The 110710-nt window shown below is 37.5% G+C and overlaps 3 protein-coding genes and 1 pseudogene across 3 annotated transcripts in view; 2 read left to right on the top strand and 2 right to left on the bottom strand.

The window, feature by feature from the left end:
- The window catches only part of SKA3 (spindle and kinetochore associated complex subunit 3), a 26215-nt gene extending 17882 nt beyond the window's left edge, over positions 1-8333 (bottom strand). Inside the window, exons 1-4 of the mRNA XM_044668302.1 lie at positions 8123-8333; positions 6785-6846; positions 6509-6674; positions 4808-5207 (exon numbers count right to left, since the gene is read on the bottom strand). Of these exons, the coding sequence (XP_044524237.1) occupies positions 4808-5207; positions 6509-6674; positions 6785-6846; positions 8123-8225 (731 nt within the window). The 5' untranslated portion in view covers positions 8226-8333. The remainder of the gene's footprint in view (positions 1-4807; positions 5208-6508; positions 6675-6784; positions 6847-8122) is intronic.
- Positions 8334-8474: 141 nt separating this feature from the next.
- MRPL57 (mitochondrial ribosomal protein L57) lies at positions 8475-9295 on the top strand. The gene is made up of 2 exons (XM_044668304.1): positions 8475-8547; positions 8689-9295. The coding sequence occupies exon 2, from the start codon at positions 8694-8696 to the stop codon at positions 9000-9002; it is 309 nt and encodes a 102-aa protein (XP_044524239.1). The 5' UTR covers positions 8475-8547; positions 8689-8693; the 3' UTR covers positions 9003-9295.
- A 14977-nt stretch (positions 9296-24272) lies between these two features.
- ZDHHC20 (zinc finger DHHC-type palmitoyltransferase 20) lies at positions 24273-75731 on the bottom strand. The gene is made up of 12 exons (XM_044668303.1): positions 75659-75731; positions 68147-68250; positions 55499-55619; positions 52548-52617; positions 49469-49501; positions 48977-49097; positions 40550-40679; positions 38935-39061; positions 36361-36450; positions 27037-27128; positions 25408-25474; positions 24273-24559 (listed from the first exon to the last, which is right to left on the bottom strand). The coding sequence occupies exons 2-11, from the start codon at positions 68198-68200 to the stop codon at positions 25437-25439; spliced, it is 876 nt and encodes a 291-aa protein (XP_044524238.1). The 5' UTR covers positions 68201-68250; positions 75659-75731; the 3' UTR covers positions 24273-24559; positions 25408-25436.
- Positions 75732-86773: 11042 nt separating this feature from the next.
- On the top strand, positions 86774-87936 carry LOC123241284 (annotated as a pseudogene).
- Positions 87937-110710: the final 22774 nt, after the last annotated feature.

Genomic DNA, 110710 nt, shown 5'->3' with positions numbered 1-110710 from the left:
TGGTTCAACATTAGGAAAACCATCCACATAATTGACCATATCAACAGTCTAACAAACAAAAATCACATGATTATCTCAATAGATACTGAAAAAGCCTTTGACAAAATACAGCATCCATTCCTATTGAAAACATTGGAAAGTATAGGAATAGAAGGACCCTACCTAAAAATAATAAATAGTATATACCTAAAACCATCAACAAGCATTATATGCAATGGGGATGAATTAGAAGCCTTCCCAATAAGATCAGGATTGAAACAGGGATGCCCATTATCACCTCTATTATTTGACATAGTACTAGAAACACTAGCAATAGCAATTAGAGAAGAAAAAGAAATTGAATGTATCAAAATAGGTAATGAGGAGACTAAGCTATCACTCTTTGCAGATGATATGATGGTATACTTAAAAAATCCTAGAGAATCAACTAAGAAGCTAGTAGAAATAATCAACAACTTTAGCAAAGTGGCAGGATACAAAATAAATGCACATAAATCATCAGCATTTCTATATATTTCCAACACATTAGAGCAGCAAGAGGTAGAAAGAGAAACACCATTTAAAATCACCCTAGACAATATAAAATACTTGGGAATCTATCTACCAAAACAAACACAGCTACTATACGAAAACAACTACAAAACACTTTCCAGACAAATGAAACTGGATCTCAACAATTGGAAAGCCATTAATTGTTCATGGGTAGGAGGAGCTAACATAATAAAAATGAACATTCTACCCAAATTAATTTACCTATTTAGCGCCATACCTATCAAATTACCAAAAAACTTCTTTACTGAATCAGGAAAAACTATAACAAATTTCATTTGGAATAACAAAAGATCAAGAATATCAAGGGAAATAATGAAAAAAAAATGTGAAGGAAGGGGGCCTAGCAGTACCAGATATCAAACTATACTATAAAACAGCAGTCATTAAATCAATATGGTACTGGCTAAGAGATAGAAGGGAGGATCAGTGGAATAGACTCGGGGTTAATGATGTCAGCAAGACAGTGTATGATAAACCCAAATAGCCCAACTTTTGGGACATGAATCCACTATTTGACAAAAACTGCTGGGAAATTTGGAAAACAATATGGGAGAGATTAGGTCTAGATCAACATCTCACACCCTACACCAAGATAAATTCAGAATGGGTGAATGACTTGAATATAAAGAGGGAAACTATAAACAAGTTAAGTGAACACAAAATAGTATACCTATCAGATCTCTGGGAAAGGAAAGATTTTAAAACCAAGCAAGAGTTAGAGAAAATTAAAAAATGTAAATTAAATGGTTTTGATTATATCAAGCTAAAAAGTTTTTGTACAAACAAAAACAATGTAGTCAAAATCATAAGGGAAACAACAAATTGGGAAAAAATCTTTATAACGAAAAACTCTGACAGGGGTCTAATTACTCAAATATACAAGGAGTTAAATCAATTGTATAAAAAATCAAGCCATTCCCCAATTGAAAAATGGGCAAGAGACATGAATAGGCAATTTTCAGGTAAAGAAATCAAAAGTATCAATAAGCACATGAGAAAGTGTTCTAAATCTCTAATAATTAGAGAAATGCAAATCAAAACAACTCTGAGGTATCACCTCACACCTAGCAGATTGGCTAAAATGAAAGAAGGGGAGAGTAATGAATGCTGGAGGGGATGTGGCAAAATTGGGACATTAATGCATTGCTGGTGGAGTTGTGAACTGATCCAACCATTCTAGCTGGCAATTTGGAACTATGCCCAAAGGGCTATAAAAGACTGCCTGCCCTTTGATCCAGCCATACCATTGCTGGGTTTGTACCCCAAAGAGATCATAGATAAACAGACTTGTACGAAAATATTTATAGCTGCGCTTTTTGTAGTTGCAAAAAACTGGAAAATGAGGGGATGCCCTTCAATTGGGGAATGGCTGAACAAATTGTGGTATATGCGGGTGATGGAATACTATTGTGCTAAAAGGAATAATAAACTGGAGGAGTTCCAGGTGAACTGGAGAGACCTCCAGGAACTGATGCAGAGCGAAAGGAGCAGATCCAGGAGAACACTATATACAGAGACTGATATACTATGGTAAAATCGAATGTAATGGACTTCTGTACCAGCAGCAATGCAATGACACAAGATAGCTCTGAGGGATTTATGGTAAAGAACGCTACCCACATTCAGAGGAAGATCTGCAGGAGAGGAAACATATAAGAAAAACAACTGCTTGAACGCATGGGTCGGGGTGGACATGATTGGGGATGTGGACTAGAAACAACCACACCAATGCAACTAACAACAATATGGAAATGGGCCCTGAACAAGGACACATGTTACAACCAGTGGAAATGTGCGTCGGCCATGGGTGGGGGGAGAGCGGGAGGGTGAAGGGGAAAGTAAGGGTATGAAGCATGTAATCAGGTTAAAAATGAATATTAATAAATGTATAAAAATAAAAAAAATAATTTTTTGGATTGTCATCTTTATTTTATATTGTTAATATGGGTGTATCACCCATTTTCCTTTTCCTTCTACCATAGCTGTTCTTTACTTTATTTGGAAGGTTCAATTATCAATTATTATCAGTTCTGTTCTGGTTTTATTTCCTTTCTTACTCAAGTCTTGGCCCTATGGTCAGCCATTTTAATGTTTCCTCCATTGCCGTGGAATTCTTCACCTTGATAACTTTTAACTTTGACATACAACTAATTCAGATATTGAATAATGCACTATGAGAATGCACAATTAAGGACAATGGGAATGGGGGAAGATAGCATTAAAAGAAGGAGTTATGATTGGGTCCACAAATTTATACTGTTTAACTCAAATGAACTTTTATAGCTGCCTAATAATCATATTATTCTATTCTTGGACATTTCCTATCACATTCTCTACAGCAGTCTTTTCAAACCTTCTCTTCTACAAGTCCAATACATCCTTCTCTTACTCTTAACACATAACCCTCCATACAATACTGAGAAAACTGGGGCCATATGACATCAAGCTTCTATTCCTAAATCTTTTGTTCTCTTTCCTTCAAAAAGGTATCTAAAGCTAAATCATTTACCTGTGCCTTCAAATGGCTCTCTTAGGTGACCTTGTTTTAACAGTTATCCCTTCTCTCTCATATATTTTCAATCTTTTCCTCAATCTCTAAGGTTATTATTGGTACCCAGATTCTTTTTCTTATCTCTGTGATGTTTATGCTTTTTGTTTGATCCCTAATACCTGGTACAAGAGAACTTCAGAAATGTTTGTCAATTCATTTTCTCCTCTCCTGATATCTTATCCTATATTGTCATTCTTCATATATGCTGCTATTGTTCTGTTGTTTCAGTTATATCTGACTCTTCGTGATCTCATTTGGAGTTTTCTTGACAAAAATATCAGAGAGGTTTGTCTTTTCCTTCTCTATCTTATTTTACAGATAAGAAAGTGAGGCAGGGTTTGAATTCAGGTCTTCCTGACTCTAGGCCGAAATCCACTGTACCACCTAGCTGCCCCTATTCATAGAGATCTCCCTAAGGTTCATTCCTTTGGTCCTCTTTTTCTATTTCTCACTTTGGTTTTCTCATTTATTCCCATGGTTTCAATCACCATTTTATGTGAGTGGCATCTATGTCTATCCTAGCACCCCTAATTTCTTTTCAGAGCTACTGGATATCACCTACCTGGATGCTTCCCAGCACTTTAAATTCAGTGTCTTAAACTATTCTCCACTCAAAGCTTGTCTACTTATGTTTGGGAACCACAATTTCCCAGTAACTGAAGATTGTCACCTCTGTCTCATCTTTGACTCTTCCTATATTTTCACTCACATGCCAAATCCTATAAATTCTCCCCAAAATATGTCTTGTATCCATTTTATTCCTTCTACTCCTAGGGTAAACACTATAATTCAAGGTTTCATCTCTTCTTCCTAAATTATTGAAACTTCTGCTCTTGCTATTTCTTTTCTAATTCATATTTCATAAAGTTGCCAATGGTTTCCCCAAGGCATTGCTTTACTATGTCAGCCCTTCTTTTTAAAAACTTTCAGTAATTCCTTATTACTTTTCGGATAAAATTCAAAGTTGTTAGCCTGGTACCTGTGGCCCACTACAACCTGACAACAACTCACATTTCCAGCTTTAAGTCATATTATTCGTCTAACATACCTAGAACATTTTATCTTTTTTATTTTAACTTTTACTTCTGCTTTCAAATCGATACTTCATCTGTTTCTGAGCCTTTTCACTTGCTATGTTACATGCCTGAAATGTACACCATTCAAGTAGAGTTAGTGGGTAGTTATGGTTATAAGGGGGTGATAATTCTTCAGATCTTGAGTTTGTAGACTAGAAAGAATTTCCTAGAATAAGCGAAATATATAAACCAATGTATCTAATAAAAACTTTTTCATAAACCAGGTGGTGAGGTTCTTCAAAGATGAGTAAAACCTTTTAACATTAAAACAATAAAAATAAAACTCAAATCCTCAATTTTTGAAGAAAACAAAACAGAACAAAAAATCATGTCATTAAATATGAATAACAAGGAAATAGGTTTTGAACAATGATACACATATAACCCAGTGGAATTGCTTGTCAGCTCTGGGAGGTGGGGAAGGAAGAGGAGGTGGGAAAAATCATGGATCATGTAACCATGGAAGAATATGCTAAATAAGTTTTTTTAAAAATCATGCCATTTCCCCCTTAATTACATTAAATATAAAATGTAGAGACAGTAGGTAAAAATTACATATGAATTACAAGGGAAGACAAGTAGTGCAAAAGTAATTACAACTTAAAAACGATTACTTAACAGATCTTACCTTTTATTTTTCTGGGCATTTTTAAGCACCATTGTGTAATCATTATTTAAACACATGGTATGTTCTGAAATACCAAAGTGTTCCAACTTAGGAGTTTCTACCACATACTCATCCATCTTTAAAGTGCATTTTGGAGTTTTCAGCACTTTGGGGGAAGTTTCTTTAAAAGGTGTATTCATAGTTACTTGCTCTTGTTTCTGAACATTCATTGCTGGTGGATGAATATTCAAATTTCTGGAAAACATATACTTTTCCAGTCCAAAATCCGAAAGCTGTGGACTATGTGGAGGGCTCTGAGGAACAGAACTACCAGACATATCTTCTGTCTCTGTCTCAGACATCTGAGAGTTTTTGCATTTAGCCTCCTCTGATTTCACATTACCAACATCTTCCTTTTTCACTGAAAAACATTCAACATCAATGAGATTCAACTGTCATCAAACATTAATATATGAAATCCCATATGCCCCAAATAAAAAGGTTCTATTTAGAATTACTTAGATTAGTGTAACTCCTGCTGATTTCAACCCCAGCTTTCCCATATTTCTTCTTCTTCTTTTTTTTTAGAGACTCTTATCTTCTATCTTAGAATGATATTAAGTATCCATTCTAAGGCAAAAGATGGCAAGGACTAGGCAATTGGAGTTAAGTCACTTGCCTAGGATCACAGAGCTAGGAAGTGTCTGAGGCCAAATTTGAATCCAACTCCAGGCCTGGCACTCTATCCACTATGTTATGCAGTTGCCCCCTACATTTCATTTTAGAAGCACATTACTATAGAAAAGATAGATGAAAAGAAACAGAGTTTAAGTCATTTTTCCTTACTTTCCGTGACTGAACATATTATTATTTGCCATATTCTCTTGGATACTATCTGAACACTTTTATCTACTTATTGGTATACTATATAATGAGATGCAATGTGATATAATATATAGGAATCTGGATCTGGAGTCAGGGAAACCTGTATACAAATACTGTTTTTGAGCACCTACTAGGAATGTATTCAGTAGTCTCTAAGACTTTAAAGAATAAGTTCCTCATCTGCAGTAGTAGATGGAATTTTCTATATAGATGAAATCACAACTCTAGATTCAAACAAATATGATACACAAAAATGTGTTTATACTTTAAAATATCTTGGACTACAGGACCTCATACTTAGAGAAGTTTTTTATTCTTGTGAAAGAATTAAAGGGGAAATCATTATATACAAATGAGAAAACTAGAGCATACAGAAAACTAGTAATTAACATATTTAATTAATTTGTTTAAGCAGACTAAGTTAGGTCTAAAACCCAAATGGGTTGACTTCAGGTCAAATTACTTTTTCCTATTTGATTTTTCAAATACTCTTTTTTCAAAAGAACTCACTAGATCTTCACATCTATCATTTTGTTTTTTCCCTATAGTATCCTATGAGATTATAGGGACAAGCTTAAAAACTCCCATTTTAATGAATGTAGGTAACAGAGATCAGAAGTAATATGGCAAAAGTCACAAAATGGGGCCAGAAAGTTTTTTCTTGAACTTTTTCCATTTTACAATACTGTCTTCCATGCTACGTAGGCTCTTTGAAAAGTTTCTTCATCTGTAAAATGAGGTAGTAAAATGAGAAAATTTCTTTAGTTCCTTCCAACTCTTAATACTCTATGATCCTATACTAAAATAACTCATTATGAAGTAAAAAATTATTCAAACCTGGATCTCCCACAGCAGTTGGCTTATATCCATATTTCAGGAATAAGTCTCTTATTTTTGTGATATCCATTGTATTCCTTTCCATCAGCAATTTGGTGTTCTTTATAAAATTGTTGCTTTCTTGCCTCTCCCAGTGACTTTTATCAAGACGAATATTAACATCATCCTTTTAAAGGGAAAAGTAAATAAAATCAACTTTTGGTGAGATATGCCATTAAAACAACTGGGGTTTCAAAACCCTGAAACAAAACAACATTAACATTGTCCATGTAATACCTTTAGAGTCTTCACCTCCAAGTGCAAGTCATGCAAAATTCTCATTGGAGAGTCTTCAAAATCTTCAATATAAATGGTGAGGAAGGAGAAACATCCAATGGAGTCAGAAGGAAGATGGGAAGCCAAAACAGCATATTATTCTAGCCTTGTAAGCTTACAAATATTTTTAAATATATTTTAAACACTTACTCTTTAAAACACAACTTGCCCTTTCCCCACTCTACCTATTCCCAATTAATCATCACAATCTACAGAGAGTTATACATTTGGAGATGGACCAGATCCTAGTTCATTGGTCCAATTCCCCCATTTTATAGAGGAGGAAACTGAAGCTATGAAGGCCAAGTGACTTGCCCAAAGTCATACAGATTCACAATGTCAAATTTTGAATTCAGTTCCTCTGATTTCAAATCCAGGAATTTTCCCACTGCACCAATATATGAAAAGATCACTAGTCCTGAAGCTAGAAGATATGAATTCAAATCCCACTAGTGTTACCACCTGTCTGAGCTTGTGCAACACTTCTTTTGGTCCCAGTTTCCTCATCAGTAATAAAAGGAGAGGAGTTGAATGTAATGATCTAAAAGTCTTTTATGAAGGGTCCCCTCCTGACCTTCTCCTTTCTGGTCTTCTCATACTTTATTCTTCTCCAAATAAGAGACTATTCCTTTCTTGCTCATACTCTCACAGCACAGTTCATCTTCTGCCTTCATGGCTTTGCCCAGGCTGTCTCCCATTCCTTTCATGCTCTCCCTCCTCACTTCTGCTTCCCGGCTTCAAGACTCAGTTCAAATCCCATCTTCTACAAGAGAGGGAGGCCTTTCTAGGACTCTCGCTACCGGGGTGTTTTCTTTCTTAATCAGTCAACATTTATTAAGCACCTACTATGTGCCAGCTAACTGGGGATACAAAGAAATGGACAGTCCCTGTCCTCGACAAGCGAATAACTTTTTACAATGTACAAATTTCTTTTTTTAGCTATGTACAAATTAAAGTAGAAATAATCGACAGAAAGAAGGGACTAGAATTACCTCCATTGACCCTGCACCTTGCATGAGCACTGTATATTGTTTGCCTCCAGTTCCCAGCTCCATACCTCCATCAGACTGTGAGCTGCGTGAGCGGAGGGAATCTTGTTTTTGTTTTTTTTTTTTTGTACACCCACCCCTTAGCATAGTGCCTAGCACAAATTAGGCATCTAATATAAACGCTTGTTTACTGACTGGCGGACCTCTGAGATCCCTTCCAGTTCTGTTTTCATACAAAGAACGCCGCATCAGGGCAGACGTCGGGTCCCCCAGATCTTGCCCTTAGTCCCTTGCGTTCCGCATCCCTCACCCGCCTCCTCTCCGTTCAGCCCCCGCTCCAGTTGAGCCGTCTCCTTTTCCAGGGTCACAGCCAGGTTGTGCAGCTTTCCAAAGAACTTCCCGACGGGATCCATAGGAAAAGTTAGGGGGAGTCCAGAGCTCAGCAGGCAGCACGCAGCTCGGAATAGGGAGGAAAGAGTTGGCAAGGATCAGCAGACTCTTCTTCCAACAGTATGCGCGCCCTGCAGCTAGTTTGAAACCCAGCGCGCTCCTATCAGTATTGGCTTTCAGGGCCTCTTCTCGTTCCTTTCCCTCGCGAGACTGAAACTCTCGCGGGAGCGAAGGAGGAAAGTGATTGGCCGCGGCGGTGCCTAAGCTTTCGGCCGATTCCGGCACTGCGTCAGGTCCTTGTGGGAATTAAGTGTGGACTTTTCAGTCAAATTAGTACTTCGCTAGGTAACCTTGGATCCATTCGCACGCTTTGCCTTTGCGTCTGGTGACCGGCCGTGGTCAAAGAACGGGGAGGGCGACGTGCGTGGCAAATTAGCCTTTGCGAGAGGACACTGCGCATTTAGACCGCTCTATCTTTCCCCACAGGTACCATGTTTCTGACTGCTCTCCTCCGAGGCAGCCGGATTCCCGGGAAGCAGTGGATCGGGAAGCACCGAAGGCCACGAAGGGTGACCTGGGGGATGAAGCAGGGTATGATTCGTAGGTTGGAGATCGAGGCGGAGAATGAGTACTGGCTGAGTATGCCGTGTATGACCCGGGAGCAGGAGTTCAACCATTCCGCCGCCCGCAGGCGAGAGAACTTTGAGGCCATAAAGCTGGCGAAGGCGGCCAAGTTCCCCCCGCACAAGCTCTTCGAGGACCAGCTCAACCATCTCAACATCTCAAAGAAGTGGTCTTGAGCCGCCAACCCCTGCTCCAGGCTTCAAGGACCAGGAACTGTCTCCACCTGGATACTGGGAGCCCTCAGCCTCCTCCCCGTAAGCCTCGGGTCATGCGCACAGCCCTCCTTTACGCGGTGGGTGGAGGTTGAGGGGGGCTTGTAGGAGCTCACTTAGGACCCCCCCACATACCCCGGTGGCTCCAGTCTATAAGCCTAGGAGAAGAAAGAGGCTCCTAGGAAGATAACCCTCACCGCAGAGAGGCTGAAAACGAAATATTCTTGAAGGAAGATTCAATAAAGCTACAAAATGTTCTCTTTGGTCATTTCTGTGTTGTAGATAAAATTGAGGATGGGGGTTGGAGGTAGGATATGAGGGAGAAGAGTGTCATAAGTGGTAACATTCGTTTTTTATAGGATTTAAGGGAAGGTGGCTTAATTTAAAAATTTTTTTTTAGTTTCCGAGGTTTCTTAACTTTTTTTTTGTCATGGATCTTTTTGATAGTCTGGTGAAATTTGTGGACTCCTCAGAATGTTTTAAAATCAAGTTTTTCAATAACATCTAGTTTTACAAAGGAAGCTAATTGAAATGCAGTTAACAAAATTAAAAAAAGTTTAAAAGCCCCCAAATTTAAGAATCTCTGGTCTAAGCAAAAAAAAAAATTTTGAATTTTTGAGGTTGTTAGAATTGCTTTGGGACATGTTTTTAACTGAAAGTTTGACTTTTGAAAATGGGTCAATCTAGGTCAAAAATTGAAATATAATAAAAAATAAGCAAAACATGGGTAAAAGGATGATTAGTCTATCAAACATTCTAATTTATTTGGATGAAAGGCTGGGACCACTCATTTCAGTTGTTTGTTTGTTATTGTACTATGTGATTTAACAATGGATGATTTTAGGAGGTTATGGAAATAGAATTGACTTCACTCCTATGCTAAATGAACCATAGCAGTACAGTAGTCAACCCCAAACTTTATTTTGGATTTTTTTCCTGTTTTCATTTAGTCTCAGTCCTGTGAGAGTTCCTTTAATTTTACCCTGGTTGACAGGAACTAGGTTATCAAAGGTTAGATCTATATGTAAAATAGGGTGACTTGGAATGGAGCGGCCCAGGGGCATCTGTGGTTGACTATTTTGGTAACCTCTTTAGTTCCATTGGGGTTATATTTTGGTGGAACCAAATAATTAAATTTATTAGATTTGGATATTAAAAAAATAAGAGGGAACTGAGTGGCCCAGGGACATTTGTGATATACACTATTATAGTAACCTCTTTAGTTCCATTGGGGTTGTCTTTTGGCAGGTGACTTAACTTTCTCCTAATCTCTTTCTTGAACATCAGGTGCCCATCTCAAACTCAGTATGTCACAGTTTATTTTTGCCTTCAAACCTATCCTTCCAAATTTCCCTGATTTTTTGGAGGGTTCATCACTTTAATTATGTTTGGGGGCAGCTGGGTAGCTCAGTGGATTGAGAGCCAGGCCTAGAGATGGGAGGTCCTAGGTTCAAAACCAACCTCAGACACTTCCCAGCTGTGTGACCCTGGGCAAGTCACTTAACCCCAATTGCTCCCCCTTACCACTCTTCCACCAAGGAGCCAATACACAGAAGTTAAGGGTTTTAAAAAAAAAAAAAGAAGGTTCCTTTGGTGTCATTCTCAATTCATCACTCTCCATCACCTATATTTCTATTCAGTTGTTTTTACTACCTCCACAACATTTCCCCAACTGTTGCAGTAGAAATTAAGGTAAACAGAGATTAAAGTTCTTTCAGAGTATGATCAATTTATTAATTAGGCTAACAGTAATCAGTAAATACCCTGAGTGAGGATTGACAGGGTCTCTATTACCAAGAATTGGTATCCATGTGGCACAGTGGATGGAATGCCAGACTCAGAGGCAGGAAAATTCATTTTCTTGAATTTAAATCTGGCTTCAGATATTTGATAGCTGTGTGTCCCTGGGCAAGTCCCTATTTGCCTCAGTTTCCTCATCTGTAAAATGAGGAAAAGAAAATAGCAAACAACTGCCAGTATCTTTATAACAGCAATATCTTGATTGTCATAAAAATAGAATTAAAAGAAATTTTAAATTTTACACCTTACACAGTACTCTTGGCTTGTCTATTGCTATAGCCTCCTAATTGAGCTTCCTGTCTTCAGTATGAAGTGATTTTCCAAATGCACAGGTTTGGCTAGGCTACCTCAATAAATTCCAGTGACTACCTCTTAGGATCTGTAACATTTTTCTAGAATCATGTATAATCTCTGGCATTTAAAGATGTTTATAACCTGGTACTGGCCTGCTTTTATTATCTTACTATACCGCTAGACGTGTTCCTGGGTTTAATGTTGCCACTACTACTTTTACAACATATATGACCTGTTTTGCATATACAACATATATGAAAGTTACTTATCTCAAACCTCAGGTTCCACATTTCTCATAAAAAAGGTTGGAGATGTTATAATAGGGTCCTGGTGAAATGAGGAGCTGAAACTGAGTGTGTGTGAGTGATACCTAACTATAACACTTGAGTTGAGATAGTGAAACACAAAGGACCCCACAGATGTTTGTGGTGAATCTGCCAAACTCAACTTCAGAATAAGTGTCCCAGACCGGCCAGTTAAAGTACAGAATTTATGGTTGGGATTACACAGATACTTCTAACTGGCTAATCTGGCCTAGTTGGATAACGCTAAAGTTTGATTGCTGGATTATGGTTTGTTATAGCTGATGTTATTCTCCTTTCCTTCAAGTATCCCAGGGATAAACTCACTAAGCCTTAAGATAAAGTTGACACAAGCTTAGGTAAGTTTCAAAGATTTTATGCTATTGGGCTTAGGAGGGAAACAGGGATATAAACTGGGGAAAGAGGGAAAACAAGAAATTCCTAATCTAAGCTAATAATGAAGATGGTACTTGAAGAGGAAATGATCAGGTTTGCCAATAATTAACTGCTGGCAGCCAGCTGGCAGCCTGGTAGGTCCACACAGAGTCCAACCAAATCAAGTTGTTTAGCTAAGGGATGTTGTTGCTTGCTCTTGGAGTATGAATCAGGAACAGGTTCTTTGGTATAGAGGTATCACAGGATCTGAGACTATAAATTGGTTAGTATCAGGTTGCTGGTAATTCAAAGTTGACCTAAGGCCTACCCACCAAACCAACCTCCTACTCCCAAACAATCTCCAGATTGAGATGAGATCTCAGTTCAAATGTTCAAATCCTTCCTTATCTGCCTGAGCTTCTAACTGAATTTGCACCTGACAGCCCTGCCTGGCTCAGTTCATTCTTTGTTCTAAACAGACACCTGTCCATCATCTTGCTCTCCATGTTGATTTGCAAAATATCATTATAGAGAACAGTACATTAGGAAAGAGTGATAATTCAAAACCAATTGCTATGACTAGTGCTACCTTTGTGGCTATCTTGTTCCATCCTTCTAGGACAGTGATGATGAACTTTTTAGCCATGCCCCCCTCCACCCCAAACTGTGTGCAGTGCCCTCCTCCCCCTTATCTCACACAAGAGAGGGAGAAAGTGTTCCCATTGGGCTGCTGGGTTGAGGGTTGGGTGATGTGAAAAGATGTCATCAGGCATGGTGGAGAATGGGAGGAGAGAAGCTCTGCCCTTTGCCTTTCTAGTAACAAACTGGGGGGCGTAGGAGCAGTTGCGTGCCTAAAGAGAGAGCTCTGTGAGCCACTTTTTGTACTCGTGCCATAGGTTCACCAACACTGTTCTAGGGCATGCTAAAAGGAAAACTGGGCTTTCCCCCTGACTAATGGGGTAAAACTAAGGACAAAGAGAATTAAAAGTTTATTAAAAGTATGTCAAGGTAACAATATATTGAAGCTTCAATATTGAGGCCATGTTTTATTGATAACTTTTTAATGAAATAAGACAACTGCGATAGGTCCATGCCAGTTAAAAGGAATGGAACATTATTGCATCTAAATTCTTTAATACAGATCTGGGAACTATGGATCACTCAACCATCATAACTTTCAATAGGCATTCAAAGGATTAACTCAGCCTACAAAAATAGGTATATCTACTTGTCCTGATAGTACATTTTTGGTATTTTACCCCATAATTTCTGAATAATGTGTAATTGGAAATCTTGTACCTTTAACACTACATTACCCAGGAGCCCAATGACTTCCTGTCATTACGGGCTGACATAGACAGGAGATAAATTCAGTAGATTCTGTGTCTAGCTCTCTTCCTATGAGGGCAGCTGTGAACATGGGACTTTTGAACAGGTAGATCAACTTGGGCACATGGTTTTATTTTGTTACCTTTTTAGTCCTTTACTTCTAGTGATTATTAAATTTTATAAAAATATATTTAAAGTTATTAGTATATATTCATTTTAATTTTTACATTGATGGCAGCCACTGAAGTTGGAAAAAAGAATTCTCAATTTTTTTCAAGATAGCCTAGATAAATTTTGCAAAGTTGCCCTGCTCCTGCTGTTTTTTTTTTTTTGTTTGTTTTTTTTTCCCCATTTTCCCCAGCCACCCTGCCTGGCTAATTTCATTTGAGTGGCTTTTCAGCGAGCTTTTGGCTGAGAGGGATAAGCCTCTACTCTTGCCAATCCTCTTGGCTGCCCATTGAGAACTCCTCCTGCTGCTGCTGGCTGTCCCACCTTCCCCTCTGTGGAAGTGGGAGCTCCTGCTGCTGCTGCCCCAGGTTTGACCAGACACTACCTGGGGGTCCTTGCTGTTCCTGCTACCTGTTATCTACTGCAGTCCGTGTCCGATTGCTAGAGGGTTTGAGAGCCGTTTAGAAGCACTTTTTTTTTCTGTGGAGGGTGAAGTATAAAAAACCCCCGTTTGGCTAACCCAGATAGGCTTCCATGCTCTGCCTGTGGGGGAGGCAACTGAGGTAGCACGTGGCCCCTAGCATTTTACCCCAAGGGGGAAGAAGAAGGAAGGTTACTCTTCCAAACAGGAAGTAGAATTGCAAGCATGGTTCACTCTATGAAAGAGCAATGCATTACCTATTTCAAACAGCTCTTACCTTTAGGATGCTTTTTCTTCCTACCATTCCTAAGGAATCTACTCACTTATCTCAGACTTTATCTTCAATGATCAATTAACATAGGTATCAAACATCAGTAGATGCCTCAGGCCATATCAGCTCTGGATCCCAATCTTAGCTCTACCTATTGTTTCAGGTTTTGGCAATTTACATTTTATGATGATTACTTCATACTGTTAATGCATCAAGCCACTGAGCTCTCCCCTTCCCCCCATACTGTTGTAACCCAAATAAAAGTGACAAGAAATCAGTTGGCAAAGAAGCTCTTGACCATCAGAGCTTACTCGCTGTCTGTCTACCTTGTGCCAAAACTTTCTGTGTTTGTGTGTTTATTCTCGCCTTATGTTCTCTTTCCATTAATCCTTAACCCGTAACCCATTTTCACTCAGTCCTTGGTTCCCCTTTCTAAGTGTCCAACCCACTAGGAATCTTTGTGAAGCTGTTGGACGGCTTCATCCTCACACCTCCTTGACATTTGGGCCTGCCCAGTTTCTAAAATATATCCAATTTGGGATTCCTCCACACCATATTCAGTGCAGAATTCCCCCTCACTATGAGAGATCCCAGGAGCAAAAGGAAACCTAAATGGATAATGATCCTGGGGAGAAGAAGAAACTTTAAAGAGTCTGGAGGTGGATATTAAGCCTTTTTCAGACTCCATTGTTTTATGGAAGTCTCTGTATCTGATTGCTTGCTTTAACATTTAATTTTGTTGTTTTTTTTTAAGTTCATATTTTAATCTGATCAATATCTTTCTGTTACACTGAATCATTTTAAGATAGTGTTTTTTGCTATTAGATATATTCTGTTACATGATTTTATCTGTACCTTTCCTCTATAACTATACTGAACAAAATATCATTGTACAAGCCCATAATCGCCATCAAAAACCCTCTTTAGTGGAAAAACCATAGGGATACTGAAGTTGTCACCAGATCCATCAAGATCACGTTACTTATACAGCCTTTTTGTTCTATTTTGCCTTTGTTAATTGTCACATGGATATTGGATGGACTCCATCAAACTGGTTACAACCTGTATTAGCAACCTTTGGAGAATTTAATGAGCTAAAATCCTCACCTCCACATTAAAATTGATGAGACATATGAAAGACATGCCTTTTAGAGCTGTTAGTCTCATGCCAAAGGGGGGAGCCATATTGTAGTCCTTGCCTCCAGCACAATGCATGGGACATATAATAGATATGCTTTCAGAGCTGTTATAGTCCCATGCTAAAGGAGGGAGTAAACCCAAGGGGTTGGTTACCCCATGATGGGTTATAGTCTTATAAAATTTTCCTAAGGGACATGGTACCCCTAGAGCAGGGGTCGGCAACATATGGTTCTCAAGCCATATCTGGCTCTTTTGAGGGCCAGATATGGCTCTTTCTGCAGGAGCCATAAAGTCAATTTTTTTTCAGGCGCTGTTATAGGAGCGCGCACTGTTACAGGAGCGTGCACTGTGAGCACTGTACGGCTCTCATGAAATTATTTTTAAAAATGTGACATTTATGGCTCTCACGGCCAATAAGGTTGCTGACTCCTGCCCTAGAGGGAGCATTTCAGCTAAGGTTGAAAGACTTGCTACATCTGTAGAACTTGTGACAAATATCCATTAGCTTCTAAGATTAAAAAAAAAAGTTACAGCAACTCATGTGAATTCTATATGATAGTGGGTTTGATCATCAATATCAAATGGTAATAGTGTAATAATTAAAATTAAATTATGAGGCTGCTAGTAGCTTTGATAAATTTATTAAATCAAAATAGTAGAAGTAAAGAGAGGGAAAGGTAGGAAAGAGGTAGAGAGGTACTTAGCTTTCTACTCTTTTGGCTGCCATGACGGATTGAAGCTCACCACTGATAAGGATTCCTTCAGGTTCCACACTCCAGCCAGAAGACCTCAAAGACCTCCTGGTCTCCATTTTTAAGCTGTTTTCTCCACCCACTAGCTCTCCCGTGTCACATCTCAGGAACCAACCATAGTTTCTTAATTTGCCTGGGCCACCCAGGGGGGCAGTGCCTGTAGAATCAGCTTCCTGTCTCATTGGTTCTTGAATTCTCTAACTTCCTTCTATCATGTATATCTCAATACATGTATATCTCAGTGGTCTTTTACCTCCAGGACGTTAAGCAAAGTGACATAATGGAGAGAGAAATTCCCTTACAACAATAGGAAGGTCAAGATGGTTAAAAATTTGGAAATTGAATATTGGTGTCTTTTGCACAAATGATAAAGTGAGATGGCCAAAAGGTTAAGGATTGAGTGGGTTATGAGTAATTAAAAGCAGGTACAGAGTCCTCTATCTCTCCATATCTGGTAGAAATTAGGAATGGAACTAGGATTGTACAAGTGAATACATTCATTCTTATTTTACCTTCCAGTTTAGACTTTTTCTTATACAAATTCCTCTTTCATCACAATTGAAAAAACACTTAAATTGGCAGTAGTGGGGTGGCTCAGTGGATTAAGAGCCAGGCCTAGAGAGGGGAGGTCCTAGGTTCAAATCTGCCCTCAGACAATTCCTGGCTGTGTGACCCTGGGTAAGTCATTTAACCCCCACATTGCCCAGCCCTTACTACTCTTCTGCCTTGCAACCAATACACAGTATTAATTCTAAGACAGAAGGTGTAAGGGTTTAAAAAAACAAACCAAAACACCTAAATCTTTGGTGTGTTTAGAGGGAAAAGCATTTGATTTACAATCAGAAAAACTAGCAATATCATTTAGATGAGACATGGCAGTGTCATGTTCAAATCACTTTAGTTCTCTGAGCCTGCTTCTTAATCTGTTAATTGGAGATAATACTTTGTTTTTCATTTCGATTATAGAATTGGAGTAAACCTGAAAATATGTAAATAGATGTGAACCATTATCAGTTTTAGTGAGAGTTGAGATAAATACCAACTGATTGAGATAAGATTTTAGCATTTATATAATACTTTAAGGTTTGCAAAGTGCTTTATATGTATTATCTCATGTAGTCTTCAGACAACCCTGTGAGGTAGGTGGTAGCCCCATTTTACAGATGAGGAAGCTGAAGCATTCCTCAGTTGAGTATATTTTCTTAAAATACGTTTTTCTCCCTGTGCTTTTTCAACCTCTTTCTTTTGAATAAGGCATTCTAATCCAGGATCCAGTCCATCTGGCTCCATTCTGCCCTTCTAGACTTAGTTCACATGAATCCACTTCATTCCCCCTATTCCAAACCAAACTGGCCTACTTGCTCTTCTTTGAATTTGGCATTCATTCCCCACCTGGCTTTCCTTTCACCATGCCTTACCTTTGCCTTAGAATCCTAAGCCTCCTTGTCCAAGGCTTGTCTCAGGTGCCATCTCTCATGGGAAGCCTTTCCTTATCAACCTAGTTTTAGGGGTTCTTTCCTCAAATTCTTTCCACCTCAAATTATACTGAATTTAATTATCTACCACTTTCTTTCAGTAGAATGTATGTTCCTTGTGGGCAGGAATTGTTTTTCACTTTTTTTGAAGCATCTTTGTGTGTGTATATTCCCCCTACCCCCTCCCTTAAATTAGACCTATGATTTCATCAGTACAAGGAAATTCCTTTTACTAATAAAGATCAGCAACTGCCTTATACCTTGGATTCTTATATTGTTGTCTGGGCTCCTGAGAGATTGTGACTTGCTTAAGGTCTCAAGTTCATAAATCTGTGTTGGAACAGACCTCAAAGGCCATCTGGTCCACTCCCCCAGGCGGTTCATGGAAGTTAAATGACTTTTTCACAAACAAGGTAGTGTCAAAGGTGGAATTTGAACATGAGTCTTCCTGATTCTGAGGCCATCCCTTTATGCCTCACATTAAGGAGCTTGCTCGTGTAGTGCAAAAGGGTGCGTATTAGCCCTGCAAAGCCTAACTGCAGTTTCTGACAGTCGAAAAGGGTTTAGAATCCTGAGGTTAGTCAGTTGACCCTGGGGACTTGATGAGAGTAGAAGGGTCAACTGAGCTTTAGTCTTTGGACTGAAAACCTGGCCTATATTCTGCAGCTTTTCTCTTAAAATTTGTTAGCTTAACTATTTCTTTTGGATCTCCCTAATCTCCCTTATTCCCCATCATCATTTCCCCTTCCTAAATTTCTTGGGGTTTTGAAAGGAGGGTGGTTCTGGGCCTTAGCTCTCAAACTTGGTAGATTTAGTATCCTGTAGTCAATAGGGCTTACCCTTGTTACAAATTATCTCTTGAATCTTCGTATCCAACTTTCCTAACTCTATAAGCTACAAAAACCCTCTCGGAGCTGAGTTAAGGCAGATCCTTTCTCAGTCTCACATTCCTGTCTCCCTCCCCCACCTGAAGCTTTCTCTAGGCAGCTGTTAAGAGTTATCTTGTTTCCCTCCATCCCTTCCAATCAACCCTAAAAATCAATAAACCCTGTTTGTCACTTAATCAAACCTTTGGCTAGTTCATTAGTTGATTGATAAGAGAGGGAGGAGGGGGAGAAAGGAATAATATTCTCTCTTGGTCCTGAGGGAATTGGAGGCCTTTTTTGGAGGAAGTGTAATCTCAATACTTCCTTTGTGAACCTGAGAAACTGACTAGAAAGCTTCAAGCCATTCTTGGCTGGCCCTAATCTTTGTCTTTTAGAAGTACCCTTCCTACCTGAAGGGCTCAGTCTGTTTCTCTTCAGTGTTTTGTCTCAAACCTGAGTACCCAGTCTGTCTCCCTGCTGCAGCTGCCTACCTTAAATGACCTCATCCTCTCCCTTGCAACTCTTTATACCTCCGTGTTTATATTCCCTAAACTCAGTCATTCCCTTACTTCTCCTACCACCTCAATTTACCACCTTTACCATTGTACCTTCCTTATCCACTTTACTGCCTTAGGGATCCACAAAACACTATCCACAGTGCCTTACCCCCTATTCACTCTACCTTTAGTCCCTTACCTGCCTTATCCCCTATTACAACCTTACCTCTGCCTATTCCCTTATTACAACCAGCTTATTACCCCATTAGCTTAATCCCCTTATAACACTTGTCAAATTAAATTAAGCTTAGGAGAAAAGAGGAACATGATGAAGGTCTAGGAGGAGGAAGATCTTAAAACTCTTCAAGTCATTTCTTACCATTCTGTTCTAAATACCCCGCCATGAACATTCATTTATGGCTTCGTACTTTAAGGAAATTTAAACTTCAATCATCAAGTTTCATAGATGGGAAGGACCTTTAGAGCTGGATTATCTAGTTTAACCTAATTTTACCAAAGAGGAAACTGAAGCCTTGTGTAAATGGAATTCGCTCACCCCCCATTCATAGTTAAAACTCTAGCCACCAGAGATAATGTCATCCCCACCTCCCTTAGTGGGGAGGGGAGATGAGTTACCCACACGTGACAATAAGTAACAAATCAAGAACAAGGGACTGCCCTTTGGGCAGTCCAAAACAGTGTTGAGGCTGTCATTTGTCCACTTGAATTAGAGGTGGACCTCCAGGAAGTGATGAAAGCTGTCCTTCAGATATGATGGTAACTTCCTGTTGAGGTAGTTCGCCCTTTGAACTTGGTGCTGAAGGACCTCAGGCGGCTTCCACTCTGAATTGTCACGTGGGTAAGTTAGGCTGGCTCCCTTTTGCCTACCTTGGCATTTCTAGAGTCTTTACCTCAATAAGGTTTCTTTGCCTCTCAAATTGCTAAGGCCTTGTGACTAGTAGCCTAGTTTAATTAGCCTTTTCACCCTCTCTCGGTCTGGACCTCTGCTGGTCCAGGCCAGCCTCTCTCTCTCTCTATTTCCCTACCTTCTACCTTCCCAATTGTAAATAAACTACCATAAAACCCATCCTGGCTTGAGTCTATTTTAATTATGGAATCAATCTGAATTATTGATCCTGGCGACCACACCTTAAAAAATATATATAATACCTAAGTTTTCCTTCTTACAGCCTCCAGAGGTTATGACTTGCCTATAGTCACATATTTGGCGAGAGCTAAGCACTGAAAAGAATCATAGCTCATTTTATATGTATAGTTTATGAAGTGCATTCCTCTTTCATAGATAGTGCAAGTACCGTATTATCCTATTTGCAGATAGGAAAATTGAAACTTCCAGAGGTGGCAAAACCTTTCACTGTCATGTAGCCAGTTTCAGTGTTAGGACTTGGATTCAGGTTTTCTAATTCTAAGTTTAGTGCTTTAAAAAAAAATCACAAAATACCAAACAAAACATGGGCCAAATTTAAGCGATGATCAGAGAATAAGGTCTTGTAATTTTTCTCTATTCATTAGTCATAGGGGGAAGGAGAAAAAACAACTACTGCTAAAACTTTCTATTCTCTTCCCTCTAAAGTTAGTGAGAGTCTACACATTAGGATTTACAATAGTGATCAACAGAACTGTTTAAAGTTCTCTGGTTTATAGTCAAATGTATATTATTGTTAAAAAATGTCAGTGGCTAAAGTCTGGACAGAGTTCCTTTAGCACAGGGATGTTACCCTCGAATCTGTCATAGTGCCTCGCATTCAATAAAGGTAATGTTTGTTTGTTAAAATGAATGAACTCTATTTTCAAGTTGATCAAAGACAATAAGTATTTAGAATTAAAAATAAAATTTAATTTACATCACTTGGTGAAAATCCTAATAAGCAGAGTACCAGCTCAGGCAAATTAATGCTGGGAAGGTTTTGAGTACAGGTTCTCTAATGCACCGTATGCCTGTCATCTTAAGGTTGGCCTTTGGGTGATGAATTTTTGGCCACAGAAACCTTCACAGAACAGAAATGTAATTACTCAGTTCTAGAAGTGTTGTGATATACATTGATGGAGAAAATTCTCCATATTAATAAAATCATGAATCCTTGAAACATTTGGTAAATATGATTTTTGGACAAAGACAATGTTAAGACTTAATTTTTAGGCTTTCATCTTTAATCAGTAAAGTCACTAAACATCATTTTGGGAGGGGGAGGGAAGGAATTTAATATATTTTATTATCATGTTAATATCTAAACATCTCAAGAAGCTTAATGCAAATATTGACATTACATAATGGTCCAATGTTACATTTGTGAAAAACTATACACATGACTTATGATACAAGTAAAAACATGAAGAAATCCAAAGCAAATGCATCTAAAATCTGTTTATATAAAAGCATTTCTTTAAAAAAATCCTTTCAAAATATTCCAAGTGGCCGTGTTTTCCTTTATGTAGTAACAGTCTCATCTACAATCATACAAATATAAGCTTGACATATTTCATGGCTCGATATGATTCACACAGGACTTAAATACAGTTCTTTTCCTCTTTATGCAACACAATATAACAATGTAAGATGAAGTCACTAGAAAAATATGGACTCTTAAAAGCTTATTTAGAGTTCAGGTTGAAAAATACATAATCTAGGTATTATGGAACACAAGGATTTTAAATACTATTTAAGAATAATAATGTAGTATTGGATATGGTCTTGGTTAAAATATCATGAATTTAATACCACATTAGAGTGAAATAATAGGTTTTATGCTCTGTATGGATTCTGATGTACAGAATTTGATTCTGTGACTTGGGCAAAAATGTAAATAGTAGAAATCTGCAGGACACTCAGTTCTTAGGTCCTGGCAATTTAGAAATCCTAACGTTAAGCCCTTTACACATTTGCTTTAGAAATTGGTGTGTAGAAATTGCAAATGCTTGATGGTCTAATCAGTGATACTGTAAACATAGTCAAAATCAGCTACCTAGTAGAAACAAAATTCAAGTAACCAAAGCATGTTGGATTTAAAATGACAATGATCATTTATGCTACTAAGACCACTATGTTTGTAAAGATACATTACAAGCAGAACCCACATAAAGATAAACCTGGACTTTTGTAAACGTGTTCAGCTGCTCTTTGGTTTCATGTAGCGATACTGATAGGTGTAGATGCTGTAGGTACTGAATGTCTAGCTAAATTTAAGCTATATTGGTGAATTAACTGAAAAGAAAAACTATATCACTTGAATTCAATTTCATTTTCTTCAATTATCCTAAATCTCTGAATTGTCCAAAGGGAAAAGTGTCAAACATCTGTAAACAGGTTCATGTTTTATCTGTCTTCTTGAAATTAACAGAATTAGTTAATGCTAGAACAAATACTAACAACAGAGCAGCCTTCCCCAAACCAGTCCACTCACTTCCCCAGATTTCTTCAGTCCTGGGCCATTAGGAAGCAGGCACATACTATATTTAGTCATATACTACTCCAGAATGGTGCTAATGTGGTGGTAACAGACTAGTATACACTAAGATCAGATCATAACACATGCTGATAGTCAAATCCAAACTACACAAGCTTATGAGAGGGGATGAGGGAAGTGCTGGGGTTAAGGAAAGCTTAATGTGCTAGGATTTCAAAAAATAAATAATTGAAGTAAAATGATTTGAAAGAGATACCAAGCACCATAAAAGTACCTGCACAAGTCTGATGATGAAAAATTATTTTGGTACCAACATGCAGATCAAAGATATGTCTTCCTAAATATGAAAGGCCAAACAATGGACAGAAGCACCAAGAGAATATTTCTGATTACAATCAAGTCATCTGAACATATACTTTATCTATATAAAATGAATGCTGTCAGATTAAACTGGCTGGTGGTACATTTAATGGTAATGAAGAAGTTCACCTCTCATTTAAAAATTATGCAAATTTGAGCAAAATGTAATAACTTAGACTGAAGAATAAAATAAGACACAAATGAATACTCCAGAGCTTATAAACTGGATTTTTAAAGCTTATCTATTCTTTTTGTTCTCAAGGAAGTAGAGATTTTGAAAGCTGCTCTTAGTTGAATGATTAAAAATATTAACTGAGTCATTAATTTAGTAAGACCAGAATGTTCAATTTTAATTAGAGCTAAAATATGGAATTAAATAACATGTAAGCTGGCCAAGTTATTTTGGAAGCATTTACCAAGCAATATAGGTAGGCCTTTTTTGGGGGGGCGGTAGTGGTGTGCAAGATAACTTTGGAACACATGTTAAAAATGAATAGGCTTACTCTTTTTTTTTTTTTTTTAAACCCTTACCTTCTGTCTTAGTATCAATCCTAACACATAAGAATTGGCAAGGACTAGGCAAACAAGGTTAAGTGACTTGCCCAGGGTTATACAACTCAGATGTATCTCAGGGCAGATTTGAACCCAGGTCCTCCTGCCTCTAGGCCTGGTGCACTATCCACTGTGCTACCTAGCCGTCCCTATAAGCTTAATCTTAAAAAAAAAAACAAAAACTCATTAACAGAAACAATAAGTAGTTTTGACTCAAGGACAAAGGTTTGGGGGGGAAGAGGAGGAGGCATATCTCAGCTTCCAAACCCTGAAAAAGAGCAGAAACTTTCAATTGAATGAATACACACTGTATATTAATGAAGATGAACCTGTAAACTGTGTTCCTTAGATTTTAGAAGAAACACCTCCTCTACCCCAAAAAAGTTTTTGTCTAACCAACTTCAAAGCTGGATTTTATTTTTTAGGAAGTGGGAAATATTTTGTTGAAGTGGTAATTAATGGATTACACAATTTAGGTTTTTTTATTTCCTGAGGTTGGCTAGTTTCCACTTCATAAATGGGACAGAAAAATATCCCTTAATAATTTTCTAATTTAAATAGAATGTAAATAATACTAAAACACATTCTCAATGTATTACATTCTAAAAAATTTTAGGGAAATCTATTGCTGCCCTGCCCTGCTCAAATTTACCTGTGCCTTGGTCTCTTTCTCATATTACTAAAAGAACATCTTCACACAGCAAATGTATACCAGTTTCCTGGCTTGTACAAAATCCCCTGAATATCTCCAGAAAGCAGAATGAGGTGAAAGTATCCTTTAAGCTCCTCATTGCCAGATTTCATTACACCCCACTCACATGCTACTCTGCATAACATGTGACTAGGACTTATGAACATTAGCTAAATTTAATGATTGTATCAGGTATTTTAATTCCTTCTGAGTGGTACTTCACAACCACCAATAAAAAAAGGCCTTTATTAAAAATGATAATGATATAAAACTATTTAAAAACTTGCAAATGCTCGGAATAAAAAGCAAGAATTCTCTGTAATCATGTTCCTTATACAGTACAAATCTTTGAAAGGAATGCTATTCTTACCAAAGAATTTCAGCCATGTATAGAGCTGCCTATACCTGCACTTACATCCTATATCAGAATTCTATTCACCTTTTCTGGGGGTGGTAATTTTTATATATGCCAGGAAATAACCACACTCATATTATTCATGCTTTAAAAAAATTATACACTAAGCATCTGGTGTGATAAAACATACTATTGCATTTAGGAATTATTAAAAAAAAAATCAAGTCACTTTTGGAACAGGATAAGCCAGTGTTGCATAAACACACATTTAAGGTTCTTAAGGCATCTGTCTTATTTCCTGCTCAGCAGTAATGTTTATGAGCATCAACTTATCTGTACAGAGACTTCATTTTCATACATCTTATGTAATATTTGATTTGTTTCATTCCACTGATCAGTTCTTCCAAATAAAATAAAAAAGAATTCAAGGAGAATATGTTGAATAAACCTATTAAAACACAAAAGATTAGTATCTGATTAAAAACTTGATTTTATATTTTATTAAACTATATGAGTAATCAGGTTCTGTAGATGGGAGCTGAAGCTAGGTCCTCTGACTTTACATCTGGTGCTCTCTCCTCTATATCACACTGCCTCTTAGGTAGCACACCTGAATCATACTTGCTAGACAAGCACCTTCTTCTTAAAAATAGGGACTCCCATTCATTGGATACAGAGAGATAAAGAATGAGACCCTATTACCTCTTTCAGTTCAGTGCTAAACAAATTTCATTGTCAAGAAATTACTACTTATGTCTGACATATTTTTGGCTGCAATTAATACTAATTTCCTCAAATTCTTTCCTCTGGGAATATGACAGACAATTGGTTAGTATCCTTTATATATACCCAGATGCCCTAGAGACTTATGTATTTTCCACATGGACAATAACCACCCTCTATTGATATCATTGCTTAAGTTTATAATTTGTGTCTTATTTCTTGTCTAATCATGAGTATGCTGAAAAAGGGTAAAAATTACTAAATTTTTAACTTGAATAGTTAATTTAAAAAACAAATTAAAAAGCTTAATTCTTTCTATACAAAACTAAATTATTCTTATCAATTTTATTAACTAATCAGTTAACAAATATTAATTGAGGACTGAGTAGCTAAGAACATTGAAGAGGTGAAATTCAAATGTTCAGGCTAGTCTGCTTACGGAGAGCAATACTGGCATTGCTAATAGAAGCAAATGTTTTCACAATTATTTAAAAATCAACTATATTTTGTGATTGCAAAGTAAGCATATAATTCATTTCTATAATAAAGAAATTGCCCTTGTGTTAATCTTACCTTACTCTCATTCAAATGATAACAGACCATCAACTGTCTATTGAAACTGTAACATGGTTCTTTATCCCTAAAAGCAAATTGCCACAAATTAAAACAACAAAAAAAAAATGTTAGTCCATTTTGAAACCAAAAGGCAGATTTTTAATAAATCAATACAATAATACCCTGACCACATGGCACTCAAAGGTCTAGCATCCTCAGCCGTCTAGAAGTGATAAACCCAGAGATAAGTGATGGCTGAAGAAATGAAGTCAGATTTATGCTAATTGTTATGAAAATGCAAGCAACATTTTAGGATACTGTCATCAGAGACCATCAAATCCATAAGAGAATTGTTCCCCAGACATTTAAAACAAATGATATAGAGGGGCAGGGGGAAGCTGACTAGAAAACTAAAATTATTAATGCTATTAAGGAAGGAGAATTTTTGTAATGCTACTAAAATGTTAAAGGGCACCACAGAGTCCATGAAAATGATTTAACTGAAGACAAAAAAACCTTAGAAGGTTGCCCAAGAAGCATTCTGATTTTATGGGAAAGAAGCAAGATAGAAAGAAGGCAAACTTATAGGATGGTTTAAGTAAGTAAATTCAAGATACATCCTGAAGTTGGTACAGTCTGAACCTGAACCATGACACATCATTCTCTTCCCAGCCCTGTTCCACACTTTCTCTGCTCTTACAATCATGCCCCCTCTGCTGCTGGCTCGGCTCATTCTAGACTTTGCTCAGCACCTGGGCAACACCCTCATCGCCGACACAGCGTGTATTCTGCTTGTTCCACTCTCCCGTGGGCGAATTCCAATTAGTCTCCCTTCTTGTGGAGGGTCCCAGGCTAGTTTGCCTTCATGCCCTTCTTGTCCTATTCCTGACTTTTCTCTAGATTGCAGCATCATGTCCCCTGGATTGCCAGCTCACCCTCAGCCTACCCATCTGGGCATGCTCCGCTTTCTTCTCTCAAAGGGGATTCCTTCTGGTGCCTCCATCTTGTGGAGGGACTGAGGTTAGACTGCCTTCAGTCTCCAACCCCCATCCTCTAGCACATATAGAAATTAAAGGAAAATAATAATTTGGAAGGCAGCTTCATATGCTTCTGTCTTTCCTTTCCTTTCTCCTTCCCTCTTCTCTGAGCTGCCACTGTGAGGCCCTTCTGATTGGTACCTTTTGATCAGCAGCTTTAACCTGCTACATTTTTCCCCTAAGAGGGACTGGTTCATCTCTCTTTAAGCAGTCTGGTGGTCATGTGTGGGCCTCACTTGGTGGGGACAGATTTAGTCCTTTTTTGATAACAGCTCAGAACCTCTAAACTCAAGCAAACTATTGGTCTCACCTCCCCATAGCAGAGACACCTAGCTCAGGATTTTCAATAATCATTTCATTCATATTGTGATAAGAGATCATCCTACAATATCAATTTTGGGGCCCATTTAGGAACAATTATATTTTACCTATTATTACACCTGATTATTAAAATATATCTAATTTTAGGAAAAATATGTGTATTTATATAATGAAATCAAAAGAGGAAGTTTCTATACAGGGTGTCCCACAGTCTTAGAACAATTTTAAGCTTAAACTTTTAACACCTTATAGTTTAAATAACGGAAGAGCTATAATAGATATGTATTACCTGATCTGACATCTTTATCTGAATCTGTGGCCAACAAGAAATTTTTTGAATCACTCAGTGGTGCAACGGGAAAGTTTTCAGTTGATCCAGTACTGAAAAACAACAATAATGTATTTAATCACGAGAGATTCACCAATGGTACTTTATAAATTCGATAGCAATTCAGATGATCTGTCTAGAACAACCGATACTGGAAGACCAGCCACCACCAACAGAGGTGTCCTTTTCAATTCTGGGATAATAAAGTAGTCAGTCAATAAACATTTATTAAGAACTGACTATGTACCAAAAACCAGGATGAGTGCTGGGATAACACAAGGAGAAAGACCATCCCTACCCTAAAGGAACTTACAATGGAAGTGAGTCACTACATCAGATTACAAACGTTTTAAAGACTTTTCCACCAGCATAAATTCTGGTGTTGATTCATGAATATATTCTATAACACAGCAAGGAGGGAAAACTTTATCATGTGAGCCAGGGCTGAAGGAGATGTGGAAGGCATCTGATTGAGGAGGAGGGGGAAAGAGGGAACTCTTGGTGAAAAGATTCAGTTTCTTTTGTAAAATATTTGGCATAGTGAGTCAAGTCAGGGAGGTATAAAAGAATTGTTTTGCAGCACTGAAGACCCAGTTGAAGTCACATAGCATAAATATAGAGTGGGTCTAGTCAGCAAAGTTACATGATTTTGTCTAGGTTCTTCTGGTCTCTTCAACAAAGACCCATAATGACTCAAAAGAATTTAGTCTTAACCCTGTAAACATGAAAATCCTGTGGCTGATGGATTATCCTAGGATCACCCAGATTATGATATGCAGTTAGATGGACAATGAATGCAGTCTAGAATTAAATAGGAGAGCTATTTGGATTGCCTTTGAGAAATTGCAAAGCTTGTTTAAAGACCCCATACTTTCCCCAAAGGTTCATCTTTTTAATACTAATATTATGCTAGTATTGTATGGATGTGAGTCATGGAATACTATATTCTCCAAATAATTTAAAATGAGTATCACTAAAAGATTAATGGGTGTCAGCAGACTGAACACATAAAAAGAAATTACAAAGTGAAAAACAAAAGAAGAGATGATAAATGTAAAATCAAAAAAGAAAATGGGTTGATAATATGGGTAGAGTGAGCAACAGGTTCCACTGTCATCTTCTAAATGTTAAGTCAAAGTAAGGAAGTTTTTCAGTGTGGCCCCATTGAGCCTGTCTTCTGGGAGAAGTTGGACCAATGTCCCACAAGGGCCTCTTTCTTTCTCAACAGGCTATAATCTGGACTTTTCCATTGTGCCCCAGAAAAATTCATCCTAGGAGAACATGAGCTCTAGAACTCAGACCTTGGAAATAGGACTCACCCCTGTGGCCCCTTCCTCAGCCTGGCCGGCTCCTCCTAGAATCTCCCATTAAGGACACTGGTACCTAGGCCAGTCATTTCTCTATTTCTCTAGGTTGTACCCTAGATTTCTCTATCATCTCCCCCCCCCCCACCTCCTCCCCAGGTATACTACCTACCCATCCCCTTTTTGCAGCTCCCTTTTGTATGTTGTTTTCCCTATTAGAATGTAAACTCCTTGAGGGCAAGGCCTTTGTTTTTGCTTGTATTTTGTATTCTGAGTATTTAGCCAAGTGCCTGGTACATAGTGAAAACTTAATAAGTGATGGTTGACTGATAAGCTGGGCAGGCAGAGATAGGTCCTATCTGCATTATTAGAGGGAACAACCATATTAATGAAAGCACAGATTAATGATAATTTGAGTATTAGAACACTTGAAATGGCCAGAACTGGATGTAAATACTTTCTTGAGCAATTTTGGAAAATAAAAAAGGAGGCATTTTAGCAGGGTAGAAAAGCATTCTGGTTACTAGGTACATGCAAACACAATGCCAAATTTATAAATGAATAAGGGTATAAATTAATTTTACATTAGTGGATAATTTATATTGATGGAAATATGGAAGAGTTGATTTCCTAATTTACCAATCTGAGGGAATCTTTAAGGGCCCAAAGCTTGGATGCAAAAATTCCATGTAAAAAAATCTGTTTCCATTCTAAAAGTCAATGGGGAAATATTATATTCTATACATAAGATACAGAATATAAACTATAGAATAAAGAATAGTATAGAATATAAATTTTTATAATATATCACTATATTTCTATATTGATAATGTTTCTATTTTCTATTCTTTACACATAGGATATATGCATATATACACATGTATATAGTCTCTTTATGTATGTCTCTCTATATGTATGTAGTCTTTTTAAGGCCCTTTTCATAATGATAAAAAGGGAAGTTATTTCCTTGTGTGAAAAAAGTGATTTATATTAATTGTCAAAAGATGTAAGATATTTCCTCTGTTATGGATGAACATTTCTGATACCTAGAAAGAGAAAAAATTTCATTTTAATATAAACTATTAAAGTATCTCTATGAAAAAACATAGCTTTTAGATGGGATTGGGAAATTTTGGAGGGGAAATGATCTCTGTTATAAATTTGAAGACTCAGATCTCTGTTAACAAAGTAGAATGATACTCTGCTTGTGTTGCAACAATTTAATGTTGAAAAGAGGCAGAAAAAAAAGTTGGTTTATTTATTAAAAACTAGAGAAATGTGAATATAAAGAAGCAGTGTTCCAGGTACTGTTCTAGAGACTTCAGAGCTAAAAGCATGATAGGTACACCTAAGCTAATTTGTACCACATGGTTTATGACTAACAAAATTAGTAAAATAAAGAAATGAGAAATCATATGAACATTTGGGAGGTTGAGGCGTCATTTAAAGAAAGAACTATCACTTTGATAGGGGAAATTTGGGAATGTAACTTTTTGATTAAAAAAAAAAGGTGAGTACAAAATGTAAAATAAATAACTTTCATTATATCAAAAGGTTTTGTACAAACAAAATCAATGCAAACAAAATTAGAAGAAAAGCAACAGATTGGGAAAACATTTTTATAACAAAACTCTCTGACAAAGGTTTAATTTCCCAAATATATAAGGAACTAAGTCAAACTTAAAAAAAAAATAAAGCCATTCCCCAACTGACAAATGGCAAGGGACATGAATAGGCAGTTTTCACATGAAGAAATCAAAACTATCAATAAGCACATGAAAAAGTGTTCTAAATCCTTCCTGATTATAGAAATGCAAATTAAAACAACTCCAAGATACCACCTTATACCTAGCAGAGTGGTCAATATGGCAGCAAAGGAAAGTAATAAATGTTGGAGGGGATGTGACAAAATTGGGACACTAATGCATTGCTGGTGGAGTTGTGAATTGGTCCAACCATTCTGGAGGGCAATTTGGAACTGTGCCCAAAGGGCTTTAAAAGACTGCCTACCCTCTGACCCAGCCATACTGTTGCTGGGTTTGTACCCCAAAGAGATAATAAGGAAAAAGACTTGTACAAAAATATTCATAGCCACGCTCTTTGTGGTAGCAAAAAACTGAAAAATGAGGGAGTATCCATTGATTGGGGAATGGCTGAACACATTGTGGTATTGTTAAAAGGAAGGTGAGGATTTGAGCATATGAACAGAATCTGAATAAAAGATGCAGAGGCAGGGAAAGGTTGTGGAATTCTGCAGAGGTAAGTGAGCTGTTACTAATAGTCAGAGAAGCCTTGAGGCTAAGTCTTGTCTCCCTGGGGTGGACCCAGAGAGATTGGCTTTTCCCCTGTGACTTTCTTTCTGCTATATCTTCCCATCCTGCCTGTACCTGTGGTATCCTGTTTCCTGCTGGCTGAGTGATACATCTACAGAGCTTCTTGAACCATCTGAGCCATCTGTCCGTGAGAACCTCTTCTTGGCTTCCCTGTCCTACTTAGCTTTCAAACTCAATACCTTTGTTACTATCCAAGGAGGGTTTGGGTTAGAGGAGTTTATTTATATTAGGGACTGGGTCTTCAGATAGATAGGTAAGGACCAGTGTAGCTCATTCTTTCTGAAGGCAATTGTAGATCTGTGGGGGAGGGTTAGGTAGTGAATATTATATAAGGTATCCAAATTCCCTTTTCTGCCTTCCCTTACTTTAATAAACCAAACCATCCCTGTGTTTGTTACCTCTACCTAGACTGGATCTATTAGCCTGTCACCTACATTCTGTTGGCCTTCCTCAAAACCTGTGTTATCTTCTGTTATTGGCCCTGAGTAACCATTTAGACCTATTCTCTGAACCCAATATCCCTGGTATTTCAGTTACTTATATTAGTATCTGATGGCGATGGAATTAATATTGTGCTGAAAGGAATAATGAACTGGAGGAATTCCATGTGAACTGGAATGACGTCCGGGAATTGATGCAGAGTGAAAGGAGCAGAGCCAGGAGAACAATGTATACAGAGACTGATACACTGTGGTACAATCAAACCTAACGGACTTCTCTACTAGAAGCAGTGTAAGAATCCAGGACAATCCAGAGGAACTTAGGTGAAAGAATGCTATCCACATTGAGAGAAAGAACTATGGGAGCAGAAAGGCAGAAGAAAAACATGATTGATCATGTAGTTTGATGGGGCTATGATTAGAGTTTTGATGATAAAAGATTGCTCTATTCCAAATACAAATAACATAGAAATAGTGGAACTGTTTGTCAGCTCTGGGAAGGGGGAGGGAAAAAGAGAAGGGGGGAAGAACATGAATCATGCCACCATGGAAAAATATTCTTTAAAAAAAAGAAAAAAAAAAAGGTGAGTTCTTGAGTGTCAGGAGACTCTCAGTTAAGCCTACGAACAGAGAGCAGTGGCAGAAAAAGACATGTTGCAAAATCTGTTCCTAGGGAGCAGAGCAGCCATGAGAGGCAATCAGACAAAAGGCTTCTGGAAAATGATTCTTGACTAGACAAAGAGATGACTTTACTGGTCAAGAGCTGCAGAAACAGCTACTGCCCTTCGTCACCTTCTACAAACAGAGAAAGATGAAACTACTCCTAAAGCTCTGCTGCTTGGTCACCATCTCTGGTTCAAGCAATGTCCTGCTCTGGTGTCCTGGGGCCAGGTGGCTGGTTCTGAACACTGGAAGATAAGCTCGTAGTACTCTGGCTTGAAGACATCTCCTATCCACATGAAGAGCCAACATTTTCTAATCTCTTTAGAGAGGGATGACTAGAAAACCCATAAGGCTATGTTTGAGTAAAGAGGGGAAAGGGATTTCCCCAGCTAATGCGCAGTCATCAAGCAGTGGGCAGTGAAATGTTCTTGAGTGCACCTGCAAGGTTAAAGTCTGAAATCTGGAGTTGTGAGTTATGCTAAGAACAAGAGGCCCACGGGCTTCCACGACAGAGTCCTCTGAGGGATGCCCACTCTCCCATCGTTGTTGTTAACCCGTGGTTTGTGAAGAGGTCCAATGGCGTCACTGGGTGATGTCCTGACTTGGATTTCGGTGAAGCAATTACACAAAGATGTCAGACTCACTCTCTTCTAGAGTCATCAAAGGCCACTGGCAAGACAAAAGTCAGGAGGGCTGCTGATGGCCCAGGATGCAGTGGATGACCTCGGCATCTCTGTGCCTGACCAAGCTCCATGCGCTCCATAGCGCCCGCTTCAGTCACTTCACAGCTACTGCACCAAACAGTTCTTAGCTGTCAATTCTGGAGGAACAAGGCTTCCCATGCTTAGGTACTACCTGGGAAGTGACTCAACCCTATTACAAATAGTATTAACAAAATAGGTTTAATGGTCCAACGTAGAGTAGAAAGAATACTGAACTAACTTGGGTCTGAGAGCCAAGGTCTACCATGCAATAGCTGTGTGACCTTGGGCAAGTCACCTAACTAGATGGTACACTGAACCAGAGGACGTAGGTTTAAGACTTGGTCCTTCCACTGAATTCCTGTGTTTCCAAAGGCTACATAATTGCTGTGCTGAGTTGTGGTAGATTCTACCATGCACAAAGATCTTTGAGCACATACGTGGCCCTCGTCACAGCCAAGTCTGGTTCCTTGACTCCATCCAGGTGAGTGCAGTGAAGGCTCATTATAAGAAGGCTGGTGATGTGGTGATGAACTTTTTAGTCATGTCCAATCACGGTGCCATAGGCTCACACATTAAGAAGTAGTAGGTGGGCAGCTGGGTAGCTCAGTGGAGTGAGAGTCAGGCCTAGAGACAGGAGGCCCTAGGTTCAAACCCGGCCTCAGCCACTTCCTAGCTGTGTGACCCTGGGCAAGTCACTTGACCCCCATTGCCCACCCTTACCACTCTTCCACCTATGAGACAATACACCGAAGTACAAGGGTTAAAAAAAAAAAAAAAAAGTAGTAGGTGCTGAGAGCCATGCAATCCCACCCCCTCACTGTACAGATGAGAAACTGAGGCCCAGAGAAGTTAGACAACTTGTCTAAGATCACATAGACAATAAGCAGCAAAGCCAGAATTTGAACTTGAGTCTTCTGATTGTAAAGTCAGTCATCTTTTTCATTGTGCTACACAGAATTTTAACAATATGAAACGAGTAAAAATTCCTAAGTGGTCGTCAAGCCTTTGCGATCTCCTTTGCTTTGCAGTGATATGGCCAAGTGGCAGAAAAGGGCGCTAAGACAGAGCCATTAAACTATATTTGATAAACTTTACCTTGATGATTGGTCCTGGTGAGCTCTTTGCCCAGTGACTGACTAATGAGTACATATTGCTGGAGAAAATAAATCAAATCAATGTTGAACTCCTTGCTCTCAAAGAATCCAGAGAAATCTGGTCTGAGAGATTTCTTAACTGTGTGACCCTGAGCAAGTCACTTAATCCCCACCACCTCGCCCTTACTGCTTTCCTGCCTTAGAACCAATACTTAGTATTGATTCTAAGATGGAAGGTAAGGGTTAAAAAAAAATCCATTGAAAAGAAGCTGAAGGGGCAGCTGGGTAGCTCAGTGGAGTGAGAGTCAGGCCTAGAGACAGGAGGTCCTAGGTTCAAACCCGGCCTCAGCCACTTCCCAGCTGTGTGACCCTGGGCAAGTCACTTGACCCCCATTGCCCACCCTTACCAATCTTCCACCTATGAGACAATACACCAAAGTACAAGGGTTAAAAAAAAAAAAAAAAAAAAAAAAGAAAAGAAGCTGAAGCTAATTGAAGGATGGGTCACAGATACTCCTTGGAGAGGCAGAGAGAGCAGCAGTTGGTTATACTATATATCCAGAGGATGTAGAAGAAATGATATTGTAAGGGACATTTGGACATCTCATATTATAGTACTAATTTTAAGTATTTGTAAAAAAGACCATCCAGAAAAAAATTTACACCTAATTACTAACATCTTTTACTTAAAATGAAGAGGAAGAGAAATTCCATAAAGAACTTGATAAGATTGTCCAAATTCTATCAACAAATGCTATCACAGCTGATGATTTCAAAGCCAAGGTGAGAAAAGCTGAAAACCAAGAGGAAAATATGGGAAAGTTAGAGTTCAGCAAAAGTGAAGCCAAATAGATTACAAAGAAGGATTACATGTTTAGTGGATACAGTCTTTGAGAAAAGAATTGGTAGGTGTTGGGCAAAAGTAAAAGATATTTTAAAGACATAAAACAACATGCTACTAATAAGGGCGTTATTCTTAAATATGCCGTCTGTGCAAGTTCTGACTACCAATGTAAAAGTCAAAAATCAGAATTAGTAAAAAAAAAAGAAGAAAAAGTAATAACATAAATGAGATAAGGCATATAACTGAAGCAACTCAATCCTTAACTTTTTAAGCAAGTAATTGGTACTGAGAAATGGGAAATGGATATAAGAAACATTTTCTGACATGGAGTGCAATAATTTCCATAGGCTCTTACAGTGGCTGCAAATGAAATGCCACCAGAACAAGACCAAAAGAAACCCCAGGGTGTCTTAAGTTGGCAAATATCTGCCTTACTTGCCAAGCACAGAAGGTAGACAAAGTCCACACTAATTTAAAATAGAAACTCATTTTGTAAAATCTTCAAAAAGAAAAAAGACGATGAGCAATTATAGGCTGTATATGCAGCAGGAGAAAGTAAAGACTGGTTTAACGAAAGTTTGTCCAGAGACCCAATTAAGCAAAGGCTTAATGGGCATCTAAGCATGAAAATAGAACTGCTAAATGCTAAGTAAACTAAGAAAAAACAGTTGTCATCTTCAAGGCACTTCTATTCTAACCAACTGGGTTTACCATAAAAAATGGCAGAATCACCATACTTGGACTTTAACTTCACAGTGCCAGGTTTGCTTATATAGAGGAAGAAATGGCTCCAAAGAAAACAAAAAAGAGAAAAACAGATGTTCTGTACCAGGTGTATATGGAATATATCCCTACTGAAGAGACACAACTGTGAGGGCACTGGGTGTTCAATAGGAAAAGTATCTGAAAGAGAAGGTATGAAAGGCATGAAAAAAATTTGAGCCTTATTAATACCATAAAAAGATAACCATGGAAAATATCCACAATTTGCAGGTTGCAACTAACTAATGAGGAACTTCCAAAGATAGCAACTAAAGATGTCATTAAGGAAAGGGGTGCTAAGAAGAGAAGATGGGTTGGTCATGGGCTCAGGGAAATGGAATGACAGGTAGACAGCCAAAGTATTCCACTGGTACCTTCACAAAGTCAGCAGAAAGTGAAGAGGGGTTCTAGCATTTTGGGGGAAACTAAACCAACCTATGGGAAGACACAGAGAAGAGCTGCAGAAAACAGGTGGGCAAGGGCGGATTGTGATTGTTCATCATTAGAAGGAACTCCATACTGATAAGCAGATCCACTGGAGTATTATTATTTGGACTGGACCTGTGATTTCATTGGTATAGGAACTCCCACAGAGGAAATGCCTTTTACAAAGGCAACTTATAGTCTCAGGGAACTGGCTAGGACAGGAGGAGGCTCAGGGACTTGCCTCAGGGTGTGTCAGGAGTCAGAGGTGTGACTCAGCTCAGGTCTTCTGAGTCCTTTATCCATTATGCTGAGTAGTCTCCCTTGACTTATGTTTAGCTAAATTTTGTATTTTTATGAAGAATGTTGAAAGTATTGTGGGTAGTTTGTTTTAGACCTACGATATGAGGTTAATAAAAGGTAACAAATTTATACATAATAAAAGGTTAACTAGTACAACCAGGAATACTGGAAAGAGTTCTTGAGCACCATTCTTGACCATCTGTGCAAGACAACACATACACTCTGTTCACAGACAGTGATACGGTTAGCAGGAAAACTTAAGCCAACCAGAACTCTTTTTTCAACTATGGCAACAAGGGGACTTAATGTATGTATGTATATTCTTACCAACATAACTAAAGGAACTGAATGTATCACAGATGAAAGGCAACCCATTATTTATATGTACAAAGCAGATAGAAGAAGGCTCACTCACCTCCTGGAGTGTTGTTCATGGTAGTTTGTGACAGTAACCTGTTCTGTATCCATCATGAGGCGAGTTGGAAAATTGACACCATCACCTAAACTGCATGATTAAAAATATTACTCATTATTTTAATTGTTACTAATCTGCTTAAATTAAAGCAATCAGGCTTGTTATCTGCTTTAGAGATGATAAGAAGAGTAAAATATATAAGCAAAAGCTATTACTCAATTGATATGTGATCAAAAGATAGGAGCAAAGTTTTCAAAAGAATTGCAAACTATTAACAAAAATGTGAAAGAATGCTCCAAATCACTAATAAGGAGAGAAATAAAAAAATCAAAACAACTCTGGGACTCACCTCACCTGCAATATGACAAAGACAACAAAAGATGGGAATAGTCAATGTTGGGCTGAAAGGAAGATATGTACACTAGTTCATTGTTAGTGGAGTACAACTGTTGGTGAGTCACTTATCACATAACCATTTTAGAAAGCAATTTGTAATTATACAAATAAAATTATTATACTGTCCATATCCTTTAACCCAAAGATTCTACAAGTAGGCTTATACCTCAAGGAGGCCAGTCCCTATTATATCAAAATATTTAAAGCACAGCATTTTTTTTTTTTTTTTTTGGTGATAGCAAAGAATTGGAAACAAAGTAGATGCTCACTGGTTGGGGAATGGCTCCAAGTAGAGTTTGTTGGGGAGATATGACTCTCCTTAATTGTATGAGGACAAGCAAGGGCAGACAATATGCCTTGGGAAAATATATCAGGTCAGCTTGTAGGCCTTTAAATATAAGGTACAGCAGATAATGGTTTTTATTTTAACTATACCTTTAAATTCATTCAGAGAGAAATATGAATTCCAAAGCCCAACTCAAGACGATAACAAGGTGGCTTTCGGAAGATGCAGGCTCAATTATAAAAATCAATATAGCATAAAATCAATTACACTGCAGAATCAATACAGTAGAAACTTGGTCATATTTTGATCATTTCAGACAATATGTTTTCTCTCAATTTTCAGCTTCTCTTCTCCTAGCTACCTTGATTTTATTATGTAAAAACATTTTAAAAAATCAAGATTATACTAGTTTCTATTATTTTTATTCCACTTAGTTAATAATTCTCCTCATAACTTAAAGATATCAAAGATACCTCTTTCCCACTCTTATTATGAGGTGACCTTTTACATTTCAGGGTCATTTATTAATTTGGTATTTACTGGGCTATAGTGTAAGATGCTACTCTATATAATACTATAACTATATGTATGTATAATGTTAATCCTTCTCATATTTGAAAGACATTGAGCTGTGTCCTTTCTTGTTTCAAATTTTAACAAGGATCACAATTGTGAAAAGTCAATTCACTATTTTAGAGATTAAGTATTGAAATGATTAAAACTTTAGGGAGCCACTAATTACAGATTTGAAGTTAAAGACAAAATCTGCACCATTGCCTACCCAATTCCTTAATTCTTCATTGCCCAAGAGACTTTTTAAAGTTTTAATGAAGCTCTGGTTACAGGTAAGAATGGAATGGAAGTATTAATAGCTAGCATTTAAATAGCATTTTAAAATTTACAAAGTACTTTACAAATACCACCTCATTTTAACCTCACAATAACCCTAGGAGGTAGGTTACTAGTATTATTTCCATTTCATAGATGAGGAAAATGAAGTAGACAGAAATTAAACAACTTGCCCAGAGGCATACAACCAATACTGTCTGAGGCCAGATTTGAACTCATTTTCCTGACTCAAAGTCCAGTTTTCTATCATTACAAAAAACTGTCATACAGATTCATCTCAACCTGAATTCTCTTTGATAATAATAGGGAAATTAACTGATGTTTATGATGACCACAAAATATTATAAGAATATGAAGTGTGGTCTTTATTTTTTTTAATTATGTTCAGAATAGTTCTTTTGGCAAATGTATTTTATTGTATTTTAATTATCTACAAAAATTTAAGTCATGTGCAATATGTAGCAATTCTCTATTAACTAGATTATTTGATTAATTAGAACACTCTATTTATTAAACATATTGGATAACAAGAAATTTAATAAACATTTCCCTATTTTATGAGCACATTTAAGATCAAGTAGGTATTAATTTACCTTTATAAAGCATTGTAAGCTTTATAAAACTACCTTGTAAAATAGGTAGTGCAAACATTATTGTCCCCATTTAACAAGGAAGGCAAAGTACGTAACTTGTCTAAGGCCACAATGCCAGTAAATATTAGAGCTAGGGCTTAAACCCAGCGTTTCTAGTGCTACTGGCATTATGCTGTACTGCCTAGGTACAACATCCAACACTTTGATATTTCAATAAACATTCAAGGTTAAATGCTTGCTACTTTGTGTTAGCAGTGGCATATAGGATACAAAGCAACAGATAATGGAAAAGCCAAGTATATTGAGTTTTTGAATGCAAGGTCTACACTTACTTCTCTTCTCCCATCCTAATTTCCAAAGGCTCATCAGTCATAATCCTTCAGTAAATAAGACAAAGAATTTCATTAAATCTATCACTTCTGTGTTCAGAATTCAGGATGAGTAATTTACCTTGTAAAGACAGGAAATAACCAATATTTTTTTTCATCTCCAAAAACTTGTCTCCAATTTTTACTCCATCCAAGAGAGAAACCATTTTTGTCAGGGCCATTTATAAATACAGGTGAACGGAATGCCTCTGTTAAAAATAAAACCAATAAACTAAGCAATATACTGTTTGTAAGGAGGTTGTCAATAAAACAACGGTAGAAGAAAAATGTTTTAGACAAAGCATATCATTGGGGAAAGATCTGTTTAGGAAAGAAAGAATAGATTAAAAAATATAATTAGATATGGAGGAATTTTTTTTAATGAAAAATGTTGGCTTCTCCATCACAGCAAATAATAGTTATCCAAGCAAGTAGGCACAGTAGAATAGCTCATCTTCCTACAGTATTATAAAGATATATATGCATGGGTTATCTCCTGCACATTTACACTGATAATCTTTATGGAGAGTTTATGAAAGACATGGATGGAGAAGCTAGGTGGCACAATGGATAGAGAGCCAGGCCTAGAATTGGGAAAACCTGGGTTCAAATCTGGCTTCAGAAACTTCCTAGCTATATGATCCTGGGCAAGTCACTTAACCCTGTTTGCCTAGCCCTTGCCTGTCAGAATTGCTCTAAAACAGAAAGTAAGGCTTAAAAAAAAGTCATGGAGGAGAAATCAAAAAGAAGGAAAAATGAGGTATGAATGAGTTGTCATCTACACCACTGGAGGGAGTGCCTACAATGATGAGATCCTGGAACAACTAAAGTACAGTATAAGCTTAAAAAGTACTTTACATACATATCTATGCTATGGTTTGTATTTTCGTATCTTATTAAAATTCTCGATTATGTAAAACATATTTTAGGCCCTAAGCTCATGGGCCATGCAAATTTTCATGGACTGAACTAAAGTAATATTAATAGTAATAATTAATATTTAAATAATATTTAAAGATTGACAAAGTACTGCTATGAGCTATCATGGTGAGGAAGGAAATATAAGGATCATTCTAAAAATTCATAATAAATATCGACCACTTACTAACATCAGTTAACCTGCAACACCTAACCTAACACCATGCAAGAACATTTTCCAAAGAGTTTCATTTAGTTTTTATTTTTTTCTCTGTCAACATTTCTTTTTTTCCATCCTTCCCTTCCATCTCCTACTTCTTTAATGGAAATAACTTCTAAAGGTAGAGGTCTTAAAGCAGAAACCTCCTTTAGAAATACTCTACTTTTTTCCAATTTTCTCAAATCAGAGAATATACCATTCAAGAAATGTCATAAGAAAATGTCCTACTTATAAAAATGTTGAGTGTTATTTTTAATGGTTGAGTTTCTAAATGAAGAAAAAGCCATTTTTAATCTTAATAAAAAAAAAAAGGTCTTAGAATGAATTTCCTTTTCTTAACCTGTTTCAGAGAAAATAATTTCCAATACCTCTCCTATGGTTAGTATGCATAATTCCAGTCCTATCATCTAGTTCTTACTTTAGTTGGTTAATAGTTCTGTGTAAAACAAATTGGAAATTATACTGATTTTCCCATGATTTTATTATGACTTCTCTTGATCACATAATTGATAACAGATATTTACCTGGACAATTATCGGTTTTGCTTTAAACAACTTACCTATTGTTGTTCTATTTTTTCCAACTAGCCACATGTGGTAGCAGAAAAGTGACAGGACACTAATGAAGAACATAGCAGCCACAAAAAAAAGAAAAAGGACATGGAATTGTGCACGGTTGTTTTTGTTGGTCTGAGGAAAGAGAAAAAAAAAACTATTAGGCCAAGGATCACTGATATTTTTGCACCTTTTATGCCACTCTTAGGTATAGTTTTCCTAGAAGCTTAAATATTTCAAAAAATTTTCCAGATACAAATACTAACAGACTGAATATAGAAAAAAGGAGATGAATTTGTCCAAATCCAGTCACTAGCCTATGGAAGAATTCACAATTTCATACCACTATGGATCATTCCAAGTGGAAGAACTCAATAATTTATTTGGTATACTACATAGTATTGTTAGAAAATTATGGTAAACTGAGAGACAATTGTCCAAGTATGATCAATTTATTAGTTAGGCAAGCATTAACCAATAAACTGGGTTTATAGCCTCTCTCAATGACCAAAGACCCCGAGGAAGAGCTTCTCAGCCTTTACAGTTTTGGGGATCACAGAGTTGGGTAGGTTGAGAAGCCAATGTGACATTATAGAGTAGATAGCATCATGGAGGTAAAAACAATATGACTGGTTATATCAAGAAAAGTTAACTAGCACCCCCACAGGACCATCCTTCTCTGTTATGCTGGACTGCTTGATTGATTCATGGGAATATCTGCAGGTTGCTGACCTTGTTAGTGGACCTGAGTTAGCAGATTCCCTGATGTCTAGATAAGATTTTCTTGAATGGTGCAAGGATATATCGTTCAGGGACAATATATCCCTTAGAGCTAGTTTCAGGACTTAAAGATTTTACCCAATGTCTTGGTATTACTCAGAAGCTGAAGGCATGAGGGGTAACCAGTTTTCTTTTAACTGAGAAGTAAACCTCAACTTCTTTGACTAGGGAGTGTTCACTATTTGAATCTACCCACAAGGTTAGTGACAATGGACCAGACTCTCTGGTGTCCACCTGCATTCTCCAAGGATAACAGATTTCCTTGAGGAAAGAGTAGAACAGTGATTAGCCCGAGAATTTAGCTTATAGGCAAAGAGACAAAGAAATGTGGTTTGAGCAATCATACAAAAGGGGGTAGTAATAAAGAATAGGATCAATTACAGAATGGAATTAACTATAAAATGGTACAGAATTCATCCATGCCTTCAAAAGAAATTCAAACTTGAGTTGACATCAGGTATAAATAAGTTTGTTTTAATTATTTAAAAATTGCATCTATGCTGCTATCCAGTGTCTGCCCTAAGCAAAATTATGAAGTTTTATCTTTGGCTCCCTTCTCTATATCTCCCTTCTCCCTTTTGGTGATCTTTCTCTCTCTCTACAGATATCCACTAACCTCAAGCTCCTCCCTGGCTAGAAAGCATCCTCACCTTTTGTTTTCATGGGGTAATTGTGGTCCTTTCAATCCCCACACTCAATTTCCTGCATATTTTGAGGTGGCTAGAGAATCTAATAAAATAACCCATAGCTAGTGAATGAAAATATTTACATTTTGAGGAAAGTAAAGTATTAACATAATGGAAGAAATCAAGAGGAAGATATTTTTGAGCCCCAGGGGCCTTTCATTGGTAATTTTCAAATTATACAAATTAGGCAACCACTGATTCAATCTATATGTAAGACCTATTTTGCTTAAGACAAATTATAATATACAACATGATAACTGCAATAGAAGAAATCATGAAAATGAATAATTTCAACTTAAAAATTACATCCACAATGGATTTTACCTTTGGACAATTCTCTGCAGATTTCCTACGGCAAAGCTTGTACAAATAAAGATAACATATTAAGATACCAATATCAACAAAAGATACCTGAAAACATTATTTTAAAAATGGTTCATAGTCAAGGATTACTACATTATCTTCTCTGTAATGGAAATACAGCAAGCATCCTCCAAATAAAAGAAATATAGACAAGAGTGCATGGTAGTATATTGTTAGCTTTAAAATATAGGAACCTATTTCTAAGGCTCCTTAAAGGTTATCTTCCTGAATTTAAAAAATGGAGATATGTATAAGAAATAATAAGTCTTAAATATATAGATACAGAATATTAAGTCTAGGCAATTTTCTAAATAAGAGTTATCCTTTTATTCTCATAATTAAGTTGTTTTCAAAAAAACCTGAGATAGGAAGAAAGGGTTCACATTCTCTAGCACTTTTTACCACTAGAAAAAAATAAAAATAAATTTAAAAAAATCTTATGTAGTAGGGCCATAACTGTGGCTTCACTTTCTGTGTTTTCAGTTACCCATGGTCAACCATAAAGAGCCCAAAGCTCTAGAGGTCTTTCTCAGGGGTCAGTTCTACTTTCAACTTTTTTTTGTGGGAGTGAGGTAGGAGGCCAGGGAAGGGAGCTCAGGAGCAGGGAGAGAGAGTACACATATTGAGGTGGGCAGATGTTTGCTCATATCTGCGGTTTTAGCCATCCACAGTAGGTCTTGGAATGTAACCCCTGCAGATCTGGGGTGCTACTCTAATATGGCTAGCACATTACTGGACGACAACTAGAAGATGTTTTATCTGACATTTCTGGTGACTGAAGTCTCATCTAAGTGAACTTCTCAGGTATGAGAAATACTCCTTTAAATACTAAAATGAATACTACTTTTAGGTATTTTTGACACTGTAGCAGTAGATAAAAGCACTGAACTTGGAGTCAGGAAGACTTGGATTCAAATCCCAACGGTGATACTTAAAAGCTCTGTGACATGGGCCACTCCCTTTATGGTTCTGAGCCTCAGAACTCTTCCCAAGCTTGTATGTCCTAAGGCAGTGATGGGCAAACTATTCCCCAACCCACCACCCAGGCCAGATCCAGGCCTTAGTTTGCCCATCACTGCCTTAGGCAATTCCCTAATCACTACATCTGGGTGTGGGTCCTAGATCTGCCCAGGGGGTGGGGGGGTGGGGAAGAATAGTTTGCCTGTCACTGAACTAAGGGGATATTCTCTGCACTAGGAGGTAGAGTTCCCATGCTAATAAAATCACAGATTATTTACATACTGATACTTTTGATGACAATCTTTATAAGATCATTATATAATTTTCTGCCTTCTTAAATCAAGGCTATTAAACAGTTTGGATTTTTAGCTTGGTTCAAGGAAAAGAGCTTTGGTGGGATAGCCTCCCAATTTTGCTCTTTCTATGTTCCAATGAAGCAACAGAATAGGACTTCATGGAGGCACTGGAGAGAAAAATGCTGAAATATCTGGTGATTTAGACTTCCAGGCTATGGAACATGGAATATATTAATCCCTTATAACCATCTGCCCCACTACTTTCATTGGCTTGTAGCCTCACGTGGGCTAGCTAAAGCAAAAGATAGGGATGAAGACAGTTCTGGAGCTTATAAGGATATTAGAAAATAAATATTGCTTTATTAGTTTAAAGATAAGAAGTGGAGAAGCTGGCTTGTGGAAGAATTAGAGCTGAGAGAATGTTAATTTCTATGACAGTTACACTCTCTGGGTGTGGCATTCTGACAGTGGGCTTCTGGCAGTCCACAGAGCCACAGGCAGCTTCTTTCTCTCTCAGGGCTGGAGAAGGTAACACCTTTGCTTCTCTCTATCTCAGTCTGAGGGAAAGACTTGAAGGAGTGGAATGTTTTCTTTTCCAATTTGGGAAACACTATTCATTTATCTGTTACTCTCTATATTGGTTAAACTGTGAAAAGACCAAACAAAACCTGGTCATTGGTTTGGACTCTGAGTCTGTTAAGTCTCAGAGTCCTAACTTGATTCTTGTGGAGACTCAACCAGCTAGCCTTGGTTATCTTTATAACTTAAAGGCAAAGTCAAGAGTTAGAGTGGTTAGATTTATTTAGAAGAGTATAAATTTGGTTAGTTAGATCAGGGAGGATTAGCATAACCTGTGAACCACAAGAGAAGCAGTTCCTTGCGGGACCTGGGAGTTTATTTGGGTACAGTTAGAATCTCTTAGAATTAGAAATCCTTTTCCCTTTATATATATTTAAATAAATAGTTTATTTTTCATAAACAAGAGTCTCTTTAGCGTTCCTTGCCCCTTGCATTGGTTGCCTATCTTATTTTTACAAGCTAAAATTCAAAGAATGGGATTGCACAACCTGTAGCAGCTACAATGCCCCAATGAGTAAAGAAGAATCCATGTGCCCCCAAAAGACTTCTAGTCTCTTTACCCATGTATTTGGCTTACACTAGAAAACTGGGACAGCAACGATGTGGTTCTGGCTAGAACCCAGAGGCTTTGGGGACTGTCCCAGCAACAAAATCTCATTCCAGTTTAGCTGATTCTGGGTCAACAAGCAGTTGGTATATGAGGAAATTCCTTTAGACCTGGCTCTGGAATGAATTCATTGGACAAACCATTTCACTGTCTTGTCTCTCAGTTTCTTCAGTTGTAAAACATAATATTGGACTAGATTAATTTCTAAGGTCTTGCCAGCTATATGACTGTATTCCCCCCTCAATCCTTCTTGGCTTCCTTGTCTTTTATCTTGACTCCCAGGCCCTACCCCATACCCTAAGTTTTACTGTGGTTGACCTACTAATAGTGATGAAAAACAATGAAGTCAGCTAGTCCTTTCCTTCCCTCTCTTCTCTATTTTTATGCCATTTCACAATTCTTTACCCATTCCTCATCTTTCCTTTCCTTCTCTAATGGTATCTTCTTCTCAATGGATGGTCAGAAAGTCCTATTATGTGTATAAGCTTAATTCTCATCAGGTGTTTCAGAGGGATCTATTGTGTTCTCAAACACGTATACATATGTATTTAATTCAATAAACATTAACTAGGTATCTATGAAATGAAAGGATGTGAATATGAAATCATGTAAACTAAAAAAAAAAAATCCTTCCAAAAGACAAGAGTTAACAGAAGTTTTTCCAATGTTGTACTGCACAAAAATATATTAGTTGTGGGTGTCTTGACAGGATCTTCACATTTCAAAACTGAAAGACTTTCTAATGTTCCAAGTACCTATAACTCTTTTTCCTATAGGCGAATGACAAGGATTGGTCTTCTTTCATAACATTTTGGCAAGGTGTTTGAAAGACAACAAATAAATGGTAGGAGCTCCAGAAATAAAAGGAAACTCATCCAACAGTTTTGCCTTAATCTAGAATCAAATGAAGGCATTCATCTTACCCTAAAGTAGGCCAATTGTCAAAAGAGATTCGTGGGGTGAGGAAGGTGGGATAGGAGAGCTATATTCAAGTAGAACTACAGCAATATATATAAGGAATAGAAAGCAGAATGCAGTTTGACAAAAGGAAAAACTTCTTGAAAAATAAGAGCTATCCAAATAAAATGTGCCAACTCCAGAAGTAGTAGGTCTTTAAGCAAAGACTAGATGGGGTTCTTGGTTGGACAAGTCAAACACCAGGAGATGAAGGTCCCTTCTACCTCTTAAGACTCTAGAACTTCTGAGAACAATTAAGGTTTGCTATTAGAATCAATGAATTTTAGAGATGGAAGGTACCTTAAAGAACACCTGGCTCAATTTTTTATTTGACAAATAAGGAAACTGAGGCACAGAGAAGAAAAGTGTAGAATATCTTTCTGAAATCTTTCCATCAAGAGAAAATGTTTAGAAATAAAAAAAAAGTTCTGGTGGATCAATTATCTATAAAACACTATGATTTAGAATTACTCATTCCACAACAATGCCAGGAAAAGAAGATGCTACTGTAGCTAGAACAATGAATGTCATTATACATTCAAGTGCTGCCTTTATATCTCATTATATGTATTTCTTCTGCAGTTAATTAGAATTCATGAAAATGCTGGTAATCAACAAAAATAAGTAAACATTATTTTAACCATAATGTTCAGCTCAAATTCCAAAGGGTTATTATAATAGCCAGAAATTGTTTTGACAATTGATCATTGTGCCTGGGGAATACAGCATCTAGAAACTAAATAAAGAGAAAGCATAAGAACAGAATCAATAAGGGTGTATTGTTATACCAGAAAGATGAAGGTGAAATAAGTAGGAATAAGTACATAAAGCATTTTGGACTCTCTGTCACTGACTGTATTTTAATAATAACAGCATTTATATAATGCTTTATGGTTTTAAAATGCTTAACGAATGTCTCATTTTTGCCCCACAACACTGGGAGATAGGTGTTATTATTATCCCCATTTTATAGAAAAGTGAACTGAGGCAGATACTTGCTCAGGTCACACAGTAAGTGTCTAAGACTGAAGTTGAACTCTGGGGTCTAATCCACTGTTATATCTAACTGATTCTCCTATTTCTCACATTCTCCATCTGATTATAAAGCTTTAGTACTTTAACCACACTTATTCGCTTAGTATCACAGCAATGAGGGTAGCTTAGGGGTCTTTGGTTCTAATCTCTTCATTTTGAAGATGAGAAAGCTTAAGGCCCAAAGAGGGAAAATGTCTTGGGCAACACTCCAAAGGCAAAGAGAAGAGCCAGAATCTGAATCAAAGTACTTTGATACCAAATCTGGTGTTCTTTCCATTATTCTGAATCTGTAACATATAGGTTAACATGGTTAGAAAGGGCATTTGTAATTTATAAAAGGACTGGAGTCTTGGATATTACTCAAAGAAATCCTTGCTCTCTTAATCTGCTACATTCTTCTTCTGGGAATAGGAAGGAAACATGGCTTCATCTCCTGCCCTCCCCCGCCTTCAGAGGTGAGCCAGTTATACCTTAAAGACCAAGGCAGAGGGGAGGGAAGAGAAAGGGACAGAACTGGCTCAGAGGGGACACAAATATCAAATGAGGACCAAGGGAAAATGGGAACAAATTCATCTGCTTCTGCCCTCCATTTTCTAATTTCTAATTATCAAATGGGAGAATAATGTGAATCAAAAACTAGATAGTAAAAACATAAAAATGCCATTAATTCTGTTTGCAGTGCTGTGACCCCATTTGTCTGTAGCTCTAATAACAGGAAAGTTTGGTGGTGCAGGAAGGTTCAGGGAGAAAGATAATGATTTCAGTTTCAGACATGTTGAGTTTAGGATGTCTACTAGACGTCCAGTGTGAAACTGAAAGATAGTCAGAGATGTGAGAACAGAGGTGAGCAGAGAGAGCAGCACTATGGGCCATGCTGAGAATCGTCAGCACAAAGATATAATGGAGGCCACAGGAGCAAGTGGAGGGGAAAAGAGGACCTATGTGACAGCCATTGTACGACGCACTTGTTACAGGTAAGCCTCCCAGGCTCTGGGGCAGGCGCTATAATTCCACCTTTTCTAGGGGAGGACACTGAGGCAGACAAAAAGGAAGTGGCTTGCTCAGGCTCACACAGCGAGCAAGTGAACGAGGCTCAGTGTGAATGCCTTATTGCAGGCCCAGGTGCTAATACACTGCTGGCTCTCCAGAAAGGAAAAAGTGAAGAGGCCTGAGGCAGAGCCCTGAAGGACTCCCTGCTTAGAGGGTACCATATGGCTAAGGATTCAGCAAAGGAAAATGAGAATAAACGGTCTGTATGAATGAACTACGCAGGAGACCACCAGATCCTGCAAGCCTTACATAACAGGATCACAGTCATGTGCCTTAATGTGCCAGCGTGGCAGCGAGATTCCCGCCTACCCAAAGTCAGGGTGTGAAATGTGGAGACTTGGGGGAAACCCTGGCCAACTGGTGGATCTTGGGGGAAGGTTTAGTCTGAGCAAGGGAAGCGGGCGGGCTCTCTGCCATTTGGGGGCTTGGGAAAGGAGCTCTCTCACAACCACACTAGAAATGTTGGAGAACAGTTTCAGTATAATGATGGGGCTGGAAGCCAGACTGTAGGAAGTTAAGAGAGTGAATGGAGAGGAAATGGAGGTAATGATTGCAGATGGTCCTCTCCAGGAGTTTAGCCACAAAGGGCAGAAGAGACACAGGACTATATGTTAGCAGGGATGGAAAGATCCAATGCCTTTTTCGAGGATGGGGGAGTGTAGGAGTGAAGGAGGAGAGAAAAACTATGAATCAGGTACTGAACTTGTTGAGGAAGGAAGGGGAGTGACCTGGAGATCTATAGACAAAGCTACCAAGATTTTGATTGGGGTGTAAGAAAATGACTTCATGAACCTCAAAGAAGGAGACCACGTGTGAGAGTTAGGAGAAGAGCTTAGAAGTGGCAATGGAGAGCATAAAATGAAAGAATCATTGATGTAGAACTGGAAGGAACTTGAAAGGCAATAATAGTCCAACTTCATCATTTTATAGATGGAAGCAAGGAGTACTTCAATTCTCCTGGTTTTCCATCTGGCTCACTGCAAATTTCAAATTGTAGAAACTGGTTAATAAGGTCTTGCATTAGCACTAAGTCAAATGTTTAATCCTTAAAACATTATAGAAATATAATAGCTTAATGAAAACTTAACTCTATACTGTTTAAGATTTTAACAAACTTACCGTCCAAAATTTTATAAAATATTCTAAAACTGTTGTGGTCACCAGAATACAGTACAGAAGGGAATAAAATAAAAACAGCAGGAAGTATTTGTAGTTAGAAAATCCCACACAGTTATTCACCCTGGAAAAGTAAAGGAGACAAATTTTTGTAATATAAAGAGCAAAATTTACCAATAAAAATTGTAAAGAAAAAAGAGAAAATATTACACAAAATTGTTTTAAACTAATTTTTAAAATGGACACAGAGGAAAAAAAAGAAAATTAGATTGGGCTAATAAATAAACCTCTCAACACAGAATAATATAGTACCACATATCAGTTCTTAAATAATCTAGTTATCATTACCCTTTCAGAATATACTATTGATCATTTAGAGAAATTACAGGGATAATTTATCTTAATGGGGAAAAAAGGAATTAGCTTTCAAAACGTAGTACTCAAATTAACCTTCCTCTTTTGCCACCAAAAAGGTTTTTTATTTTTCATACTTACCAAGGACAATGATGATCCATCTTAAGAACACATCTAAGAAAGAAAAATACAATGAAATTCCACATTCAAATTTCCATTTATAAATTCCCACGCACTTGAAATTTTTTTTAGAATTTTATCTTAGAAGAGCATTATAATTAGCATTTTTATTGCAATGGGATATACATCACTTTCTCAGGTGATTAATATTCAGCAAACACTTACTATATGAAGGCTCTAGGCAAACAAAATCATCTATCACTTTGAAGAACTCAGAATGGCACAAAGGAAGAAGCTCTGGCTCTGGGGTCAGAGGATGTGGGTTAAAATTGCACTTCTGATGATTACTATGTATACGACACCTTTGGCAAATCATTTCACCTCACTGGGCCTTGGTTTCCTCATCTATAAAATGAAGATGTTGGACTATTATTGCCTTTGAAGTTGCTTCCAGTTCTAGATCTATGATCCTATCATTTCATGTTTGGTTATAACTCTATATGATATAAAATCAAACCAATAATTCAATCAAAAGGCATTTACTGAAGGGATGAAATGAAAGGGGAAATTGTCAATCCCAGCCTTCAAGGAACTTACATTCTAATGGAAGAAACAACACGTGAATGACTAGGTACATACAGGTATCCAATATAAATTAACCTAAGATGGGAAAGCACTAGCAACCTGCTAGACTTAAAGATAGGGAAAGAGTGTCATGTTCAAGGAATTGCAAGGAGATCAGTGTAGCTAGATCATCAAGTATAAGGGGAGTAAGGAGACTGGAAATTTATGAAGGTACTTTATGAAAAGCTTTTAAATACCAAATATAGGAGTTTACATTTGATCTTGGAGGCAACAGGAAGCCATTGGGAATCAATGAACAGGGAGTGGGGATAGCAAAGCAATAGGTCTATACTTTAGAAAAATAATTTTGGAAGGTGAGTAGAAGATGGAATAGAGTGGGGAGAGACTTGTGATTGGGAAATCAGTAGGTTAGAGATTGTGTATTGTTTCAGCATTGAACTTTAAAAAGACATATGAGTAAAACCACTATAGAGCATAAAATTTATTTTAAAACTTTTTTTATGGAATTATGGAGAATCAAAACTATATAAAATGTGAGTTTTTAACAATTTATTTGAAACCCAACAGGTCTTTAAATTTACAAATTTATCTCTAAGGGTATAAGCTTCACTGACAAAAAGAATTTGTACATTTACTTTATTGTTTGGAAAACTAAGCTGTCTAGATTAGTGGAGCTGGTTTATTTGCTTTAGTCATATTTTGTTGTATCCATATGTGGGGCTGAACTTTTTTTAAAGACTATAAATTTAGTGAGATTTTATTCCTTTGAGCAAATCAAGTTGTACTAAGCTTCCTTATATTTAATTTAAGTTCAACATTTTAAAAAATAGCCAGTCAAAAGAAGTCAGGTGGCTAGGGGATAAAGTGCCAGGCCTGGAGTTAGGAGGATCTAGGTTCAAATTTGGCCTCAAAGATACTCCTAACTGTGTGATCCCATGTAAGTCACTTAACCCCTTTGCCTAGCTCCTGCCTTCTGTCTTAGAGTTGTTGCTCTAAGAAATTTGGAAATTCTCTAAGAAAGCTAAAAGAAAGCATTTAATGAGCACTGATCTTTTTTTTTTTTTTTTTTTTTTAAACCCTTAACTTCTGTGTATTGGCTCTTTGGTGGAAGAGTGGTAAGGGTGGGCAATGGGGGTCAAGTGACTTGCCCAGGGTCACACAGCTGGGAAGTGTCTGAGGCCGGATTTGAACCTAGGACCTCCCATCTCTAGGCCTGACTCTCAATCCACTGAGCTACCCAGCTGCCCCAATGAGCACTGATCTTGAGGCTAAGTTCTGAACATCAGGCCAGGTTAGAGGTAGTTAAGACAAACAAGGAAAACCACAATACAAAACCACCAGGAGCATAGGATAGAACTCTTTACAAACTAATGGAAGTACAAGGCAGAATTGCTCTTCTATTCACTTAAAACAGACCTGTGGTGTTTGAACATTCCTCCTTTTTATGTGGAATAATACAGGATCTGAAGAGTTAAAGCTACATTTCACCTAATAGGCAATGGAGGAGTGAATGGTGGCAAAAGTTAAACCAATTACCAACAAAGAACTGTAAATAAGGGCTATAAAAGATGTCATCAGAAAAGTGCATGACCAGAAAAGTAAGTGGGATAGTGGGACAGTAAGAGAGATCATCAGGGCACAGCTCCTGAGGACCACCGGCATCCGTCAATACCACACCAAAGGATCTAGAAAAAGGCCTCTGCATGGGGGTTGGGGGTAGGGGTGGGAGGTGGACAGGCTATGGAACGTACATTGTGTGTGTGCGTGCGCGCGTGTGTCTGTACACATAGGAACAAAGAATTTTAGGGTCAGAATAAACCTTGTATATTGATTAGTCCAATCTTTTCATTTTACAGATGAGAATAACAAGTCTCAGAGTAGTTCAATGACTTACCCAAGGTCATAAAACTAACCTATTGGCAACCCTCTTCTTATTCCTTGTCTAGGCTCTTTACACTACACACACTATGCTGCTTCTCACAAACTATATGCAAGCAGTAAATTTCCTTTTTAAAGATTTCCAAAGTAAAATTGTCATGAACAATGAGAAAGTAAGTTGAGGGAAATGTTTAAATTAATTGGCATATTACCTGTTACATCTTAACCTCAAATGTTTTAAGTATGAGGCATCAACTTGTTTACTAGGGATTCTTCTTACTGAGAAGGCCAGGAAGCTTTCTCAAAGATCAGATTATTACAGCATGCTCATCAGTGCTTTTCTGAGCACAGCTTGGAAGATCAAGCTAATGTTATTAAAGCACAGATCAAGGTGACATCTGAGCTGAGATTTAAATCCAGGTCTCTTGGGTGATAGGAATGATGTAGTTCATGTAAGAACCTTTGTCTTCAGAGTAAACACCTATAATATTTATTTCTTGAGAAGTGACTAAAAACTTTTAGAACTAGGGTGTAAAATGTAAAACATGGTATATTTGTTGTATTGACTATTTCCCTTTGATAAAATTTTCAATGCTATACTCAATGAGAATTTAAATTATTGATCAAAGTTACTTACTTGTTACATACAGAGCAGTGGTGGCATCGATCAGGTTTAATCAACTGACATTTTTTACAATATCTGATTACTAAATTTAAGAATAAAAAAGAAACTCATTAAAAAAGAGAAAATATTGCTTAAACTTCAACAAATAAAACTGAGTTTAACTTTCCAAACTTACTTATAAGATGAATTACTTTTAACTAAGAACTTTAAAATAACACAAAGGAACAAAAGGATGTTAAAACCTGGAAAGAGTCTTATGGATCACTTAAATTCACCTCTTCATTTTACAGTTAACAAGAATACAGAATAAGGAAAATTCAATGATCTGTCAATGACCACACAGCTAGTTGGTGATAAAACTGAGACTAGAACTTGGCTCACTTGAATTGCAAGTGTTCTTTCTGTTAGACCACAAATGTTTGAAATGGCAAAAAACCATACATAACATAGTCCATCTGCTTCTATAGGGGTTTCATTTACTGAAATTCTATTAACAGCTGAGGATTATGCAGGTTGATTTTATTAAGAGAACCAATAATTTAGTACTGAATTTAAGGAAACGCATTATTTCCATCCTAAGCTTTCACATGCTCCTGAGCTATGTATTGCTTGAGAACTTTGTTCCCCCTTCTCTTACGCCCTTAGTCACCTTATAATGTAAGCATTGCATTCTTTGACCCCTTTTGATGCTCAAGTAAATTTAACCTTTTGGGGTTTCTTCTGACTTCTGTTTGCATTTTGAAGTTCTTAATGCAGTTTTGATATTTTCATAATGAATGCTTAAAAGTTCTCTATTCTATTAAAAATCCATTTTTCTCCCTAAAGATTTATATTTGACTTTGCAGAGTATGTTATTTTGGGCTGTAAATCAGAGCCTCTTGGAATACTGTCCAAGATGTCTTTTTGTTTAGATTAGAAGCTGCTAAGTCTTATGTCCCTAATTATGGTTCCTTGGTACCTGAATTCTATTCTGTTAGGCTTGTATTTTTTCTTTGACCTAGGAAGCATTGAATTGGTTTTTAATATCACTTAAATTTTCCTAATGTATCCTGCTCCTAGAGGGCCACTCCATTAACTCTCTTAAATCCCAATCCAGTATTCCTCCCACTATGAATGTTTTCTTGCTTTTCCAAAGCTGAACACCTTAGAAGAAGGTACTCAACTGTGGGGACTACACATTTACATAACAAATTTATGTTATTTAATCTTAACTGGCCCATCGCTGCTGTAGGCTCTTGGAATCCCTAGATTTTCATATTTCCTCCCTGTTCCAAAATTACTTTATTTCGTTCAGATTTTGTATTTAATTACCTGTGTATATGTTGTTCCCGTCTAGTAGAATATAAGTTTCTTGAGGGCATGAGCTAAGTTTTTTTTTTTTTTGGCTTTGAATCCTAGTGCCAACCTTAATGCTTGGCACACAGCAGACATTTAAAGGATGGTTTAAAAAAAAAACTAATTCTTCATGTGATTTTGAATCTTTTTTAGCTAAGACAACTCTTCTTATTAAAGAAAGAGAGTGAAGGAAGTATAGGGATCCCAGTATAGTGGCAAAAATAATAGATTAGGAGAACAGGCCTGAGTTCTAATTTTGGCTCCACCAACTAGTGGTTCTTTTACATTGGGAAAATCTCAGAACCTTAGTTTCTCCACTAGTAGGTGTTAGGGACAATAATAATGCTGCATAGCCTCACAGAGATATTGTAAGTAATAGGAAAACATTTTAGAAAATATGTATTTGAAAGGAAGTTCTAGAGAGAAAGCTTTTCAAAGAATCTTATTAATGTCAAAATAGGTTGGGATTAAAGGAAGGGTTTACCTAAGAAGTCTGACAGTAGTAAATACCTGACTCTTCAGCAAGTCACACATCAATTTAAAATCAATAGGCTCAAAGTGTGGAATGATATATACATTTTCAGACATGGCCAATGTATTTGTTTTCCTTTACCATATTCATTTGTTATAAGAGAATTATATAAAAAAAATTAGAAAATAGAATGTTAATGAATTACTTAAAAAAATACATAAACAGGACATGGACAAATAGGGCTATGTTAGAATTTTTGATCATATGATTAAACTAGTTATATATTAAAAAAAATATAAGTGCATGATATTAGGATAAAGCATCACACTCCAAAAGTGCATTAAATGTCTGAACACAGCAATTTCAAGGAAGATCTAATAAAAATGACCACCTCCTCTTCTTCTATTCTCCTACTCTATTTTCTCCTCCAACCTAGGTCATCTCAGAACCCACTCTAGATAGCTTGGCGGTGGGAGGAGCTACAACACTGGAGGCATTCCTTTCTTCTACCAGTGGTAGTGATAGTGATAAAAAAAAAAAAATAAAGAAAAATGAAGGAGTCCCTGCCCTCAAAGAGCTAACATTGGTTCTGAACCAAAAGAAAGACTACCCTATACTTAAAGAATAAGCATTCTTCCCAAACAGTAAAGAAGCAAGTAGGAGACATAGTGTATAAAGTGACAGGCTTGGAGTTAGGAAAACTCATATTCCTGAATTCAAATCTGACCTCAGATATCTACCAGTTAGTTGTATGCCTCAGTTTCCTTATCTTTAAAATGGGGATCATAATAGCACCTACCAGCCAAGATTGTCATGAGGAAAAACTGAGATAATATTTATGAAGTACTCTATGAATGATAGCTATTATTATTATTAAGATCACTGAGTGCTCTCCTTTTAAAGGTATATTTACATAATGGGCATTTTCAATATTTCCACTTAAACATGAAAAAAGTAGCAGCATTGGGAGAGAGGGAAAGAAAGATAATGGAACAGCAAGAAAAGTTGTCAATGACTCATTATAAATAGATGATCAATAGAACACTAATTGTGAACAGCCCTAGCACTCGCTTAAATATAGACATGTCACCATCTCACTATGGAATTGAGTACAGCTGAAAACATACTTTGAAAGCTAAAGACCTATTTTGCTTACATCTTGTTGATGTCATAGTATAGACAGGTAAATCTTTTGCTGCTCTTCTCAAAATCTCTTGTTGAATGTCAGGTCTTTCTTCCTTTTCAAAATGTTCTTCATCAGCCTGAGATAAAGAGAACTAAGAGAGAAAAGAATTGTTAATTTTTGATCCTCTAATAATATCAGTTATAAATATTTCTAATATAAAACAGATACTTGCGTTAAGAATGACAAAAATATAGGAAAAAGACTGAACATGGTTATTTCAAGTATGCTTAATTGACAATTATGAAATGTTTTTTCACAAAAAATGTATACTTGCAACACTAATATCAATATACCAAGTCAGGATTCATATAATATTTCAAAAATTCCGCATAGTTAAATTTGTCATTTTATGTCAACACAATATTGCATATCTGAGAATGTTATGCACAGTTAGCTTAGGCATTCCCCAAATGTTGGTTTTTTAATAGATTTTTTTGTATAGTTTAGAATAAATACAAGTAAATACAAGCAGGGCTTTTCTTTTAAATGATCTTGGAAAATACACAAATATTGGGATTATGAAATTAAAAGATATGACCATTAAAATTCTCACTATTACCATGATTGTAATCTGCACTGCTATCAGCAATGTAACTATACTCATTTTCCTACAGTTGCTCCCAAACACTGGACTTTATCATTTAAATTCATCTTAGTTAATTAATTAGCACTGCTTCAATTATTAGGACATTGAACATTTCCCCAAATCTTTAGTATGTTCACCTTCTTTCATAGGATTATAGATTTAGAAGTGGAAAGGACCACAGAATCATCTAATCTAATTCCTACCATTTTAAAGATGAGGAAACTGAGGGCCACAGTAGATAAGTGCATTGGTTACAAAGATAGAAGGTGTCAGTGGCAAAATTTGAACCCGAGTCCTCTGACTTATAAGCCTGTGCTCTTTCTACTACACCATGCTCAACTGTTTGTTCATATTCCTTGACCATGTGTCCATTGGAGAAAGGATACTATATTCTTATAGACTTATTTCTATTTCATGTAAATTTTGGAGTCTTTCCCCTATTCTGTTGCTTTTATTTTTCTTAGTTTTGATATTTGTTGTATGCATTAGATAACTAATTAGATAACTAAACACAGGAGTCTTGTTTTGATAATTTTTTTAATACTTAAATTACAAGAATTTATTTCTCTACATTTTAAGTATATTATTATTCCAGATGATTCATTTATTCTTTTAATATTTATTAATAAAACTTCTAATGGTATGAATTATGTTCTATATTGTTACATAATTTCCCAATATTAAAATGACTGTCTTCCTCGTTGTTCAATTTCACCAGTTTTGTCATATATATTCTTTATATGTGACAAAGATCACAGATTTAGAGCTGGAAGAGACTTGAAAGATAATTTAGATACATTAGGGCCTACCTTAGTCCTAGGTTATTACCTACTGTTCTATCTCACTGGTATAGGACACCTTGATGTATCAAGTATTGAATAAAAGGACACAAATGAATGTTAACCTATATGTTGTTTTGCTTTAGAGTCTAGAACAAGCTCAAGAGATGTGAAAACCCAAATCAATACATGAGAAAACTGTGGCACTTTGTTCTTTCTATGAGCTCTTAACTATATAGACGGAGGAGGGGGAACCTCTTTAAGAATAGGCCAAAAGTTAGCTATAGATTGAATCAGGACTCTTCTACCTTTCCTTTCTAACAGTCCTTTGATCCCTCAACCAATTACAATGTTAAAAAATTTCAAGAGAGGATCTGAAAACAGAGATTAATAGACACCACACTTTGCTTTCTCATCAATCATCACTCTAGATCCCCCCAAAAGCAAAGGAACATCACAAATCACAGGTGGGATTCTTCCTGTCCAAAAGGGAAGCCATCTAGGGAACTGCCACATTACAACCCCAAAATCTGTGCAAACTTGAATAGCCAGAGCATTCCTCCTCTCTGGTTGCAAAGATTCTCCTTTAATAATTCTCATTTGGACATAAAAGGCTTTTGTCTAAATTGTCTTTTCTCTTTCCTAGGGTAGATACTAAATTATCAAATAAACAGATATCTGGAGAGACCTTTACAATACCAAATGTAGAATTCAAAATGGAAAGGAGAAACTGATAAAATATTCTCATTTTTAAAACTTTTAGAAATTCAAAGACAGCTTATCTACTATTATAATGGGTGACTAATTTAAGAGTACAACTAATTTAAAAGTAAGGAAACATGGGGCAGCTGGGTAGCTCAGTGGATTGAGAACCAAGCCTAGAGACAGGAGGTCCTAGGTTCAAATCTGAACAAGACACTTCCCAGCTGTGTGACATTGGGCAAGTCACTTGACCCCCATTGCCCACCCTTACCACTCTTCTACCTAGGAGCCAATACACAGAAGTTAAAGGTTTAAAAAATTAAAAAAAAAAAAAATAAGGAAACTGAGGCTAAGTGCCTTGCTCAAGGCCACAGAGGAAGTAAATGGCAAAACCAAGATTAGGGTATTTGGAATTCTCTATTGTGTCATAGTGCTACACAATCTTTCTCCCTTCCTCTCTTCCTCTTCTTTTTCTCTCTTCGTCTATAGAAAATCAGCCTCAGAATGAAGAACACCTGGATTTTTGAGTCACTTAATCTCTGTGTCTCAAATAAATTTCTGAAACTCTAAATTTATATATGATTAGCTGAAATAAAGTGCCTTATTAGAGTTTCCACAGAAACAGACTAAAATACACAGAGAAGCGCATCTAGGAATAAGAAATTTTTGCAAATGTTGCTTCTGAACATGTGTTAAAATACAGAAGGGGAAATTCTGTCCCTTTTCCATCCCCAATCATTTCTGCTTTTTTCATATTATTTTTTAGAATCTTGACAGCTCTTTCTCCATATAAATGCCACTGCAACTTTGTTATTCTATTAGTACTTCTAACAATATTGTTTTATATATCATAAATTTTTTTAAACCCTTAACTTTTGTGTATTGGCTCCTTGGTGGAAGAGTGGTAAGGGTGGGCAATGGGGGACAAGTGACTTGCCCAAGGTCACACAGCTGGGAAGTGTCTGAGGCCAGATTTGAACCTAGGACCTCCCGTCTCTAGGCCTGACTCTCAATCCACTGAGCTACCCAGCTGCCCCCTTATATATAATAAATTAACATGGAAGGGGGTATTATCATCTTTATCATATGTACACTAATCAAGAATAAGGTATAGCTCTTATTTGTAGCTCCATTTATGTAGGTTTAATTCAAATGCCTAATTACTCTGGAGGGTGATGATATATTCTTGAAGACTATGCTAGTAACAGTACAAACTCAGGAAAAGCCTTAACTTAGAAAAGTTTGAGCTGGATATCAATAATCTCTTCTTAGGACTAGTCCAGCTAATTTTGGAGAGGATCTTCACCAGAAGTCTGGGCCACAGGGTGATAAAAGTTTTTTGGCCATAGCACTTCATGAAGAACTTTCTACTAAGACATGGATGGACCACAACACTAGGTGAGGAAAGTGCCCTACATTATATTATTACCCAAATGTCTGTTTTTTTTTTAGTCATATAAAATATAATTTAAATTTTTTTCAGCTGTTTATAACTAGTATGAAGAAATAAAATTGTTTTTGGAAATTTATCTTTCAATATGAAAGTTTGGTTAATTCAATATCTTTATTAGTATTTCCCTATCTCAAAAGTACTTATCTGAATACATGTATAACCCAGATTGAATTGCTTGTCAACTCTGGAAGGGAGGAGGGAAGAAGGGAGGGAGACAACATGAATGATATAACTTTGGAAAACTTATGTGGGAATTTGTTAATAAAATAATGTAAAGATTTAGAAAGGTACTCCTGTGATGTTTTCTGGTATGAAGGTGACCTTGGATCCCAAAGCCTATGTTAGCAGAGCACAGGCTTTGTCAGGTTCTTCTAAACTGGAAAGACTTTAAGTCCAAGCCTGCTGAGCATAGAGCGCTGCCTCTGGCATCTAGCCTTTTTTCAGCTTAAGGCCTGACAAAGGCTGCTGAGTCAAAGGGAAGGCTGGCAAACCTCTCTGGTATGTCAACACTAAGCAGGGTGAAGAAAGCCACCAGCATCCATATGGTCAACTGCTGTGGCATCCATCTTGCCATCTGTCCTAGAATGAAGTTTTAGGCCTAAAGTTTCCTAGCTCCTGCAACTAGGTTTTCTACTGGCCTCTTGCTTTCAGTCCTTGATGACATCTTGATATTAACCTGGTCCAGATTTTGGTTTACGCTTGCTTGCCTTGCCTCCAGATTTGGACTCCTAACAGGGACAGGCAGGACCACTTGCCATGCTACATAACCCCCAGCAGGGGACTCCAAAGTCCATGATGCTGAAGGGAAATTTGTCCTAGATCTCTGCTAACCTGGCAATGCTGTAACACTTTTGTATCTCGGAAGAGAGGACAGTCAAACTCAGACAGCATATGGAAAACCCTAAGCACTTTCATAAACAATTCGTTCATGGTGGAGAATTTATACAAGATCCTGAACTTACTGTAAATTTTCAAAGACCTCTGATCTGGGGGTGTGCCAGGGAGAGGGTGGAGATGGGCTTGTGGTATCCCACCTAGGAAGGCAAGCAACATTCCCTCACCAAAAAAGAACATCCTATTTTACCTTTCAGTGATATTGATAATATTCTTTCCCCACTCTAGTAACAAATATTTAACAAGAAAAAAATTAGTTCAGTAAAACTAACCAAAACATCAACCATGTCAGAAAGTATATGCAATATTTCATACCCATAATCTCCAACCTTTGTACTGAAGGAAAAAGACCCTTTCATTCATTGTTAATAGCCTTTTAAAAGGGAGTAGTTTGCACATTTTTGATACTTCCTTTAGAGAAGATTTCTCTATAGCAAAAGTAATAAAAATGGGGATAGAGAATATCAAGTCCTCAAAAATTAGGATGTAGCAAGATTATACCTACTTTGGGGGGATTAATTTTGGAAGGTTTGGCCACATCCAATCAGGTTGAATTAGTTCATGTGGGTGTGGCTGTTAACCTTTTTCTGTCTCACAAAATTTCACATGCTCTTTTTACTACCCAGCCCTTACTCTGGTTTGGGCCTTTGTCACCTCTCAAAAAATCTTAATCAGTTTCTCTGTCTTAAATCTCTTCCTATTCCATTTTATTCTCTATATAGCTGGCCAAAGTGATTTTCCTAAAGGACAGGTCTTACTTACCACATCACACCATCCCTGATACTCAATAAACTGCAGTGGCTCTCTATTGCCTTTAGGACCAAAGGCAAAACTTTGCAGTTTGGCATTTAAAGATCTTAACAACCTGGTTCCATACCAATTTCCACATTTTATTAAATATCATTTTCCTTCACATACTCTATTTTGGCCTTCTTGCCATTCCTCACATACAACACTTTTTCTACATATCATTAGTGCCAAATCTGCCTTTGTACCAGCTGCCCCCCCATAACTGAAATGTTCTGCCTTCTCGCCTCCATCTCTTCTCATCCTGAAGTTTTCGACATTCACTTCAAAAGACACTTTTCTGCATAAAGTCTTCCCTGATCTCCCCACAATAACCCTTCCCTCCAAGTTATCTTGAGCCAGCTTTGTACATCTCTATATCTGTGCATGCTGTCTCTTATGAAGCTACTTGAGGGCAGGGAATGTCACTTTTGTATCCTCAGTGCGTAGCATGGTGGTGCAAAACAAATTCTTGCTTGATCTGGCAATACAAACATACTGAGTGCTGCTTTTTGTTAAAATCAAACTAGTGAATTCCCTCCATACTTTTCCAGCCCATTTACTGGGAGCAGGCTGTACAACATTAAAAGAGTCTACATTCTTGAGGAGATCTGTGTCTAGCCAGGTTTTGGTACATCTTGATGTAAGGACTCGATCTACTTCTGACCCCTGAGAAACCAACTGGCATGATCTGAAGCAAATGAAATCCAATTGGCATGACCTAATAGAGGTACTGGATGGTGTGGACTTGGGAGCCTCAGGAAAGTGCTACAAGTCTTAAAAAGTGTTTTCTTTTTAACATTACCATTTCTAATGTATTATCATCCATTTTCACAGGCAAGGAAACAAATCCAGAGAAAATAAATAAGATTTATCTCATCATCACTTGAGTTGTCAACTTGGAAAAACACAGAACCACTAAAATACTTAGCAAGACCAAATCTTTAATCAGGACAATAAACAGTGTTCAATACGGTCGTCCCTCGCTATATTCGCCATTCACTTGTCCTGGCTTCACTGTATCAAGGGTTTAAAAAAAAAATCTAATTCTGTATCAGGGAGTTACACTTATCTTGGCACACTATTAATTGATGAAATGAAAAGCGACCAACCACAGGGCTGTATTCTGTATCTTGGGTGCTGACTGGCTCAGTGAATGGGTTAATAGAAGTGTGGAAAAGATTTATAGATTAGTGGGAAGGGTTTATAAAGTCTTAAAATATATACAAATAATAAAATAAATATAACATTGCTACTTCATGTATTTTCACCTATAGAGGTGGAGGGGGGACTCTGGAATATATCTCCCTCAATAGGTGGGGGATATCACTGTGTTCGGCAGCCACACAGAGTCAAACACTTAATTCCACACAGAGCTAAAGTTTTGGGACTCTGGCAACTCTCTGGGAAAACCCACTGCCAAAGATGATTTTCCAAAGAATAACAGAACATAGGGGTCTTATATACCTTTTGGGGAACTAAGGACAGGGAGGCATGATTGGTTAACTTTACAATGGGCACAAAGAAATGAGGAGTCCAGGGCTGGATTGACCGGGAGAGGCTGGTGCTTTACAAAGGATAAAAATGGAAGATTCTAGCCAGGGGCTGGGCTACTTGGGAGAGAGGACTTCTAAAACAAAAAGGGTACTTAAAATTTTATTATCTACTAATCCCATCAGAGACAAGGTTAGTCTGGGGCTTCCCTCAAGGCATATTTTCAAGGGACAGGAGCAAACTAGGAGATTCTCAAAAACCCAGTAGACAGGGTACAGTTTGTATTCAAGAAACAAGAGAAACCAAAGATTTATGTAGACTTCTCAAAAGCTCCATTCCTGAACATTAGGAATATTTTGCTTTCATTAAGAAAATCAGGATGCAACAGACATGGTAAGTACCAAGTGACATTACAAAAAAAGGAAACTGAATAACAGAAAGGAAATTATTAATTACAGGAATAGTGGTCATTTCAGATTCAGCTATCTATAGATTATCAACTGGTTAGAATACAGGCCAAAGTAGAGCCAAAAATCACTCTTATTGAATTGGGGGGAAATAAAGATGAAAAGACACAGTATGCAATTAAAGCAGTTTCAATCTGCTCTGTTTAAATAAACTACCAATTCCAAAGAAGAGGTGATAAAAAATTCTATTATCATTTCTTAGAGAAATTTAACTCACACAAAACAACTATAGGCCAAAGAAATTCTCAAAAGAACTTAAGCAAGCAATGCAATGACCCAGGACAATTTTGAGGGATTTATGGTAAAGAACGGTACCCACATTCAGAGGAAGGACTGCAGGAGAGGAAACATATAAGAAAAACAACTGCTTGAACGCATGGGTCGGGGTGAACATGATTGAGGATGTGGACTAGAAACTACCACACCAATCAACTACCAACAATTTGGAAATAGGTCTTGATCAAGGACACATGACAAAACCAGTGGAAATGTGCATCAGCCATGGGTGGGGGGAGTGCGGGGGATGAAGGGGAAAGTAGTAGCATGAATCATGTAACCATGTTAAAAATGAATATTAATAAATGTTTAAATTTTTTAAAAAAAGGACTTAAGCAGCAAACTTAAGTCTTATAAACAAATGAAGAGATGGGATGACAATGGAGGGTGGTGCTGGTCTGTACCAAAAAGAAAAAAGAAAAAAGTTATGGAGAAATTAATCCTGCAAAGAGTTTGGGATGGAATACAACCCAAATCAGAAAGTCCCAACAGCGTTTGTAGGCAAAAACCAGTTTCAGAATGGAACAGGTGATCCAACATTTGTCTCAGGAACAAAAAAAAAGATACCACCTTTGTGAACTCTCCCATTTCAGGACTCAATGTATTTAGTATGTGAAGAACTAGCAATGAGAAACACCTAGAAGTGATGAAACACACAGAAGAAGTATTGAAAGCTGTACAATTTTGACTAATTTTTAAAATATCTAAAAAAAAGAGGGAAATCCAAAAGAATGGTAAAGATTGGAGATAATTCTTTTATACCCAAAAGATGACCAACATCAGCAACAACCAACTTATGTTTCACATCTTTATAATGGTCAATTTGTAGTAAATCTTTGATAGAAGGAGCAGATAACATATGGTTCTTGTGTTTATTGCTTGTTGATTTTTAAACAATTTTTGACTTAGTAGGAAAAAATTCAATCTTAAAAGCTCTTCTCAAGAAAGATAAGATGTGACTACAAGAAGAATACTGTTGAATGATTTACTGAGAATTGTGGGAGACATTACAGTCTAGAGTTTGGATAGTTTGTCTAAATGCTCCTATTTGCAGATGACACTGTACCAATTAAGTCCAGAATACTAGAAAAGGGAAGAGTTCATAACCAAACAAGAGGTGGAAAGGATTCATAGAAGGAAAAGTGGACAACTTTGATTACGCAAAATTAAATTTTTTTCAGCAAATAAAACCAGTACAATTAAATAATAAAGTTAATGGAGAATATTTTTTGCAAAAAGTTTCTCTGATAAAGTTTTTCATATTCCAATAAATAAAGGAACAGATTCAAATTTAGAAGAATAAGGGCCATTCCCCAATTGATAAATGTTGAAAGAATCTAAACAATTATTCCCTACTTAATTCTTTTTCAGGCCATCAGCTTACTTTTCTCTTCAACTGCCCATCTTGAACCACTGGTGAACCAATGCAATTCTACATTGTCCTCTTCTTTATCCTATAGAAGATCTTGCCCTGACAAGCCAAAGTCCTGGATTATTCCCTTTATCAACTGTCTTTGCTAATACTATAGACATTAATACTGGAGAAAATCACCAAAGATCCACTGCAAACATGTTAAGTAATTTTCAAATGGAGCCTTACTACTGCTGGGCAATCCTTGTATACCTCCCTAATTGACTTACTATCCCACTCACTACAGAAGTTCTTCCAAACTTTTTATTTCCCTTCAAATCTCCCATGACTCTTCTTTCCCTTATTTCACTGAAAAAACAAAACAAAAAACTGAAAAAACATTAACTGACAAGTCCTCTCTTCTCTTTTTCTCCTCATCTCAAACCACTAAGATGTCTTTTGCCATTTCCTCTTCTATCCCTGTTTCCCATGAAGTGGGAGTTCTTTTCTCTTGCTAAGGCAAACCTCTCTATACCCATGTGAGATACCATTCCATCCCACTGTTTCCTAGTAGATTGCCACCACTATCATCCCCATCTCACTTATCTTCAATCTCTCTGTCTACTGACTACTTACATATATTGCTTACCACATGCCTATGTCTCTCCCTCATCTTCAAAAAACAAAACAAAACTTTGCTTAACCCATCCAACTCTGCTAGCTATCATTTTATAGCTCTTCTTTTATTTCTGGCTAATCTCCTAGAAAAGGCTGTCTATAATAGGTGCTTCCCTTTCTTTCCTCTCATCCTTTTCTTAATTCTACATAGTGTGGCTTCAACCTCATCATTCAACTGAAATGGCTCTCTCCCAAATTACCAAAGATCTCTTAACTACCAAATGTAATGGTCTTTTCTCCATCTTCATCCTTCTTGACCTTTGACAACTGCTGATCAGTTTCTTTCCCTACTTGTTCTCTTCCTACTTGTTCCATCTCAGACTCCTTTTCTGGAATTTTATCCAGGTCATGTCTGTTAATTGTGGGCTAAAGTTCTGTCCTCTTCTCTTTTCCCTCGATACTATTTCACTTGGTGATTTCATTAACTCCCATAATTATGATTATCATCTCTATGCTGATGGTTCTCAGTTTGGGTAAATCACTGGATTTTTCTAGCAGTTTCCTTACCTGTTAAATAAGGGGGCTGGATTAAGATTCCTCATGCCCTTAATTCATGACTCTATTATTTTCCTATTTTTTCTCTCCCAATATTGTTTAGAAAAAAGACCTTATTTTTATCCTTAGCATTCAACACAATTATTGGCTCTGAGCTTTAATGTTCTCAATCTGTTTTCACAGGATTTTGCCACATTATTTTTATTTTCCATTATTTGCCTTTGTTTCCTCCTTCTGTAAGAGCTTTATAAAAATTCTAAATCGGTCATTCTGAGCCCCATTCATGTATGATTCCATTTAGACATGTCCTCTTTTGGGTTGTCAAACCTTCATTTCTAGATTTCCACCTATTCTGGCAGACTTACCCTGTAGAAATCTGAGGTATGGGCTCCATCTTTTCTATGAATGCTTTGAAATCTTTTCTCTCAAAAATAAGAATTAGCATAAAGTTCTTTTCCTTGAATCATAAAAAACATATAGTGGGTATAAAGTAGGTTGTTAATATGTTATCAGTATTGACCAATGTGTGAGAAAGAATAATGAAATACACCGTCAAGCAAAAAAAGATGTTTCATATAGCAACATTTGAAAGACAAATATAACTGGAATAGTTCATATAAATACATTGAAGATCCAAAAACAACTCCATCAAGTCTCCAGCACATAATCTAGATTCTTTGTTAGATTGATGGAAAGACCCAGACAAGAATGTTAAAGGATGACAAGGTGGGAAGGGGTTGTAAGCTACCTGGGTGGAGACCTGTTCTGATGAACTCAGAGACTAGTTTTAACATCAAAGTAGTATCTATGTTACTAGAATAAATTCAATGCTATATTTCATTATTTGTTACAGCTTTTACTTTGTCATATTTTTTTTATCTTTTGTAGTACTTTTTGTTTTAAATTATTACCTGATATCATGACTGACAATTCATCTTTCTTGTATTATCACAAATATAGTCCAAATTTTTAGTCCATGTTGTCTTTCTTTTTAAGCATATTTTTCATGCACAGCATATTACTAGAGTTTTTTATCTAATCTGTAGCTCTTTATAGTAGAGCCCACTTAACACAAAATTTAATATACCTGAATAATTTCTTCTACTCTTAATAGCCTCTACTAATGTAGATGAGATTTTAATTTTAATTTTATTTAATTTTAATTTTTAAAAAACCCTTACCTTCTATCCTAGAATCAAATCAAAGTATTGATTCCAAGGCTGAAGAGCTATATGAGCTAGGCAGCATGGGTTAAGTGACTTGTCCAGGGTCACACAGTTAGGAAGTGTCTAAAGCCAAATTTGATGGTTTTCACTTAAAACTTATCTTAAAGTTCATCCATTATAATAAATAACATTCAGTTTTACTTCTTGTAGAGAATCATTTTCAGATTATGTAAGTAATCACAATTAAGTTATTTACTTTTTTAATTGGATAAATATTATCATTGTATCTTTTGGTTCATATCCAGATTAGTACCTGTATGGCCTTGGTCAAATGACTTAACCTCTTTGAATCTCAGTTTCCTTCTCTGCCAAATGAGAGGTGCTGGGCTACAAGATGAGGCTTCTAGGGTCCTTTCCAATTATAATCTATGATCCCACAATTATTTATACAAATGTTTTCTCCTTTTTCCCCACAGTTCGTTCATAATTTAAAATGATTTGGCTACTTAATATAATCATAGGTTAAAACATGGAAGGGACTTTCGATGTTACCTAATCTAAAATCCTAAGAGACCAGCAGATGGAACACTGGGTCTAACTAGAGTCAAGAAGATGGGAGTTCAAATCTAGACTCAGGCAGTTACTAGCCTTGTAACCCTGGGATGACTTAAGACATTTCCCCTCTTTGCCTCAGTTTCCACCTCTTTAGAATGGGGATCATTATAGCTTTTACCTCAGGAAAGTGAGGCTCAGAGAGATTACTCAGACTTGGGCTCATCTTACCACTGACACCTACTGGTTTACATAACCATAGGCAAATAATTTCCTTGTGTCCTCAGCTATGAAATGGGGATAATAATACCTACAGCACTCACTTCACAGGATTTCTAAGTGAAAATTAACTTAATTGATTAGAGAACAAAGAACCAATCTTCATGTTCATCCCTGACTCTCTTAAAAAAATTATTTCACTAATGAAGGCTACTTGAATTTTAAGAAAATATTAGAACTATACTGTCCATACATAAATCAGCTTTTTTTTTTTTTTTAAACCCTTACCTTCCCTCTTAGAATCAACATTGTGTATGGGTTCTAAGGAAGAACAGCAAAAGGGCTGGGCAATGGGGGTTAAGTGACTTGCCCAGGGTCACACAGCTAGGAAGTGCCTGAGGCCAGATTTGAACCCAAGACCTCCCATCTCTAGGACTGACTCTCAATCCACTGAGTTACCTAGCTGCTCCCTAAATCAACTTTTAAACAATATTATACTGCTATAAGACAGGCTAAAAGACACATACCATACATATTAAAGTTTCTTTAACCAAATCATATGGCTCTTTCAGAGGAGGCCCATAACCTATACTGATTATATTGGTTAATTCATTATATGGTTAAACAGAAACCAGGTGCATTAAATAAATACATGAAAGGGAATAACAATAATTCCTCAGTTTGTCTAAAGTTTATAGTTTTAACCAACATTAAATTTACCTCTTTGGAGGGGCAAATGGGAGGTGTAAAAATTGTCTTCAAATAGGCCCACATAATCAAGACGAATGACAGATGGAAAATCACAAGGTAGATAGCTGCCTTTCCTGGTAAATAAAAATAAATACAAATAAGACTTCAATGACTTTAGGTAAAAATTGAAAAAAGCATAACATACTTGAAAGGCTTGGGCTGTTTTCTCTAAATGGATTAAAATGTTAAATCCAGGTCACTGTAAATGTCAATAAAACTTTTTTATGTGTTACACTTAACATTTGCTAGGAATTCTACTGGACAATAAACATATATGTATTCTTAGACTTATCCACATAATAACTTGGTTTAAAAGAGGTAACTAATGAATAAGTTAGGTTTTGATTTCATAAAGCTTTTCACTCTTATGTTACAATAAAAAAAATTTAAATCAGAGTAAAAATGGTTTAATTTATAATTCAGCACTGTGAAACATTCAACTCATAGAATTACAAAATAAAAGTAAATGAGAAGCAATTGTAGTCTTGTTGCAGCATTATAAAATAATCCAGTCCTTACATAGCAGAAGGGCTGATCAGAAATAGCATTCTGTTTTTATCCCCATTTTCAACATTAGTCAAACAAGTAAACCCACCATTACTATCACTAATTTTATAACCTTATTGAACCATCTGAATATCATAGAGTGATTTTTTCTGACTGAATTACTGCAACATCCTCTTCGCTTGTGAATCTTAAATTCAAAATTATATTGAAGTGATCTTTGTCATTCTTATTGAGGAAGATTGTGTGTGTATGTGTGTGTTTTAAAGCTTCTGAAATCTTACTTAGACATTGGGCCTGTACTCAGTTTTGTTTATAAACTCTTAAAAATATTTTTAACATACTCAGAATTAAAGTCTAGTCCCTATTTGAAGGAGGTTACTTTTGTCAGTTTGGGAAGAGTATGGAAAGTATCTCTGGAAGCTGTGAGCTCTAAAGAACTGGTCAGGTTCAGTTTGGTTTGAGGGAAATTAAGAGCAGTTAGTGCATGTAATTAACTGAAAAGGTATTCTGGAAATAATCTTTCTTCTTTGAACAGAGAGCAGCTAAGTATAGACAGTAAAAGACTAGGTAACTGGTGGGATGAAGTGAGAAGAATACAAATGGTGTAAAGAAAAGCAAGTTTTAAAAAATGTATTTAGGGTTGATTTTGGCAACATTCCCTATAATTTTTTTAAAGTTATAAGTTGACACAGCATTAGCAGGCAACCAAGCTCCATAAGTCACAATTTTTGAAGGCTGAGAATATGTAAACAAGATTTATTGTGGTATTCAAATGAAACTTATGAGAAAATTTATTCATAACCATTATCATACTGACAATTTGATATAAATGGTAATGAGTATATACAATTAATGAATATTTTTATGTATCCCCTTAAAAAATGTTGTTAGTTCTCTAGTACTTATAATCAATTTAATGACTTCATGATGCCATGTTCATTTTAATCACCCCTGACACAAATTCTGTCTCATCTACCGAAAAAGACAAGATCTTAGTGATAATGGTAGAATGGAGAGAACATAGACTACAAGTTAAACAACCTGGGATGAAATTCCAACTTCCCTACTTAGTTATGTGGCCATGGGGTAAATCAATTAACCCAACTAAGCCTCAGTTTTCTCATTTGTAAACTGGTTACAATACCCAAGGGCCCCCTAGCTCACAAAGCCGATATGATAATCAAATGAAATAATGTATAGGAAATTTCTTTGAAAACTGTAAAGGGTCACACAAATCTAATTCAAATGATAGTTATCTTATGTCTACTAAGTACAAAGATGAAAAGTAATACTGTACTTATGGACCTCAAGGAGCTCATGATCTAATAGGGAATTAAAGCACGGAGACAGATAACTATGATAAAAATTTAGAATGTGATTATACATGCTAGTTGAGGGATTCAAGAAAAGCTTCCTGGAAGAAGTGGCCAGGGAGCTAGGCCTGGAAAAAAGAAAAGGAGTTTCCTAGGTAGAGATAAGGAAGAAGTATGTTCTAGATATGGGGAAAGTTGCTCCACCTCATCTAAGGAATCCTCAGTTGGAAAGGAAATGCAGCACCACAGGGATGGATTCTGGATTTTCAGGAGCTGAGTATTTTGAAGCAAAGGTGGCCACTAAACTGAAATTTCCCTCATTTATTTCCTTTTATTCTGATCCAATGGCTCCACTACAATGCTTCTCTCCTTTAAATAAGAAAATCTTTTTAATGCAATTTTTCATTTGGTAGTATCCAACCGTATATCTCAGTGATATACACAAGGTCATGTTTGCTTCCCTATGTAAAACCTCAAGTTCATTTTTTAATTTAGACCATATTCTTATCATTGGTATACAGACATCTAGAGGCATGAATATAATTTCTGCCCCTCCTTCCAGTTACTTTCTTCTGTAAAGTAATGATTAACTCCTTCATTACTGTTCTTTTTACTCTACTTAATGGTCTCCAAAATTTCTGGTTTAACAGTGATACTTGGACATTTTTCTCCTTCCCCTTTAAATTTATAATTTAAATCTCTTATCAGATCAGCACATCTCTAGGTAAGTACATTCTTTCTTATTGAAGGAAATCCAGCCAAACTGACCTCTCAGTTCCTCACATAGGACACTCTTGACTCCCATTTGTGATTCTGCCCTGACCATGTGCTTCACTGAAGCCTGGAATGTCCTCCATTCCCTACCTCTTACTCATAAATCTCTTCAAAATTCAACTCAAGAACCATCATATGAAGACTTTTCTGATCCTACCACTCCCTGTCCTAAAAAAACTCATATTTAATTACTTTGTACTTAATTCTCTTTATATGTGCATAGATTTAAATAAGTACTTGTCTTTCCCAATAAGATGTAAGCTCTAAGCAAGTAGAAATTATTTCATTCTTTGTATCATCAGTACCTAACACAGTGCCAGTCAACTAGCATTTATTAAATATATATACTCTGCGCCTGGCACATGCTAGGCTCAGGGATGTGCAAATGAAATTAACTCTAGCCCATTCATAGTCAAAAATCTACTTACCCTAGGCATCTAGATTATATCCTCCCCACCTCCCTCAAAAGGGGAGTGGAGATAAGTTACCCACACATGACAATAAGTATCAAATCAAGAACAAGGGACTGCCCTTTGGGCAGTCCAAAACAGTGTAGAGGCTGCCATTGGTCCACTTGAATTAGAGGTGGACCCACAGGAAATGAGGAGAGATGCTATCTCTTTAAATACGGGGGTTACAACCTGGTAAAGTTAGTTCAGGAGTGGAAGGAGTTTAGGAGTTCCGGCTTTGGATTTGGGGCTGAAGGTGCTCAGCTGAGACCTCAGAATGCTTCTACTCTGAATTGTCATGTGGGTAAGTTAGGCTGACTTCCTTGGCCTACCTTGGCGTTTCCAAACTCTGCCTTAGGTAGGGCTTATAGCCTCTCTGATTTCTAAAGTCTTGTGGCTTATAACCTAGTTTAATTAGCCGTTTAACTTTCTCTCTCTGTCCAGGTCCTGTGTAAGCACTATGTAAATGCTTATTGCCCTCACTTCCCCTTCTCCTTTTGGGTGTAACAATATACACTCCTTGGGCTATACAATAAAATCTCTCATTTCCACTAGAGGACATCAGTCCACCTAATTTCCCAATTACTCATGGCCCCAGTAATATTCAGTGACAACCCTAGTGAAGGTATTTTAGGATAATTTAGCATTTCCTGGGTTAGGGAAAAAAACGTCTTCAGGCTCAGAGAATTTAGTACTTTGCCCACAGTCAAGCTTAACAGTCACATCTTCCTAATTTGCTTAGTCTTCATACTATAGCTTTTGCTCAGGCAGCACAGCTGTCTATTAGTACCCAGACTTGTAACAATAAAGCATCGCTAAGAGAATATCAATATTTGAAAGATGTGTCTTTGTACCAGGGAGCAACTTAGAATCATTAAAAGCATTCTGCAATTACCCAAATGGACTCTAATAAATCAAAGCTATGCTATAAATGTCAAGGAAATCAAAATATCAATATTTGTTGCTATTTTGGTTATGGGAATTATAGCTGTTTAGGTACATTTGGCATGTTAGCTACTGGCCATAGAAACAATGCGGCTAGGCTGTGGTTTCACATGAGATAAGTCACAAGTCATCTACCCAGGCTAACGGGAAAAGAGTGGCTAATTAAGCCAGTTTGGCACTGTCTTCACTGCTGGTTTATCCAGCTTATACCAACCCATTCTTGAGACATGGCCACAAAGTGGGAAAGTGAGGGAAGTTGTTATGAGTACTGACTAGCTCCAGTTTCAGTATATTTCTTAACTCTGCCATAGTTATTTAGTGGACTGTCTTATCTCCACTCTTCTAAAAAAAAAATACCAACTACAGTTTCTTTTTTAGGTGCTAGGAAAGAAACAAAAATTACATGAGAAATAGATCTTACCATTCATGTAGCTTAAAATCTAGTGAGAAATATGACATCTACAAATAATAAGAATACACACTAGAACATGATAACAGAATAAAGAGAGATGCAAAATGCAAACAAATCTGTGGAAAGAAAGCAGATTGCTAGTTTGGGGGATTGGACATGACTTCTACCTAAAAAAATTAATAACCACTCCCTGGTTAATGAGATTCAGTTTCTCCTTAAGCTTTAAAAAATAAAAAGGCTTGTGATTAGAGCTCCTGAGAAGAGATAGGGAACCATAAGGGGAATATTTCAACCTGGATGGAAATATACATAGGAAGAAAAATGTTTAGCCATGAAGTAAAAGAAATTTGGTTTTTGAGAAAACTTTATCACAGAAGGATTAGGAAAAGTTTAGGCAAACAAGGTGACAAAGAAAAACAAAATAAGTCCATTAAAGGAAGCACACTAAAATTACTTATAAAAATTTCCCTTCTCATATAGGAAGTATTTGTCTTTCCTACTTCTATCTAGCAAATAGTCCATCTTGGATCTCTTTACTCAGGAAGAAGAACTAGCTGAAGTGAGATTTTCTTTTAGTAGGAAGAAGATAAATGAAGACTTCAAAGAAATTGTTTAAATAAAATTTAAACATGATCACAACAAAAACACCATCATTTTAGGTTTGTAAAATTTATATATTTATTTTTACTGCTTTCTGATTTAATTCAAGGAACAAATCAAACTTGAGCATCTATGATCTCAATTATTTCTCGATCTGTTGGGAGCAAAATTTCAGAGCAGAAAATACAATTAGAGCAGTTGAATTCTCAATCCTTAAATTTTAAATGAGGTGAGAGTTGAGATTAAGTAGAAATCTAGCAGAAGTCTGAGGGAAGAACTGAAAAGGGGGGAATAAGAAAAACAGACCTAGAGAAAATGGAGAGAGAAGGGTTGAAGAGTAAGTACCAAAAAAACCCTGGAAAGTAAGGGTCAATTACTTCTTCCAAGTTTGTTACATGAGAAATTTCAAGTAAGGTATTCTGCCCAGGACAAATGTCTGAGAGGTCAATTAAGCCAAACTGTCATGCATTTCTGAACCTCTTTAACTTAGCCCATTATGTGCCCCTTAGGAAAAAAATAACTTAGCAACAATCAACAAAAATAATCAAATAGGCAGGCGAAATTGAGTTAAAATCTTAACCCAAATCCTTACAAGGCAGTATCTAAAAAATATTCATTTGTTTTGAATCTCCTTATAGGCTTGTTAAATTCAACCACTTTGGGCTCTATTTTCTTTCCTTTCTTTCTTTTATATAGCTATTGTCAATACATATACAGTTGAGGCTCTGCTGACTTTCCTCTATATCACAGTGTACAGGCTAGTCTAGATTTCTTTCAATGCTATTTAGGGAGACCAACACATGACTACACTTGAAAGTCAGCAATTTTTCCTAACAGATATATATAAAATAAAGGCAGGAATATAGAACTCAGGTGAGCCCCCAAACAACTCACAGAGCCCTTGTTTCTTGCACCTGAGTATACCTACATGCTTATCTAGGAGCAAGTTGTTGACCCAGCCCACATACAGCTCCTGGGGAGTACTGTTGGGTGGAGTCTCCAAAAATGAATTGGAGAAAGACTGGGAGTTAAAAGGAATTTTCTAAATCCAAACTATATAATGGGATATGGGACTTCAAGATGGTACCTAGAAAAATAGCAGCCAAAAGAATAAACAATCTCACCCTTGGGCTTCTGGGGGATTTTGATGAATTATATGTCATATTCTAAATTTATATATCTGTATACAATAATATACTATAAAATTTATATAAAAATTATATTTGTCACATTCTAAGGCTTCTGGGGGGTTGCCTGGCTGAATATAGTAGTTCACTGGCATGAGCTATGGGTTAGAGCTCCCTTATTAGGGAATTGAACAAAAGCAGAGAAGGACCACAGAGTCATAGACTGAGCCTGGGAAAGGACCTGAAGCCCCAGAAGTGACTAATCCACAGTCATACAGGTAAAGAAAAGTCAGAAGCAGAATTTGGACCTAGGCCTTCTGCCTCCAGAAATAGTGTAGCCTGCCTTTGGGAAATGCACTGTTCTTTAAAGATGCCATTTCTTCCTCAAATAAAAGCTCATTTTAAAAATAAAAACACCCTTCATGAGGCACTATATGGCTGTGAATCATCATGAAACATGACAGTCTCTGAAGGGTCACCCAAAGGGTAATGGGGAGGCAAGATGTGGAGTGAGTGTGTGACATTAAGCATGTGAAATGGGAGCAGCTGGGTGGCTCAGTGATCGAGAGCCAGGCTTTAAGATGGGTTCAAATCTGGCCTCAGACATTTCCTACCTGCATGACCTTGGCAAGTCAAATCTGGCCTCAGATACTGGCTGTGTGACACTGGGTAAGTCATTCATCTCTGTCTACTTTTTCCTGTAAAATGAGTATACCTCACAGGGTTGTTGTAAGGATAATATTTGTAAAGTGTTTCATAAGCCTCAAAATACTACATAAATGCTAGTTATAATGGTAATGATTATTATTATTCACAATTTCAAGAGAACTAATAGAAAGCTTCCTCCATGTTGGGAAGACCTTCTGCAAAGGATTTATGAGGTTATGGGCAAGAGCCATAAAGGAAGGGCTATGATCTCACCACTGGATTGGGGACTGATGATGATTAACAATATCCCATTTTCCATCCAAACTTCTTTAATTCTGTAATCACCGTTTTATTTTTGAAATGGAAAAGACCCAAGTTTGACAGCATAGTAAGAGGTTCAAAGAAAGAAAAACGGGTTAAGGATTAAACATGGGGTAAGTGTATTAGAGTGACCTTTAAAAATTTCATTATTAACCTCCAATAAGAGAACCAATCAAAATGGAAAGATGTTAAATAGATGGGAATAGACTAGTGTGTCCAACAGAATCAAATTTCTTTTTTAATGTTTAACTTTGAAAACATATGCCCTCTTTCCCCCTTTAAAACTAATATGCATTGGTATACTGTAGCATGAATTAAAGGAGAATATGTCCTTAACATTCCAAATTTAAACTTATAACTAATTAACAACAAAAAAAGTTGCTTACCTTCTTTTCCTGGTACAGCAATAGTAACTGGAATAAAAAAAAATAACAAACATATTTAAATATTCAAGAAAACAAGCAGTTTCATTTTTATTTTTATCATCTTTTTCTTTAAATGAGAAATTAAATTAATATTTGATTACTTGTATAAAGAGCTTGAAGAAAACATTAAGAAAATCATCATGCTTTTCCTAATTATAGATTGGCTTGTTCATATGATGTATACTAATACTTATAGCTGTAACTTTTTTAGATCTTTCTTTTATGCAATCATGTATAACAGTTGTCTACACTGCTTTCACTTATCAGCCCTGTGCAATACGGTTTCTGCCTCATCATAAAACAGTCAGCTGTTTCCAAGTTTATTAAATCTCTCTCTTTTTGGTTTCAAATGAATTCTCATTTTATTAATCATAACAGCACTGATTTACATTTGAAAACTAGTAACACATTAATTGGTAGGTAGGTGGTACAGTGGAGATAGAGTGCTGGGTCTGGATTAAGATGACCTACATTTAAATTCTACCTCAGACACTAGCTATTGACCCTGGCCATTTAAACCTGTTTGCCTCAGTTTCTTCATTTGTAAAATGAGATAGAGAAAGAAATAGCAAACCACTTATCAGTATTTTTGCTGGGAAAATTCCTAAAAGGAGTCATGAAGAGTCAGATACAACCAAAAGGGCTAAACAACAATACAAACAGTGTGATACATACTATTTATTCAGTTCATAAAAGGTAATTTGCTTTTGGTGATTCCATATATGGGTAACTGTTCCATCATTCCTACCCACCCTTCTTCTCTCAAGACCATACCCAATATCTGTTGCCCACACTGAGAACAAATGGATTAGATAATCTCTAAGGTATGTGAGCAGTGACTTCTTTTAAAAAATATTTTAATGATGCCTTTTACTTTCTTATTTTAATTTCTGAATATATTTCTTCCTTATCCCTTTTCTATTCAGGAATCCTTCCTTTGTAACAAAAGATTTTAAAGGGCGGGGGTGGGGGTGGGAGAGAAGTAGTTTAGCTATACCAATTAATACATTTTAAACATTTGTAATATTCCATACCCAATAGTTTCCCACCTCTGTGAGAAAGTAAAAGTTACATTTTTTTCAAGTCTTTTCTTGGAGCAAGCATGACCCTTATAAATAGTTTTAAATTTCGTTTTTGTCTTTCTTGATATGTCATAGTTATCATGGATTGTGTTTTCTTGCTTCTGCTTATTTCAGTTAATAAAAATTCATATGTATATTCTCATAATTCCCTGAATCCTACATATTAATTGACTTATGGAACAGAAATATGTATGCCATTTTATTCATTTACTACAATTTGTCCATTCCTCAGCCAACTGGCAATTACTTTTTATCTAGTTCTCTGACACCATACAAAGAGTTCAAGGAATATTTAAGTGTTTATGGAACCCTTTTTTTTCTGTCTTTGACCTTGTTGGGGTATATGTCTGGGGTGGGGGGTAGGATTTCTTAATTAAGCTGATCATTTTAGTCATGGTTTTAGCATCATTCCAAAATGTTTTCTAGAATAGCAAGACAAATTCACAACTCCATTAACAGTATTAGTATAACTTTATTTCCTCCATGAATATTTCTCTAGTGTAAGTGATATGGGTCTTCTTTGATGAATACAGAGATGTATTTTAAGATAACATATGTATAACATATATTAAATTAGCTGCCAGAGAAGGAAACGACATGAATTTCAAAATATCAAAATGATCATTAAAAATTCTATCAACATGGAAAAAAAAGAAAACCAAACACAAACAGCCCTTCCAGAAATGACTATTTCCATCTATTGTCATCTTTGTGAATTTGTTGTGAATGAGGTATTAAGGATTTGAAGCAATCTTTCATATGGTTGTTAGTTAAGACCACAAGCTTTATTAGGTGCCTAGTATGTGCCACACACTGTGCTAACTATGGAGGTATAAGAAAAGGCAAAAAGACAGTCCCTGGTCTTTAGGAGTTCGGTCTAATGGGAGAGGCATCACTTAAATAGCTATGTACAAATAAGAACTCAAGATAATAATCAACAAGGAAGGCACCAGCATTAAGGGGTATTGAAGGGGCTTCTTGTAGAAGATGGGATTTTAGGTAGGACTTTAAGGGAGTCAGGGAAGCTTGAAGTTGGAGATAGATAAGGGGGAAGAAAATTCCAAAAGTAGGGGACAGCCAGTGAAAATGCATAGAAAAACAAGGTCACCAGATAGCAGAGTACATGGAAGTGGAGCCAATGAAAAAGACTCAAAAGGCACAAATTGCTTATTCATGCATGCCTTTTGACCACTTATCCAACCAATGATCTAAATTGTTAAATCCAGTGGCTTTTTCTAAGCCCTTATCATTCTTGACCTTTCTCAAAACAAGACATTTTTGACTCCTGGATAATCTTCCCTTTTGGGCTTCTCCCTTTCTCTACCTATTAGTCTGGTCACTCCTTATCTTTTTCCTTAAGGGGCAAAACTATTCCATCATACTCATATTATTTACATTTCCAACTGTAGGGTTTAATTAGTTACTAATTAGTTATATAGCATAATTAGAATACGGAGAGATAAATACCAGGAAAAGGATTTTTCTCTTGTCCCTGTTATGCGCAGCCAGGGAAAAATCACAGTGGTCACTTTAAGGAAGATTAGCATGCTGGAAAGACTGTTAGGGGATTCTAGGCCACTCTCTGGAAACTGACTGGAGTGGTGGTTGGTGACTTTTCTCAGGATACTATCAGCTAGTAGTTTTAGTTAAACTTAACTTTGAAACCTTATAAGAACATCTGTGAAGGTGGGAAGAGTTTTGTTGGATTTGAGAGCTGTTCTGAAAGGGAGAAGCAGCGGCCAAGTTGAGGGTGCTGTTTGCTCTCACTGAACAGCATGAGCTCTGACTCCAGCTGGGAAGAGTCAAGAGGAAGACATTTTGATTTCTAACTGCCACATTGGTCAGTTAGAGAAGACAACTTGTGAATTTTGAAATAGATTTTAAGGAGATTAATAATATTGAAGTTTATATATTAGAATAAGGTTAGATAGATTTGGAGATTAGGTAGATAGTTCTAGAACAGTTTAAGGAGGTTCACCTTTGGTGAACAAGAAAATCCTCACAGATTAGATTGGTGGGATATATTTAGAAATCTTGGATTTAGGTAAAGAGTTTTTCTATTGTATATCTACCTACTTATCCTTTCCCTGCCTCTCTTGTGTTGGATTAAACTGTGTCCAACAACTTCATACACCATCTACCACCAGGTGACCCTAACGGTCTATAATCAGTATATCAATAACAAACAACAAGATCAATATTATAACACAACTGAGAAAAACTCCAAAATTACATGTGTATATTCTTCTCCATTTATAAAAATACACTTCTGTAGCATGGGACATGGAGTCAAGAACCTAAGTTTAAATCTTTAAATCAGTCCTAGCTATATGACCTGGGGAAAAGCTACTTAACCTCTCTCTGCCTCAGATTCCTCTTCTGAAAATGGGGATAAAATAAGGTAATACTTGTAACATACTTTGAAAATCTTAAAATGCAATATAAATGCTAGTATAATTATTGTTATTATTAATAATGCAATTAGATACACCATTGAGCTCGACTCCCCTAGAAATAGAAGAGAAATGAGTCAAAGACAATCTGGAAGGGAACAGGGTGGTAAACTAATAGGGAAGAACTCAATCAATCACTGAGTTTGGGTCAGTCATCTCTTCTCTGCCAAGAAACTAAGAGCTAGTGGCTTCCTTGAGGTGGAAAGCAGAAACCTGAGTAGTTTAAAAAGGGGTGGGGTGACTCAAGCTGCTCCAGTTAGAACTGGAGCATCCAGTTAGTATCCTGCTCCACAACACTCACCCCCTATTCTTGTCAGTAGAGTGGAAAGTGGTGCCTGAGCTCGGTCCTGATGAAAGTAAGAGATTTGATAAAAGGGAGGTGAGAAGGAAGTCCAGTCCAGCCATCAGGGATGGCTAGTGCCAAGCAAAAAGTCAGGAGATGAAATGTCATATATGAGGAATAAAGAACTCACAAGGCTGCACTCCTCTGGAATATTTCACTTACCTCAGTAAACTTTTCATCCTGGAAAAATCACTTCAACCCTGGCATTCATACTTTAGAAGCACCCTCTGCCCCTGGAGCCCTGCCCTCCCATTAGAGTAAGGAGTGCTTCTCCTAAAACCTCTATTTAAAAAGGGTTCCCAGAACAGTTAATTTCCCACTGGACTTCTCCATCATGCTCCCACTTAGGAACCCTCCCCTAATGCCACTACTTTTCAGCTTGCACAGTGCAGATAAATAAATGCTTGTTCACTGACAGAAAATCAATTTGGGTGGACCAAATAGTGAGGAAAGTGAAGTAATGTACAATAAGGTTAGAAAGAAAGTTTGAGTTCCAGTTGTGAAGGGCTTTAAAATCTTGCCATTCTCATGATAAATGAAAACTGAAGAAAGATTTTCATTCTAAAGCTTGCAAATCAATCCATAAGGGGGAAAACTCAAATATCATTATAAAAAGACAATCAAGAAAAGATAACTACTTCTCTAGATGACTTTTTCATCTTTTGAATTTATTTTATTACCTTCACATTAATTATCTCAATGAAAATAAGAACAGATGAAACTTTTACAAATGATCTGAAAGCATGTTACGTCTTTAGAATCATACAATGATTTGAGGATGCAGAGAATATGAGATGCTGTTGTTTTTATCATTTTTAAATGAGGCAAAAAAGCATTTGATTTGGGACAGAAAATACAGTCTTAAAAGCTGCAATAGTTTGTCTTTATGTTAAGACCATAAAAGGTTCCTTAATAAAAGCAGCCACAGATAATTCTGTTCAAGGGCTCTCCAATTATTGACCTCAAAAAAAGAAAACATAAAATGAATATGCTCCCCAAGTGTTTGGCATTGTCATGGAAGATATACTGTGCAAATCCCAAAGGGAAGAGTTCTCAATAAATGATTGGTCCTTCCAATACTATTTGGTCTAGTAATCCATAGAAGAAAAACTTAATGGATGAAATCTAGACCTTTTGTCTAGATTGTGACAGCTAATTGACTGGCCAGTTGATGAGTTAGTACATAAATCCATATATTAGGGACAAGCATTAGAGGGACAAAAAATTGGTGAGAATGATAATAGGACAAAGAGAATAGGCTAGAGTACGTTTGGGAAACTGCCTAATCTCAGTGCCAAAACTTTTATCTCTCATACAAATGTCCTTCTAATGATGCTATTTGGTTACAATGTGGGAACACTATAATCATGGAATCATCAAAATTATGAGAGATCCGGAAGGCAATGGAGAAAGACAGGGCTGGCACGAATAAGTTTGCTATGAGCAAGAAATGGTGCATGGTGTATCATCATGCTAAGAAAGGGAGGTGGGATGGTCAGGTTGGGAGAATCAGGAATATTAGATAGCCCAGATGCTATGGAGCAGCTAGGTGGCTCAGTGGATAGAGTATTGGACTTTGAATCAAGAAGATTCATCTTCCTGAATTCAAATCTGGCCTTAGTCACTTACTAGCTGTGTGACCCTAGGCAAGTCTCTTAACCCTGTCTGACTCAGTTTCTTCATCTGTAAAATGTACTGGAGAAGGAAGAAATAGCAAAACACTCCAGTATCTTTACCAAGAAAACCCCAAGTTGGGCCATGAGAAGTTGGACACAACAGAAAAGACTGAACAACCAAATGCTATACTAACTGGTATCAATGAAATGTAATCAGGAACACTGGCTGTTCCTTTGTGGAGGACCCACAAAGAGAACCTGGAAAAGAATCACACATCGAGACTTACTCAACAGTTGGCTTTTTAAAAAAAATTTTTTAGTGTCTTACAGTTGCCTTTTAACTTATTTATACCATCATAACTTTCGATTTTCTAATAGCCTCAGTTCCAAAGAATACTCCCCTGGAACAAAAGAAAGTCAACCAACACAATATCTAACAGAGCAAATGACTTCCAGAGAACAAAATTCACAGCTTGAAAAAGAAATGTTGAAAAGGAGTGAAAACATAACTAAGTCTGTTCATTAACATTAAAGAGTAATATAGCCCTAGAAAACATAATTAAGTTACACAAAACTTGTCAAAATCAGGATTTGCTAGTATTCTTTCAGGCCCTGACTTTTGCTGTCAAAGCAGAATTGCTACGAACATAATGACAGCTGACACGTGGCACACTCTAAGGTTTACAAAAGCATTTTTCCCATATGGTCTCAATTGCCATAACAAGCTGGTAATGTAAGTACAGGTGTCATTATTCCAATTTTACAAATGAGAAAAATGAAACTCATTCCCTGGGTTCAACTAAAGATCTTCCCTCAATTCCATAAACACTGAGCACTCTGCTTTGGGTTGTTTGCCACTCAACAGCCTCCTTCTTCCCCACCTCTCCCTAGCAGGGGTTCACTATCAGGCATGAAGGACATGCTGGGTGAGGACTACCACCAACACCAAACCACGAGTCTTCTACTCAGGCAATACTGGGAGCAAACAAGCCTCTGTAGCAACTCTAGGAATGCTAATCCGTCCTCCCATGCAAGAATTTAATAAAGCCACATTCGTTTCTCCAATTACAGAGCACTGGACACATCCCATCCACCTTCCTGGCTACCTACTGGCACAGTGGGACCCAAGCCAGTGACAGCCTGTCCCTCTGGGGCCATGGGGCTGGGAGTGTCCTGAAGCAGTGTGCAAGGCGAGTGGAGCTCGAGTATCCAGCAGAACTTCCTGAACCACTCCAGGTCCCTACAATCTCCTGTTCCCCAACACCCCTCACCCCCAGCTGAGCCTTCAAGTAGGGGTTTTTTCCCAAATCCTTTCTTAGGGAGTCACTTGGCAGACCACAGGAATGTGCCCACATTTCTGGGAGGAGGGAGGCCCTTTGCTTTTGCAGCTGTGGGGAGGGGTCACTTACACTGAAGATGAATATTTGTGACACAATAAAAATGTTGGAGGGGGGTGGGGGGGGGAAGAGGACAGGACAGGACAGTTTCCACGTCTTTCACAAAGATAGAAAGATAGACGATCTTCAATAAAAGTAAATGGATAATGATGCCACCCTGAAAGCACACATGTTCCATGTCCAACTTCTCAAATTTGGATACTACCCTACTTTTTTCCATAGCTAGGTTGCCAATAATTTAAAACCTCACAAAAATCAAGCCCTTCTCCCCATACCAAACATACTCGTTTTTTATTTTAAAAAATGCTGAAACAAAGATGTGTATTCTGGTGAGCAACATTTTTTTCTTCACATCATCCTTGTTAAAAATGATCTGGACAAGTTATATCCCATTCCACACTTTAACTTTCTTCTTACTTAATTTTGTAACAAAAAAAAATCCTTGATACATTTTCAAGGATGAACTACATTCAATAAATGGAATAAGCAATGCAACTGAAGAAATGTATTACCTGAAAAGAAGGTGGGCTGACCATTTGCTATGAAAGGAATTACATGAACAACTTGAATACAGAATTGATACTAACAAAAATGCTTTAAAATAGTAATAATAATAAAACTCCCAAACGTGGAATATAGATTCTCTGGAGAGAGCATAAAAAAGAACAGAGAAGGAGTAGATAAATTGTAATCTGCAGATCACGGATCCCATGAAGTATATCCATAATGCCTAATGAGCAATGTATGCAGCAAGTTCAGTTATTGCTAAATGAACTCAGACTTATCAACTTCGCCTTATACTTACTCAAGCAATAATTTCCTTGGGGACAAAAACAAACTAACCTTTACAACTAGTAAAAATGAATAAGATATTACTATATTACTCTTAATAGAATGTAAATAATCTTTTTGGTAACTTTTCATCTATTCTTTGCCTTTATTCTCCAAACTCTAAATCAGATTGGACTAAACATAAAAATAACAGGAACATAGACTTACAGCTGGAAGGAATCTTAGAGGCCAGTGAGTATAAATCCCTTATTTTATAAATGAGGAAACAGAGGCACAGAGTGGTTGTTAAGTGACTTGCCCAGAGTCACACAACTAAGAAGTATCTCAAGCAGGATTTGAAATCAGATTTTCCTGGCTTGTGCTTCAGTGCTCTAATCGCTATACCATGATCCTACAAAAATGAATACAAATCTCATAGTGTTTATTTTCTAGGAGAAGACAAAATAAACGTAAAAACAGACCATGACTACATTTTGCACATACATACATACATACAATTATGCAATAAATTTGACAATCACAATGCAGAATTTATAAATGTGTAAGAGCATGCTTATCCTTGAAGAATAGATATTCTAGGCAGAAATAAAGGTAAATGTGAGGACAATACTCAAAGTATGGGACATGACATGAGAAAAAGGCAATTAGTAGGAAGCTAGAGATGTACAAGGTATGGCAAATAGTCTGGTTTAGCTAGACTGAAAGTGAAGGGCCTTAGATTCACACTACATGAGGATCAAATGAGAAGCATAGTTAGGGAGGAAATAATGTCCTCAAGTATTTGATAGGTTATGGGGTCCTAAGTTTCATCAGTATGTTTTCAACTGTTTAACTTTAAAAATAAAAAAAGTTTGAATTACTGCAAATTAGTGAGGTCCAGGAGATGGACCAAAGCCAATATTAATGTCCTGTTAAGAGCCTGAAATTGAAAAGGAGTCCTGAAGCTTCAGACTTCCCAGGTAAATGAGAATACAAGGAGATGGGGATAAAGCTAACAAAACTTCCTAGTGGAGCAGGAAGGGTACCACTATGGAGGCCACAGAGGGTATAGGTCTTGGGCCTAGCCACTTCACCTAAGAGTATTGAGGAGCTCATCTTGGCCCTGTACAAAGTCCAAATCCAGGAACTAAAACTGAAGACATGAGTAAACAGAGGAAAATTCCTACTACATTGAACACAAACTATGAGTCAAGAATAAACCCAAGGGAAAATAATTACAAATAATTAGAAGAAATAATTAGAACTGGAATGCCAGAAAACAGGATGGGATTGTCCACAAGGACTCCAAGTATGTAAGAATAATAATAGGTAATAATAGTTAACATTTACATAGTGCTTACTATGTGCTAGGCATGGTACTAAGCCACTTTATAATGGTTACCTCATTTGAAACTCAAGTGGTAGATACCAGAAAAAACAGAATGGAGCAAACAGAATTAAACTGTTCAATGACACAATAGGAAGTATTAGAACAAAGTGAAAAGACTGACAAATTAGAAAAAGATAAGGTATAGTTTCTACTATCAAAAACAATGCCTTGGAAAACAAGGAGAAATAATTTGAAAAACACAAGACTGCCTGAAAACCAGGACCAAACATGGATGTGTTGATATCTGGACAGCATATTACTAAAACTCAAAAGTGAAAAATGTTCAGAATGATTTGAACCAGAGAATAAAGTGAAAATACAAAGAACCCCTCACTCTCTGAAAAATCAAATGTCTCAAAAGCTCCACACCAGAAATATCAGAGCCAAATTTTAGTTTCTAGGTTAAAGAAGTAATACTATAAGAAGCTACAAAAGAAACAATCATGAACCAAAGAACCAGGGTCAAGATTACACAAGATATGCAAAATTACCATAAAGGAAAGAAAACTTGGAATATGACATTCCAAAAGTCAAAAGAAAGAGATACAATGAAGAAAAATGTATTTTATAAAATTGAGCACAATCATATGGGAAAAAATTACCTTTCACTATATATAGTATATATGACTTAAATTTCAAACATTCTTGAATGTCTTCTGTCAACGTGAAATCTAGAACCCCCAACTTGTAGTCTAGTAAGATTCAATAACCCCAGTTTAGTTAGCTTAAGGGTGAAAAGCCCCAAGTTTGACCTTGTCACATGAGAGTTTCTCCCAGAGGAAAAGTCTAACTACAGGAGTCTCAGACTAACAAAAGACTTTAAAGTAGTTTAGGTGCATGGATAATCCCATCAGGTGTAAAGTATCTCTCCCCCCAGGCCAAAGTCCTTTATCTCTATAGCCCAGCCTTTGGCTGAGCTTTTCCCTTTTGTGTCCATTATAAAGCATCAGCCCCTCACAGTTATTCCATCTGGGACTCCACATTTTCCAGTTACCATAATAAAGCCAATCAACTACTTTCCCCAAGAAAGGTATTTTAAAGTTTCCCACTTTAATAGCTCCTTGGAGTGATCAATCTAAAACGTTGGCTCTCCTAGGGGTCAGTGACCAGAGCAACCAATTTCACTTCTCTGAACTCTACCTGGGGTGTGTGGTGAGCAGCTCTGCTTGGAGGCCTAATTTAGCACTGAACCCCTTTCCTTAATTAGAGTGGTTTTTCTTTTTCTTTTTAAACCCTTACCTTCCATCTTGGAGTCAATAGTGGTAAAGGGTAGGCAATGAGGGTTGAGTGACTTGCCCAGGATCACACATCTGGGAAGTATCTGGGGCCAGATTTGAACCCTGGACCTTCCATCTCTAGGTCTGGCTCTCAATCCACTGAGCAACCCAGCTGTCCCCTAGAGTGGTTTTTCTGACTATTTAATAGTTCTGTGTTTTTTTCCAGTCAACACTTCTGAACTGCTATTGTATCTTCTGGATCCAGATCTCCACAGACTATGTTGTGGGAAGAGGCTCAACCCACTTAGCTTTGCAACTGTCACTGAATCTAGCTGGCCAGTTCTAGACCACTCTTCACGTCATCAGCACTGCCACTGCATTCCTACCCTGCTCTCCCCTCTTTCCTTGTTTTCTACTTCTTGAACTGGAAATCATAGTTACTAGAACTACTTCTGGAAAGTCCATGTCCCATGACTACTACCACCCACCCTAATGGTTCTACTTATGATTTCTCTAACTTCCCATATCGGAGCAACCTTCCATGCTACCGCTGCCTAAAATGTGCCTCATCTAATTAACTGTAAATTTCTTGAAGAGGACTGTCTCGTTTTTGTATTCATATTCGTTGGACTATAGTAAACTTGGAAAACAGTAAGCATTAAAAAAAATTTTTTTGGTCCTCTTCCTGGAGGCTTCCTCTGCGCTCCGCAGTGGCCCCGCCCCCTCCTGGGAGCAGGAGCCCAAGGAGGCCCCCCCCCTCATGCGGTGACTGGCTCCCTACTCCCTGCCCCCCCACCAGCCGCCAGCATGTCCACTTCTTTGCTCTGCAGGCAGATGAAGAACATTGTCCACAACTACTCGGAAGCGGAGATCATGGTGCGTGAAGCCACCAGCAATGACACCCCTGGGGGCCCTCGAGCTCCCTCTTGTCTGAGATCGCAGACCTTACCTACAAGCATGATCTGGAAGCGTCTCAACAAGCAGGGCAAAAACAGGAGGCAAGTCTACAAAGCTGTGACCCTCAAGGCCATGATCAAGACAGCTCAGAGGGCGGGTCCCAGCAGTGCAAGAAGTGTATGCAGTGCAGACTCTGAAGGACTTTCAGAATGTGGGCAGGGCCTGCAAGGACCAGGGTGTGAGTGCTCAGGAAGGCCTTCAGGAAGAGTAAGGAGAAGCTGGCCTAGACAGCCACTCATTCTCGGAGTTGTGGGGCACCCCTGAGGCGGAGCACGCCTGGCCCCGGGGCAGCGGAAGGAGGAGCTGCAGCTGCAGCTGGCCCGGTCCACCCCCTGGGGGGGAACACCTCAGACGCCTGGGGAGAATTTGATGGCCCAGGCAGTGACCCGTCCAGCTGACCCATGGACACCAACGCCAGCTTTCTCAGACCCCTGGGGAGGATCCCCAGCCAAACCCAGCACCCGGGGGCTTTGACGAATTCTCCCACTTCGACCACCTTCCAACGACCCTGCCCGGGTCTGTCAGCAACACTGGAGAGCTGGAGCTTCTGGCTGAAGAAGTCCCCGCATGGAGCCCTGGGGCATTTTACCTGAGCAGAGTAGGGGGCTCCCTGGCAGAGGCCATGGGGAGCCCCCCTCCAACAGCGCTGCCAGGCCCTACACCTCCAACCCGGAAGACGCCAGAATCATTCCTGGGACCCAATGATGTCCTCGTGGACCTGGACTCCTTGGTGACCTGGCAGGGGCCTGCCCCCCAGGGCCCCAAGGCCTCCAACCCCTTCCTGCCAACTGGAGCCCCTGGCACAGCAACTGGCCCGTCCCTCACCAACCCTTTCCAGCCTCCACTTCCAGCCACGCTCACTCTGAACTAGCTCCATCTCAGCCCCATGACCCCTGGTCCTGGGGCCCCACCAGATTTCATCTTACCCCTGGGTGGGGGGGCCTGGCCTGCCTCCCAGGATGCCCCCAGGATCCCATAGTGTTGGGGACAATACTAACCCCTTCCTCCTATAATGGTACAGCAAAATAAGACTTCAAGTCCTATAATTTAAAGGTGTAGGAGCTGAGTCCTAGGGGAGATCAGGCATACAGTGATTCAGGAAAATATTGTTGCAAAAGATTGCGGGAACTAAAATAAACCCAAAGCATTTATATATATATAATTAGTCACATTATATTCTAGACACAGAGTTAAAGGAATTGTGAACATAAGTATAAGCAAAAAAAAAAAAGATAGTCTCTGCCCTCTTTTAACTTACATTCCAATGGGGAAGACAACAGATAAAAAGATGACTGGGAGTAGGGGAATGTGGAAGATGGGAAAGTTCTAAGAAATGAAGCCTGGTAGATAATAAAGAAATGGCTGGTCTGGGTGCTCATCTTAAATGGAGGTTCTAGAAGGAGCCCTTCACCCAAGAATCAGAGAGAGGAACCCTAAGCTAGAGAGCACTTTCAAGGAGTGAGTTTCAGGGCTAAAGTTATCTTCCAAGATGAACGGGTATTTAAGGCATGATGGAAAAGTCCAGAACAGCCTGGTGAGAAAGGAAAGACAATAACTGGAACTCAGTCTTTATTCAGCTCCTAGGTTCCTGATGGCAAACCTATGACATGTGTCAGCACTGACATGCTTAGCCATTTTCGATGACATGTGGCAGCATGCAGCCTCATACAGAGAAGTATGGGGCCACATGCCAAGGATGAAACATTTGCTGTAGTGTAGTGTAGACACTCTGTGCCGGAGGTCTGTAGGCCAAAACAACAGAACTCGGGCACAGAGAGTCTAGTTCTGGGGTTTCTGAGCCTTTAGGGGTCCTTTGACCTCACTTCTGGCCAGAGGAGCAGGGAGCAGTGGAATGCCATTGGGGACGCATCTCTGGGGGCCCTGTGATCACCATTTCCAGCAACCACATAACCACAGCAACCATCATCCAATCTACTGTTCTGGGGTGTTGTGGATTTCTAAGTAACCATCATTACTGAGATAAATAAGGGGTAAGCTGGGAGAGGCGAGGGCCTCTGCTATGGTGCCATTTCCCACCACTAGAAAGAGCAGCAGCCATCTTAATTTATATAAGGAAGACCATCTTACAGCATAGTACAGACTTCATTTAACCACTATTACTGTTGTGCATCCTTATTAACCCCTATTTCTGCTTATTAACCCTGCCCTTTCCTAAAAGACAGTTACATGTGCCATCTTGTGGTCAAGTTAGGCTAGTTAACCCCTAATTGCCTGCAGAGCTAATAGGCTATCTATAATTCTATCTTCTGTTACTGCCTCCCAGATGAAGAACCCAAAAAATAAAAAAAAACAATGTTAAGTAAAGGAAGAGGTAGTAGCAGTAGCCAACCCTTTCAAGAGACATGGGCCAAGATATATGGCATTATAGAAAAAAATGGCAAATCATTTTGTGTTCTATGTACTGAAATGGTAGTAAGCAGAATGTGGAATATAAATAGACATTTTGAAACTAATCATTCCCAGCTCTTGAAAAAAAGTGAAGGGATTATGGGAAGATGGCAGCTTAGATGGAGCAAATCTTAAGAATGCCATACCCTTTCCACACTGAGATAGAAAACAAAGTACTTCAAAAAGAAAGAAACCCAAATCTAACAACAGGACTGAGAAGGGGGATCCTACTGCTGGACAGCTCAAGAGGTACACCAAGAAAAAGGCTTGAATTCTTGAACTGTTTGGTCTGAGAGGGGAATCCTGGGACCCCTCCCCCATGGGCTGTGTTGAGTCTCCAGCAGCCCCTGAAATCTCTGGATGGGCAAACACACCAGCATGGAAAGAGATGGCCTTGCTGGCACTGGACTCAAGGAGTTGAACACAGATGCCAGGGAGGTGGCTAGAAGAGAAAGGCAGAGAAACAGAGCAAAAATGCTTGGAAGATGGCAGTGTGATAATGAGATTAAATCTACCTTGCCCATTTGAGAATGGCAATCTAATCACCAAAAGTGTAAACAACTCCACTTAACTCACAAATTGGGAGGTCAGTGACCCAGGTGTGCTAAGAGTGAATGACAAATCAGAATTTACTGACTGTCTCCTAGGTAGTCCTAAGAAAAAGGTGTTGTGATTGGACACGTAAACTGGGAGGAAGGCACAGGAAGTGACACAAAAGAAGCCCCTTTAAAAGAGAGTTCAGTGAGTTCAGCTCATTTCTTCTTGTTTGTGTCTTGGACCCGAAGGACTTCTTGTTCATGACTTGGGACTTGGAGGAGCTCTCAACCTGGGACTCTGAGACCTTGGTGAGATTGTTTTTAAAACTTTCCTTTGGAATTTCACTTGGTGAGTGTAAAGACTAAATCTTCCTGAACTCCTTAAGGAACTTCCCTTTCAAAAGAGACTCTGTGACTGAAGCCTTTGCTTCTTTTTCCTACAGGGCTCTCTGGCCCTTGGGTCCTTTGGCCCTCAGGCTCTTCAGCCTTCAGCTCAAGGTTGAGCCTCCCTCATCTAAGGACTAATTAGATCTGCTTGGGTTAAACTAGGTGTCCGGAGCAAATTACCTAGTGTGTTAGATTATTTATCCTATCTTATCCTTTTTCTGATTTTCTCTTCCTCTCCTCATTTATAAATAAACTTTCATAAAAGTCATTTTGACTTGAGGTTATTCTTTAATTGAGGATTGATAATTACTGAATTCCCTGCCAACCAAACCTTTTAATATTCGCACAGCCAAACCCCCTTTTTACCCCTTACTGCAGCTTAGATGGAGCAAAACTTCAGATCTATGTGCTTTACCACACCAAGAAAGAGAACAAAACGCTCCGAAAGGAAAGAAAAACCAGATCTATACAGCAGGACTGAGCAGGGGGACTCTACTGCTGGACAGCTCAGCAAAAACACTCATCTTGCCCCTACTTTTTTCTCTTGAGGTTTTAGCCTCAGGGCACATTAAATAAAAGAACTATTGAATTAATAAATAAGACAAGAAGCTGGTACTTTGAAAAACAGATAAAATAGACAAAGTACTGGTAAATCTAATGAAAAAAAAAAAGGAAAGAAGAAAACCAAATTAACAGTATCAAAGATGAAAAGGGAGACCTCACCTCTAATGAAGAAGAAATTAAGGTGATCATTTAAAACTATTTTGCCCAATTATATGGCAATAAATATAGCAATCTAGGTGATATGGAATACTTAAATAATCCAATATCAGAAAAAGAAATTGAACAAGCCATCAAAGAACTCCCTAAGAAAAAAATCACCAGCACCTGATGGATTCACAAGTGAATTCTATCAAACATTCAAAGAACAACTAATCCCAATACTATACAAATTATCTGACATAATAAGCAAAGAAGGAGTTCTACCAAATTCCTTTTATGTCATTATTATGGTATTGATTCCAAAGCCAGGTAGACCAAAAACAGATTATGAAAACTACAGTTCAATATCCCTAATGAACATAGATGCAAATATCTTAATTAGCAAAAACACTCCAGCAAGAGGGTTATCCATCATGATCAGGTGGGATTTATACCAGGAATGCAAGGATGCGTCAACATTAGGAAAACCATCCACATAATTGACCATATCAATAAGCTAACAAACAAAAATCACATGATTATCTCAATTGATGCTGAAAAAGCTTTTGACAAAATACAACACCCATTCCTATTGAAAACACTAGAAAGTATAGGAATACAAGGACCTTTCCTAAAAATAATAAACAGTATATATCTAAAACCATCAACAAGCATCATATGCAATGGGGATAAATTAGAAGCCTTCCCAGTAAGATCAGGAGTGAAACAAGGATGCCCATTATCACCTCTATTATTTAACATTGTACTAGAAACACTACCAGTAGCAATTAGAGAAGAAAAAGAAAGTAAAGGTATTAAAATAGGCAATGAGGAGACCAAGTTATCACTCTTTGCAGATGATATGATGGTCTACTTAAAAAAATCTTAGAGAATCAACTAAAAAGCTAGTGGAAATAATCAACAACTTTAGCAAAGTTGCAGGATACAAAATAAATGCACATAAATCATCAGCATTTCTATATATTTCCAAGACATCACAGTAGCAAGAGTTAGAAAGAGAAATACCATTAAAATCACCCTAGACCAGTGATGGACAAACTTTTTAAAGAGGAGGCCAAAGGAAAGGAAATGCTTATCTGTCAATCTGTTTCTAAGGCAACTCTTTCCAAGTTTCATTGTAGTGTATCCTACTCATTGTATACGTCAGATTAGGAATAATGTCCGTGGCTGGATAGAACATTTCAGGATGCCTCATCTGCCCTGCCAGGTGGCAGTAGTTTGCCTATCACTGCCCTAAACAATATAAAATACTTAGGAATTTATCTACCAAAACAAACACAGGAATTATACAAACACAACTACAAAACACTTTCCAAACAATTAAAACTAGGTCTAAACAATTGGAAAAACAGTGATTGCTCATGGGTAAGATGACTTAACATGATAAAAATGACCATTCCATTCAAATTAATTTACTTATTTAGTGCCATACATATCAAACTGTAAGGATGGGATTTGTGCAAGGGGGAATGGGAAAAAAGGAGACAGAGAAGGAGTTGCTGACAGTTGGTGACAGTTTAGACCAGGGAGAATTCTGGGATTTTCTCCAGGGAAGAGGAGAGAGGAGAGGGCTTCCGGTGGAGGACTGGGAAGAGGGAGGAGGAGGACATCCCAGCTCGGATCCAGTCCTAAGGGATTCCTGAGGATCTTTCGTTTGGAAATTGAAACCCTGATTCTCTGGTCAAAGCCATTCCTCCACATCTCACCCATCAAGACTTCAACCATCAAATCAGCAAAGATTTTGGACTCCATTTTGGGAGCAATCTGTAAGTCTTTCTCCCATTACCCAACCTTGCTGAGAGACCCCCTTTCAGTCAAAACTTATAATTATAGAAAAAGGATAGAAACAGAAAACTAGAAACAGAAACAGGAAAAGGGGTGGGGGAAGAATCTTGGGAGTGGGAACCCCAAAAGTTCCCTCCTGAGAGACCCCATAGAAATAGAGAAGAGGGCACCCCAAAAATCCCTCTGCCCTTCACCCCTTTCCCCGATCCCTGAACTGTGAATAATAAAAGTCATTCATCCATCAGATAGTGTTCCAGAGTGCCTGAGAGACAACAAAGGAGAGGAACCACAGCTTTGTCTGGCTGCCTCCATCTTGAAGCCAGACTTCCTGCTATGAAGTTGACTGAACTCAGGGGAGGCTTCTGTGAACCCTACCCTCATTCAGAATCGGATTGGGGTGCCACATACCTCATCTTATAGGGAAGCCTCGTCCCCAACTCCTATGGGGCAACACGACTATCCAGGTCACCCAGTTTTGAGGAGACCCCTCAAAGTCTCCCAGAGTATTTTCAGCAATAGGGGAGAGCTGGAGGAGAGACTCATCAAACATAGACTCTCTCTCCATCTCCCTTCTATCATAACATTGGTTTGCTGGCTCTCATTATTTTTACAAAACTACCAAGAACCTTTTTTACTGAATTAGAAAAAACTATAACATAGTTCAATTGGAAGAACAAAAGATCAAGAATATCAAGGAAAATAATGAAAAAAAAAACATGAAGGAAGGTGGTCTAGCAGTACCAGACATTAAACTATACTATAAAGCAGTAGTCATCAAAACAATATGGTACTGGCTAAGAGTCAAAAGAGAAGATGAGTGGAATAGACTTGGGGTAAGTGAAGTCAGCAAGACAGTCTATGATAAACCCAAAAACTCCACTATTTGACAAAAACTGCTGGGAAAACTGGAAAACAATATGGGAGAGATTAGGTTTGGATCAACATCTCATACCCTACCCCAAGATAAATTCAGAATGGGTGAATGACTTGAATATAAAAAAGGAAACTATAAGTAAATTAGGCAAATACAAAATAGTATACTTGTCAGATCTCTATAAAAGGAAAGATTTTAAAACCAAGCAAAAGTTAGAAAAAATTACAAAATGTAAAATAAATAATTTTGATTACATTAAATTAAAAAGGGTTTGTACAAACAAAAACAATGCAACCAAAATCAGAAGGGAAATAAACTGGGAAAAAAATTATATTTAAAAAAAACTCAAAGGTCTAATTACTCAAATATACAAGGATAAATCAATTGTACAAAAAAATCAAGTCATTCCCCAGTTGATAAATGGGCAAGGGACAGGAATAGGCAATTTTCAGATAAAGAAGTCAAAACTATCAATAAGCACATGAGAAAGTGTTCTAAATCTTTAATCATTAGAGAAATGCAAATCAAAACAACTCTGAGGTATCACCTCACACCTAGCAGATTGGCTAAAATGACAGCAGAGGAGAGTAATGAATGCTGGTGAGGATGTGGCAAAATTGGGACATTAATGCATTGCTGGTAGAGTTGTGAACTGATCCAACCATTCTGGATGGCAATTTGGAACTATGCCCAAAGAGAGGTAAAAGATTGCCTGCCCTTTGATCCAGCCATACTATTGCCATGCTCTTTGTGGTGGCAAAAAAACTGGAAAACAAGGGGATGCCATTCAATTGGGGAATGGCTGAACAAACTGTGGTATCTATTGGTGATCGAATACTACTGTGCTCAAAGGAATAATAAACTGGAGGAATTCCATGTGAACTGGAAAGACCTCCAGGAATTGATGCAGAGTGAAAGGCTCAGAACAAGGAGAACATTGTACACAGAGGCTGATACACTGTGGCAAAATTGAATGTAATGGACTTCTGTACTAGCAGGACAGTTCTTAGGGATTCATGGGAAAAGAATGCATTCAGAGGATTCCCACATTCAGAGGAAGAACTACAGGAGTGGAAACACTGAAGAAAAACAACTGCTTGAACACATGGGTTGATGAGGACAAGATTTGGATGTAGACTCTAAACAACCACCCTATAGTGTAATTATTGATAATACAGAAATAGGTCTTGATCAATGACACATGAAAAAAATCAGTGGAAATGTGCATCGGCTAGAGGTGGTTGGGGGGTGGAGGGGAGAGTAAGAACTTGAATCATGTAACCATGGAAAAAATTTTTCTAAAAAATTAAAAGAAGAAAAGAAAAAAGAAAAAAGTGAGGATGAAAGGAAGGAATACATTTCCAGGCAGCTACACCTTTATAAGAACCGATCTAATTCCATCCTTAAATTTGTAAAGGGCTCTACAAATTTAACATCTGTAAATTTGAGCATTGCTCTCTCCATAGCTCAGCATGGAAAAGCTCTCGGGGAAGGAGAATTTATTAAACTCTCCTAAGATATGCACCAGTTCTCTTTCGTGATATGCAGAATAAAGATGCAATTATTGAGAGAATATCTGAGTTGCCACTCAGTAGAAATATCATAAAAGACCAAATAATGAGACTGAACACAAATGTACATCAATTAAAAAGAGACATAATTGTAAATATTTTTCTTTTGATTTGATTTGATCTAAATATTCATCTCTTGATGAAACTACTGATGTCACATCACATGTCCAGTTGGCCATTATTGGTAGATATTCTGATAAGTCTCACAATGAGAGAAGAGTTGATAAAGTTAGTATCAGTGCCAACAAGTACATCAGGAAACGAAATATGTAAGGTTGTTATACAACCATTCTGTGACCTAAGCATTGATATCTCTAAAGTTGTGTTAGTGACAACAGCTGTGGCACCAAACATGGTAGGGAAAAAAGTCAGATTTGTCAGATTGCTTGTGGAAGCTATTGGACATCAGATTGTGCCTTTTCATTGTATTATCCATCAGGAGGCTTTATGTGCCAAGGCAGGATTCACTGACTTAAAGGACTTAATGTCAGTTGTTACAAAAATAGTTAATTTAACAGCTGTCGCCCCCTTCACAAGCAAGAATTTTCTGCACTTTTACTGGAGGTTGATTCCACCTACAGTGGACTGCTGATGTATAATAATGTAAGATGGCTGATGTAGCAATCAAGGTATACATTAATATTGTTACTATTTTAAGAGTGCTCAAAAACTGACTCTTGTACTGCTCATGTTTGATTTCTGTAACCTGGAGTTAAATTGAACCTTAACCTTGCCGATTTCCTAGCCCTTCCCTAAGGCTACACTCTGGAAGACTGGTCAGTGTAAGAGTGAAATTTATATATGAATGTATATATATGAATGTATATATATGTATTTTCTACGGACACGTGGAAATTTTTAACCTACATTTCCCGTGGTCCAACGGGTTTCCGTTTCCAGTTCTTTGGGCGTGGGGACGCCTACGTCTCCAAGCAGAAGTGAGTTTAAATCTCCTGGGTTAGGGGGGAGTGGCCTCTTGGCCAGCAGACTGGGGGGGGGGGGGTAATAATGGCACAGGCGGCAGTTTTGAATTCTTACAAGTGCGTGGTCTAATGATTTCATCTATCAGCATGGCTTTAATAAAAATACTAATTTTTATATTTATCTCAGTCATAATTATTTTTTATCTTTATATCAGTTATCTCAGTCTCCTTATTTTACCTAAAACAATCAATTAACATATGTACAACTGTGGTTGCCTTAGGCCATATGAACTCCAGATCTAGGAGTTAGCTCTACCTATTGTTTTAGATTCCAATAGTTTGTATCTCATAATGTTAATGTATCAGACCACTTGGCTCTTCCCTTCCCCCATACTGTTGTAACCCCAATAAAAGTAGCTTTATGGCAGCTGAGGATGAAGCTCTGAATCATCTAAGCTCTTAATCATCAGAGCTTCATTCCAGTGAAGCTCTGAACCATGGAAGCTCTTGACCACCAGAGCTAGAACTTTCTTTGTCTGTGTGTCTTTATTCTAGACTTATGTTCTCTTTCCATTAGTCCTTAACCCGTAACCCATTTCTCTCAGTCCCAGGTTCCCCTTTCTGAGTGCCATACCCACTAGGAATCTTCGTGGAAGTCAGTAGATGGCTTCAGCTGAGCTGAGGGAAAGTTCTTGAGCACTTTGTGGAGTGCTTGGTATTTCTTTTTTTTTTTTTTTAAAACCCTTACCTTCCATCTTGGAGTCAATACTGTGTATTGGCTCCAAGGCAGAAGGGTGGTAAGGGTAGGCAATGGGGGTCAAGTGACTTGCCCAGGGTCACACAGCTGGGAAGTGTCTGAGGCCAGATTTGAACCTAGGATCTCCTGTCTCTAGGTCTGGCTCTCAATCCACTGAGCTACCCAGCTGCCCCGTGCTTGGTATTTCTTGAGGATAAGGATCTGGGAAACTTTCCTCAGCTCAATGTTGAAAGTGGGTCAACTGATGTTTTTTACAGATCTCTCTGTTCATATTAATGAACTGAATTTAAAGTTACAAGGTTTTGGATACATAAAAGCTTTTGAAAGTAAACAAATTTTCAAGTGAGATGTAGAAACTAAAACTTATAACTATTTTCCTTGAGTAACAAAGTATTTTGAGAAGGTCAGGGCAGCTCTACAAAATGAAATGGAACCCTTGCATATCAAGTACCAGTATGTTTTAGACTCAATCCTTGATCAATTCAATGATAGATTTGATCAATTTAGAAGCCTAGAACAGACCATGAAAATAATTAAGTATCCTGATGTAGTAGTCTACAGTAGTTTGGAATTAAATGGTTTCCAATGGATGCAAATTGATGATTTGGAGATGCAACTTGCAGAATTTCAAGACAGCATTGGGCTCAGGTATTTCTTGACTTGTGGTCAAAGCTTGAGAATCTGGAAAGATGCTGCTTGGAGAATCAAGAGGGATGCCACTACAAAGAGCAAATTTGGAGTGCCTGGAACTGATTACCAGACACTTTTAGTACCCTGAAAAATATAGCAATGGCTTTACTCACAATTTTCCCCTCTACGTACTTTTGGGAGACCTTATTCTTATATATATATATAAAATATAAAAATCAACAAAAGAAACAGATTGATAGATGAAGTTAGTAGAGCTTGCTTGGGCTTAAAGTGTACAAAATACTGACCTTCAATAGTAGATTTAGGGGCTAAATGAATTTTCATTAGCCAATGAAATTCTACAACAAAAAAGTCACTGATAGGTCAGTTAAAGAATTCCCCTTCCCCCTCACTTATCTTAGCACAAAAGTTAAATAACATCAAGACCAACAAAAGAAACCAACCGCCAGATGAACAAAGAAGTCAATAAGCAGGTTAGTTAAATAATTAATTTTTGGTTTATTAACTACAGTTATATATTACAATTATACATTTGTTATTTAAACTATAAATATTGTGGAATTATGGTTTTTTTCTCGAAGTGACACACCACCGGAGCTATGCTTGGTTTTTTGCCGAATTTTGACACACCAAGCTCAAAAGGTTGCCCAACACTGTCCTAAGTATTTCAGCCTTGATTCTACTATACATTTGGAAAGTTAAAGGATTGGAATATCACAGACTTGGTCCAATCACTTTATATATATGAGAAAAATAAATCCCTGAGGCAAGGAGGCTTGGCCAAAGTCAAATAGGTATCAAGCACCAGAGTTAGAATTCAAATTTGGGTCCCAAGATTCCAGACATAGCACCATGCTGGAAAATATGCTTTATTAAATGAGAACTATATTTAACCATTATTGAGGTCTAAATAACTGAACTGAAGAAATCTCTTTTCCTATAAAGCTTCAAGGCAACCACCAGATTGCATTACTATGGAGTGTTCCATTTTGTACTTTTATTTTCTGTTGATTAAACATAGTTTTCAATCTATCCATGGGCATATGCTGCATATTTCTGTAATCTTCACTTGGTGTTATTTATTTGCTTACAGGAATACTGCCTGGCACTGGTTTTCTTAAACACTAAATTCTAACATGACTTGGAGCCGACATCCTTTAATCAAACCATCTTTCTTTACAATGATAGGCTAAATCAGAGTGATAAAAACACTGACTTGGGAGTTAACAGACCTGGATTTCCATTTCAGATCCACCACTTGGTAGCCTGCCACTAATTCATCCATCCCCACTAGCTATCATTCCATATGTCTTTACTCTTTTGCAGCCAAACCTCCAGAGAAGGCCTCCTCTAACCACAATCTCCAGTTTATCTCCTCTCACTCTCTTAACTCTCTACAACCTGCCTTCCAACTTCATTCCACCAAAGTTACCAGGTCAGGGCAGTTTAGAAGATGGGTGGATTTGGGGAAAGATAACATAAAAACACAAGCCAACCAGACCACAATCCACAGGAAAGGAAGAGATAGGGCTTTTCTTCTGGGACAGTATCTGCTGCAGCCACAAGGTAATCTAGGGCTAAGAAGTGGGAAAATGTTCCTAAAGTCAATCTCAGGGCTGCTACAGTGAGTTTAGAGTATAACTGCTCTAAGGGGCCACTGTTGGGCTGAGAAAAGAAGGGAGAAGGAGATGGGAGTAAGAACAGGCTTGGTAGAGTGTCCTCTATAAATCTGATAAACACTTTTAGCCAAATCACTGATAAAAATGTTAAATACTGGGACAAGGACAGATTCCTAGGACACTCCACCCAAGACCTCCTTCCAAGCACTTAAGTCACCTAATTATTATTTTGTTTGCTTCTTTTTATTGCCTACTTTATAGCTTTCCCTCTTTTTTCACAAGAAACTATAAGAAAGTCTGTCAAATACTTTGCAAGGAACTAGGTAAACTATATTTCCCTAATCTATCAATGTAGGAAGTCTGCATAAAAAAAATGAAATAAAGTTAGTCTAATACAACCTGTTCCCAATAAAGCTTCTTATCACTGGTTCTAGATGTTCACCAACCATCTGTTTAATAATATGTCCTAGACAGTGATGGAGAACCTTTTAGATCTTAGAGACTGAGTGCCCAAACTGTAACCCTCCTGCTGCATGTGAGCCACCTCCTTAACCCAGACAGGAGAGCTCCCACTGGGCTGCTGGGCAGAGGGGTGGGTCATGTCCTCAGGTAAGGTGGAGAGGGGGAAGGGAGCAGCCTCCTCTGGTACAGATGCCATAGGTTCACCAACATGGGCCGAGAATCTGAGCTCAGAAATTAGTCACCTTTGATGACTTGGAGTTTGCAAATCCCATTCTTTTCCCTTTTTTGAAAACCAGGACATCTGCTGGTCTCCAAACCTATAGCACTGGTCAGTGGCCTTTCACAGACCACTGAGAGTAATAGCTTAGCAATCTCATCTGCAGGTTCTTCTGACCCTGGAGATTGTGTTTCTTCTGAGCTGCGGTGACTTGAACTCAGCAAAGGCCACTAGGTGCTGCTCTCTTACTATCTCCTAACTTATCTTCTGGCATCTACTACCTATTAACCACTTTCAATCTGTCCTGCTCAATCCTAAAACCATTTTCCTTAGTAGAAACACAGAAGCAAAGCAAAAAACCCAAACAAACAAACAAAAAACCTGAGGAACTCTACCTTCTCTCTGTAATCAGTTATATTATCTTAGCCATCCCAACCAGTGGTCCAATCCTTTCCTTAATCTTTCCACCCACTCAACAGAGCCTAAAAAATTAAAGCTCTTTCTCATCCTCAGATTTCCCCACTAGCATCAGCTCGTTCTTGACCTTTATCACTTCTGAAACTATTCTGACTGTATTTTATACTCATCTCTCTGTTACTTAACTTCTGTCTGTACTTGTCTTTTCCCCTTTAGTTGCTCTTTACTTGCTTCATGTAGAATATCAGATGGCATTTATATTGTTTTAGCTTTCTTGCTTTGATGAATTTTAAAAAATTATCTTTTTTTAAAAAACCCTTACTTTCCATCTTGGAAATCAATACAGTGTTAACAAGAGTGGTAAGAGGTAGGCAATGGGGGTTAAGTGATTTGTTCAAGGTCACCTAGCTAGGAAGTACCTGAGACCAGATTTGATCCCACGATCTCCCATCCTTAGACTTGGCTCTAAGTCCACTGAGCCACCTAGTTGTCTTCTATTATTATCATTTTTAATACTATCTATGTTTACCAATATCTCTCTTCCTTTCACTTCCTAGAAAGCCAGCCTTTTTAAGAAACACAAAATAACTACAAAAAATAGTTCAGCAAAACTAGCCAATGCGTTTAAAAAAATCTGACATATGGGGGCAGCTGGGTAGCTCAGTGGATTGAGAGCCAGGCCTAGAGACGGGAGGTCCTAGGTTCAAATCTGGCCTCAGATACTTCCCAGCTGTGTGACCTTGGGCAAGTCACTTGACCCCCATTGCCTACCCTTACCACTCTCCCACCAAGGAACTAATACACAGAAGTTAAGGGTTTAAAAGAAAAAAAATCTGACATTACCAGGTCTGCTCCATAACCATAGTACTCCAAACTCTGCAAAGAAAGGGAAGAAGGTATCTTCTCCTATCTCTTCTTTACCAGACTTCACTATTATAAGTTTATTATAAGTATATAATTTCACAGCATTCATTTGACGTTTGCCACTGTTGTCCTTTTCATTTATGTTTTTATACAAGCATGTGTACACACATATACACACATGCATAAACCCACTGGATAAACATTTTAGTCACTTTCTTCCCATTTCCAAGCTGCTTTTTTACTTCGAGCTGCTTTCCCAGAAGAGTTGTACTAAATCAAAGCTCCATCAAAGTTTCAATGTACCAACTCAGTATATGTCTTTCCACAACCTCTTCTGTACCATCTTTTGCCATCTTTGCCAATTTGCTGGGCATAAGGTGGTCTTTTTATTAGTAATTATGGAGCATAATTCTTTCACATGGTTATTGATAGTTTGAAAAATTCTTTTGAGAACTGTTTATTCATGTCCATTTACCACTTACACTAAGAATGTGTACATTTCCTGTAATAATTTAATTCAGTAGCTCTGTGGATCCATGTTAAGTTCTTTAGAAATAACTTCTCTTCTTCATTAGAATAGCCTCTCTGTGTGTGCTCAGAATATTTTTCTGAGAGTCTCCTCTCCATCATAGGCTGACTTGTTCATGGGATTTCCATCTAACCTTCTCAACCAGTGGTTCTTGTGCCAAGGACTCCTTTGACAAACTGCTGATTAGAATGTTTAAAAATGCTTAAAATAAAATTCACTAGATTACAAAGGAAATGAAATATGTTGAAATATGGCTATCAAAATAGGATTAAAAATAAGTTCACACATGGAAAGACCTCCAAGAATTGATGCAGAGTGAAAGGAGCAGAGCCAGAAGAGCATTGTACAGAGACTGATACACTGTGGTAAAATCGAATGTAATAGACTTCTTCTGTACTAGGAGCAATGCAACGACCCGGGACAATTAAATTCTGAGGGATTTATGGAAAAGAATGCTACCCACATTCAGAGGAAGAACTATAGGAGTAGAAACAGAAGAAAAAAAACTGCTTGAACACATGGGTTGAGGCGGACATGATTGGGGATGTAGACTCGAAACTACAACACCAATGCAACTATCAACAATTTGGAAATAGGTCTTGATCAATGACACATGTTAAAACCAGTCGAAATACACATCAGCCATGGGGGGAAGGGGAAGTGAGGGGGGGGGAAGGGGAAAGTAAGAGCATGAATCATGTAACCATGTTAACTTTTCAAAACAATAAATATTAATAAATGTTAAAAAAAATAAGTTCACACACCTAGGCTAAGAAACTGCTCTAAAATCATTAAAATTTGGTTTTCCAAAACCTAGTGGGTATGAACTACTCCTGGTTTTCTTATACTCTATCAAAAACTCCAAAGAAGGAATAATCATATTCTTTTTTTTAAAAATACTTTCAATCCAATTATACCTCCATATTTTAGGAGTATGTATAGTAGACTGAGACTGGCATAAGAGAAGCATGTTTCTTTTATTTTCATGAAAACATATTTCCACATTAGCCATATTTCAAGAAAAAAAAAAGCAAGAAAAATAGTGGGAAAATTACACTTCAATATGCACTAAGCATTCATCAGTTCTTTATCTGGAGGTGGATAGCATTTTTTTCATCACAAATCATTTGGAATTGTCTTCAATCAATGTATTGATCAGAATAGTAAAGTCTTTCAACAGCTGATCACCATTATAACATTGCTGTTACTGTGTACAAATGACTTCCTAGTTTTTCTCACTTCACTTTGCATCACTTCATATAGTGCTTGCCATGTTTTTCTGAAACCACTCCCCTTATCATTTCCCATAGCACAAAAGTAAGTACTCCATCATAATCATATGCCACAACTTGCTCCTCAACTGATAAGAATCCCCTCAATTTCCAATTCTTTGCTTCCACAAAAAGAGCTGCTATATTTTTGTATATATAGGTCCTTTTTCTTTTCTTTTGATCACTTTGAGATATAGACCTGGTAGTAGTATTGCTAGGTCAAAGTGTATGCACAGTTTTATAGCTCTGTGGGGATAGTTCTAAATTGTTCTCTGAGGTGGATGAACTATTTCACTTCACCAACATTTCGTTAGTATACCTATTTTTCCATCTCATCCCCTCCAGCATTTACCATTTTTAACAAGTGTGAGAAAGAACCTCAGCATTGTTTTAATTTGCTTTTTTCTAATTAATAGTGATTTCAAGATTCTTTTCATATGATTATAGATAATGTTGATCCCCCCTCCCCAAATTACCTATTTACACCCTTTGACCATTTATCAATTGAGGAATGGCTCTTATTTTTTTAAATCTGACTCAGTTCTATTCTCAGTATTTATTTGATAAATGAAGCCTTTATCGGAGAAAATTGCTATAAAAATTTATCTTTTAAGCAAAATGTAGTTTCCTTGATTATCTCTTAATTAGGTCTGGTTTTGTCTGAGATCATGATAATGACTTTCTCACTCTCTCTCCTCTCTCTCTCTCTTTAAAAGTTCAGCTGAAGCATATTAGATTCTGCTCTGGGCCTTTTAATTCTGTGTATGTCTTTTTGTATCAAATGTGTCTCTTGTAAACATATCATTGGATTCCAGTTTCTAATTCATTCTGCTATCTGCTGCTATCTGCTACTATTTTAATATGTGTGAGCTTATTCCATTCACATTCAGAGTTATAATTACTGTGTATTTCCCTCTTGTTTTTTTTATTCTCCCTTGCTCCCTTCCTCCCTCTCTTTTGGTCTCTCTCTTGTGTGTTTGTATAGTCTTAAATAGTTTTCTCTTTGAATCAATTCGGATCAGGCATTGCCTGCCATTAAACCTACTCCATTCTCCTCTCCACCATAAAAGCTCTTCTTTGCATGCCTTTTATGTGATAAATTTCCTCATTCTATCTTTTCCCTTTTCTCCCCTGCATCCCTCTTTTCTCACCTCTTCATTTTTTTGGAGATCATTACAAAATAATCAACTCACATTCATGCCCTCTATGTAAACTCTTTTAACTGCCCTAACAATGATACAATTCTTAGAAGTTACATGTATTATCTTCCAGTAATCACTTTCCACTAAATTTTTTAATCTATCTACTCCACCATTTTTCTTTCTGATGAGAATCAAATTCCCAAGTGTATTTCTCCTTTCAGGTTCTTCTACCTTTTAAATTATGAAATTATCATTAAGACAAGTCAATAAATTATTAGCTCATCTGATTGTGGTAGAGGGATATTTCCAGCAGATACCTGTCAAATAGTAGAACAATAGTTCTTAAACTCCTCCCTATTCTCCCTTTCTGACCAGGTGGTCTATAGTACTCTCTAAGGGAAAATACTACTTTCGGTTCAGCCTCTTTTGATCTTCATCTACATGTTATCAGGGGTGCATCAGTGCTCAAGGAGGCCTAGCCCCTCTGGTGTAAGAGCTTGCCAAGCCTTTTCAGGGCTTCTCATCCACCTCTGTTTACAGCATGTGCAGCAGCCATACCCTGGTAAACCACCTTAGCAGATAAGACTAAACCAGGCTGAAGGTAACTGAGAGGCCTTGAACTCATCAATGACTTAGGGAATTGTCTACCCCAAGCAGGAAAATTATTTCCTCCAGAAGAATGGGCTAAGGAGAACATTTTGTTCCAACTTTCATGAAGGCAGCTAAAACTGGCACTTGAAGCACCTTGAGCTTGGTCAGACACTGAAGATGCCAAGGTCATTCACTGCATCTTGGACAATCACTAGTAGACCTGACTTTTGTCCTGCCTCTGGACTTCAATCTTCAAAGACTCTGGCGTCAGAGTAAGGCTGAGGACTTTGTGAAACTCTGGGCACTTAAATCCAATTCATGTACAAATCAAGACATCATTCCGTCAAGATTAGAAGGCAAATAAACCCGGGGAGAAAAAATCTTTAAGGCAAGGGTCTCTGATAATGGCCTCATTTTCTCAAATACAAAGAAAAACTGAGTCAAAGTAATAAGGATATAAAGCATTCTCCAACTGACAAATGGTCAAAGGATATGAATAGGCAATTCTCAGATGAAAAAATTAAAACTGTATGTAGTCATGTGAAAAAATGCTCCAAATTACTATTAATTAAAGAAATGCAAATTAATCACACACCTCATCTATCTGACTGGCTTATAAGACAAAAAAGAGAAATGATAAATGTTGGAAGGGATGTAAAAAAATTGGGCCATTAAATACACTATTGATGGATCTGTGAACTGATATAACCATTCTGGAAAGCAATTTGGAACCATGCCCAAAGGCTATCAAACCACACATATCCTTTGACCCAGCAATACCACTACTTGCAGCTCTGTATCCCAAAGAGATTTAAAAAAGGAGGTGGGGGGACGACCTATATATACAAAAATATTTGTAGCAGCTCTTTTTGTGGTAGCAAAGAACTGGGAAACTGAAGGGATGTCCATCAGTTGGGGAATGGCTGAATAAGTTGTGGTATATGAATGTAATGGAACACTACTGTGCTATAAGAAATAACAAACAAGGTAATCAAAAAAAAATCTGGAAAGCCTCATATGAAGTGATTCAAAGTGAAGTGAGCAAACCCAATGAGAATGTGGTACACAGTAACAATAAATGTATGACGATTAACTATGAATAACATAAGGATCCAGCATAGCTCCAAGAGATTCATGACAAGGATATTCATTCACTGCCATAGATGGAACTGATGGAGTCTGACTGCAGATTAAAGCATTTTATTCTCCACTTTATTTCCTCCATGAATATTTTTTCTAATGTAAGCATTATGTGTCTTCTTTTACAACATAACAAATATGTAAATATGCATTGAATGATAATACATGTACAAATTAGATCACAATACCTGCTGTCTTGGGAAGGAGTAGAAGAGAGGGAGAGAAAATGTACTGCAAAATGTCAGAAAATAATTACTGAAAATTATATTGGCATTTAATTTGGAAAAAAAAATTTTAACGTTTTCAAAAGCCCCATCAGTCCATGATATACCGAGTCCTCTCCTCAAAGGACAAACAACAATATACTATCAACCATAATTATCTTTTCCTGTTCCTGATTTTTTTTTCATATGAATATGCCTTCTTAATATACATTTAATAAGGTATACCCTTTCAGAGTAATAATTATCAAAAAAATTTGGTATTGGATAAGAAATAAAGTGGTGGATCAGTGGAATAGAATAGATATACAATACATAGCAATAAATGATGATAATAAGCTAGTGTTTGACAAACCCAAAGATGCAAGTTTTGGGGACAAGAATTCACTATCTGACAAAAATTGCTGGGAAAACTGGAAAGCAGTTTGGTAGAAACTAGGTATAGATCAGCATCTCACACTGTTAAACCAAGGTAAGATAAAAAAAGACACAAGATTTAGACATAAAGAATGATATCATAAGCAAATTAGGAAAGCATAGAATATTTTACCTGTCATATTTATGGATACAGGAAGAATTTATGTCCAAACAAGGCATAGAAAACATTATAGGATATAAAACAGATAATTTTGACTACATGAAATTAAAGTTTTTGTGCAAACAAAACCAATGCAGCCAAGATTAAAAGGAAAGTAGGGGTAGGAGGAATTAATAGCAAATTTCTCTAATAAAGACCTCATCCTGAAGATATATAGAGAACTGAGTCAAATTAGTAAAAATACCAGTCATTTCCCAATTGATAAACAGTCAAAGGATATGAACAGGCAGTTTTTAGATAAAGAAATCAAATCTACATATAGTCATAAAAAATACCACAAATCACTTACTGATTATAGAAATGCACAGTACAACAATTCTGAGGTACCACCTCACAAATTGGCTAATATGATAGAAAATGAAAATGAAAAAGGAACTATTTAAGGGAACACTAATGCACTGCTGCTATAATTATGAAATAATCCAACCATTCAAGGCAGCAATTCTGATGACCCCTATGGCTATAAAACTGCATACTGTTTGATCTTGCAAAACCACTACTAAGTCTGAATCCCAAAGTGATCAAAGGAAAGGGAAAAGGCCCTATATGTACAAAGATATTTATAGCTGCTCTTTTTGTGGTGGCAAAGAATTGGAAATTATGGGGATGTCCATCAATTACAGAATGGGTGAACAAGTTGTGGTATATTAATGTAATGGAACACTACTGTGCTATAAGAAATGATAATAGGGCTTTCAAAAAAACCTAGAAAGCTATAAAGTGATACAAAATGAAGTGAGCAGAACCAGAACACTATACACAGTTACGGCAATACTGAACAATGAACAACTGTGAATGACTTTGCTATTCTCAGCAATATAATGATGCAAGTCAATACCAAATGACTTGATGAAAAATGCTATTGACCTACAGAGAAAGAACTGATGAAGTCCAAATGCAAATCAAAGCATATGATATATATTACATATATTTTTACATTCTCTTTTTCTTCTTTGGGCAAGTCTGTTTTCTTTTGCAATATGTCCAATATGAAAATGTTTTTTGATTGCACATTTTAAATTTATATTTAATTTGCTTATCTTCTCAAAGGGGGTGAGGGAGGAAAGGAAAGAATTTAGACATCAAAATTGAAAAGTGATTTCTATCTCAAACCATCCAAAATCAATGTACCTCCTGTTTAATATACATTTAATAAGGTATGCCCTTTCGGAGTTTGACTAGTTTGACTTAACTACAACCAAGATGGGGTTAATTAGCAAGCTCTTTTGCTATATGCCACCAATTTAAGCCCAGAGTATATAAAGAACATGGCAAATTATAGTTTCAGAAAAATAGAGTAGAAAAAATTATTTGAATTATGGAGACTTTGGGTCCACTCTGAACTCACTGTATCCCTTCATATAGATCTTATTATAAAGCGATTGGGAGGGGGCAGCTGGGTAGCTCAGTGGATAGAGTCAGGCCTTGAGACGGGAAGTCCTAGGTTCAAATCCGACCTCAGACACTTCCCAGCTGTGTGACCTTGGGCAAGTCATTTGACCCCCATTGCCCACCCTTACCACTCTTCCACCTAGGAGCCAATACATAGAAGTTAAGGGTTTAAAAAAAAAAATAAAGCAATTGGGAAACTAGTAGAAATATCACAGTAAAACTGAATAAAAGTAGATCATATATTGCTCTATCAGTACTGAATGGAGAAGTAGGCAGGGAGAAAAGAAGCCTAATTTAGAAAAAGATAGTACCAAACAACTTTGTTCTATAGGAACCTGAAACCATTCTGTTAATTTTTAATAAATATGACTAAAAGGAATGTGGTAACTTGATTAATCCTATAGCCTTTTATTTTTTAAACCCTTGTACTTTGGTGTATTGTCTCATAGGTGGAAGATTGGTAAGGGTGGGCAATGGGGGTCAAGTGACCTGCCCAGGGTAACACAGCTGGGAAGTGGCTGAGGCCGGGTTTGAACCTAGGACCTCCTGTCTCTAGGCCTGACTCTCACTCCACTGAGCTACCCAGCTGCCCCAATCCTATATCCTTTTAATCTTTTTTTTTCCACTTCAAAAACTGTTCTCCTTTCAAACAATCAGCAAAATATCAATCAAGACCAAAAGTAAAGGACAAGTTCTCTATTCTTGGTACAGGCTAGTTCAAATGAAATATCTGAAGAATCATAATCTGAAAAGAATTTTTACATGCATATGACAACTTAAAAGCTAAAATATTTTCTTTCTGGAAAAAAGTTTTCTACAGAGGAATCACAAGATCATAGATCTAGAAGACTGACCTTAAAGATGACTGAATCCAATTCCCTTATTTTAACAAATGAGGAAACTGAGACCTCCAATGTGACTAAATGCCTTGCTAAAGATCAAGGAGAAACTGGAAAACAATATGGCAGAAACTAGGCACAGATCAACATTCCATACCATATACCAAGATAAAATCAAAATAGATACATGACTAAGAAATAAAGGGTAATAACATAAACAAGTTAAGGGAGCACAAAATAGTATATACCAGTCAGACCTACGGATAAGGGAAGAATTTATGACTAAACAAAGTAAAGAGAACATTATAAAATGTAAAATAGATAACTTTGACTAAATTAAATTAAAAAGGATCTGCATGAAAAAATTGCTCCAAATCACTATTAATTAGAGAAATAAAAATTAAAACAATCCTGAAGTACCATCTCATAACTACCTCATTAGCTAATAGGACAAAAAAGGGAAATGATAAATGTTGGAGGGGATGTGGAAAAATTGGGACACTAATATACTGTTGGTGGAGCTGTGAACTGATACTGTTATTCTGGAGAACAATTTGACTAAACAAGTTGTGGCATAGGATTATAAGGGAATACTATTGTGCCAAAAGAAGTGGCCAACAGGATGTTCATAAAATAACTTGAAAATACATATGGGTGATGAAAAGTGAAGTGAGCAGAATCAAGAGAATGTTGTACACAGTAACAACAAATGTATGATGATCAACCAGGGACGACTTAATTTTTATCAGCAATCCAAGAATCCAACTCCCAGAAATTCATGGAGTCTGAATACAGATCTACACATACCATATTTCACTTTATTTCCTTCATGAGTTTTTTTCTTGTGTAAGGGTCACACATCTTCAAACATGGAAACCTACATATAACCTACATTATATTACCTGCCATCTTTGGGAGGGGTTGGAGAGGAAGGGAAAATAAGAACATGGTTTGCAAAATGTCAGAAAATAATGCTTAAAAATTATATAAATAGGCTTCCGGGTTAAGATGACGGCAGAGTAAGAAGCAGCTCTTAACCTCTCCTGACCGAAACACACAAAACTCCTCAAGGGGACATAAAAACAAGTCCAGACGAACGGAGGAACCCCACAACAGGGCACAGCGTGGAAGGTACGTGGAATCGAGGCATTTCCATGCTATAAAGGGCTCTCACTAAATCGCGGGCTGAGCAACCGCCCCACCCCCACCCCCTCCACACACAACACCTGTAGCTCCGAAGCCAGCTAAAAAGAAATAGAGCAAGTTTGGGGCACCTATCGAGTCATTGGCAGCTCCGGGACCTGTTCCTGAGAGCAGCAAGACTTAGGACCCCATTAAGCCAAAAAAGGCACCCGAAATCTGAGCGCGCGCGGGAACAGGACGCTGAGCGCACAGCTCAGACTGAGCAGAGCGCAGGCACTGCGGAGCCGTGGGTGGAGGCAGACACAGCCAGGAACTAAAGCCTAAGTGGGGAACCAGTGCAGACGGGTATACGACTGTGGAAGTAGCTCCCTGAGACGTGTAAAGGAACCTCCTGCAGAGGATCAAGCAAGGGAGTCCACCAGGGGGCTTGACCTTGGAAAAAACTAGAACTCAGACCTCAGGAGCCAATAGATCTCTGACAGACACTGAGCGCGAGGATAAACCTGAGAAGCTGCTGGGCTAATGATGGCTAATCAGTCACGGGAAGTTCAGAAGAGAAAGAATAATAACAAAAAAAAGAAGTCTTTAACACTCGACAGCTTTTACACAGAGAAAATCCAGACAACTGAGGAAACAGAGGAGGAGAACAAACAACCATCCAGACCCTCCCCAAATAAGGAAAACTCCTCACAAGCTATGGAAGAGTTCAAATCTGAGATTTTGAGG

The sequence above is a fragment of the Gracilinanus agilis genome, chromosome 3 (genome assembly GCF_016433145.1).
Source record: "Gracilinanus agilis isolate LMUSP501 chromosome 3, AgileGrace, whole genome shotgun sequence".
Lineage (NCBI taxonomy): Eukaryota > Metazoa > Chordata > Mammalia > Didelphimorphia > Didelphidae > Gracilinanus > Gracilinanus agilis.
This window is presented reverse-complemented; position numbering and strand designations above follow the sequence as displayed.

Coding starts and splice junctions, on each gene's coding strand:
- MRPL57 (XM_044668304.1), top strand. CDS start 8,694: ATGTTTCTGACTGCTCTCCTCCGAGGCAGCCGGATTCCCGGGAAGCAG.
- ZDHHC20 (XM_044668303.1), bottom strand. CDS start 68,200: ATGTGGGCCTATTTGAAGACAATTTTTACACCTCCCATTTGCCCCTCC. Junction 49,098..49,468: donor ATGGATCATCATTGTCCTTG/GTAAGTATGAAA, acceptor TTACTTTTCCAG/GGTGAATAACTGTGTGGGAT. Junction 36,451..38,934: donor TTATTTCCTGTCTTTACAAG/GTAAATTACTCA, acceptor TTAATCATGCAG/TTTAGGTGATGGTGTCAATT.